Below are 144,179 nucleotides of genomic sequence, written 5' to 3'. Positions count from 1 at the left end.
TTTTTTTTTTTTTTTTTTTTATTATATATTTTATTTACAATCTATTTTTACAATATTAAGTAAATTCTATAATACAAAATGTAACATTACATTAAAACTTAACATGCGTTAATAACACAGTACAACACATGATTTTGGGACTCAATTCTGACAATTGCACGTGAAAGTAGCCCCAAAAATAAGAACTTCTGCATCATTAGTTTTGTCAAGTTGGCTGCCGTATTAATTTAATGGCCATACGAATTTTTTTCCCTCAAGGTGGATTTTTATCACTTTTTCTATATTTTAGCACGATTATATCTTGTATACCGTACGGAATATCTCTTTTGTGGCTGAAGCAAAGTTGTATATATTGAATAGTAGAAAAAAAGTACGGAACATACCTACCCGAAAAATATGCATCCAGTGCCTTAAAAATCGCCAAAATGCCCATTTTTTAAATTTTTTAACCAATTTTTCACCTTTTTTGCTCAATAACTGGATTACAAATCCAGTTATGGACCGATCACCATGAAATTAGGTCGTGTGATTTATGTCTATATAAAAGTTATTTATCATGAATTTTGTATGTATACCATAATTTTTTACAGATTTATGCACTTTAAAGTGATTTTCGGAAGCGTGTCTTATATGTGAGCTATGACTAATTATGGACCGTTCGTACTTTTTTTCTACTATTCAATATCTACAACTTTGCTTCAGCCACAAAAGAGATATTCCGTACGGTATACGAGATATAATCGTGCAAAATATAGAAAAAGTGATAAAAATCCACCTTGAGGAAAAAAAATTCGTATGGCCATTAAATTAATACGGCAGCCAACTTGACAAAACTAATGATGCAGAAGTTCTTATTTTTGGGGCTACTTTCACGTGCAATTGTCAGAATTGAGTCCCAAAGCAATGAACTGAAAAATGTTGTACTGTGTTATGGGGGACAACAAGTAATTCTAACTTAGAAATATTGCAACGATATCAGTCTAAAACTTTGAGACTTATAGTTAATGCTCCTTGGTTTGTTAGCAATAAAAGAATTCATAAAGATTTAGATATACCACCTGTTATTGATGAAATAAGAAAATTCAGTACACGTTATCTCAAAAGACTGAGTGATCACTCGAATATCCTAGCTATATCTTTATTAGATGAAACAGAAGAGGTTAACAGATTAAAAAGATTTCATATTCTTGATCTCCCGTACAGGAAATAATGTAAAATAAATAAAAAAAAATATCTGTAAATATGTAAATAAATATCATTAAACAAGAGTTAAAAATGCTGTAAATATATTTTTATATTATGTACATATTTATTAATATTACATATACTAAGAGTTTTTAAGCTTTATATAGGCTTACACAGTACAACATTTTTCAGTTCATTGCTTTGGGACTCAATTCTGACAATTGCACGTGAAAGTAGCCCCAAAAATAAGAACTTCTGCATCATTAGTTTTGTCAAGTTGGCTGCCGTATTAATTTAATGGCCATACGAATTTTTTTTCCTCAAGGTGGATTTTTATCACTTTTTCTATATTTTGCACGATTATATCTCGTATACCGTACGGAATATCTCTTTTGTGGCTGAAGCAAAGTTGTAGATATTGAATAGTAGAAAAAAAGTACGAACGGTCCATAATTAGTCATAGCTCACATATAAGACACGCTTCCGAAAATCACTTTAAAGTGCATAAATCTGTAAAAAATTATGGTATACATACAAAATTCATGATAAATAACTTTTATATAGACATAAATCACACGACCTAATTTCATGGTGATCGGTCCATAACTGGATTTGTAATCCAGTTATTGAGCAAAAAAGGTGAAAAATTGGTTAAAAAATTTAAAAAATGGGCATTTTGGCGATTTTTAAGGCACTGGATGCATATTTTTCGGGTAGGTATGTTCCGTACTTTTTTTCTACTATTCAATATATACAACTTTGCTTCAGCCACAAAAGAGATATTCCGTACGGTATACAAGATATAATCGTGCTAAAATATAGAAAAAGTGATAAAAATCCACCTTGAGGGAAAAAAATTCGTATGGCCATTAAATTAATACGGCAGCCAACTTGACAAAACTAATGATGCAGAAGTTCTTATTTTTGGGGCTACTTTCACGTGCAATTGTCAGAATTGAGTCCCAAAATCATGTGTTGTACTGTGTAATTGAATACCATATGTCCATACTGGTTTTAAAATAGCCTTATAAATTAGTAACTTGTTCCGAAGGTTTAAAGCAGACTTATGTCCCAACAGCCAATACAATTTTTTCGTTAATATATTTAAGTGATTTTTTTTTGCTGTAATATGTTTCTTCCAAGTTAGTCTTCTGTCAAGGTGCATACCTAAGTATTTAACGCTCTCTGATTTAGGAATTTGAGTATTATTAATAAAAACTGGTGGGCAATCTTTGTGTCTAAGGGTAAATGAAATAAAGTTCGACTTATCAGTGTTTATAGTGATTTTCCACTTCGCAAACCACTCTTGTAATAAATTGAGCTCGTTTTGAACATAAGATGAGGCTGTAATCGGTGATTCATCAGAAGCTATTATTGCAGTATCATCAGCGTAAGTTGCTATTGTAGTTTTTTCATAAGTTGGCATGTCGGCTGTATAAATTGTGTATAATATTGGCCCCAGTACACTTCCTTGAGGTACACCTGCATAAATAAAACGTATTACAGAATTTTCATCACTCACTCTTACATAAAACGATCTTTTCTCCAAATAAGATTTTAATAACAAATAAATAGGCGCTGGTAGTATTGTCTTGAGTTTGAAAAGCAAGCCTTGATGCCAGACTTTATCAAAAGCCTGTTTGACATCCAAAAACACTGCTGAGCAATATAACTTTCTTTCAAAAGCATCAGTAATTACATTAATTATACGGTGACATTGCTCAGGGGTGCCATGTTTGTGACGAAATCCAAATTGATAATCAGGTATTATATTTTGCCTTTCTAAGATTAGCGTTAGACGATTTGAAAAAATTCTCTCAAATATTTTCGAGAATAATGGCAGCAAACTAATTGGTCTATATGAGGAAACATTATTTTCGGGTTTGGCTTAGGAATCATAATAATTACTGCACATTTCCACTGTGTGGGATAGTGCGAAAGTCTCAAAATCGAGTTATATATTAATGTCAAATATATTACAGCTTTATCCGATAAATTTTTAGCAACTATAGAGTCTATTTTGTCGTAGCCAGGTGACTTACTATTATTGAGCTTAGATATTTCATTTTTAACTTCTGTAATAGTACATGGTTTAATTGGTAAATCCATTTGACAAGGACAATCTAGGAATTCTAAAATTTTGGTTTCATCAGGGGAATTTGTAGCTGGGAGAGATTCGAAAGTTTGCTCTAGGTGTTTAGAAAACAGCTCTGCTTTGCTTTTGCCTGATCTGGACCAAGTGCCATCATCCTTCTTTATAGGAACGTTTCTTTCAGCTGGCCTTTTCAAGTATTTTGTAGCTTTCCATAGGCTATGTGTGTTGTCACTTGCGGTATTGATTTTATGTAAGAACTTGGTGGTTTCACTATTTTTCATATCATGTAATACTTTTTTCAAGTTGTTAGATGCACGATTGAAATTTGTTTTATCAAGTGGATTTCTTGTTGTTTGCCATATTCTTCTTAACCTTCGTTTATGCAAAATCATATTTCTTATTTCTACTGATAATAAAAATTGCCTCTCATTGGTTTGTATTGGCTGTGGTGTTGATAGTAGCGCGGCTTCGTGAATGCGACATGTAAGATTTTCTAACACTGTATCTACATCGTGACCAGTTTGAATTTGGGTGTTAAGGTTTATATTTTTGTCTAACCAATACTGGAAAGATCCAATGTCCGTTTTAGACGAAATAAGTTTTTGGTAAAGACATTTATTTTTCAAAACAGTATTGTAGGTTAATATAATTGGTGAGTGATCTGAGCTAAGATCGTAATTATCTTTAATATTAAGTAGATGGTCTGGTACTCCAGAATATACAAAAAAATCTAGTAAATCAGGGATTCTACGTCTATCGCTTGGCCAGTAAGTTGGACTTCCAGTTGATATTGTTTTATAGTTGTTATTGCTTAAGCATCTGTAAAGTTCCCTTCCTTTCGGGTTAATAATTCTGGATCCCCACCAGGGGTGCTTAGCGTTGAAGTCTCCACCAACAATAAATCTAGTACCAAGTCCTTTAAAAAAGTTTTCATATTCTTGATATGTTATACTATGTCTAGGTGGGAAATATACTGAGAATATAGATATATCAGTGTTATTACAATTTATTAGAATTCCACTTCCTTGTATTGATTTTTTTATTACAGGATCTAGAACTTTGTATTTTAATGACGATCTTATTAAAATAGCTGAACCAGCATGAGCTTTGTTATTTGGGTGATTTGCTTCGATTAAGTCAAAATTTTTAATTTTGAAATAGGTTTTTGTTGTAAAGTGGGTTTCCGAAATTAATAATATATCAATAAAATTTATTTTAAGAAATGCTTCAATTTCTTTTGTGTGGTTGGAGGCGCCATTGGCGTTCCATGTTGCAATATTTAAATTTATTTGCATAATTTTGTAACAATAACAGTCATTAAGTTCATTAGTTTATCTAAAATAGCTTCCAATCTAGATAATACTACGCTAACATCGTTATTGCTTACGTTGCTTCTAACAGCTTGAGAATATGACATACGTTCAGTTTCATTGGGATTTGTATTGTTGTTATATTGCGAGCTTGATTGTGGTAAATCCAGTGGATTTGTTTGGAAACTTAAGGTTCTGGGTCTATCTCTTGAGTATGTTGGTTGTTTCTTGTGCACTAATTCTTGATAAATTCTACAGCCTTTATAACTAGCTGTATGGTTTTGCGAACAATGTACACATTTAGGGGGTGTGTTTATATCCTTTTTACATTCAGCAGTTGCATGATCATCCCCACATTTTACACACTTATAGGGCTTCTTACAATAAGTTTTGGTATGACCGAACTGCTGACAACGAAAGCACTGAACTAAATCATTTTGTTTTTTAGGGGGCTCTACAGAGACGATGGCATTGTTAATAGTTTTTATATTGTATATATCTTTATTATTTGTGTTTGGGTCCAAGTCTACGAAGAACATTGGCAGCGGATTTTTGGAAATTTTCCTTTTAATGTTGAAAATACTTCTTACTTGGTGTCCTAACAGCAAAAGTTCTGCTTTGATATCTTCAACTGGCGTTGTGTGATGTACTCCCTTAATGACTACTCTATATGCCCTTTCTTGCTTTAACTGATAAGTATGATAAGAAATATTCTTAGAATCTAAATACTTTACAATTTTTCTATAAGAATCAATAGTTTTAATCATCAGCCTAACATGACCCTCTCTCATAGACTTATAGCTAAATTCGCTAGATGAAATTACTTTTGAAATAGATTTGGTCATCATACTTATGTTTTCCACATCAGGGATAATTAATGGTGGTGGTTTTGGCGGTTCCTTCTCATTCATATTTTCATCTTCATCATCTTCATCAACGTCCAGCCACTGGAACTGATTTGCTTTTGATGTACTTGGTTCGTCTGATAGTTTGTTTTTTTTGTGCAAGTGCCTTTTTGGTGATTCAATATTCCGTCGTTTAGTTGATTTATTATTATCTGGTACTTGCTGCCAAATACCTTCGCTATCATCAGTATCATCCTCACTCAACGTAGGCATGTTGTTGTAAACAAATATTGTTTGTTTTTCACTTCTTATTTTTTGTTATTACTTTTTTAATGTGTATCAAAATTGTTGTTATCAACAAATATTTAAAGAATGTTGGATGTTATGTTGTTTTGATGTTATGTTTGTTGTTTTGATTTGTAAAGAAAAATAAAGCAGAGCTATTATTATGTACGTCTACTCACAACCGCGGTTTGGATAGAACTGATTGAAATTTTAAGAGAAATTTTTTTTTTATTTAATAATTTACTCAGTGTACCTGGAATACTTAAATTATACTTAAAAATATTTTTTTATATACTATTATTTAAACAAAATAATTTTTTTTTTTTTTTAAATTGTTTTTAAATTTTTTTTTCTCCAAATTGTTTTAAAATTTTTTTTTTTTAATTTTAAAATTTTTTTGGAAAAAGAATTTATGACAAAAAAAATTCTTTGGATAAAAAAAAATTCGGGTTAAAAAATATTTTTCCCGATTTTGACCCATTGTAGGTCCAACTTACTATAGCAACGTGTATATAATCGTTGCAATGGACTTTGAAATATCTATCATTAGATATCCATATTGTCTGTATTAATAATTTAGTAATCCAGATATAGATCAAAAATCGGTCCCGGTTTTTTCCTTATATCTCAGCCATTTGTGGGCCGATTTTGTCGTTTTCAAATAGCAACCGAGCCGGAAGAATTCCCGATATATTGATATTTGAATCAGGTATATGGGGGTTGTCATAGAATCCAATCGTTGTCGGAATCGGTTTTGAAAACGACAGAAAAAGTACATTGGTCTCGTGAAATCGAAAGTTACGCGGTTTTATATTCTATCTAGAATTAAATTCTTTATCGATTAAACAAAAAATTACATTGGATTTCATAAGTCAAATGTACCTTTTTCGTCGTTTGCAAAACCGATTACGACAATGATTGGATTCTATGACAACCCCGTATTTAAGTTATTTGACATACAGACTGACATGGCTATATCGACTTGAATGAAAAATGTAGAAATTACAAACGGAATGACACACTTATATACATATTAGGGTGATCGGCCCGGTTTTTAATTACCGGTTATAACCGGTTTTTTCGCTAAGTTCGGTGTCGGTTGTTTTGAAAAGCTCACATTTCGAATATCGAAGAAACCGGGTTTTTCTCCTCGAATAGCCGGTTTTTTATAAATGTGTGTTTTTATGAGTTTTAGTGTATTAAAAACTTTAAAAAATATTCAAAATTCATTTTATGTGAAACCCAGTTTTTATCTATGTTTTATGGAATGGTTTGACTGTATGAGAAACCAATAATAGATTACAATGAAAATTGTTATACTGTAAGTACATGCGAATCTGAAATTTTTAAAAAAAATTTCAATTATTTTTCAATAAAAAACACAGAAAATTTAAAAATTAAAATTCTAATAGCTTTCTTCAAGACTTCTACACCATTTCCAATTGTATTTAAGATGTTTCTCAGAAATTTTCAAATTATATTTCAGAATTTTGAATTTCAGAATTTTCCAAACATAGTTCCGAATTTTCTAATTGTATTTCAGAAATTTCCATTTGTATTTCAAAGAATTCTAATAGCAATACCAATGGAAATTTGTGAAATACAAATAGAAAATTCTGAAATACAAATAAGAATTTCGAAAATACAATTGGAAAGTTCTGAAATGTTATTTAAGGCCTGTTTCACGATGTTGAAAAAAAATGAGTAGAACAAATTTGTACTATTCAAAATAATTCTAAAAAAATTTCATAAAATGTTTTTCGACACATTTTTCTTTCGACATCGTGAAACCGGCCCTTATTACGTTTGCGTTTCAGTTTGTAACGAAAATAAATAAAAGGAAACGTTAGGTGCGATGATAACTAAATTTTTTAACCAAATTTTTAAACATCGTTTTTACGAGAAAACCCTGGAATTCCCGGTCATGAATTCCGAGAAAATCAAATTAGATAGACAATCACCTGTATTTCTTAAATGAATTTCCTAGTATCATAAAAACAGACATCAATGTGTTTTGTTCAGAGAACAAAATCTATTTCTGTTATATCTGATAAAAAAAAACTTGATAAAAATGCAATTTAGAACTATGCATTTAATTAAAAATTAACAACTTTGAATATTTTTGGAGCAAATACCGATAAATCGCAATCTTGAACTTGACCACTTTATATATACAATTCACGACCCTCGTTTAAACAGCCATAAATTATGAAACGCACGCCATGTGTATTTCAAATTCAATCTTTATTGTCATCCTCTTAACAACCAAACAATTTGTTTGTTTGTTTTGCTTTTAGAAAATGATTAAGCAGCAAAAAATGTATCATCTAATTGTTGTATACATCTAAAAAACAAACTCACTAATGGCGCAATTATTGTAATTAATTTAATTTTAATAGTTTTCTGAATCAAAATAAAAAAAAAACTAAATAAAAAGAAGTTAAAATTCAAAGAGTAGACCACTTTAAAGTCCTACACAAAAAGAGCATGAACTCTAGTTGTTGTTTTTTTTTGTATTCAGCATTTCAGATTTATGGATACAAATAAAACAAGAAACAAAAGCCGGTAAAGTGCGACCATATAATACCCTACACTAAGTAAATGAGCAAAAACAGTGATTTTCGGAAGTTTTCCTTATTTGGAAGCTATGACCAATTATTGACCGATCGTCATGAATGAAACTTATTAGTGTTGAATTTTTTTGGATACCAACATTTTTAAGAGTTTTATGCTCGTTAAAGTAATTTTCGGAAGTGGGCCTTTTATGGGAGCTATAGACAATTATGAATATATCCATACAAAATTTTTAAGTGTGATTTAATTTCATATACAACTAGCTAAAACCCGGTGTGCTTCGCTATCCGTATCGCAATGAAATAAAAAGTTTAGAGTTAATTACAAAAATATTGAAAATGAGCGAGCTATTCGGATAAAGTATGAATAATCTCGTAATTATAATTCTAAAGATATTTAAAAATAACTTTTTACTTTGTACTGATCCCTCCCATGTTTTTGTTAAACTTCATGCAGTGATACGAAATTGATTCATATACAGTTTGAAGACTTTCACAATTATAGTTCCAGAGATATTGGAAAATAACTACTTACTTTGGTGCCACGCCTACTAATAAAATCCCGCCCATTTTGAGTCAATAGTGATTAATTTCTACAAAGTTTAAATTCTTTTACTATTATAGTTCTTCAGATATTCGAAATTAATGATATACATTGTATGGGATGTACCACACCCACTAATGAAATACCAACCGTTTTCAGCTTAAGGCCGAAGCCTCGCAATGAGCGGCGAGCGTCAGAGCGGCGAGTTTGAGCGGCAAGTGGTATATTACTAAATGTCATTTCAGAGTGGTTAGTTGATAAAATGCAAAAATACGAAAATCGTATTCATATTTATAAGTGGGAGGAAGAGGAAAGCAAACTGATGGTGGTACTTTTGCTGGTTCTACATTATTCAAATTGCATGAAGCAACTACCCCTCACCACAACCACTGCCTGCGTCAAATATTGTTGTGCCGAATTTTTTGATTGGTGATGAAGCGAAGTGTGTTTTTGAAAAAACCGGGTTTGATTATTGTCTTTTAAAAAAAACCGGTTAAACGATTTCGGGGTTTGTCTTCAAAAAATCCGGTTAACCGGTTTATATTAAATTTTTATTTAATATGAAAAAGATCTCCTTAAATTTATTTTAATTAATCTTCGGAAATTTAGCATTTTTGAATTCTTAAGGCAATTATTTTATATCTTTTACGAAATATTGTCAAATGCTATTATAATTTTCTATAAAATAAATCAATATTTTTTAAAAATGCTATCAAAGATTTTCATAAATATGTTTGAATGAGCTTTAGAAAATATGTATATTTCATTACAACCGTTAACCGTTTTACAAAAACTGGTTTGTCAAAAAACTGAAACCGGTGGAGTTTAGAAAGATGAAAAAACCGGTTGACCGGTTTCGGATACTCTAGAACCTACTCAAACCGAATTTTTTAATAAAATGTGCATGCATATTGCAAAATTTTATTCTTTGCCGCTCAGAAAACAACTAAAAATTAGAACATGTTTTATTCTTGAGAGGCGCCGCTAAGAAATGACGCTCACATGCCGCTTATTGCGTGGCCACTTCAGTAGTATTTCATATGTTTTAATTTTTTGACGGTCACCGCTTTGACGCTCATTGCGTGGCCTCGTCCTAACTATGTACAATAATAAAGGATATATTCGGGCGAAATTTTAAGACTTCCAGAACTATAGTTCCCCATTAACATGTCTCAGGCCACTAGAACAAGAAATGTAGGAACAAAATTAATATATTTTGAGAAATATTAATAAAATCTCATTATACCCTTCACCTTCGTGAGAAGGGTATATATAAGTTTGTCATTCCGTTTGTAATTTCTACATTTTTCATTTCCGACCCTATAAAGTATATATATTCTGGATCCTTATAGATAGCGGAGTCGATTAAGCCATGTCCGTCTGTCTGTTGAAATCAATTTTCTGAAGGCCCCAGATATCTTCGGGATCCAAATCTTCAATAATTCTGTCAGACATGCTTACGGGAATTTTGCTATTTAAAATCCGCAAAATCGGTCCACAAATGGCTGAGATATGAGGAAGAAACCAAGACAACCTCGATTTTTGACCTATATCTGGATTACTAAGACATTAATATAGACAATATGGATATCTAATGATAGATATTTCAAAGACATTTGCAACGACGTATATAAGACCATAGTAAGTTGGACCTACAATGGGTCAAAATCGGAAAAAAAATTTTAAACCGAATTTTTTTTCAAAAAAAAAAAATTTAAAAAAAAAAAAAAAAAATTTTTAAATTTAAAAAAAAAAAAAATTAAATTTAAAAAAAAAATTAAAATAACAATCGAAAAAAATTAAAAAAAAATAAATTTTGTTTACCTAAACATATTTAAAATTTTGAAGTATAATTTGGTGAAGGGTATATAAGATTCGGCACAGCCGAATATAGCACTCTTACTTGTTTTTACTTAAAATATATCCATATTTACTTGTATAAGAGTTTTTGGCTTCTTAGGATACCGTTAACCAAAGTATACCCCGTAAACCTATTCGCAGGTATGACAGAAAAAAAATTTTTTTTTAACGGCAGTTTCAAAACTCCATTTTAAAATTTTTAAAAATTTTGTTAAACAAATTTCAGAATTTTTTGATCATCACATTGGGATTTATTGAGAATAAATAGGGAATACAAATATAAAAGTTGAGTGTCATTTTAACTCACTGAGTCATATACAGACAAATCAGGCAAGTATTTAAAATTGTATCGTATTGTGGGTTTAATTGGCAACCAATTTATAAGTGAAGTTTGTTGTTGTACGATTTAGGCGTCCAGATGTATGACATGTTTATACGTGTCTTGAATTACAGATCACTGGATGGATGGAGCTCTCATCGTTTTATGCTTTATAATTTCCAAATATTTATTAAAATTTGCGTGTGCTAAAAAATCGAAAAATGGTGAAAACAAAACTCACGCATTTTTAAGTGATTTTTTTCATGTCCCGGACTAAATATTTGTTTATTAAAGTAAGTATTGTAAAAACATAAGTTCACATTATTATTACCGGCTTGTTCTTAAATTGTTATTCTATAAAAGTTTGTACATAAATACGCGTTTAGTTTTGCCAGATATTCTGGGGGTTTATGCAAAAATATAACAGTATTATTAATTATATTTATTTGTTTATATTATTTTCCTTCTCTTCTTTTGGTTATAATTCGTTCGATAATTCTATAAATATTTATTGGTGGTATTTTCCACTGCTACAATCATTTTTAACATGTTTTATTTTTAGCATAGAATTTCGTTATTAACAAAAATAATTTAAATAGCGATAACAGCAACATTTTATTGTAAAAAATGGGATAATTTGAGGTCATACAGGTGATCAAATTCCGGATATTCCGTTTTATACTTTAAAATCTTGTCTATTACTGCTTCACAGTGACTTTGCATTGAAACGATAAAATATTCAAGCTGTACATGTGAAAAACATGGAATTTCTAGATTTAGACCACAAACTTCCAAATACTGACCTTTAGTTTTATTAATTGTCATTGCAAATGCTAAACGAATAGGAAACTGAAATCGCTTAAAATAAAATGGCATTTCCGAAGTTATCATCGGAATACATTGCAGCAATACATCTTTCCCATTATACTTTCCAGTTATAACTGTCGCACAGTGGTATGAAAATAAAAAAAGAGGGAAATAAATCTGTAACTTCTAAACCCTTACTGCGATTTGAATGAAGTTTCACATGCGCAAAGAGGAAGTGTAGTCGAGTTTAAGTTTTGAATTTGGACCACATGAGCCCACCAGTAGCGGGACCAGGGGTTCCCAAAGTAGGACACCTCGGGTATGTTCAATTTTTAAAATGTTCCTATTTCCTCGTCTGTGTTCCGATTTTAAAAAAAAATCTCCTCGTCGAGCACTACATAAAACCTCGTCGTAGCAATCAATTATCTCTTATAGCTTAGGAGATATTCGCATTTGAAAATTTAATTTTCAACATTTTTACCCACCCTACTCCAGTTTTTTGGATTACCAATAGATGTATATATCAAATAAAGAAAGAAGTATTTAAAAATCATGACTGAGTCCAAAGTTACATGCATTTGAATTTAAAAAAACTAATTTTGAGGAAAAAAGTACTTTTATTCTTTTTAAGTTATCTAAAAAATTTCTAAGAGAATGTATAATGAATTTGTACTTTTTGAAAAGCTAACTTTACGTTAAATATTTTAAATGAAAAAAAATTATACTTTTTGATACCTAGGGGACCAGGTCCATTCAAAAAATGCCTATTTTTTATGTAAAATTCAAATTTAGGGCAAAAAATCTTAAATCGCATACTCGATATCAAAATATAGTAACCTATTTTAGATGGCCCAATATGTTCTTAATCATTTTGTAAAGGGTTCCGACAACCCCGCCCCTGGTATGGATATTATAGCCAAAAAACGAAAAAATACCATTTTTTGAATTTTTCAATACTTTTTTGGGAATTGCGGTATTCCTGATTACAAATTTCAAAATTTGTTTTTATTTTTTCATTTTCAATAAAAAAATCTATATACATAAGTGTAAAATTTCATTAAAAAATATTCATAAATAAAAATTTTATTTCAATTTGAAAAATTTGTATCTATGCAAAAACTCAATAAAAGGCATTTTTTGTCATACTTTTCAAAAAAGTATTCCATGAATTTTTTAATTGTCAAAAGTTATATACAGTTTTGAAAAGTAGACAAAATCCTCTATCCATTGATATATAACATGTCTACCTTATGTTTTTTACGTGTCAAATAAATTAGGGAAAACTAAACAACTCGCAAATAATTTACCTAACATAGAAATTCATAAAAAAGCATGTTGCCTACATAACACCATTTTTATGAATGTAAATAACATCGCTAGGTAAATTCTCAGCGAGTTGTTAAGTTTTCCCTAATTTATTTGCCACGTATAAAACAGATTTATCGCTAGTCGTTTCTTCTCTATTTTCAGATTTTTCTTGTCTCCTTGCCAGTGGTTTCACTCTCCCATCTTTCTTTGACAATGAGATGAAGTTTGTGTGAAATCAGTTGTTTACACCTTAAGAGAGAAATGCCAATATCACGACCAAATTTGTTCAAATTTTTTTCATCAACGTTTCCGTGTCCAGAATCCCAAACAGGGGTAATTAACCGGGGAATATCTCACTATCTGATCAAATCGAATGGCCCCTTTGATATCAAATATGTGGCTATTTGTAGGCATGAATTAGGCCGCCGTTTTATCAAAATTGATTGATAAAAAAAAATAAAATTTTTTATCGGAGCCGGAATTATACAATTCAAGGAACAATTAGGGGACACGGAACACAAATTTGGTTATTTCATATGAGGTAGAAATTAAAGATATTTGCAAAATCAACATATTCTAAAATTGTACAAAATAGAATTTACATAAACAAGTAAGAGGGCTATATTCGGCTGTGCCGAATCTTATATAAACTTCACCAAATTATTTTTGAAAATTTAAAAAAAAAAATTATCCAAAATTTTTTTCTCGATGTTCTTTTAATTTTTAAAAAAAAATTTTTTAATAACACTAGTTTATAATGTTTTTGCTCATGAATTGAAACATATGGGGATTTGTGTAATTAGGTATTCTAACTTCGGAAAAAATATAAAAAAAAATCCTGGACTTTTGAGATATTTCTTAAAAACGAAACATATAAAAATTTACATTAAATTAGTACAAAAAAATTAAAAGTGAAGTGTTTTAGTCCTCTTTTTATAATTATTTTCATATGTCTCCCTCACGACACTCCCACAGTAGTCTCTTAGCATATTCTGATCCCAAAAACCTTGATAATTCCTCTCGAAAATCTTCAAATCTTGATGGAAAATCCACATGAGAATGTAAAAAGTGAATTTTGAGGGATATATTTACACCCATCAGTTCAAAATTATGTAATAAATTCGCAACAATATTTCTGTAATTTTGACTTTTCTTATTCCCCAAAAATTCTTGAACAACAAGTTTAAAAGAATTCCATGCTGCATTTTCAACGTCGGTTAATAGACACTCAAATTTGTTATCAACCAAAATTTTTATTATTTGAAGACCCACAAATATCCCTTCTTTTAGTTTTTTTTTTAGCCTCAGAAAGACTCGGGAACACGCTGCATAAATATTGAAATGCTGGTTTTGTCTTATCTAAAGCTTTTACGAAATTTTTTAATGTAAATAAGTATTTTGCAGTGTTTGTGTTAAGGAAAACCTTGATTTGACTGAATAATTTTTCCGCAAATAAAACAAAAATGGTTTGGGTTTATTTTACACTTTCTAGAAGACATTTTAAAATAGTTTTTACTTTAGAGTTTTGTATTTAATAGCGATTCATTAACGTTTAACTACAGGAAATATGTACTTTTAAACAGTATTTATTTTTTTCCCGTTAATTTTTTTTTGGAATTTGTCAAAAGAATACAACTCTGAAAGTATCTAGTAGCTTCGCCAGAGTGTTATGTACCCAAAAACGATGTAAATACCTAATTACCACAATTCGGTACACTACAGTATGCATTAGTAGTACTCAGGTCAGGGGAAAAATAAAAACCCATATATCTCAAAATTTTGACGTATAGAAGAGAAACAAAAAATGGTCAATTAACTAGCGTCCCTAGCTCTTCTCGAAAATATAACTTTCATTCCATGAGCAAACAAAAATGTTTGATTTGTAAACTAGTGTAATTAGTGAAAAAAAAAATTTATGACAAAAAATTTTTTTGGGTAAAAAAAAAATTCGGGTTAAAAAATATTTTCCCGCTTTTGACCCATTGTAGGTCCACATTACTATAGCCTTATATACATATATCGTTGCAATGGATTTTGAAATATCTATCATTAGATATCCATATTGTCTATATTAATGACTTAGTAATCCAGATATAGATCAAGAATAGGCCAAAAATCGAGGTTGTCCCGGTTTTTTCCTTATATCTCAGCCGATATCTGGGCCGATTTTCTCGAAAAATTAAAAATGTAGAAATTACAAACGGAATGACAAACATATATATACCCTTGCCACTCATGTGATTTAATAAAAGGAGCACAAAAATTTCAAATTTGTTTCCTGAAAAGAAAACGACATGAATAATTCTCAGACTATTTATTAATAGTCTGATTGGGATTATAATTTGTCTTGGGTCTCATATAAACCCCCAGTGAAAATATCTTAAAATTAATATTTATTAGGAATATTCATATTTCTAATGCTTTAAAAATGTGTACAAAAAAAAGTGAAACTGCAAATAATATTTGTTTCTACAACTACAATGTTTTTGCAAGTTCATTCAGAAAAGAACTAAAAGGAGGTCAAGAACTTTTTTAAAAACCAAACAAAACCTCGTGTACTTTATGTCTGTATAGATCTTAATTATTAAGAAGTTGCTGAATTTAAAGAAGTCAAAATAAAACAAAAAAATTTCATTTTCATCCACTCGTACAATAATTATTCAATACAAAATCTAACGTTTTTTTATTTATTTCATATTTAAAAATATACACAAACCAAAGAAAGAGAAACACGGAAATGAACTTGACCTTTGAATGGAATATAACAGCACATTTTTAAAAATTATCATAAAATAACAAGATTTTTAACCAATAAACCTTATGAGAAAAAATACACACGAAAGTCAAAGAAGTGGTTTTACTGCATTATTAATTTAAAACAAACTGAAATCAACTAACTCAACTGAACCTTAAGTATTATTATTGGACCAATATAAAAAAAAACAAAAAAAAACATATACAAACAAACTTGATCGAACCTCTAATATACAGTGGCAACAACAGTAGAATACCCTCCAACAAAAATCTATACAATATTTATTTGTATGTAAAATAACAAATAAAAATGTAGCAAAATTTATTCGAAAAGATACAACACATGTACGCAAAAAAAAAGGTTTTTTATTCAAATTTATAAGCATCAAACACCGCGGCGCACACGAGATCAGAGTTTTTAAAACATCATTTAGTGATTTTTTAATGATCAATGCTAGAAAAAACAAAACAAAAAGACGAAAAGAAGCAAAATTAAATAATACTTAATACTGGTGTTGTAGTAGAAATAAATAAACAGTTAAATATAAGAATTATTAATGATATGCAAAAGAATCATACAATAATAAATAAATCTAAACAAAAAAAATACTTTAAAAAAAATTAAGAAGTTTCAAGTACGAGTACAAACAAATTAGCTTGACGGTTGATCACAATGACCCAATGAACTTCTTCCATAATATTATATTTATTCTGTAGGGTTTTATGTTGAAGCAAACAATAGATACAATTTTTAAATCAGAATTTGTTTAACATGTTGTAAAAAGTTGATTTTTTGTAAAAAAAAAGTTCTAAATAACAAACACATCTTTATGAAATTACAAGTTTAATGAATTTGTTATTAAACCTGTATTGATTTGATGGTGTAATTTTGAAAATTGTTTACTTGACTTTGACAGGAAGTAAATTCCCAATGTAACCAAAATTTATGTTCTATTGTTGAAATGTTTTTTGTTTACCTCTTTTGTTACAAACAATTTTATGTTATTAATTAATTTGTGTTTAATACAAACCACAGTGATTAATCAGGATAAGTTTTAAAATCACAAAAAAGTTCATAAAGCTCAAAAGAAAAATAAAAACTTTATAATATTGGGTCTATAACTTAAAAATGCGGAATTTGTTCAAATTTTTAGATTTTGTTTTGAAACATTTGTACAATTATGATTCGCTCAACGTCATAATTCAAAAAAAGTCATTTCGAGAAAAACTACTTTGAATGTTTTATGACATTTTACTATTTCTTAAATAAATGCTCAATGAGATTTCAGATATAAAACCTGATTTAACCCTCCGTTAGTAGCAATTCTTTTTAAATCGAGACTAGTCGCAATGTATCAAATTGATATCAATAAAAAAAGGCGCGTTTGAAAATAATCTCTTCACTTTTTATTTCGAAAACATAAAAACAATAAAAGCAATGTATTTAAGAGAGTAATACAAAAAAAATTGCAGTATAAATATTATAATTTTATAGTTTCAGCAATTAAATTCTTCTAATTCGAATGGCTGTAGTTTTGCAATTTGGCCTCTAATATCACTAGCTTCTTTTTTAATGGGATCATGAGTTTCCTTTTTAAATTCATATTTAATTGGTCTACAGTATATTGTCCAAGATGGTGTTTGATTTTTGAAAATATCATTTATTTGCATCCTAATGCTTCGAGTCTTCCGAATTCTTTATCAATCGCAATGATACAAATGAAATCATTAACATATCTGTGTCTGAAGTACATATCTTCAAATACTTATTGTATTGTTTTTGTCCAAAAGTACCATCACATCTCCTTTTGCAAAAGATAGTTTCCATATTTTTTGAAGTTGTACTTCTGTCAAAATCGGTGTTAGCAGCCGTTATGTGATAATATGATGGCTAGATATTTGAGACTTTTTCAATCGCACGCAATCTGAGCTGAGTATATTGCTGTTTTCATCTTCATCGCTTGGCGTTGGAATACTTTTAATAATCCGTTTTGTTCTCACTGGACTAGCGTTAAAAAATTGTTTAATGATATCGACTTTTGTGAGTTGTTTCTGTGATCGAAATTTATATAGCAAAATTTCTTGAATATTTTCACATCTGATTTCTTCATTGATATCCTTAAGATTTCGCCTTTTATATATATCGTTACAGTTGTCGAGTGATTTTGGGGTCTCCCAATATTGTTTTGTTCGCTCTTTAACCAGTTTTCAAAGCTAATATATGTAAATTTGCTCCATCCAACTTTTTTGTAGCGCTTTGTTAAGTTTTTGACGAAATCAGTTATTTTATTTTCCAAGTCCAAAAGTTTACTTTTCTTTGCACGTAACGTAGAACATCTTCCTGCTTTTCGTTTTTAAAATACTCTTCGGATAATTATTTACAGCAGAAGCTCTCCAAGTTTTATAAAGATTTTAAAATTTGTTATTATTTAGATATGGGCATTTGTTGTAACGTGACAATTTGTAAGACAAAATGTTAAAAAAACAAGTAAGAGTACTATATTCGGCCGTGCTGAATCTTAAATACCCTCCACCTAAATATGATGGTATAACAACTGAAATAATACTTAATAATTGTTACTTAATAATTGTTAGAACGTATGAAATTTAACAATTTATATACTTAATAATTAGTTAATACGTTTGGATCAACATTTTTCCTTGTTAACCTCAAGTGAAGAAACAGAGCATAAAAAAGGGTATACAAATATATTTGGTCAAATATGGGCCGATCCACAAAAAATTTCGTGTTGTAATTTTTTTAAGCACGAAAGTTATTTTTCCTGAATTTTTTGTGGATACTGCAATTTTGTAGGTATTTACAGACCATATAACCATATTTCGGGAAGAAATTTGTATGGCGGCTAGGAGAAATCATGGACCGATTCTTATAATTTTCGCCAGAGTTAGTCCCTTTAACATAAAAATAACGTGTGTAAAATTTTATTTTATTATCTGCATTATTTTTAAACAAATAACAACTATATTAAAATTATCAAGTTTTTTTTTAGGTTGTCTCACACTTTGGTTCATAACTCTGGTTCCACTGAACCGATTTTGCTGATTTTCAATACCAAACTGCTTAGGAGAACAACAAGCATTTTTTTTGCAAGTCTACCAAGTTTGTTTGCCTATTTTGGACGTGAGCGTGTTTTACACAGACAGACAGACGGACATGGCTCAAACGACTTAGAATTTCATAAGGATCAAGAAAATATATACTTTGTTGGGTCTCAGATGAATATTTCTCAATGTTACACACGGAATGACAAACTTATATATACCCTCATTCAGCACTTGTGGTGGTGGAGAGGTTCGGCCCCAAACCATGACCGAGCCACCACTTTTGGAATGATGTTCTTCGGTTGTAGCTAGGCTTGCTAGATCAAAATTGACATTCAGAAGAAAAAGCTCGATATTTCTTGACGTTAAAGAAAAGAAAAATGATTTTTCTTGACAATTTAAAATTCAGTTAAATTAGCAAACTCATATGAACAAATTTGGTGCGTTTCTGAATATTTTACCGTGTTTGAGGATATATAAAGGGTATTTCAAATAAAACAATTAAAAATACAACAACGTTAATACGTTAATACGTAAATAATATTTTATTAACAAAAACAAGTAATAAAATTACATTTAATTCAGACTTCACTACTAAATTAATATTAACAAAAACTTAAAAACAAATTTAAACAAATTAGTATCATCTGGTGTAAGTAAATACTGCTGAAAATTTCTACAATTTTCATCACAATTTTGTATAAGGAATTTATACTTTTTGAAAAGCTAACTCTACATAAAATATTTGCATTTTCAATAGAAAAATATTTTTAATTGTCAAAAGTTATATATACATATTTTTGAATAATAAACAAATGTTTTTGACGTGGCAAATTAATTTGATGGAAAAATTTCAAAAATTACTTTTTAGCTTAACAAATGAAATTTTTTCATGATTCTTGACACGCATTGAAAAAGCTTGACAATCAAGCCCGTCTGGCAACCCTAGTTGCAGCTCTTCATTAGGTTTGCGCGAAATTTTTTGTTTCCTTTCACAACCGAATAAATTGTACTTGCTTTCATCACTAAAAAGCACATTCGCCCAGAAATCTTTTGATATGTCTCATACTTTTTTCTGTATATTTCGCTTATTAATGGTTTTTTTCTTGGCTATGGAATCAGCTTTTTCGCACTGTTTCTGAATGAACATTATTGTGGTCTTTTTCCAAAGTGTTTCGAATTTCCACGGCTGTTGATTTAGGATTTTTGCTAAAAATTCTTATAAATCGCTCAAATGGTGGGGAAATTTTGGGTGGACGTCCAGTTTTTTGCTTGCTTGCTAGGGATTGAGACTCAGACAAATTTTTTATTACATTCTGCACTGTAGACTTGGTACGTCAAACATTTTTAGCAATTGATTTTAAAATATGTTCACGCATTTCGATACAAATGTGCTTTGTTTTCTTATCCATTTTAACAAAAAAGTAAAATTTTTTCTTAAAATTACTGCAGTCTTTATTTTATATTATTTTTTTCATTAAATCTACTTATTTTTGGTATCCTATGTATAATTATCTGTGCTACCATATTAAGCGCAGTAAGTTGATCGGACTTTTTCGATCAGAAAACCAGGGTTATTCTTAAACTCAAATTTTAAAGGGGTTACGTACTATTATCTGTGTGACTGTATGCATATTGTATTAGATAATAATATAATAAAATTAATTTAATAATTTAACAGTATTTTGTTGCGTTTAAACCAAAAATTATTTATACACTTGTTTTAAGAACACAACACAATACAACCAACAAGTATTTTACACATTTAAATTGATTTATAAATAAAGCACATCAGTGAATGAAGTTCAGAACAAAAACACAACAAAAATAAGTGCAAACGTAAAGTAAAAATAATAAAATAAACAATAATCAACGACTTTCAGAGTCAGCTACCACAACCATTGCTGGTACATATATAAAAACCCAATGAATTAAATTATTTTAGCTGCAGTAGTGCTCCATCAAGTCGTTCGTTATTCGCTTGTGTGCCTGATAACGAATGACGAAGCAAAACAAAGTAAAAACAAAAAAACAACCACCATCCAAACAAATGTATACAAGATACCGGCAAATAGCGCATATCCATTCGAATGTGTTTCCTTTGTTGTTACGCAAATATTTGTTCGTAGAGTAGTAATATCAATTTTTGTTTGCAAATAATTCTCATTTGGTTTATACAATTTATTGCATAAGATGTTGAAGTTTAGCGCAAAAAAGCATACTTACCTGGCGTAGGGGTTACCGTGATCATGAAGGCGGTTCCCCCGGAGTGAGGCTTGGCCATTGCACTTTCGGCTGAGTTGACCTCCGCGATTATTCCTAATGCGAATAACTCGTGCGTGTAATTTTTGGTAGCCGGGAATGGCGTTCGCGCCGTCCCGACGCTTAACAATAAATTTCAGTTCTTACTTAAGGCACAGAATATACAGAAGTGACAAATTTGACGTTTAAAAAACGCCAAATCAGATGTTAGGGCAGTTCTCATAAAAAGAGATACAATATATTTTGTACTACAATATCAGTGATGTGTTAAAGCAAAACGCTATATACAACACGAATTTGGTAGACAAAGAAATGTGAACAAACAAATAATTTGTAAGACAATTTTTTCGTAGTCTGTGGCACAAAATTTTTTAAAATGGAAAATTATAAAAATGTGTGTATTGTTTACGTGTAAATTTAAATGAAACAAAATTCTTGGTTGATTTTTACATTTACAAAATAAAACTCCACATGTACAATGGCAATTAAAAGTGAAATATTACAAAAATAAATGATTGCATCAAACTAAATCGGAAAGAAATTGAATTATTGCGGCAGAAAATTAAGACTAAAACAAAATGAAAAGGGCAGTTACTAAAAATGAAACAAATATAGAACTATATTATTTTCTGTCTCGTGACGCCTCTGTATACTTTGTGCTTAAGGTATTTCATTAAAAGTTTTGTTAAAAAATGCTTTTCTTGCAAGAAAAAAAGATGCTCTTTTTAGCAATAATTGCCAATATCCCGATATAACAGAAAAAAGTCATAATTTCAAATTTTAAAAAGGCAAAGATATATAATAGAGGAATTTTTATTTAAAAAGTAAACGAACAATTCCAATTAATTTGTGTTTTCTAATCATCTCAATAAAATATGCTCAATTGATTACATGCACACAAAAAATTCTTCATGTGGTTGAATTTTGACTGGAAAAATTTTAAATTTTTTCAAACTTTCTTTTTATCTATATAAAACTGTGTTTATAGCCCACAGATCCCGATCAGACCAGTCGTTTCGCCAGATTTATTTCTAAATGCCCACTGTGCATTGTTTATTCAATCAACATACGGAATATAACAACACAATATAGCAGTTCCAAAAAAATTTGAGTAGTATATCCACAGATAAAATTTAAATGAAGAAACGAGGAACTGAAAAATAAATTGGCTAAATGCGCAATTTCTTTCATTATACCCAATACTGCAGTTAATAATCTTCTAAATATTTTTAAAGATCACATTGATGGGTTGAAAAAATGGGATCTGGGAATAAATGTATTATGGAGTACTGAAAAATAAGACTGTTCATCAAAATCCCTACTTAATATTATTGATGGATTACCTTAAAAAAAATTTGTGGACGAAATAAAGGAAATTAAAACTAATGGAGTAATGTTTCAAAGTTCTATATATATAGGGCCAAATGTAGAGCTTTTATTTGCGATGCTCCGACTCGAGCTTTTGTGATAGGGATAAAAGGACATATAGGATATAACAGCTGACCAAAATGATGTACAGACTTGAGAATCAAAATCATCATAAATAAGTGTATGGCAAGCTTGGAAATAGAGAAACTGGATGTCGATATGGTAAAATGTTTTCCAAATGATTATATGCACTTGGTTTGTCTAGGAGTTACAAAATCGATTTTAATCAATTGGATAAGAAAAAAACAACATATTGTATCAACTTAAATAAATTTATTTGTGTCATGTTTTTGAGGAATCAAATTCCTAAAGAATTAGCAAGACAACCTCGTTTGCCGCTCATAGCGATGACATATAAACTTACGGAGCTTTGTTTTCGTATAGTGCTTTCCAAATTGAAAACATCATCAAATTGGCAGCCAATTATATTAAAGAATCGTAGAAGAATGTATGTATAATTAAGCTTGCAACACCAAAAGATCTTACAAAATCCAAACAAAGTAAAAATATATATACAAAAACGGCTTGTTATTTTCCTCAGATCGACCAAACAATAAATACAGCACTGGAGTAAAATTGCATAGGATACATTCCATAAATAACGAGAATACACCTGTTGTAAAATCTCAAGAGACTATAAACCTTAAAAATTAATTTAATTATCCAATAGTATCTAGCATTTCAAACTACGGACAATTTTACGCTGTTGGACATCGATTGAAAATAAAATTGTAATGTTCGAAAATCTTGAAAAAAAAACTCATCAATTTTCATGAATTACTGAGAATCATATTGTAGAACTTGCAACAAAGAAAGCTAAATAAGTATATACTATTAAGTAAAAATATGATTTTGTTCTTTAGTTATAGATATCAAGACTAATAACAGAATATTGCAAAGATTGTTAGAGGAAATAAAACTCTTGCAAAATAATTTACGCCACTACATTCAAATAAAACAAAAATGTTACCAAAAACTCTGTTATAAAGAAAAGAAGATTTTTTTAATCTTGAAAAACAAATTCAATAATCAGAAGAAAATTGTATGAAATTGGTATGATTTGGTATTCCAAAAGTTATTATTTGCATTTAGCAAAGGCAATTTGTAAATTATGATTTTTATCTTTTACAGGTTAATGAGGTCAACGAAAAAATAAATGGAAATTCCATTAAATTTATAAAAAAATTATTGGAGATTTTGTGGCTCGAAAATATTTTTTTTGCAGGTTCTGTCTATGAGGCTGACGTACTTGGTCCAAGTGATGGTGAAACTGGAGGTAGAGGCGAGGAGGGCGTAGCCAATGGTGTGCACTGTGACGACAATGATGATAATGTGGAAGAATCTGTATAAATGAAAAACAAATTTGTACAATATTGTTTGATTTTATTATAACTATTATTATTAAGAAACAAACAGAATTTATTAAAGTTATAGGTTTAAGTTTTCAAAGTTTGGTAGTAGAAATAAAAGAACAAAAAAAAATCATACCATCAAGGCTTTCAAGAGTTAAATCGGCGTTAATTTTTTTACATATTGTCAACCAGTGTTGGCAAAACTTTAAGACCATATCCCACTAGATTGTAAAATAACGCCAGAAACCACTAAATCTTTAAATAAAACCACTGATTTTAACCGCTAAATTTTTATTTAACGATTTATGCTTTAGAAACAAAAATAATTCAATTTTAAATTAAAATGTGTGTCAAAAACGTTATATATACTACAATTAATTAATATCAATCCATGATAATTTCTATCATTTTGAGAATTTTAGTATATTTCTGAGGTACCAATTAAATTTAAAAACTTTCTTGAGAGTTCATAATCGTAGCAGTACTTTAAAATAAAAAATAATTTTACTAAATTACACTACATATACTTTACTGTCAAAATTCATTAACCATTTGAGATTGCAAAACAAGTTCTTAATTTTGATTTTACAATATTAATCTGATTAAAAACTCGCTCCACTTCCGCATTTGACCCTTCATTGCATGCTGAATCCTGATACTTCAAAAGCTCAAACAAAAACGATGTAGTATTTGAAAAAATTTTCCACCTAATGTTGATGTTACTTAAAATTGTCTGGACAACATCCAAATTGTTCCAAACATGAATATCATATTTTTTTATTGAAATACATTATTTATTGAAAAACTATATTTTTGACAAAATGTCTCGGGTTTTTCGTAATATGTAAGTGTGATAATGATTAGTTATAGAATTATTTCTGAAACCTTTTCAGACGTAATATTTCCATTGCGTTTGCATTTTCGTATTCCAACTGATAACAATAATTAATAATAACTACATATCGCACTTGATCAACAAGAGGGTATTAACTCAAAATTTTAAAATTTTCAGTAGAGGTGAAAAACGGTTTGTGGTTACATTTTAAGAGAATTTGAAAATCCGAATATATCATAGTAAGCAAATTCCATTTGAAAATATATTTACATTGTTTTTCTTTTAAATTTTTGCAATTATTGCGAAAAAAAATCTATTTTTTGAGTTAATACCATTTTTCTGAAACTTCTCGATAGTTTTTTTTGTATTATTTTGAGTTGTGACTCTTTAGTTGAAATTTTAATAAAGTTTCTAATATTTTTTTTTCAACAAAATGGTATTAACTCAAATTTTTTTTTTATATCTTGAATATGTTCTTGATTTCAGATATACTACTACGAGTAGCCTTTATTAAATGATACAAAATTAAAAAAGCTAACAATTATTTTATGTGTTTAAATTAAGTATCTATTAAATTTTTGTAATACAACTCATAAATATGTTTTGGGATTATATTCTTTTTTACAAGTTCCTTAAGATCCTTTTTCTTGTTTTCTGACAGGGGTAGCATTTCCGAATAAATGGAGGATAAACTAAATCAATAATAAGTGTAAGATATGTTTTAAATTATAGCAGAAAAATATAAAGAAATTAATGAATTACAAACTTACTTAAGATTTTCCCAATAGCTCGTGCATTTGAATTTGTTTTTTTGGACAGTTACTTTTGAAAAATCTTTATCCTTATAGGAATCTTTATAAAAAAATGAATTGAGATTTTCGTATTCTACACGCAAAACTTTGATATTATGCCAGTTAACTTTTCCATTGGCATCATTTTTAACAAAATTTTGGCCCCATTGCTCTTGTAGGCTCTTAAGATCATAAAATCTATCATGCTTTAAATCATGAACTTTGTATGGTATACCAGTCTTTTTAGCGGTGGCTATTAATGTGATGTATTGATCTGCCGTATATATCGGTTTGCTTAAAAGATGTCTTTTTACTTGCTTTTCTATAACACTATGAACGTTATCTCCTTCATTTTGGGAGTGGCCTTGAATTAAATATTTATGAGTTATGCTTCGTATCTTATATTTTTGAACAGCATAGAAATACATCGAAAGCAAGTATTTATTTTTTTGCTGTCCAAAACAGTTGTCGGAGTAAAAAATTAAATCCAAATCTTGAGTACTATTTGCTTCTTGCACAATTTTTTGTATATATAAAAGAACGCACGTTCCTATTTCATTCGACCCACGCTTTCCTTCGACTTCAGTCCAGAAGAAGCATTCCACGTGGTTTGCTTTAAGGTCACTTACCGTAAAATTGTAACAATTTATTTTGCTTTTATAAAAAAAGCTAGAAGTTAATCCTTTTGGCAATGGAAGAACTGATTGCAAATCATATACAGCTACATTACCATATTGTTTATCTATATTTTTTTCTTTTCTACACAGTTCCTTTTCTTCGTGGTGTGAAGTGTAATCCTCATTTAAACTTCTTTTTCCATTTTCGTCGGAATTGGAAAACGATGTGCAAAGGTCACATTGATCTTTTTTCGGCTTAAAAAATGAAATGTTAAATTCTTCTTTGAATATTCTGCGGAACATAATGTTACTTCCGGGTGTTAAATGTTTATTTTCACACATTTCTTCATAGTCCTTGTATAAGTCTGTAATGCTTTTGCCGCTCTCTATAAACTCACGGGATGTTTGGGCGCGTAAGTAGTGGGACTCAATTTTCGGAATATCTTTTATAAATTGCCTTATTCCATCCTTGATTTCTGGGCTAACACTCTTGTGCTTATTATGCTTTCCACGATAATCAGGTTCCACAAATCCTTCTTCGCTCCTTTTTTTAATTACTGTTGCAATAACTCTATCATTTATATCGAGAGTTGATTTAAAAAATGTTTTGCATACTCGGATAAGTTTTGAGTCCATTTCCAAGAAAAAGGCGTTGTTAAAACTACGGTAATTTTGAGTGCTTGAATATCTATATTTGGGTCTTATCTGTTTTATGTGACTAGAAATGAATTCCCTCTGTCTTTGTAAGTTGCTTGTATCCCAATATTTTTGAAATATTTGATAACGTGAAGATTCCGTTATTTTTTCGTTGCACATAAAACGGCAGTTTTCTCTACAAGCAGTTCGCAAGCACTTTTCTTTTATTTTTCGTGTAGGATTAGATAGCGAAGTATATGAATATCCCGAGTTTCGCAAGTTTTGTTGACGTTTTTGTTTCTTGTTTTGTACTTTGTAATTAGTACTTTTTATTCTACCATCAACCAATTCCTGCATTTCTATGTCCGAAGAACTGCTTCGACTTACTAACGACGGATTGAAATCGTCATTCGAATCATCGCTGAATGGATCTGCAGAGCTATAACTATTATCAGTATGTATATCCTCTAAAGGCAAAGACGTAGAATAGTGTTGTACGTTTGGACACGTCATTTTAAATTTTAATTTACTATTGTTTGATCGTACAATATAAAATACAATAATTTTTCTATACATATTTAAATATTTTAATTATTACTGCAATGAGCAATCGATTTCGTTATCAGCAAGTATTTATGTTAAAGTAAATTTATTATAAACACGATATCATGAAAATGGTTATTACTAAAGAAGGATTGAATTATTTCATGAAAAGGGTCACAACTCAAAAAAATGTGAACAATTTTATCATAAAAAGAGTCACATTTCGAATTAAAATTATAAAGTAAAACAAATTTTATCAACAAAACTGTATCAACTCAAAATACAACCAAATTTAAATAAAACAATTTGATTATTTTTAACTTGAATAAAGGCTCAAATCAAAATAATACCTTTTTTATGAAAATATACGACGCATTTCTGTTTCAACTTTTGTATTAACTCAAAATAATACCTTTTTGTTGATATAAAGGTAGTCACTACATTATCACGAAAATAGTCTCAAATGTGGTTTTCAAGATGAAAGAGTATTCGGAATACGTTGAAATTTTTACAGTATATAGATATTGATGTTGTTAGATGATTTCTTGCAAAAAGTGGAATTTTAAAAATTTTGAGTTAATACCCTCTTGTTGATCAAGTGCGATATATCAAAAGAAAATATTTAGAGTTTTTGCTAGTTACTTGTTTTCATTTTGTTAAATAAATTCTTTAAATTTGGAGCTAGAAAATAAGTGCTACTTTAAAAACAACATAGTACATATATTTTTACAGTAACGCATCAGTGTAATTTTGATTCCCACGTCTACCCAATGTTAAATATAAATAACCAACCCCCTGTAAATTGCAAACGTACGTATACGTTTGATATGTATACATTTGATATGTGTGTGTCTATCTACTACATACATATGCACATTCGTATTATTTCATATTTTAAAATAATTTCATTTTAGATTGTAAATATTGTTTTATAATTCCCATTTAGTTTAAAGAAATTTATAGATAAGTAATTCACTGTGCACAGTGTTAAGTTATCGCTTCTCGGCCTTATGGCTAAGATCAAAGTGTAGTATCTGTTCTTATCAGCTTAACATCTGATAGATCCTCCATCGGAGGACAACAAATGTTAAACTGATTTTTGGAAATAGACGGAATGTTTAGGGGCTTGCTCCACTTCTGTCGCGGGTTGGCCCGGTATTGCAGTACCGCCGGGATTTCGGCCCAAATAATTTATAAATTTCATTAATAGGCGTATTGTATAAGAAGAAAGAAAGATGAATTGGTGGTTTGTTCCTATTTTTGTCGCATTTTGGTAGGTTTTTTGAATAAGTAACAAAATAATAAAATTATTTGTAACCAGGGGTGCCAAATGAATTTGGGAAAAAATCGTCAATATCGCGATAAAATAGAAAAAAATCGTCATTTCCAATTTTAAAAATCATAGTAAGTTAGTAGGTCCAACTTACTATGGTTTTATATACGTCGTTGAAAAGGTCTTTGAAATATCTATCATCTATCCATATTGTTTATATTAATGACTTAGTAATGGGTCAAAATCGGAAAAAATATTATTTAACCCGAATTTCTTTTTTAACCAAAAGTTTTTTTTGCTAAATGTTAAAAAAAAAAAATAATTTTGCTCTCTTACTTCTTTACATTCATTGTGTACACATTATATCAAACATTTGGTCTGATTTGAAACCTAAACTGCTGATCAGTGATGCCAAGTGTAGGGAATTTTCCCTTTTTGTAGGGATTTTTTCCCAAAATTTCACATGTAGGGAAAAAGGGAAAGATTTTTTACTTTTGTCGAATTGTAGAAATTTTTTGCAATGGCAATTTAAAACTACATATTATGTATTTTTCAAATATAAAATTAGAAAAACATAAAATTTGTTTAAGCATATCATTAGAAATTCGTAAATCTGGTATAATATGAAGTAAGTAATAATGTGGCATCTTTAATATCATCACCGCTTTCAAACTACATACATATATAGTGATTATCTCAAGACGTATTAACTCACTCATGCACTCACCTTGTTAATACGCCTTGGATTTTCCTTTTTACGGTATTTGACATTTCCTTAAAGAACTAGCTACAAGAGTAGATTCTACAAATAAATTTTCTTTTGAAATAAACACATGTTTGGTTTTGTGCATGTTTTTACATACATACGTACTCCATCTTCGCAGGTCTCATCGATTTTAATAAGTAATTTTTTAAGAAATAAATGTAATTATAAATTAAAACAACAAATTTTAGAAAAAAATTCCGATTCGTCTTCTGATAATGATGTAAGTAAAGAAATACTGCTCAAGTTGGTTGAGAAACGAGAAGCTAATGGGATGGCTGGAGCCGGTCAAAGATGACGACTTTAAATGCAGATACAAGGCTTGTGTGCTAATACCCAAATGCACCAAAAAATCTTTCAAAAACAAAAACCCGAACAATGGATTCTCTTTTTGGCAAGCAAGTCCTGGAAAAACCAATGATGTGGCCAATTTCAAAATCCGATTAAGCCTTTTTTTGATTGAACACAACTTAGCTGTTCAAAAAATAAAAAAGTAGTGTAGGGAAAAATGCAGGGAAAATCAAAAGTGAGTGTAGGGAAAAAAACGGATTTTTTTTCATAAGCGTACTAAGTTCCTTTTCAGAAATAAACGGTCTAAAATCCATGATTCGAAATATTTTTGAAATCTGATAAGGGAGTTTTATTAATTATTTGGTAAGATTTATAATGACAAATAATCACAGTTAAGAAGAAGTGCGTTCGCATATTTATGTCCTTTTTTAGGACTTGGAACATTTTCTGTTTCATATCAGAAAGTCGAGGTGATAATAAATTTTTAAAATTATTAAATATTTATATAATTTGAAAGTAAATTTTTAATTAAGCTTAATTAAGTTAATTTTATTAATTAAAACAAGTAAGAGAGCTATATTCGGCTGTGCCGAATTTTATATACCCTTCACCAAATTATACTTTAAAATTAAAATTTTAAATATTTTTAGGTAAACAACATTTAATTTTTTTTTACAGTTGTTTTTTCGAAATTGTTTTTAATTTTTTTTTAAATTTAAATTTTTTTTTTTTTTTTAGTTTTTATTTTTTTTTAATATTTAGTGAAAAAAAATTTTGGTGAAAAAAAAAATTCGGGTTAAAAAATATTTTTTCCGATTTTGACCCATTGTAGGTCCAACTTACTATGGTCTTATTTACGTCGTTGCACAGGTCTTTGAAATATCTATCATTAGATATCCATATTGTCTATTAATGATTTAGTAATCCAGATATGGGTCAAAAATAGGTCAAAAATCGAGGTTGTCCTGGTTTTTTCCTTATATCTCAGTCATTTGTGGACCGATTTTCTTGATTTTAAATAGCAACAGAGCCGGAAGAATTTCAGAGATATTGATGTAGCATTCGTGTATGCAAGTTATTTGGTTAACCGCCAAACCGGTTTTTTAAAAAGTCGGTTTTTTATAAACACTAGTCAGAGTCCAGAATTTTATAGTAGTTTTTTTTTAGTGTTGGTGGTCATTTTACACGTTTTGACGATGGACATGAGTAAAATGTATTTTGATTACAGAGCAGTACTGATGTACCCCGTGGTGCATCCCTAGACCGAACTCTATTTCAGCATCTCTCTAAAATCCCATTCTAAATTTGTTGTTGTTAAGTTAGCCAGTTTTAATAAACAATAAATTTGTCTTAATTGCAAAATGTTGTCTTTTAAAAAAATTCCCAATTTATTCATTGATTGATGAAAAAACATTTCTTCTCAAATTTTGTTCAAAAAATAATAAGTTGTAATTAGTTTAATTATGATATTGTTCAAAATTCTCGCCGATATAATTACTGCTCAGCATGATTATTACAATATAAAAATGGTCATTAAAACTGATCATTTATTATATTACTGAGACTATATATAAATAAACAATAGTGTGAAAACTTTTATCTCCATCGATCTATGAGCAATTTACTCAATTTACAATTTTATTTGCCACATCCAAGGGAGTTCAAGTCGAAGGTAGATAGAATATAGATGTTGCATGACATTTATTGTACTACACCTCATTACACACAGTTTTTGTTATTGCTTTTAAGATTTCTTTAAAAAAATTATGGAAAACAACTGGTTTCCACGATTAATTGTTTTGATCATAAAAAAATTGTTTGGTTGGTTGGTGGCTGATGGTTTTTGGGTTAAAGACACAAAAATTAAAAAAAATCAAGTTTGTTAGAATGAATTTCAAGGTTTTTAAGCCAAAAAATGTATGAACAAAAAAGCTCTAACTAAAATAATAAATAAATTTGTCTATTTTAGACAAAATTGCCGTAATGTTTGAAATTTACTTACTGTTTAGCCATTATGTACGAAAAATGCTTTGACTTTTAAAAACACTATTAAGTGCACAAACCAACCACTCTCTGACTGCTGAACATTGTCGAGGTCATTCATCCATTTACTGATTTTAACTAGTAAAATGTGTATGATGCAGTCGAATGTTGTTAAATGGTGTAACTAAACAATTTAGGCTTTAATTTAAAAACAAGTGTTATAATAAAATGTTTTTAGTTATTAACATTGATTAAATACAACAATTGTGTTGCCGAATCATCTATATTGAGTTTTACATTTACTTAAGATATAGAATTTTCCAAATTCTTAATCACCCCAATCGTGAAAAACAGGTGAACTTTATGTTCCATTTCCCTCGCAGGGAAAATTGCTATCGTAATCTTCCCCTGAACTTTTCATTCACAATAGTTGATTTTGTTCGTAACAGCTTGTTTATTGTTTACAAAATTCCATCTAAAAATTTCACAACATAGGGAATTTTTTCACGTGATTAAAGTTTATGAACGAAAAATGGGAAAAGGGAATATATTTCATGCGAAATATTGATTCCCGGTAGGGGTGAATGAGTAAAAACCCTAGCAAACTGGCAGTGATCTTGTTGCTATGACTATTGTCACTACCAGAACTACACCTGTCTATGCGTAAGTTTATTCTAGCTGGAGCGCTAATAGACACCAATTTCCTCTTCTGCTGCCTCTTCATACAGAGAGCGGAGTATGCGTTAGTTGGCCTTGCCTGTCATTTGTAGGCCTATCTCCAGTGGAGCGTCAGTTTTTTCACTAGTAGGTTTAACATACAAAACTCCTGTTCGTCCATAACATCCGATAAAAACTAATGTAATTGGATGATTGAACCCTAATTAGATTAAAACCGTAGGTGGTCCGAGCTATTCGAAACCAGGTTTGTCTAAATCCAAACCAGTTCCCTTATGCCAAAAATGATGGAAGGCTAACTTATAAAAAATAATTAAAAGAACTCAGAAGCATCTCCCTTGACCTCCAATCATATACCCTTCGGCACAAAAACATATATTCAAAGGGCCAGCAGGCGTTCCGGCAATAAAAAATATGTAAGTCAGTTTGGTGAAAACCTGCCGATGAGCTCACTGAACTAGATAAAAACTCGATCCGATAGAATACTTTCCCGCGAGTAATTGGTCCAAAAACATATCACGTAGAGAAGTTTGACTGGCGTGATACTGATGTTCACAGAGGCCTAGATCTTCTATTCCCAAGATTCCCGCCATACCATCCAACCCAAATACAAATTTTCACTACCTCAATTAGGGAAGTTTGGCTGGCGCGATACTGATGTTCCACAGAGGCCGAGATCATCTATTCCCAAGATTCCTGCCATACCATCCAACCCAAAGGAAATACAGAATATTTTACAGTTTAGTAACACTCTGCTACCCAAACAGAACTGTAAAGCAGTAAAAGTTACTGAAGCTTTAGAATGTTCCGGGAAGGGATCGGCTATGAGCAGGGACGACGAATTTTGTCTTTTATCTTGGAATAATGACTCCCAATCAGACAGAGGATTAGGAATCGGACGATATTTTGTCTTCAGCCAGACTAGGTAAGACCAGATCCTGTATTATGGTCACTAACAACCCTAGGACTTTTATTCTGTCTGATAAGGATAATTGCTACATTGCATACGATCATGGAGAAGGACAATCAAACTTCATCACAAGAAGGTCGTTGTCATGTGTTTACCATTTTATAGTTGAAAATAAACTATCAGTAGTTAATAGGGACAATGAATCCCACCTTTATCGTTACTAACAGAAGATACGTCGTTCTTGATGTTACACTTATTAGCAACAAATATCCAAACTTGATTGATTAGTAATTGATAAATGTTGGAGGACTGTTCTTTTATGAGCCTACATATGTAGAAGATTCAAACAATGAATGGATCCTGAATCACAAATAGTAAAGAGAACTCTGGATTAGATTATATATAGGACCAGAGGTACTCTATAAAATGCTCAACATGTCTAATCAAGTGTTAGGATACACTTTGGTTGCTTTATTTGATATACACTGATGGACAAAATTCACCGCCATTTCCTCTTTAGGATGTGTAAATGATCGCCACGGTACGTATTTGTAAATTAGGTTAAGTTAAAAAGACTTGTTTTAAATGAAGTATAATTAAATTGAATTATTGTTTCTGTTCAAAAAATAAAATTTTGTGTTTCAATTATATTTATAACGTGGTAGTCCTTTATACATTCTGAAGGAAAATGGCGGTGAATTTCGTCCATCAGTATAAGTAGAAAGTGCCTTTAAAAATTTTGAATCGCAATCGGTTATTAACGCTATGAGACGACAACCTTGGGGTACACCACAAGGAGATGTACTATTTCCACTGCTCTGGAACCTAAATAAAATCCAGGAATTAGACAGTCATGTTACATGAATATTGCGTATACGGACGAACGACATGGCGACGGCAGCTACGGGAAAATATATAAAAATGCTCTTAGACATTTTTAATGTGATCTAAAATTATTAGAATGATGCCATGATATACCTACTTCATGATAAAAAAATAGCCTGAGATTGTGAAAATGGAGAATATTTTGTTTAGAAAAAATTTTTGAAATAGTTTTTGGCCCTAATTTTGTAAATCACTTCATTCACAAAGTGATATTTATATGGAAAGCAAAAACAAAATTTCAAAAATTTTAAAAATTTGTTTTTGTTTTATATACAAATTCTTAACAGAACAAACGCACCAAAATTCAAACGTTGATTTCCCTTTCATAATTTGAAAATTTTGTATATAAAACAAAAACAATTTTTTAAAATTTTTGAAATTTTGTTTTTGCTTTCCATATAATAAATATCACTTTGGTGACGTGATTTACAAAATTAGGGCCTTTGATACGTTTGATATGGCAACACTAATCAAACAGAGCAGCAACCATAGGTGGCAACTAGATAGGGAACTGACAACAGTCTGTTGTCAGAAACCTAATATTCATGATGTATTGCCATGTATTTTGTTTGATTTTTTCATTGACAGTTCTCTCTCCATCCGTTCTATGTATATATTCTATGGCAGCAACATTATGTTTTACAGCAAAGAATAATAACAAGAAGTGAAACGCTGTCAAAAAAAACCTAAGTCGGTTGTCAAAAAAAACCTAACTCTATGCATGTATTGTTAACAGTTTGTTCATATGTATTAGTTTTCAAACCACTTTCACCACACTCCTCATACACACAGAGTTGTAAAAAAGCGACCTTAAAAATTATAACAAAATTGTACTACAATTAAATTTAAAAAATTCAAACAATTCTCAAATTATTTAATGTATATTTGTACTGAAAACATTATATAATTAGATTTTTCAGCTTTTTATTCCATAATTTCTGCAAAAATTAAATCTATTTGAATATTTTATTAAATTTTAATACTAAATTTTACAAGTGTGTTTTTTTCAGTTTTAATTTCAACACCCAAAAATTAAAAGTCAAAATAATTAAAAAAAAATATTTTTCGTTTGTGCGAAATATAATACATGTTTCGGTTATTTTAATGGTTTATATGTGTGGAAAAAAATAAAAGAATATTATGTGTCTGTGAAAAAGTGTGTTAGAATTGCAAATTTATTGCAATTTTCAAGAAAAAGTTTTGAAGTCAAATCTCTCTCTCAAGTGTGTTGAATTCACATACTACTTGTATGTGAGAAGAGAGAGAAGTTGTTGTTGTAGAAAAATTGAGAGGCTTCCCTTCTTGTTATTCTTTGTTTTACAGTTTTGGCAAAAAACTATAAACTCGTTTTTTTTGTTACTACTTAAAAAAAGTTAAAATTTTGAAAATGCAGATTTTTGTTCAATGATTTAAAAACCTTGAAAGAAGTTGCAGTGCTTGTGGAAAAATGTTAAGCATAGAAAACTTAAAAAAAAACTTGTTTGGAAAATTGCTCGAAACGCCAGAATGATTAACTTTTTAAAAGAATTTGCGTTAAGAATAAATAAAATTTACATGTTTTTATAACCGCATTTGGCAGTTAGTTTTTGTCTATGAATTATTTTCATACACAAGTATTAGACGAGAATATAAATAATAATTATGTTAGTGCACAACACAGCTAATGGTTTAAAAGTTATACTTTGGTTTAAAAAATAATCTATGAAAATAATTCAATAAAATTTGTAGAATGAAGTTTTTGTTTCTAATTCCATACAAAAGTTCATGGCGGTTTAATTGAAAAAATCTGGTTAAACGAAACTTGTTTATCCAAATTTAACAAAATAGAAAAATATTCTAGCAAATTCTGATAATTTGGTGGCTGTTAAGAAATTATAAAATGTCCGAGAGTATATTTGCTTGTAATTTAGGGTTCAATTAATGAATGAATAAATATAGTCTGAATCTCCATTTTTTTGACAACTTATCTAATAATGTCTGTCATCTAGTTACATTGGCTGAATGATTGTGATCAAGTCAATATTCCAATTACCAAACACGCTTTTAACCAATATAAATAAATCATTGATCAAAAACTACTAATTAAAGCAAAGACAGCTACGTCCATTGGAGATAGTTTGTGTTTGTTCGACTATCGTTTCAGGTTTTTGTCCTTACTCCTTCCTTCATTCTATATTGTTTGATAATCAGTAAAATTATGAAAAAAAATTCCCCGGGAGTTTTTTCCCTTTTCTCATTTTTCATATTCAAATTCTATGTTAAAAAAACGAAATGGGAAAAAACTCCCGGGAATTTTTTTTCATAATTGGGCTAAATGTCTAGCGACCAAAAATAGACGAACATAGGCACCGATTACCGTTTACAACAGTTGTATTTTTTAAAATGCAAATCATGATCGCATTTAAAAAAAATGCAACTGTTGTAAACGGTAATAGGGGCTATAAATATTCTGAACTTCGATTGATAAGTTTATATAATAATATTCAATTATTGAAAATGTTATCGAAACATAACATTTTCTAGGTCAGCTGTCATATCTTGAACCACGGATTCGCCAATGTCAACATCTCTTTGTGCTTTTTTTGCCTGTGTCAGTTTTATATAAATAACCAATTTTTCGTCGTCAAAGAGTTAATTTCGTCACGCAACAGTCCCTACCGCTGTCGTTTTTTGGTGGTGATGGTTTTAAGAGTTTGACAGAACAAATTTTCAAAGTGATTAATATGAATGCGATTACGCCGAACAATGTCATTTTAGTCCACGAGGAAGAAACAAAATTAAAAAGACTAATAAGGAAAAAGTTGTAAAACAAGACAATATCGCTCAAAATGGATATCGCTACACGACATGACACGACACGTCCGATCAATGTTTGGTGTTAATGCACAAATAATAGATACAGGCAAAGTTGAAGTTTTTACACTATCAATGAAAGAAATTTGTGTGCCACAGACTGACGTTAATCTTAAACTAGTGGTTGAAGATGTTTTGCGTGAATTTAACATAGCTAAAAACAAATATATACATTATTCATCACTACATACAAGGGTCGAAATAAACTGAAGGGAGTTGATATGCTTGCTGAAACCCACGAAGAGACTTACGCTCAAAATTACTCTGAAGAAACATTATTTAACCTCGAAGAGTTTGAGAATGATTTCTTCACAGAACACAGAAATATTTTCTCTGTTAAGTGTGTTCAGCACACACCTTGAAATTAATCGTAAACGAAGTAAATAAACATTATTTCAGTAGTTGAAAAAGCGAGGCAAGTAGTAAAAACTTTAAGAACGCAGGTAAGTGAGATACAAGTCCCACAAATGATTAATCTAGGCAAGTAATCATTAGATGTGCCTACACGTTGGAACTCTCTCCACATTTTTAATGATACAGAACTCTTAAGGTACACGGAATTTTGCAACGAACAGCTAAATCGGCCGTTAACAGATGAAGAATGGGGCAAACTTAATGACTTACTCGTTATTTTAAGTCCTCTTCATGAAACAACATTAAAATTGCAAGGAGAGCAGCTTGTTATGTATTGCTTGGTTTGAACTTAAGGTGAAATTAGAATCATTAAACACGGAGTTTTATCAACAACTATACTTGATTGTATTAAAGTCAGAGCCGAATTTGCTTAATGCAGACGTTCGGCAATATTTTTGGATCCACGCTTTCGACGCTTGCTTTTCCTACCACAACATAAAAAGGAAGACGCCAAAACTCACTTGAAAATGCTGACATCCCCCACAAGTGACGCAGACTTCTTTAGACAGCAATGTGTTTGTTTATTGATGAAAAATAAAAATGCTGCACAGACCTTAAAACGTAAAATGGCTAAGTCGTGGTGACTACTGCCTCAACAGACTATTTGATTTAAGAGAAGAAGAAGTGCTACTTTTTATAGAAACAGAATCCGTGGACAAATCATTTGAAAGATGAGGGAGGAATTTATTTTAGATTTAGCTTTTTTAGCCGATACTACATACAGCATTGCAATTACAAGGTAAAGAAAAAAATTTAAATGATTTTTTGTCAAAACACCTATTTAATTTTAAAACCAAATTATTTTTACTTTCCGCTGAAATTCACGCAAACGATTTCGCAAAATTTCCGAAAACCTCAATTATTTATAACTTGCTAAATCATTCTGAAACCCTTACTCAATCTAAACAATATGACTATATTTTTGAAACACTTCTTTCCAACTTCCAAGATAGAAGATTCCTGGATTTCTCAAAAATACAGACTTTGCTTGTTCTTTATAATAACCCTTTCAACTGTGATGTGACTAAATATGATTTTGAATTCCAAACAGAATTAATAATATTTCGCAGTCACCTGGCAATGATTACATAAATAATTGCATGGTTAATTACAATTACTGGTATGTTTAGTTACTGGTTACTTTAGTTTACATTTAGTTTATATTTTACTTAAATTCACACAACTTTTGTTTCAGTGCAGTTATTTTTCTCTCACCAATACAATGACAGTTTTAGTTTTGGCAATCCCTGGTATACATACAAAATTAATTCATGAGACATAAATTCATAAATCTAAACATTCTTTAATTTGTTCTTATTTTTGGAGTTTTGAAACTGCCGTTAAAAAAATTTGTTTGGTGTTACCTGCGAATAGGTTAACACGGTATCCTACGAAGACAAAAACTCATATACAAGTAAATATGGGTATATTTTAAGTAAAAATGTGCTTTTATTTTAATATTTCTCAAAATATGTTGTTAATTTTGTTTCTACATTTCTTGTTCTAGTGGTCTGGTTAATGGCCTGGCGATTTTTTAATAACTTTAACATTTATTAACCAATTTTTGTCTTTTATATCTTATTAGAACGACAATTACGGTAAATTTCGATTCTTTTAAATTAAATTGCAAAAGTAATTATTTAATGCCAACATTAAATTAAAATTGAATTTTTTCCCCTTGTAATGCACCTCAAAACTTCAGCGTCGTTGCGGCACCAGTTAACGTTTTCCTATCATCCTAATATTTTACACAACGTGTTTCTACAATACATAGAACCATTCTAGAGGGGGGACGGCCAAAATTCGCAATTTTATTTTTTTGGAGCACTCTAATATATATTGATACGAAATTGTACTTGAATTCAAATGTAACGATTTTAACGGCTGATTTAAAAGTGCAGTTGGCAACGCTGTTTGCTGCGAACGTATATTCGAATTCGAATATTCAGTTAAAGAACATTGTAGAAAATTACACCACAGATGGCGTATGTATTAGAAAGCTCTAGACAGTTAAAGAGCAATCTAGAATGCAGATGGCAGTGTTATAAATAGTGGCAGAGTCGTGAGTGAGTTTATCAGAGACGCTATTTGAATGCTGTGTTTTTCAAGTGAATTCGTGTACTTATAAAAAGTGTGTCTGTGTTTCTGCGAATTTATAACGTGTATAAAAAAAACATTGAGTGACTTTTAATTCTGTTGTACATTTTAAATAAATAAAGAGTTGTTAGTTACAATTTTTAAAGTACTAAAAACGGCTTTATTTGCAATCAAAATATCCGGTTTATTATTTAAAGGAAATAAACAACGTTTTAAAAAGGTTAAAACGTACAAATATATCCCAATAAGCACTCAAAAATTTAATTTCAAGTGTTGGAAATTAAATTTGAATTCAATTTGAATTCCAGTCCATTTTTCAATTATTTTTCAAGTCACATTATTTTTTAAATATTTCATTCAATATTTTGTTAATTTATTCTTTTTTGTCAAACAAATAAAATTCATCAAATTAAAAAAAAATATTAAGAAACAATTGAAAATAGATTAAACAATTTTTCTATCAAATCAAACATCAGTAAGTAAAATGCGAAAAGGCATTATGGACTGTATAACAAATTCCTTCCATATCGCCAATTTCCAAAAATGAAAGACTCGTCAGTAGATGAAAAACTCTTAATTATTTTGTTTTTTAGATTCCCAGAGGAAATCGAAAAAATAAAACTTCAGAATGTACATATCTCCAAAATCTTACAATGAGCTGATTTTTTTTAATTGATTTGTATTTTAATAATATATAAAACATGTTTTTTTTGCAAAATAAATAGAATCCAAAAAAATTTGAGATTAATTAATTAGAAAAATAAATAAATCAAAGCTTGAATCCGATTATTTTTGGACTTGAATTAAACAATAATTAAAGGATTGAATTAAACTGTATTTGGAAGCTTGAATTCAAGTATTATTCCTATTTGAATTGCATTTTAATTCAAGACTTGCACTCAACTGTATAAACACTGGAGAATGCTATTGAATTAAAGCGTAATACAAGTGTATTTCAACCCTTGAAATGTGAATGTATGACTGGAATTAAACTTGTTTTTACACTTGAATTCCAGCGAAAATGCTTATTGGGATTATATTCAAAATATACAAACAAAGGGTATAAAAAAACGAGCTATTAAAAAAGAGCTACAACTTTAAATGTCGTTCTGGCAATACTGGTTGCAAACACATACCCAAGACACCAACCACACACCATACAAACAAACAGAAACACTACACATATTTTAAGGCGCGAATTTATATATATGAGTTTTTCTTTTGCATAAATTAAGGCGCAAATTAATAAAAATATAAAAATTCTCATGTGGTTTACAAAAAAACTTTGTTAAAGCAAAAAATTACAAAATTGTTTGTTTTTGTTTGTCCTCCTTCCTGTTCGTTTTGTCAGTAATAAAAAGAAAAAAAAAACACTGGAAAAAAATGTTTGGAAAAAAGAATTTTTTTTTTTGCTTTTTAGGAAATTTTTTTTCAAAATTTTTTTTTAAAAATAAAAAAAGGTGTGTGGTGAAAAAATTTTTTTTTTAAAAAATGATAAAAAGTGGTGAATAAAAATAGTGTGGTGAATAATACAAAGTGGTGAATAAAAAGTGTGGTGAATAAAAATAGTGTGGTGAATAAAATTTATATTCACCACACTTTCCGTTATTCGGGGAAATGCACGGCATTATCGACACTCTGTACTACCAATGCAGTTTTGATACTGTGTTATCGACTTCAGAGTTGATTTTTTTAGTACTTTTGGAAAATTTAATGGAAAATTGAATTTTTGTGGAAAAACAGAATGGTTGCGACGGACGACGACGACGTTTTTTTAATTTTTTTTTTGTTTTTAACAAAATTAAAAAAAAAACAATTTTTTTTAATCTCGTTTTTTTTTATCAACAAAAAAACCACAAACAAAAAAAACAACCAAAACAAAAAAACGCCGGTCGGGGGTTTTTTTTATGTTATTTTTTTTTTGTTGATTTCAAAAATATTTTTTTTATTTTTGTCAAATTTTGTTTGTTTATTGTTGCGATTTTTTTTAGCGTTTTTAGTAATATTTTTTCTTTTATACTACTAGCACATGCAACCCTGAATGGGATTTTTTAACTAACTGTGCAAGGCGAATTTATACAAGGTGGAGTCAGTCAAACAGCTGTTAATTTTTTTTTTCGCTTTTTGGTTCTAACAATTGTCAAATCTTGTTTTTATATTTAAATATCTACATATTCTAAGCTTATTAACAAAATATTTATTGTTTACATAAATAAGTAAAGCCCTCAATATTCAATTATCTACACTATATTAAGTTTAAATACTTATTTGTTAAATTTTTCATTTTGGTTTTTTGACATTTGTTAAGACCAATCGTTGTTTTTGTAGAACTAACACCACCTTGTATTAATTCGCCTTGTAACTGTGTTTGTTTTTTTATTCCGCAATTGCGATTATTCATTCTGCTGCATTCGTGAACGACTGACTTCTTGGAAGTTTTGGATAATTAAAAAATAATTAAAAAGTGATTTAACAAATAAAATTTTAACTATTGTTTTCAAGTGTTTGTTAATTAAGGACAATTAAAAACAGGAATTGAAAGATTTATTAACAAAATGAAACGATTTGATATTGGCCTTTGTGCCATCGTAGCTGCATTTGCAGTTTTTGGTAAGTAATGGAAGAAAAATTTACAACGAACCGATAAGAAGAATAAAGAAAATAATAGATAGCAACAACAATAATTATAAATATAGGAAAGAAAAAAATATTTGTGTGTGTGTTTTTTGTTGCTATTTTATTATTATATGTGTGTTAACAAAATAAAGAAAAACAATTTGCGTTTTAGCGAAAAAATACAGAAACATGAAAATTTAATGAAAACAGCAAATAATATTTCTTTTGTTACTTGTTTTCTGTATTATTTATTATAGGTTTGGTTGATTCGTCACCTCTAAACCAAAATCGTTTGTTGGGAGCTGAAAAATGCACCTGGGGACCCTCATATTGGTGCAGTAATATAACGTAAGTTTATAAACTTCCTTTCCCTATCTATATTCTTTGGTAATTGCAGTCATAAGAAATTTGTAATCTCAATCAACAAACACTCGTTACTAACTTACACTCACTTGCTATGTGCAGTTTTTATTTATTTTCTTTAAAAATAGTTTGTTAAATTTATTTTACAATATTTTGTTAGTATGTAGTATATTTTATAGCCTACATCTAACTACAGCAAACGGACAAAAATGCATTGTCATTTGTAGTAGTGTAGTGCCCCGACCGACTCGTGTGGTCATTGCCTGCATTTTTGTGTGTCCCAGCATTTTCTTGTATTTTATTATGTGTGTGGCTAAAAAAGCTTTAACAAATTTCCAGAAAATTTTCGTTGCATTAAGAACAAAAAACAAAAAAATACTTGCCAGCAAACACTTGTTGATAAAATTAATGCAATTATGAAAATATTTCGCTTTATGCATTAAACACATTCAAGACAGCAGGCTACCAACTTCAATCTGTCAAAAATAAAATGCACACGTTTATATGGAGACGATTATTTTAACGACAGCACAGCTACACGGCCACACGACTACTCATGCCGATGTAGCCGAATTAGGCTAATTTCTATTTTTGTCAGCTACAAAACAGAAATAGTGTTGCTAATATAATAAACAAATGTAAATCAAATTAGTGCTTAAAAAAATATATTTTTTTACTTAATTAAGAGAAGTTTCTGATAACCATATTGAAATAAATTAATAACAGGTACATAATTAATTATAACCATATATATATTTTTACTCAAAATAATTGTTTCAATCTTAATTACTTTGGAATTTTGTACGATTATTTTTTATTAAAGTGGCACCACTGAATTATAAATCAGCTGTTTACTTTGTAGCTGTCGTCTTTAAAATAATTCAGTAGCTGCCACACGACTACAACTGTAACCAGCAGAATTTGTGTTCGTGTAGTCGTGTAGCCTGCTGTCTTGAATGTGTTTAATGCATTAGCGTTAGTCTTTTGTTAAATTTGCTAAAAACCTTTATTTTTAGAGTTGTTAAAAACATCTTAATTTTTCTTTGTTTGTACATACTTTTATCTATGAATATACTTTTGTAAAATATAAAACAGCTAAAACAACAACAATAGTACGAATTGTTGATAATCCATCCGTCATCAGTTCATATCGCTGTTCATTTTTTTTTTTAATAAATACAAGTAGACGTTAAAATACCCTAAATTTAGTATATTAGCAAATTATTATTTTAAAATTTCCTTAAATGGTTTTCGTAAGCGATTTTCAGAAGTGAACCTTATATGGGAACTATGACCAATATGGTCGGATCGTCATGAAATTAGGTCGTGTGATTTCCCTATATATGAAATATTGCGTTTTCTTTTCTGACATTAATGACCCTTTGTGTTATTTTCGAAAAAAAAAATTTTAAATGTTGCCCTACATAGTCGAAAATATGCTACATAAAGTTTTTTTTTTCTCTCAATTTTATATTTTACTATATTTGCAATGTTTTTATTTTTAACGAATTTATCGGATGAATTATACAACAATCAGTCAGGCATGTTCTTGAGAATCTTGCTATTGAATTTTTGAAAAATGTTTAATTCTGTGGTGGTTTGGAAAAACTAGGTAACTAAATTTTTTGAAAACACGAGAAAACACACACTTTACGTTTTAAACATATTTCACTAATTATTTAATATGAATTTATGTTATTATGCATGCACATTAAACAAAACATAATTTTAAATAATGTTAAACATTTCTGGTTTCATTGAACTCGTTTTTGGGCATTAAAATCGAAAATCAATATCAATATCAGTTTAAAAAAAAAAAAATTTGCTCAATTTATTTTAATTAAGCAATTTCAAAAATCATTTGAGCAAAAAACTAACTATTTGACTCAGCACGTTAATTTACCCGTTTTTTTACGAAAAAATGGAGTTACCTAGTTTTTTCAAAAAAATATTTATAAAAATTCCAAAAGATAAAAATATAGGAAGACGTAGCGTGCAAAATTTAAGTTTTATACAGTTTATTGTGAAAAAACAATGACAAGGAACAAGTACTCCAGTAAATTTAAAATTAAAGTTATTGAAGACTGGAAGACGGGCTTATCACTACATGAATTTAGTAAAAAATATTCAATTAACAGATCAGTTATTTCCAGGCTCGTTTCAAAATTTTTTAAGACTGGTCGAAAATCTCCGGTGCATTCTGAAGGTCGTTCGCAAAAAAACACGATATTATGATTCCTTGATCAAAAGAGCAATACAAAAATATCCTACAGCATCAGCTATTCAAGTACGAACAAGTTTAAGATTATGCGTTAGCTAAAGAACAATCCGTAGAAGAGTAGTAAAAGCCCGATTATTCAGCTGACGACCAGCAAAAAACATTTCTATCAGCTAAGAACAAGAAAGCTAGACTGAAATTTGCCAAAGCCCACATCGACTGGAGTGTCCAAAAATTAAAGACAGTACTGTTCTCTGCCGAATTCAAATACAACATAATATGTTCCGCTGGAATAAGGCGTGTATGCAGACCAAAAGGAGGTCTGGGGTTGCTTTTCTGGTCAAGGATTATGGCCAAATCATAAAATTTATGGGATTATGGATCGGTTCATGTACCGTGATGTATTGAAAGCTGTAATGTTGCCTTATGCCAGTGAAGAGATGCCAATTATAGGGAGCATCCAACAGGATAACGATCCTAAGCACCCCTCCAAAGTTTGTAAGACTTGGCTACACAGCAATAAGATTCAAGTTCTTCATTGGCCTGGCCAATCTCCCGATCTCAATCCTATTGAGAACATGTGGTACATTGTTAATATGAAAATAAATCGTGAAAATTGTTGAAATAAGGATCGGGAATTTTCACGATTTATTTCATGCCGTTAAAATAGCCTGGGAAGGAAGATCGGAAAACGCCATAAAAACATATTATCTTCTATGCCAAGAGATATTCTTGTGCCATCCAAAACAAAGGATTTGCAACAAAAAATTAACTAAAATTTTTTTTATAGTATATCCTTGAAGGGGTGATTTAGTTTTGTCCGTTTCATTTTCTACCTTAAAATATTTTTTAATTTTAAGTTACCTCTTATAGAAAGGTTAACTTTGAAAGTATTTGTTTATCAATACTAAACATATTAACAAATGATAATAATAATACATAATAGATATTTAAAACTTTGATTTTATACAAAAAAATACCATATGAAAAAAATTCATTGAGGGGGTTCTTTAGTTATGGCCAATACTGTATATCATATGCCGATGTTTTTAAAACCTCGTATTTATCACCTGGTTTGCAAAATGCTCCTATGTAAATTGTTTATATGAAGACAAATTATGTATAAAGAATCATTTGTGATAACTTCGAAATCGATGGAGAATATTTTGATAAGTGAATATATGGCAAATATGCCTCTCATGTAATGCAGAAAAAAAATATTCTAAAAATTATACACGTCGCCGGACAGAATTGATTTTCATTGGCAAAAACATAAATTTTGCCATTAGTTAGTAAACATATCAAAACTAAGATAGCCAAAATATGTAAACATAAATATTTAATTTAAATTTGGAAAAAAGTTAATTTTCTATATTTGATCAGATAAAAATGATCATAGCTAAATTATTATCGATAATGAACTGAATTTTTCTTTCTAAATTGGTTGGATTGTAGTCTTTGAAAACGGTACACTACATGACATGTGTTATAAAATATTTGTTAAAGTACTATATTTACGTCAATACATCGTCCAGATAAAGTTAAAAGTATTCTCTTTAACCCTATATATGATTTATATATACATATATATATATGTTCTGTGATCTGCTTGCTACCAATATTAGTTGTCTGTTTGTGAAAGAAATTATTATTTATATGCACGGTTCAGCGAAAAAATACTTTTGCTTCAAAAACTAGTCCTATTTATTATAAGTTTGTTAAAAAGAGTCCCTTGAGAAGATTTTGTTATTTGAAAACGTGTGAGTTACATAAAATTGAAGTAAGGGCAGTATTTTAAATTGGATGGAACCGTAAACACGATATACATGATTAAAATAATTTACATAAGATCCCTTGCAATTGATTCTTGTATAAAGTAGGCAGGCATATAAATATATTGCCGACACAGCTTTTAAAAACTAAAATAATTTACATTTAATAATATTTTCATAAGTTGTTTGCAAAAACGATAAAGAAGCAAGACATTATACGTTTTAGCAAGTAATCGAACAGTTAATGTTGTTGCGATTCTTTTATTCGATTATTTTTACTAACAAAACAATAGGAACAAAATTAGCACAATTGGGATTAATAGCTTTTCTGATAACCTCCACTATTATATATTTATAAATATTTTGTTGTTTATTTAAAAAAGTAATAATTCTTTAGCCGCCATCATTTATTTTGATGTAAATATTATTTAAATAATAAGAAATAACTAATACAAATTGGACCATGCCATGGTGGGCAGGGAGTTAGTTAGTTTGTCTGTCTGTTTGTTCTTTGTTTTTGTAGTTTATTTAATTCAATTAAATTTGTTGTTATTATGTTGTTAAATGCTTTGCTTTTTTATTATTATTGCTAGTATCAACTTATTCATACTCATGACTAATAAAGTTCAAATTAAACTATAGGGTGAAGAGGGAGGTAGGTGGCAGTGTTTTGTTTTGTTTTATTTGTATTTTTCATTTTGTGATAATTTTCTTAAAGTAAATGAATGCAATTTTTAGGGTGTTGTTGCATTTTATAATTTTGTTTGTTTTTATCGTCTGTATTTTTTTGTGTTTGGTTTTTCATTAGTTCTGCTTTGAGATTTTAGTCACAAAGAAAAACTACGAATTGGAATTGTTTTGTGTTTAAAAAGACCGGCTGAATGTAGCAAAGGGTGTAACCCACACCAGGCTTTATTATTAAGAATTATTGTGTGATAGCAGCGAAGCATTGACTTAGAAACTGCATGTTTGTGGCTTTAAAATATTTATAAACAATTGTTTAATACGAAACGTGTACATTAGTTTAAAAGTATATTTACATGACCTTTGATTTTGAAATCTAATTTTAAACAGATTTTAAATTAAATATTTTTTATACATACTATTTACATTTTTTGGAATTATTTGAACAGTGGGAATGAATAAAATTAAAAATGAAGGTTAGGAATATAGACAATAATAAGTACAATTGGGCTCGCTTTAAACCGGCTTAATTACGAATAATAAGCATAATTGTTTAAAGTCTTATGAGAAATCAATAAAATACCTTTTTTCCTTTGTATTAAAAAATTGGAATTAAGTAGGGAGGAAACAAAATTGTTCGTCAAGGCATCGGACCTTTTTATAAGGTAAATCGATAAATAAAAAATCAAATAATACTTGGGCTTAAAAAATTTTAAGGAACAACGTGAAAATATAAACGTTAACCTTATATAAAACATGGAAATGTGTATACCAGATATTATCGAATTCATGAAAATTAGGAATTAAATTTTAACAAATAGTTTGAACTGGGTAATGCCATTTCCACGACAGCCGGTTCTACGCACCGCAATGACCCGAGTTCACTTGACCTAGGGCTGTTAACTCAGCAAACACTGCTGATACAACAACAAAAACAACCAGGTAATGCAAACTTACTTGAGAGATCAGCATAGTTTTTAAACATATTATTTAAAAGTTTTTAAATTATTTTGTGGCGATAAATATCAATTCAAAATGTTCCCGATATTTATAATTTGATTTTTTTGGGTAAATTAAAAATAATAAAAGAAGAGCTTGTTGATTATTGATGATTAAAATCCAACTCTATGAAAACGTCATCGCCATAATGTATGATCATCAAATCATCATACATTCCCCTACTCTTGTTTACAATGTTAATATAAAGTCACAATATTTTTAATAACTATTTGCTTTTCATTTCATTTATCTTACAATATAACTGAACCGTAAAGGACTCATTATTAATGAATGCCGAATCAAAATAATAGATTTTCAAGAGACCAAAAACAATTTCCGAAATATTGTACATACAAATAAACTATGTTCCTTCTAAACTCAACTTTTTTTTGCATATTTTCGAGTATTTTTTATAGTTGGCATAGTTTGTTGAAAGAAAAATCGAAAACTTAAGAAGTCTTGTATAAAAAATTTATATGAACATGGATATTATTAATCTAACAATTCATGTAACGTATGCGAAATGAAATTGCAACAACAATTTGACACTGGCCAAAGAAAAAGTACATGAGTTATCAATAAAATTTCCTATTGAAGTTTTATTTTGTTTTTTTTTTCTCAATACATTAGTTACAAATAATTTCTGAAAAAGTCATAATTTTTCAATTATACTGTTGTTTGTAGTTGATTACAATTTTTGCCGGTAGTGGTCATTTTTTGTCGGAGAAGAGAAATGTGCTTATCAAGTTCACAACTTATTTACGAATGAGATTTAAATAATTTCTTACATTATAAAATAATTTATTTGAAAATTCTGATTCGAAATACATATGTTCAGATCAAATTATTTAAAAAACATTCGCAGACGAATTATGTTTACTGATAACATTTTTAATTTAAATACACAAAACTATATAATTTGTTTAACAAAACATGCCAATACTCCAAGAAATAAGAAATGCGTGAGCATTGCATGTCTTAGATAAAAGTATTATTTACAAAGAATTTTATACAAAACTGATAACAATATACATATGTCATGCATAAAACCACTTAAATTTATCAATAAAATATATTAGCATCAAACAACAACATGTTTCTCCGACATATTTCTAAATTATCATTAAGCGGTATTTTTAACATAAAGACTTTTCTTGCCGTTTTTTTGTTGTTTTTTTTGTAAATATAAAAAACCACAATAATGATTACAAATGCAAATTTTTCTGCACAAATCAAAGTCCATAGAGGTTTTAATTACAACACAATTAATGTAATGAAGAATGCACTTAATTATGACATGAAACTATATTTAAAATATTGATGACTTATTAATATTATTATTGTTTGTTAAGTCTTTAAAAAACATACATATACATATATTTTCGGTTGAGTTTTCAAGTTTAAAGTAATAATAATTTTTGCTGATTATTTGGTTTGTAACGAAATATGCTGATTGTTTTTTGATATTATTTTAATTGTATTTTTTTTTATTTTTAAAATAAATTATCATTTTCATTCATATTTATAAAAATAATAAATAAATATGTACATGACCAAATTCTAAGGAAATATTTTGTATATGAAGTGTGGTTGGTTGGTGTCTGGTCTGTTGTACTATGCATTTCAAATGCGGGTCATTTGAGCTGAGGGTATAGTATTTTTTATTAAACAAAGAACATAATATCACTATTTTATTTATCATAACATTTGTACTTTGATTTGTTTTCATTTGTTTCTTTTTAAGAATATAGTGTATTTTTTGTAATTGTAATACTATGCTATTATCTTTAAAATTTCTAAGAATTTTAAAAGAAATATGTCTTTATTATTTCAACTATCCCATCTAACAATAAATCCTATAAAAATATAAGTATAACAATAAGAAATTATATTTTTTAAAGAAAATCAGTGTTAAAGAGGCGCTGAGGTGCGCCTAATTTGGTAACACAGGCGGACTGGAATATCGTCCTGTACGTACTGCCCATTGAAGAAAATGTGTCTGGGTTGGCTGCAAGAAACATATTAAGAGCTAGTTTTTGAAATAAAGATAATCTAAATTCTCTGTTTAAACCTATGTAGCTTAAATTAAAATTTGTGTTTTTCACTTATTGTTTATTAAGTATATAATCTAGGTTTAACTGAGCATCATTGGCGTTAAAAAACCTAAGTAAGAACTGTCAAAGCACAAACAGCTCAAAAATAAAATAAATAATTCAGCACAGCAGTTGTTTTATTTATATGCTTTATTAATAACAATATGTTTAATCACCATTTTAATTACTTTAATTTCACTTTATCTTTTGCAAAGTTAAAATTCACAAAAAAGTTATGTACGCAGTTGCTTTATTTTATAAAATTTAAAGTATTTAAAATTTTTTTATATGAAAAATTTTGAGGAATGTACATGTGATTTGAAAATATAGCATTCATTGCTAACAATGTTCGTAATCCATTAGTTAAAGTCCACCTAAATTTGTTTAAGGTTTAACTTAACAGCCTTATAAGTTACATTTAATTAACAAATAAAAAAATTGCTGACCCTGCGCTTCAGAATACTGAAAAGGTTCTTTGTGGAATTCAAGATTTGAATCAATCCCATTAGCAGATAACTAATATTGTAACTAAATATGACGAGTGTTTATACAGTGGTTGACAAAACAATGTAAACTTTTCCAAATATTCCATATGTAGCCCAAAATTTAAAATATTTTTTGAAAATAAAAATGTTTTTTTTTTAGTATTTTACTTATATAGTTTTATTTATATAAATTAACTGAAAAACAAACAACATAATTAATTATATTCTGAAAAAAGGGAACAAAATTAAAAATATTCACTATTTCGCTACTGACAAAACAATGGAAACTTTTAAACTTCTGCAAGAAAGAAGTGTAAAAGGAAAATAATATTTAAAAGAACGATGTAAAAAGCATCCTGTTTACAGTTATTTTATTTTTAAATTCTGGTAATTTTTCACAATTTCTTTTTCTAAGTTTTTCGCATAATTGCGTTTTTTTTAAAGTTAACTAAAATGGCTAAAGTTAAGATTTGTGAAGACTTAATAAATATAATAATTAACGATTTTAAAGCTGGTTTAAAACAAAAAAGAACCTTTGACAAATATTCCATAAATAAATAAGCAGTTTCAAAAATTATAAAGAAATTTCGTGAGACCGGTTCTGTAAAAACTCAACATTTAGGTGGAAGACCTCATAAGACTACTCCTAGACAAGATAATTTAACAGCGAGAGAGTTCAAGAATTTCCCAAAAATAACTCCTCGATAAGTTGTTAATAGCCTAAAATTAGAAATAAGTACCCGAATAGTTTGTCGCAGGGCAAATGAGGCTGGTCTTGGTTGCTATCGTCCTGCGAAAAAAACCACTCATTTCTAAAAAGAACAGTTCTGCTCGTCTACAATTTGCCAGGGATCATTTAAACTGGTCGATACAGAAATGGAATACTGTCCTCTTTTCCGACGAATCCAAATACAATTTAAGAGGCAGAACATCGAACAATCGCCAGATCTCAATCCCATAGAAAATCTATGAGAAATTGTAGATCGTAAAATAAGGACCCAAAATTACACCAGGTAGGAAGATTTATCGGATGCGGTTATAAGGGAATGGCAAAATATTTCAAAGGAGACCATTGACTCTTTAATTGGTTCAATGCATCGTCGATGTGTAGCAGTTATAAAAAATGAGGGATACCCAACAAAATATTGAGTTATTGCAAAGTTTAGACCATATTTGTTAAAATAATACCTAAGTTTCCATTGTTTTGTCAATGCCGTAATAAAAAAATCTTTTAAATTTGTTTTCTCATTTTTTTGTTAAATTAAGTTAATAAACGTATACAAATAAAATAATGAAATATTTGGAAAAGTTTCCATTGTTTTGTCAACCACTGTATATAGTCAATATTGGCAATTCCCATTCAGCATTTTCAATAATTTGGTTGGCAAAAATGTTAAATTTCATTCGTCTAAAAGCGAACATTGGAAATTTACTTGAGAACCTAATTGCCTAAATAAATTGAATTCCATTGGGCGTAATCATTGATTAAACTTGTTTTTTCCTGAACATTCAGCGAAAAAAAACCCTTCCTATATTTTTATATATATTTTTTTCAATTATTATTAAAAGCATTCGAATGACGAATATTCTGTGATTAAATAAACATGCATAGAGAATTATACAAAAACTCCGTATTGGCAAATAAAAATACAAAAAATCAGATGTCTAATACAACAACAAAATACATTCATTGACCAAAATGTATTTTGTTGTTGCAAGAGTTAGGTTTTTGACAACAGCCTTTTGAAATGTAGGTCTTTTTTGTCTGTAGGTCTGGTGAAAATTAAAAAGGCTCATTTGCTGCAACAACGTCACATAATTCAAAAAAAGTTGAATCGAGAAAAACGGCTTTGAATGTTTCATGACATTTTACTATTTCTTAAATAAATTTTCAACAAATAATGCGATTTCAGAAATAAAACCTGATTTCATTAGGAGATATTAATATCTTTCTAATCTGTATTTAACCCAAATTTTTACTTATCAAATATACGAGAAAACATGAATTTTAATTTTGACGTTTACAACGCTCTCATACCAAAAATAATTGACTTTTTTTAAAACTGATAAAACTATATGAAAGACTAAAGAACGGCGCATATTTTGTATTACTCAGTTCATTTTGATTTGAGTTATGGCGTTGTTGCAGCAAATGAGCGATATATGTACATTTTTGTTACTAACACATATTTAGACTTAGGTACTTTTTCATTAACACATGTTTAGAGTTAGGTACTATTATATAGAATGGAAGGAGAGAAAAGTGTTAATCAAAAAAATTAAACAAAACTCCTATCTTTTCACACATACGGATGATACAATAACAAAATACACTGCAATGCATTCTCATGAATTAGGTTTTCTACAACAGAGTTAGGTTTGTTAAATTAATTATTGTTTTGTAACAAATCCTTATTAATTTATCAAAACAAATGTTGTTTTGTTAAAGAAACAATAGACTTTCTTTGTTATTTTAGTTTCTTTTAAGTTTTAAGTTTTTATCTAATCATCAAAACGATTATTTTTTTTATTATTCTTATCGTCCATTTAAATTATTTGTTTACTTTCTTTGTAATAAAGTTTTGCTGCTATGTATATTTATTTTTAATTGCAAACATTTGTACATTATAATTAAATTATTTACTTTCAATTTGTTTGCAGCAATGCTAAAGGTTGTAATGCTGTACGCCATTGTATACAAACCGTTTGGGAAAATCATCAAGTACCCGTTGACAATGATTCCATTTGCCAAATTTGCAAAGATATGGTCACCCAGGCACGCGATCAATTGCGCAGCAATGAGACCATGGAAGAGTTGAAGGAAGTATTTGAGGGCTCTTGCAATCTAATACCCCTTAAGGTTGTGAAAAAAGAATGCTGCAAATTGGCTGATAATTTTATACCCGAATTGGTGGAGGCTTTGTCATCACAAATGAATCCAGATGTAAGTTGGAATAAATAAACATAATATTCAAGTAAAATGTTATTATCTTCTACGTTTCGCTAATTATTTACAAAAATCTTTGACTTTTTTCATTTAAATCTTTTTAGCAAGTTTGTTCTGTTGCGGGTCTTTGTAACAATGCTGAAATCGACAGATTACTTACGAAATACTATACTTCCGCCTTGGATGGCACACTTAAAGAAGAAGACGATGTTAGTGCTGAAATTATTGTGCCCACACATACAAAAGAAGTGGCTGTTGATGCTCCCAAAAAACCTCTCTTAAGCTGTGGCAATTGTTACAACATGGCCACCTTGATGACCACTAAATTCCAGTCAACCAATCGTGATGATGTTCTAGACAAAATTCTTCATATCTGCGGTGAAATGTCTTCCTTTTCGGATGCCTGTGCCAATATCGCCCTCACATATTTCAATGATATCTACGATCATATTCAAGAGAATCTACAACCAGCTGGTGTTTGTCATATTTCTGGTGTATGTGCTGCTAGATATCATCAACATCCCGAAGATCCCAAAGAGGAGGAACCTATTGATTTAATGGCAGCAGGTAACGATGATATTCCTTGCGAGTTGTGCCAGCAATTGGTGCGTCATTTGCGTGATGTATTGGTGGCCAATACCACCGAAAGTGAATTCAAACAAGTGATGGAGGGTTTGTGCAATCAAACCAAGGGTTTCCGTACAGAATGTTTAAGCATTGTCGATCAATATTATGATTTGATTTATCAAAGTTTGGTAAATAATTTGGATGCCAATGGCGCTTGCTTCCTTATCGGTGTGTGTCCCAAGGGTTCTGATGCCTTGTTCCAAGGAGAAATGATGCCATTATTGCCTGCATTGCCACCAGCTGAAATTAAAGTAACCATCCGCAAGAAGTTGGGTGCTAATGAACCTAAATTCACTCAAGAAGATCTCAAAGCCATGACTTTGCCCATTGATCATCTCATGGGAGCTGCTAATCCCGGTCTACTCGTAGAAGGCGGCGAACTTTGCACCATTTGTGAATATTTGTTGCATTTTATACAAGAATCATTGGCCACCCCATCAACTGAAGATGAAATCAAACACGCTGTCAATGGCATTTGCAACAAATTCCCCAACAGCATTAAGGGTCAATGTCACAATTTCATTGATATGTACGGTGATGCTGTCATAGCTCTTTTGATTCAGGGTTTGGATCCTCGTGAAGTTTGCCCCAAAATGCAAATGTGTCCTCCTAACCATGAAAATCATGACGATATGGAAGTCTTCGAACCCCAACCTTCCGACGAACAAGATAAACCCACCTGTCCCTTATGTTTGTTTGCTGTAGAACAGGCTCAGGAGAAAATCAAAAATGACAAATCAAAGGTAAGTCTCAAATTGTTACAATAATTAAAATAAAAAAGACTTTCAATATTTCTTTTTTTAATTTCCAGAAAAACATTGCAAATGTTTTAAACAAGTTATGCAACCATTTGCCACAAAAATTACAAAACGAATGTGTGGACTTTGTCCAAACCTATTCATCCGAATTGGTCGATATGTTGATTACCGATTTCAAACCCCAAGAGATTTGTGTTGCTTTGAAACTCTGCCCCAAGGCTAAAAACTATTTAGATGATATGGGCATTAGTTTGGAAAATGAGAGTGAGGAAGTCGATGATATAGGTATGTTAACGATTGCTTTATATTCTTGGTTATGGCCTTATTGGCCGGTTATAAATTTCTACTATTCGACACACTGTTTAATTAATTTGTATTTATATTTAGCTTTCAACGAAATCAATGATAGCGAAGAAATGCCCGTTGAAATTATATTCCAAGAACAACATAGTGAGGTCAGTTCACCAAATTGTCTTTTATGCGTAGAAATCGTTAAGTTGGCTGAGAAACGTTTGAACAAACATACAACCAAAGTGAGTAATAATGTTTTAGTTTTTAATTGATTTTATTAAATTGGAGTTTAAAATAGCTAAGACGATCTAGCAGGGTCTGTCTGTTGAAGACATGCAGGGGAATGATATATTTATCTTTGTTGATCAGAAAAGTTTGTTTGGTATTGAAAATGGGCAAAATCGGTTAAATAGAATTAAGATGTGAGACAAGAGAAAATGCCAAAGTTGATATTTTTCAACAATGTTTTGCATTTGCTTTAAATATATAGAATATATGTAATCCCGTGCAATTTTGTACTCATTATTCCTAATATAAAGGAAAATAAACTAGTTGAAAATAGTAAGAATCTCCAAAACACCTAATTTTTTCCTCCGAATATAAGAATATGGTACATTATATCTAAAGTCTACTTCCGAAAATCACTTAAATACGCATAAATCTCTTATAAATAACGTTATCAATTCCGTTACATATAATTCACTTTCAATAATCCTCATATAAAAATCCCCGTACCGAATTGTATGAAGATCGGCCCGTGATTGATCATAGCGACACATATTAGGATCACTTCCGAAAAACACATTAACCTACATAAATTTCAATGTCGAACCAAAATGTTACACAGAACGGTTGTATGTATGCACAAATCATACTCACTTCCTTATCGGTGTGAGTCCCAAGGGTTCTAAGGCCTTGTTCCAAGGAGAAATGAAGTTGAATGCAAATTGAGACGAAATTCAACCAAAATAAGCCTCAAATACATAGAAATTACTAATAATAAACTAATTTGTTTAAAGTATTTATGAATCTTAAAAATGTTGTTATCCACATACAATTTAACAAAACTTAGTTTCATTAGAGAGAAATCACGCGACTTAATTTATGAAGATCTTTCCATAATTGGTCAAAGATCCCACTCCCCAAAACCACACACGAATTCATTTGTTTTATGTTTTATTATATTCGGCATATTAAAGTCTCCTAGAACAATAATTATGTTATCAGGTTTGAATAGTTCTATTACGAGCTTTTTCGCTGTAGCGTGTAGTTCATATATGTGGATACTTGACGCAGGAGGAATATAAGAACATGTGCTAAATACGTTCCTAAATTTAGTTTTGACACATGTAGCGATGAATTCGATATCTTGGACATCATTAAGAATTATTTCTTCTGAACAAAAAAGAGTTGAGACTGCAATAAAAACTCCGCCACCTTCCTTTCCAACTCTATCGCGTCTATAAATTTGGTACTGCCATTGTTTCGGAATAATGGATCCTGATTTGATTGTGTTATAATCAATGTCAATGCTTTGAAGATAAAATGAATTAAATTTTGTATTCATGCCACAAACATTCTGATAACCGATAGAGATTAATGTAAGATTATTGGATTGGTCAAGTCTACATTTAACATTTAGTGGTTTACTCAATTCAATTAGTTTTTTGGATTGTAAACAGCAGCCCTTGGAAGAGTAACATTGTTATCTTTACGATAAATAAATTGACGAACAATTGTATTTTTTGGCCAAAAATTTGGATGAACTAATCGGTCAAACAATAATCTTAAATTATGCTCTATTACGGGCGTTAATCTTATATATTTGGATATCATTGTATAATTCCGTGCCAAGATTTATCCTAATATGGAAATCCAGTAAATGCAGTAAATTGATTTATAGACTGATTATCCACATTCGTCATTGGTCATTGTATACTTTATTAGCAGCAAATTATTTGAACATTATTCAAGCATTTCTAAAGTACCTAAATATACAAATTTAATTATTATATAATTCTTTTTACGATTTTTGCAGGAAGATATTAAGAAAGCTTTAGAACAATCATGTCAAAAATTACGCAAGAATTTACAGCCTAAATGTCATCAATATGTTGACAAATACGGTGATAAAATTGCCGAATTACTTCTGAAAGAAATGGAACCAAAATTAATTTGTGCTGAATTAGGCCTGTGTCTATTTAGTGAACAAGAAGATTGTAAGTATAATTATTTGAAAGTGATGAAAACTGTTTATTACTTAGTGCACAATTTGGAATTGTTCAGTTGATTACTACTGAACTCTTTCCCCCTTTAATTGAACAATATTTATTTACATTTTCATAACTGATGATAAAACATTTTTAGTGGAAATTGATGAAGCTTTGAAATACGATGTGATTGCCATGCCAAACGAAAATGCAGTATGGATTAAAAATGATCGTTTTGTGGGCATGGATGAAGGCATGACCTTGCAGGAACCTCCCACCTGTGTTTTGTGTGAATTTGTAATGACCAAACTGGAAATGGAATTGAAAAATAAAACCGAACAAGAGGAAATCAAACGCACCATTAAGAACATTTGCAATCACATGCCCCAGACAGTGGCTAAAAGTTGTGACAAGTTTGTGGAACAGTATGCCAATGCCATTATAACATTGGTAGGCAGTGTGCCACCCAAGGAGATTTGTCAGAAATTGCAATTGTGCTTTGCCGGTTTAAGTGAAGTGGTTAATGGTGAGTTAAAGGAAATAATGAATTCTCAATTTTATGTTTTAAAATTTTTGTTGGTTTTTCAGATGAAGTTATTGAATGTGGTGTTTGCCATGGCGCCTCAATGGCTTTGTTGCCTTATTTTAGAAAACACACCGAACACGATGAAATTGGTGCCATTGATATGATTAATGTGGGCTGTGAAAATTTACCAGCTAAATATTATCAAATTGTAAGTTATTTATTATTAAACTTTGAATGGATTATTTTTTATTAATAATTAATTATGTTGCCTCTCCGTTATAGTGCTCTGAAATGATACGCATTTATGGCAAAAGTATTATGCATTTGTCTGAACGCATTGTTGTAGACGAGTCTCACATTTGTAGCGATATAGGCAAATGTTTTGAGAATGAAAAATCTAATTTGGCTTTTGCCAGAATTTCAGGTATTTATTTACATATTTATTTGTCTTAAAACTAATTTAGAAATTATTTTAAAAATGCTTTTATTCTAAATTGCAGTTTAATTTCAAAGTTATGAGATGCTTTAAACATCGAAGAAGTAATAGAAAGAGTGAAGTGAGTTTTAATGGGAGAACTATGAAAAGGCGGGTGGGTGATTTCTCTTAATAATTGTATTGTGATGCGTATTGATAAATATTAATTTCTTTTTTTTTTATACACTTTCATCTATTTGATAAAAAAAACACTTAAAACACGAAACTAAAGCCTTTGAAATAATTATAAATATTACCAAAAATATATCAAAATATCACATGAATTAAATAAAATAAATAATACAAGTTGAAAGAGGTGAATGAATGTGTTTTTAAAAATAAGAAATTTATGTAATTAAAATTATAATCTTCATCTATATGATATTTTTATAAAACTGTTAGTTGATCGATCTTCTATCACATAAAATGCGTTTCTTTTATTTTTCTTCTTTTCAATCCTTATAGTTTTAGTTCTGCAAATACTTGTATTTTATTTTTTTTTCTCTAGTTTACTAAGAAACTGTGAAAAACATTTTAATTAAAATAAAAACAATTATTAAAAAAAAAATCAATTATTTTTAAACTTTTCTTCAAACTTCAAACATCATGTTTCAGGATACATTGTTAATAATTAAGCCTGATTATTTGGCGAAACGAAAGCCTCTTTTATTGCATTTGTTACAAGAAGGATTCTTTATAAAGGCTCAACGAAAAATTCTCTTTACTCCCGAACTGGCCGCTGAATTTTATCAAGACCTGGCTGAAGATCGTTGTTTTATGTTTCAAGTTATTTTATTGTCGAAAGGAAACTCGGAAGCATTTATTTTAGCTAAAGAATGTGCGGTGGAGGTTTTAATCAATGACATGGTGTGTTATTTGTAAGTAATTTTTTTTAATATTATTTTCAAATTGTGAAATTCTGTTACGATATCACCAATAGTTCCAAAGATACCGAATTATTTCCAAAAAAAAAACATTTCTAAAAGTTTAATTTAAATACATACATATATAGATTTATATACATTAATTTCGCTCCCTTGAAGTTTTTTCAAGATGATTTGAATAGGAGAAAACACTTGTTGCCTTTTAGTGATAGTTTTCTTTGGATACACACTCAAATTTTCAGTTGGATTGAGGATGAGACCTTTTGCTGTCGTGTTTATAACTTTGCCGTAATTATACAGAAGCCACATCCGCAATATATACGATTCAAGTTTAGATAAAATTTGTATCGTAGTTTATTGTCCTGATAAACCCAAATTTGGCTGCATTTCTTAACAAATTGTTCTTCAGAGTGTTTAAATATTGTTCTGCGACCATGAATGTTTCAGTTAAACATTGCTTCCGATATAGCCCCAAATCATTATCGAAATTATAAAGTAACACCTTACGTCAGAGTCTAGATGGCACATCGTTGTAATACAACATCACTTAAGTCTCGTCGCGTAATATAACGTTATCCCAATAGAAGACCGTCGCGACTTCTGTCGAGACGAAGAAAAACCGTTTTATACATTTGTTGCAGAAAGGAGTAGTTTTTTATATGATTTTCTGGTTGAATATTCGTTTTTTATTATGGTCTCACTAACTGTTTAATGGGCAATGACATCGTGTTCTTCTTTAAGTTCTCTCGGAAGAGTTCTGGTTGAAATCTGAGGGTTTTTAATAAAGTTATCTGACATTAGGCGCTATGTTATTTTAGGTCTAGGGTCACCACTACCTTTTAACGCTCATCTACCCACATTTCAGCTCGTTCTTAAACACTACAAATTGTTTTTCGTGTTACCAAAAACATCTCCGACAACTGCTGTACAATTTAAAACAGTTTTTAAAAAGCCACCAAATATTTTTTCAATGGAAATATTTAATTCTAATTAGGGATTTGCAATTATTCGAATAATCAAACATTCTGATTAATCAATATACTGATTAATAAATTAATTGCTAACTCAGCATATCTGATGAACCAAAACTATGATTAGTCAATTAATTATCAAAAAATTTAAAGTTTAATCTTTTATTATTTTAAAATACTTTGAAAACTAAAATTGATTTAGTGGAAAACTTATGAGAAAAAGTACCTAAAAACAACAATCAAAAATTAGTATACAGTTGATGGATAACGCTCTATTTTATATTACCAAAATCCGAAAATAAAATGTTAATATTTTATTGATCCTCCATTCAGCTTAATTACGACTTCTAGTCGCTTTTTCATGGAGTTTACAAGATGTTCAGTTATATCTTTAGTAATTTCCCTACCCCCTTCCTTTAAAGAGGGTTCGGAGTTCGTCCTTAAATTTCGCACAGGTGCTCTAGTTAAGGTCTGGTGATTGCGGATGTGAATTTAACAGCTTAGGCACGTTATACAATTTATACAAGCTACTCCTTAACAATTTTGGCGTTGTGCTTTTTGTCATTGTCTTGCTGAAAGAAAGACCCATGGAGTTACATGACGCAAATTTTCTGCACTTACTTTCAACTTGTGCTTTAAAATGTAAATTTGTATTCATTGTACTTTCAATAAATAAAAGATTGCTAGGTCCAACAGTCCCACACTATCATACCACGCACAGTGGTTTAGAAACTTTTTTTTTGGAAATAATTCGGTATCTTGGGAACTATTAGAGATATGGTTTGAGCTGAGTTTCTTTGTATCATTTTGTATGCATTATATGAAAAAACGTACAAATTTGTCAAAGGGGGCAAGGTTTGTGGAACTTCTGAGGAGTAAATAAAAACTTTTTAAGTATTTGATATTGTTGAAAACCTTAGAACTTGAGGATTGATATTTTAGTAAAATTAAATAATTTTATAAAATTATGGGACGTCATTTACCTTAAAAACTAAAAAAAAATTATAATATGGTGATTTTCCACGAATAAAAATATAAAATTTTGATTAATGTAAAATTTTAACAGTTAAATTATCATAACAAAATTTGGAAACAATTAGACTTTTTGACATTTTTTATTTTCAAATACCGAAATTCATAAAACGGGGTAAATTTTTTACTCAAACCGAAATTGTTATTAAATTGGGCAAGTTTGGATAGGTCTGGGGGGTGATGTGTCCGCATAACTGAGCTAATTTTTTCTTTACATGATTTAGCATTAAGTTATCTTTCCGAATCATATAAAAATTCTATATAGTCCCATAGAAAATTTTTTTCTACAAAAATATATGGATGGGCTTTTTGGGAAAAAAACGTAAAAAATATGCCCTCTTTACAAGTTCCAACTTTGTATGCGTATAACTTTTTATAGGGAAGAGATAACTGTTAACAAATTGTTTTTATTTTATTTAGAATTTTATCGCCAATATAGCTGACATTTTAAAAATAAATTTCGACCCTCCGTAGCCATATCTAAAAAACCATTAAAAGATCGTGCAAAATTAAAAAAAAATAATCAATAAACCTGAAAATCTCTTCAATTAATAGAGATAACCTACACTTGTAAGCATATTTTTGTAGATCTTCTCAAGGACTATTTATATTCTGATCATAAATGGATTTTTCGCGATTTTTTTTTTAAAATTTGATACCCAAGGTGACCAACTTTGAGGGGTTACGCACTGGCCCCCCATTAGCGCTAGCAACCTGAACAAACGTAAATCAATTCGAAAATACCTCACCTCAAATCATATGAAATTTCTTAACAATATCTCTAATAGTTCCCAACACCATCTTAAGAACGGCTCCAGAACTAGTTCTTCCTTGTTTTTTATTCGAAATTGTCATTACATTACAAATAAAGTATTTTAAAACGTTGGCTTATCCATTCTTAGATCTTTTTGACCTTTGTTGCATTCGTTTTTTAATTGCCATGTCGAAACCTCTAAAAGAATCGATGTTATTTTTTTTAATACACACCATATTTGTGTTTTTTTTAACGTACCTAAAATGTAATTACATAGATTAATTGATCCGTCCAAATCCAGAACCAATGTTTTACTAGTTCTAAATATCTCTATAGAATTTCTTAAGAATTTCATTATTGTCCTTTAGAAAGGGTTCTAGAAGTAGTTGCGATATCATTATGAATGTTATCAAAGAATCAGATGTGGTTCTTCTTATATACGTTCTAAAAATTTTTCCGGGAAATAAACAAATAAAAAAAACACAAAATTGTTATTATATTAATCATTAATCGCACAATATCTAGAGGTTATTTTCTCTAGATATGCACAAAATAAAAAATAGTTTCAAAACTCTTTCCATAAAAGTGCTAAAAAGAATTTTGAAAGTGGTCTAATTTTGACCACCGGACAATCCTAGTATATATAAATACGCTTAGTTAATTCAGGCATGAACGTTTGTATTGTTTTAAATTGATTATAAATATATTTATTTGCAGTGGTACTTCAATAGAAATGGAACAAAACATCCATGTTACCAAATGTCTTACCAAAGTTCAAAGAGAAATTAGTTTTATATTTCCCAACTGTAAGTCCCTAAACAGATGATGGAAATCAATATTAGTATTTATATCGGTATTTATTTAGCACTTTCTACTTCACAGATATTCACGAACCAATCTATTGTCCAGAACAAATTAAATTTTGCACTAACAATTCCCTTGTTCAGTCCACAATAACCACACTGTACGATATTGTAAAAAATCGCGAAAAAGATCCGCACAAAAGTTGGAAAGAGAAATTAGCGGAATCTTTAATTTTGGCCAATAAAACTTTACCTCACATTTCCAATCAATGTTGCCACAGTTCAAATCTGAATGCACAAGATATGGCACAGCAAACTAAAATCACTTGCTTTAAACATGTAAAGGAAGATGATGGAAACTACTTATCCTCTGACATGGACATTAGTAAATATTGCAGCTCACTTAATTTTACAACGAGTTCTTGTGTGTCTTGTTCGGGTTTCGACAGTGGTGCTGAATGTATAAAACAGACTTATGAACGACCTTTATCAGAAGTAATAAAAGCTCGTACAGCGCCCTTGACGGCCCAGGAATCATCTAGCATTTCTACAGTAGAGACTGTACAAGAAAATGTTTTAGAAGAATTGGTTATGGATGAACATGTAGCTGTGGTAGATGTTGCTGATTTTGGGGAAGATCAAGTTTTATATGATAATGAAAAGGAAGAAAACGTTAAATCCGATTTAGCAGATGGGGAAGGTTTAGATAATGATATAATTACAGATTTTAATATGGAAATTAAAGCTGATGTTATTCTAACAACTGAACCAGCGAACATAAATGATAATGCTATTAATGAAATACCAGATATTGAATCACCTCAATTATCTACAAATGATAATAAGGTATCTATTGAAGATATCGCAGTCACAATGGAAGAAAGCGCACATCCTGCAGCAGAAGATAACAAACAGTCTGTAGAAGAAATCGTACAATCGCCAGAGGAAAACGAACTTGCATCTGCTATAGAAAATAAAAAATCTAGTGTAGAGATCTCAGCCCCCTTGGACAAAAATGTACTTCCAGTTATTGGAGATGCTCTTCATTCAAGTGTTTAAATAGGAATTTGCATTCGGAAATACGATGATAATTTAAATTTATATTTTTGAAGATATTATATTTTGAAATTCAAGTTAAAAATTGTATCATCGAATTGTTCCATCAAATAGATTTTAACTACAATGGAATATAATGTTTTTTTGTTATATATAAAATAAATGAGTTAATCGTAATTATAACGTACTTAATTCTAAATTAAAAAATGTTATTACTTTAAATTGAACGCAGTTCAATAGTGATGATGAAATATTTCCTCTCTTGGATTTTAAAATATATTAGAGATTAATTTGGCTAATTTAACCTTATTTTTTTCTTTTTTTCTTGGACCAGCACTCAAGGGATGACCTCTACTAATGCAAAGCATTGTATTGGAACTAGGAAAATAGGTTATGGGAGGGAGGATAGAGGGAGTAGTGTTTGTGGACATTTGATTTGAATTTTCCTATATTTTGACAGGAAAGACTTCAGGAGGAAGCTTATTCAACATACGGACAGTACGGCTGAAGAACGAATTTCCCTGTAATGTGTTGTGCGATCCACTGTCCAGTCGACAACGAATTGATGTGCCCTTGCCGAAGAGCGTGTGTTGCGTAAAAAACTATGGGTTTCGGGAACAAGTTCCCTAATTTCAGCAGAGCACATACCATTGTAGTATCGGTAGAACAGTGAGCTTATACAAAAAAATTTTAAATTATGAAAGGCAAATAAATCAACGCTTGAATTTTGGTGCGTTTGTTCCAGTCAGAATCTATATAAATGTCTTTGTAAGTTTGGCCGACTTCATAAACGCAGTAATGCAAAGCAATTACAAGGCAAAGCAATACTTTGTGACATTCATGAACGCATAAATGTTTTGTAAAGAATCATAAATAAAAACCGTTCACAAATTTGACAGATGCTACGCATGGACAAGCATTTCCCTACAATAATGAACTTGCGACATTGCCAAAACAAAATCTATTGCGTTTATGAATACTATGCATTGCAGTGTTGCTTTGCAAAATGCGTTTATGAAGTCGGCCTTTGTTTGTTGGTTTGTTTATTTGTTTGAGCATTACGCTTACTTGGAAGCGTCAATAGGCTATATATTTAAAAAAAATATATATATTAGATATGGATTGCTCTGTTTCTGATTATATTACTAAAACTTCATAGAAGAGTTTTTGCAAAAAAAAAGATAAATTTTTTTTTTTTTTTATTTTTTGTTGAAAATTTAAATTTTTAAACTGCTATAACTTTTTGGTTTATGAATATTTTTTAATTAAATTTTACAATTATATAGACATTTTTTGTCGGAATGCAAAAGTGAAAATTTGGATTTAGATTTGTTATTGAGAATCCCACAATTCCCAAAAAACTTTTCAAAAAGCTCGGGGCTATGAAATCCCTTTGCATGATATTGAAGAACAGATTGGGACATACAAAACTGGTCTTAATTTTTTGAAAGCAGCTATGCGGTTTTAGAATATGTTGTCTAAAGTTGAAATTTACATAAAAAATAGGTCTACTTCGGAAGGCTCTGGACCATGCAATAATACGAATTTTGATATTATTTTGCTTTTATAATATTTCCCGAAATGTTATCTTTCAGAAAAATATAAACACATTATTTATTTTTTTCTCATTTTCTGTATAATTTAAAATTAATGTAGGTACTTTTTTCGAAAAAAAATGGCGAAAAAACTACTTTTTTATTTTTTTTAAGTTTGAATGCACATAACTTTTGACTCAGTAGATATTTTTTATATCTTAAGATTTCTAATAATAATTTTTTGTTAATTCAAAAAAAGATACTTCAAGAAAATCGGGAAAGAATTGGATCCGTTATTAGCAAAATGGCAGACCAAGGTAGGCAAAAAAAATAAAATTTTACTTTTCAAATGCGAATAACTCGTAAACTATAAGAGATAATATATGGCTAAAGCAATGTTTTTTGTAAACCTCGTCTAGTACATTCCATATATATAAAAATCTTTCAAGTCGGATCGCAAACAAAAATTTGGCATCATTTTTAATTTTTACAGATTTATTTCCACTTTTTTTTCAGATCCCCCACTGTGCGACAGGGGTAGCAAAGCGCACCGGGTCAAGCTAGTTTGTATATAAAACAAAAACAAATTTTTGAAATTTTGTTTTTGCTTTCCCTAAAAATATCACTTTGGTGACGTGATTTAGGGTCTAAGCGTAAAGAGCTTTATTTACCATTTTTTTTATCTTTGGTGACCCCCACTGAAATTTTACGGAAAAAATGTTCGTAAAATATTTTAATCCTTTTGAAAGGACTTTTTTTGATTTTGTCGAAAAAAGGGTCCTCCTAAAGAGAGAAGATCGGTCCAAAAATATATAACGTTTCGCTTTCTTTCCATTAGAAATTACAAATATTGAAAAGTTTAACCTTCACGATTTAAAGGTTAAAGTTTTCCGATTTTAGAAAAAACTTTCAAACATTATATAAAATTACCATGACTATAATATTATGAATAGGTTTTACTTAAAATTTATAACAGAAAGGAAATTGGTCTCATTCGCCAAAATATGGACAAAAAATTAGTTTTTCTTGAAAACAGAAAAATTTAAATAGCAGAAACGGAAAAACTGTAAGAGGTATTGACATCATGTTTTCATATTTTTATTCCCTATTCTGAAAATTCTGAAATTTGTTTACAAATTTTTTTAAAAATTTGAAAATGGAAATTCGAAACAGCCGTTAAAAAAATATTTTTTTTGGTTATATCTGCGTATAGGTTAACGGTATCCTAACGAAGACAAAAACTCATACACAAGTAAATACGGATATATTTTAAATAAAAATTAGCTTTTATTTTAATTTTTCTCGAAATATTTTAATTTTTTTCCTAAATTTCTTGTTCAAGTGGCCTAGACACGTTAATGGTCTGGCGAATTTGTAATAACTTTAACATTTTTTAACCAAATTTTGTAATTTATATCTCATTACAACGATAAATACGTACACATTTCGATTCTTTTGCACTCAATTGCAAAAGTATTTAGTAACAAAATTTTTACAAAAACTGAAAAATTTGATTTTGTTTCCGAATTTTGGCGATAATATAGTTTTTGGGTCATTTTGGCCCAAAGGAGATACAGGGTTAATTTCCAAAAAAATATTTTTAATGTAATATTCAGTAATATAATTAAATCTACATATTTCTAGAAAACATTGCAGAAAAAATGTTGCATATATCTGAACTTTGACCTCGATTCGCGTCCAGAAATGTTGTCCGCGTTTAGGCCTAGTGTAACAATATTCCACCCGTCACTCTTCAAAATTTTAACAAAAACATTTTTCCATACTCTAGTATGTATTCTTCAACATTTCTGTTCATATTTCACAAACTAAAGACATTTTATGACATTTCTTAAAACATATCCCCCGGATATATTTGGCAAATATTTATCATAACAAATAATGTTGTCAAGATAAAGTTGTCTGAGCTGCAGCACTAACAATTTTGTCATAACGATACAATAACACTAATAAATGTTTATCATAAAAACCATTTTATAGTTTATTCCAATGCAAAAATAAAACAAAATTAATATTCACACAAAAGTCTTTGTTAGTTGGCTCCATTGAAGAGTCGCTATCATTGCCTTCCTCGATATTGAAAGAGCTTTTAACAATATCAGGCGTGATGCTATCCTATCTGTGATGGATGAACTTGGGATGATCTATGTGTACGCCGAATATTCGGAAAGATACTCGGTTGTAGAGTCATATGTATTAACTTAGGTGGCATTAGTGTTTCAAAAGTATCCAATCGTGGAACCCCGCAGGCAGGTGTGCTATCGCCACTTTTGTGGAATAAGGCTACGAATACCCTGCTCTTCAAATGTATAACAGAAGGATCAAAACAGTCGCGTATGCTGATGATGTTGCGATATTAATATCTGATAAATTGCTGGATACAATATCTAGTAGTATGAAATCGACACTGCTCTTCAGACGGAAATTACTGTTATTAAACGTGCATCCAATTGGCTGAAATATTATAGAATAATTGGTGATATATGTATGTATATTTAATAGGGTGATCGATTCTTCGAAATTTTTTAGAACCCAGTTTTCGGTTTCTTCAAAAAATTTTAATTTAATATAAACCGGTTTCAGTTTTGGTTTTTTTATAATAACCGGTTAAACTGTTTTTTGAAAAAATATAAAAACGCCTAGAAATAAGAAGATAAAAAGTTTTATTTATTAAAATAATAGTGATTAAAACAATTTTGATTACTTCTTTTATCCTTCACAAGGTCTTCGGTTCAAATTCGACCCATTTTGAAATTAATATTTAATTTTTTGATATCAAATGTCAACAACTGTGTTAGGTTTTTAGAAAAACAAATTGGCAAAAAATATCTATAAACTAGTTTGGACTTAAAGGTCTTTTGTTACGTACAATTAGAGCTTTCAGAGCTTTGGTAGCACTACAATATACCTCTTCATCATACTTGCGGAACTACTGTTTTTCTTATCCTTCATAAGGTCTTCGGGTAAAATGTTACCCATTTTGAAATTAAAAACGTACTCGTTTTTTTAAAACAGTAGTGTTTCTACTCCTTTTTTAAAAAAGTAGTATTTCTACTCCTTTTTTTAAAAAAGTATTTCTACTTTTTTTAAAGAAGTTGTATTTCAACTACTTTTTTTAAAACAGTAGTATTTCTACTCCTTTTTTAAAAAAAAGTAGTATTTCTACTCCTTTTTTTTGTTAAAAAGTAGTATTTCTACTTCTTTTTTTAAAAAAAGTAGTATTTCTACTCCTTTTTTTTTGTTAAAAAGTAGTATTTCTACTCCTTTTTTTTGTTAAAAAGTAGTATTTCTACTTCTTTTTTTAAAAAAAGTAGTATTTCTACTCCTTTTTTTTGTTAAAAAGTAGTATTTCTACTCCTTTTTTAAAAAAGGAGTATTTCTACTCCTTTTCTAAAAAAGTAGTATTTCTACTACTTTTTTTAAAAAAAAATAGTATTTTGTACTCCTTTTTTTAATGACTTTAATTTAATTTCAAATGTCGACAACTACGTTAGTTTTTTTAAAAACAAAAATCTATTTTCTAAGTTGACCCGAAGATCGTTAACGTCAGTAAATTTGAAGACCTTATGAAGGTAAAATTATCTCTTAGGAATAAGTATAACACAGTTTAAATGCTTTGTATATCGATTTTTTTTGTTTTTTATAAAACTGGATATTGAAAATTATCTTTTACTTGGTGTATTTGTAGGACATATAGAAAACAAAGCATTGAGTTAGTTTTCAGGCTTTCCAGATCACTTGTGACATTTGCTAAATATAAAAAGGGCCTTTTCGGAAATGCATCACTGCACTGCATTTGATGCGCATCTGTGATTAGTTTGCGATGCTGATGCAAATCAGCTGATGCTGATGCGCAGACATATGTTTCACTGTTGCTTTTTAGAACTCATGACATTTGCAGTGTTGGCAACTTTAGCATTTTAGAATGTACTGCGCATCAGATGCATTTCCGAAAAGGCCCAAAGTCTTCGAAAAAAGTTGAAATATTTGTTTTAATTTTTTTTTGGGTTTTGAAAATTTTTTACAGTTTTTAATACACTAACCCCCATTAACACGAAGTCTGGTTATGCCTTAACTAATAGTTATACTGTATTTTAAAATTATTTTTGTATGAAAACTGTCAGTATAACTATTAGTTAAAACATAACCAGACTTCGTGTTACTGGGGGTAAAACTCATAAAAACACATTTTTAGAAAAAACCGGCTATTCGAGGAGAAAAACCCGGTTTCTTCGATATTCGAAATTTGAGCTTTTCAAAAAAACCAAAACCGACCTTAGCAAAAAAAACATGTTATAACCGGTTATTAAAAACCGGGCCGATCACCCTAATATTTAATGATAGCAAGGTTGCCGTTAATGAAATAGGGGGTGTATTCACAACATCTATGTTAACCGAGGAATGTCGTTTTATAAATACCCTGCTGTTTACCCCTTAGGTATCACAATGGGATTAGTTTTGACTGGACCCAAGTGAGCTGCTAGACGAGTGGCTGCCCATGGAACCTAACCTAACTTTTTCTCCATTTGTGTAGCCATTTCTCCAATTCAAACATAGCAAGTAGCGATTTGATGATTTCTTTTTAGAAATTGACGATTTCCTGCATTATGAAAAATAGCACTATTTTATAAAATAGTTAATGATTTTGAATTAAATCAGATCAAAATACCGAGGGAGTTTTGTTAATGGCTGCAAATGCGAAATCATTCTCAAAGGTGTACGTATGCGTAAGTGCGCTCGTGGGCATATCTGCCGGGTACAATATATATAGGAGTGGTCCTAGAATACTTCCTTGGGGTACATCAAAAGATCACATCTTTAGAAAGATCTGTCTATTATGTAACTGTGAAGGAAATTATGTAAGTTCTCAGGTAATAAGCAAGTAATAAAAGATATTAAAATTAAATGTGGATTGTATTTAAGTTAACAAAAATTAAATAATTCAAAAGATGAATGAATTCTATTATAAATTAATATAATATTGAATGAATCCCATTCAAATAAAAACCTTGGACTTGAGTTAAAAAAAAATTAAAAGTATAATGTTTTGTTGATTTGACTCAGTGTAGGGTCTTAAAATATCGGGAGATATAAAAACAAGTAAGAAAGTATAGTCGTTCTTACTTGTTTTAATATTTCCCGGGAATGGAAAAATTCCTGGAAATTAGGAACCAATACACAATCCTACTTTAGGAATTCAATAACGTTTTCCGTTATTGAATGTTGTAGGGTGTAATTTAAAGATTTGAATTAGCAACCTGTTGGTCCATTAATTTCCATAAACTGTGAAGAGTGCTACTCGTGGAAAAATCTGTGTTAATCTACAAATGCAAATAAATCACAAATGAATACATTTAAATATTAATAGATAGATATTGTTGCTGTTGTTGTTATTAATATTTAATAATTTGGAGGTGCATAAATTAAAAACTTCCTGTTGTTTGGAAAAGCGCATACGCGGAAATCAAGAGAATGGGAGGGAGAGGAAATGCACACGAAAGAGACTCTACCGGAAAATGTATGAAAATACTCATACTTGTATGGGATCGTGTGTCTGTGTGGTCATTAGAGGTTTGCAACATGCGTTAAGTTGCATGAGGTGTAAAAGAACAGCAACAACAACAACAACACATTGAATACGAAGATGAAGAAATGCAATACCACCAGTTATAGTTGTTGCAATGACAGTGGCAGCAACAGCAGCAGTGGTAGTAGTAGTAGTGGTAGTGTTACATGGTGTAACACAGTCAAGTGTTGGCCAATAACGGTAGTAGTGAACTTCGGTCGGGCTGTATGGGTCATACAGTTTTTGTTTTCGTTTTATTCCGATACAGAAAAAATCAAAAATTGAAAATAAAAATAGAGTTGAAATAAAAATTAATGTGTGGTGGGCATTACAAAAAACAATAAAAAATATGTGCCATCTGAAAAAGACAAATTCCCACACACAATCGGGCACACACTCACACACGTATACGAGTAAATACATATTCAAACACACACATACGTGCAAATAATTGCGGTTAAATTTGAAGTGAATGAATAATTGCAAAGTAATTTATTATTATTAATCGAAGAGCTTATTGCCACAAATGCAACTATAAATCAACAAATATAATAAATACAATAGAATTATTATGAATTGAAAAGTTTATTTACCATCCAAGTGTCAGTAATCCAATTATAATGGAAATTTCTTTTCAAAAATATTTAAGGGGGTTTCTAGGTTTTTATATAATAGAGATTAATAGATTAAAATACATAGTTGAAAATAATAAACATTTACAAGTGCAGTTATTTTTATAGTTGTTAATTTTTTTTGTAAATTTTCTTGTTGGTATTGGTTGCAGTATCGATTTTTCCCAAGGTTAGTGGGTGGTCAGTTAAATGTAAAAATTCTTCGCTTGTTTCGCTATTATTTTCCGCGAAAATACAGATTTTCCATTTTCCGGAAAACTGTTGTTTTCCTTTTTGCATTCGACTCTACTTTGCTCTTCGTTACGACCAACACTCTCAGTGCCAGTTGAATGCAAATTGTGTTTGGTGTTGCCACATTTGAAATATGATTATTTTGTATGGGTATTTTCGTGTTAACCGATTTCTGAAATACTTCTATATCCTACCAGAATAATCTCAAATTCCTCATATAGAGAGAGCAATATAATTGTTTTTATTGCTGGTTTTTGGACATTAAATCTTGGGCAACTCTTTGCTGTCCGGATATGCATCTGTATTAGGGATGGGAAAAGTTAATACGATTAACTTTTCCCAATCCTTAATACGAGAAAAATCCTTAAAAAAAAAATCATTTCCATCGTTATGATCATAGACTTAAATTTACAAAAGTGACAGTGTTCAAAAGAAGATCAGGCGACATTTGCAAATAGCATATATTGTACGTATAAATTGATATGTATACATATTTGTATATAAGTTATAATTTATATACAGCCCTCAAAATTATGCTGTACTTTATCATGTATATCATTTTTTGTAATTGAAACCGATATCCAATCAATATTTTTTCTGTGTGTATAATTTTTTTATGTTTTTCAACTTTAGGAAACTACAATATAATAACAAGTTAGAGTACTATATTCGGCCGTGCCGAATCTTAAATACCCTCCACCTAAACATGATAGTATAACAACTGAAATAATATAACAATTGTTAGTAAGACTAGTTTACGCAGATCTAATTCAGCAATTTATAATTGATATTCCTATTAGAACATATGAAATTTAACAATTTATATACTTAATAATAAGTTAATACGTTTGGATCAACATTTTTCCTTTTTAACCTCAAGTGAAGATTCTTCACTGAAGAAACGATTATAAAAAAGGGTATATATATTTAGACAAATTTCAAGATATTGGGTTGTGGGACTTATATGGGAGATATGACCTATTATGAGGCGATTGTCATAAAATATTTTAACGTAATTTTTATGTATTTATATTGGAGCTGTTGCCAAATATGGACCGATATTCACAAAATTCAGAAGTATGATTTTAAAAATTACTGATCTGTGTACTATTTTGATTCAATATATGGAACCTATGACCTATTATGGGCCTAAGTATTTGAGTGCTATTTTTGTACAATTTCATATAAACAACGCCATTAACAAGAGTGGACCTTATATGGGAGCTATGACGAATTATGGACCAATATTTAAAAAATCTTGTAGTACGATTCTTGGATACAAATTACTGATCGGTGTAAAATTTTGGTTCAGTACAGATTATTTTGGATATTTGTGAAGGTTAATGTGTTTTCCGGAAGTGGTTCTTACATGGAGGCTATGACCAATTATGGGCCTATCATCGTAACATTTGGTACATCGATTTTTGTATATATTGAAAAAATTTGTTTTGAATTTCAACTTGATAAATATATTTGTAAGAAATTTATGACGAGTTTAGTGATTTTCGATAGGTTAATATGTTTTTCGGAAGTGGTCCTTATATGGGAGCTATAACCAATTATTGGCCGATCTTCATAGAATTAGGTATAGCGATTTTGGTATATATTGGGACTATTTATGACGAATTTAAACTTAATAGCGATATTAATAAGACATTTATGCTTATTTATGTGATTTTTTCGGTGTTGTGAATTTTTTAAGCACAAAACTTATTTTTCCTGAATTTTGTATCGATACTGCAATTTGGTATTCATTTACAGACCATAGAACTATATTTCGGGAAGAAATTTGTATGGGGGCTAGGAGAAATCATGGACCGATTCCTATAATTTTTACCAGAGTTAGTCCTTTTAATATAAAAATAATTTGTGCAAAATTTGATGGTATTATCTGCGATATATTTGCACATATAACAAAAAGATTTTTAAAATTATCATGTCTTTTTTTAGGTTGTCTCACATTTTGGTTCATAACTCTGGTTCCACTGAACCGATTTTGCTGATTTTCAATACCAAACTGCTTAGGAGAACAATAAACATTTTTCTTGCAAGTTTACCAATTTTGTTTGTCTATTTTGGACGTGAGCGTGTTTTACACAGACAGACAGATGGACAGACAGACGGACAGACAGACGGACATAGCTCAATCGACTTAGAATTTCATAAGGATCAATAATATATATACTTTGTTGGGTCTCAGATGAATATTTCTCAATGTTACACACGGAATGACAAACTTATATATACCCTCATTCACCACTTATGGTGGTGGAGGGTATAATAAAGATATAGAATATGGATTCTGAAATTTTACAATTTTATTGTTAGTAGTGTCATTACCAGGGCAACCAAAAATGTGCTCTAAAAAAAGTGTTTTATGCGCATAAAATAAGCACTTAAAAACGAAAAATATGCTCTTAAAATATAAAAAATATGCACTTAAAAATAGTTGGTTATTGTTTGATTTCAATGTTTTATTAAAAATAATATAAGAAGTAAATAAAAATTTGTTTAGTAATTAGTTGCATAATATTGTAGGGAGAGGATATTAAGAATTTCTCGAAATGTTTCTATTCTACATAAAGCTTTAAAATCTACTTTTTTATCATTTGAATTATGTTTCCAAATCGCCATAGAGAGCGTTTGTAATTGTTTGTTAAAAAACTGCAGTGGATTTTAGAGCATTTATCATATATGAAGATTAACGTCTAAATTATCAAAAATCCTAACAATAGTGAAATGATTTGTTTTCTTTAAAACTGCGGAAATAAATAAAAAAATCCTTTTTGCATTTTTACTATTGGAACTCAAAATACCGTGACATTTCCTATGTTTCTTCCTTTCTCATCAGTTGATTGTTTTTTAATGATTTCCTAATATCTTTGTTACAATTTGTAACAAACGTGATATTTTCGATATTTTTGAACATGATATTTTCGATGGATCTTAATATTCTGAACATTTGCTGAAAAGTTGTTTAATTTTACATTAGTGGTAAACTGTTAATGCCCAACCATAACTGTCTCAAGCAACCTTAAGTTTTTTTTAAATGTATCCAACAGTTTGTTAAGAAGTTGCCCATTTTCTTTTCTTTTAATTATACCCTACACCACCATAGTGGGGAGGGTATAATGCGTTTGTGCAGATGTTTGTAACGCCCAAAAATATTAGTCTAACACCCACCTTAAATTATACCGATCGACTTAGAATCACTTTCTGAGTCGTCCGTCTGGCTGTAAACCTTGTGCGCAGAGTACAGGTCGCAATTTTGAAGATATTTCGATTAAATTAGGTACATATTGTTTTTTCGACCCAAGGACCAAGCCTATTGAAATCGGTCCATTATTTCACCTAGCCCCCATACAAATATCCTCCGAAAGTGGAGTTTATCGGTCATAAATGTTTAATTTATATATGTATCTCCGCTCCAAATAAGTTTTGTATATACAAAATTCATGTCACCAAATTGTGTTACGATCGGTCCATAATTAGTCATAGCTCCCATATAGAACCGCTTCCGAAAATCACTTTAACGTGCAAATCGCTTAAAAATCTTGGTATACACACAAAATTCAACATAGTTAACTGTAATATAGACATAAATCACACGATATAATTTCATGGTGATCGGTCCATAATTGGTCATAGCTACCATATAAGGCCCACTTCCGAAAATCACTCAAAAATATTAATTATTGAAATTTTAAAAGAAAAATGTTTTTGCTTCTTTACTTAGTGTAGGGTATTATATTGTCGGGCTTGACCGACTATACTTTCTTACTTGTTGTTTATGTATTTTTTACTATTTGTTAAATTTTGATATTTGTGTGTGAATATTTTTAATTTAATTCAAATATATGGAAACAGATCCCTTAAGCCAATGAAAATTTAATGAAGATAAGTCGATTATGGGTACTCTATTTTTTTCTTTAAGTAGCTTAGGCAAATTATCATTGGACCTTAACAAAATTGTAAAATATAGAAATGAAAAATTAGTACACAAGCAATAAAAATATATTTAGAAAACAAAATAATGAAAATAAAGAAAATATGCAACAAAAATATGCAGTTATGAGCAAAAATATGCAGTAAAGAGCAAAATATGCAAAAATATGCACTAACAAATCGATGCCAAAATTCTTATAATTGTCTGAAACGGATAAATAACTAACTCATATGTTTATACGATTATATTATTGCATATTTTTGGTAGCCCTGGTCATTACTAATAATATATGATATTTTGTCAAAATCATAAACAGTTAAAAAATAATGAATAATTAAGGTCGGTTTCATAGATTTAAAAAAATGAGTTTTTGTCCATATATCCTAAATTCATATGTATATTTGTTTTAATTCGACCTGCCATTATATTTTAAAAAATTTCATATATAAAAATACATAAATATGTATATTTACACATTTCTTATTAAAGAAAGAATAATTACCATATTATTCATTAGTATACTTGTTATGATTGATGAATATTACCCATACGCTGACATGGTTCATGCAAAAAGTACAACTGCAATATAAAAAACTTTTTTAAAATAAATGTTTGTTTGGATATTTTTTTTTAAGAATCTGGCTCTTTTTTTGTTTGTAGTTTCATTTTGAGATAAATTTTATATAAAAATTTGGCTGGTAGTTATTAATCCGAATATCTATGCCATATATAGCTTCAATTAATGAATTCAATTTAAGCTTAATTCGCTAAAATCTTAATTCTGAATATAAAAAATGTTAGCATTCAGTTCACAAAACCATACCTAACAAGATTATAGCTTTATTTATAAGCTTCACTTTTGAAGGGTTACATTTTTGTCAATTCAAATTTAATCCATATTGAATAAAACTATTCAATGTATGAAAAGATAATGTTGGTATTTTTGTTAAAGCTTTGATATTTTTATAAGTAAAACTTGAGTATCTGCAATTCTCACGCTAGAGTTTTATTTGTATAATATCTTTAGTTTTTCTAAAGCCTTTTGGGAAAAGGTAAGAAATTAATTTGTACAAAGTTTAATTTCTTTAACGATTATAGTTCTTCAGATATTCGAAATTAAAGATTTACATTGTGCCACGCCCACTAATACAATACCGCCCATTGTCACCCAAACTGTGTAGAATAATAATTTTAAGATTTCCACAATTATAGTTCTCCAGATGTTCGAAAATAACAGTTTAGTTTGTACGGGAGGTGACACACCCCCTGTTCCGATCCGTCACATTTTTTGTAAGACTTCATGCACTGATAAGAAATTTGTTCGTATAAAGTTCGAAGACTTTCACAGTGATAGTTCTCCAGATATTTGTATGTGTGGTATCACGCCCATTTATCCAATTCCACCCATTTTCAACCAAGTTGCGCACAATGAAATCGAAGTAAACAAGATATTCCATAATAATTTTTTACTTTGTAAAAAAATAAAAGGTACCAAATTGTTCATTCCATACATACACATTCAGTGAAAATTTCAAGAGGATCGGTCTAGTGGGTTAGACTCCTATAAGTCACAAACAAATAAATAAACAGACATACTTTAATTTTTATTTATATAGACATCGATTTGAAAAGTTGGTTCACTTGACATGAAATCCCCCATATATACAGACCTGTCACATATTTTGTTCGGAATGGTTTCAATTCCGTAGTTACAATTCCGACCGATCTGATAAAAATTTTTGTAAAACAAATAATTACAAAGAAATATCAATTCCACTTTGAAAACTGAAAGTGGTTTCATTCCGAAAGAAAATGTCGTTTTACTTTTTCTGAATAAGCATAAAACGGAATTAATTCCACTTTCGATTGGAGTGGTATTTTGTGACAGGTCTGATAGATAGATAGATTGAACACTACTATATAAATGATCCAAAAATGTCAAAAATACAGGATTGTATTCAATCTATTCTATATAAAGATATGTTTTTAATTTTGGGATTTTGTAATAGTTATTGTGGCAACACTAATGACAATATGTATTCCAAGGTGCTGTTCATCTCCCACCCCGAATATTCCATTGTTTACGACGATGTTGTTGTTATTATTTAGTCGAATGTTTACTATTTGGACAGCTACAAAACACTCTTGTTCTCTCTCTCTCTCGCACCAAGTGTGAGAAAACTTGAAATCATAAAATGCACAATTGTAACTAAACTCATTATTTGTCTATTTAGTACGAATGAGTATTTTTATTTGTTTGACAATTGAATTATAATGTTAATGAACTTTTGATCGAAATATGTCTGTTTGTATGTATGTAGATTCATAAATCAGGTAATTTGACGGATGAAAAATACAATAAATTTAATAGTAGATATTTGAGTTTAAGTATATGCACAAAAATAGCTATAAATACATATATTAAGGATAATCAATTCAATTTGATATTCTTGCCAATATTATGTGCTACTGCAAAGCAGTATCGTGCAAAAAAAATCAGAAATATCCCCAACATTAAAAATCTTGACGCCAAAAGTATATCAAACATTTATCCAATAATAATTTCCATAAAATGTTTCAAATACGTATTCAGTTTTATTATAATTTTAACACTATGCTACGGTTCATAATACCGGGATAAATATTTAAAATGAAAAATATTGCCAGCCTCTAACCACTCAAGAACTTTTCTATCTGCATTTGCTTCGATCTAGATTTGTTTAATAAATAGCTTTACTTTGAATAACATCCAAACATCCTTAAATATTAAAATAACAAATGCTACTCAATTAAGAGCTTAACTTTCGTAGATTTTATATCCATAAATAGTTTTTAAAGAGGCTCAGTTAAATTCCAGTGAAAGTGAAAACCTAAAAGTGAAAATATCTCGAAAACTGCTCACGTACGATTTTAAAATGTTTGAGATATTTGTAATCAGCGTGTTTTGCCAGAGGAGACATTTTTAATTTATTTTTTGTATACATAATTATGATGAAAATAGTACATCAATTCAATTACAGTAATGATAAATATACTATGTATCAAATAATCTCAGTAATATAATTGTATATTAAGCGGTTGCATGCATATACTACTATGTTAATTAGTTCCGTTTCCTGTTGTTAATAAGTGCGTGAAATTTATTATCCATATTAATTTGAAATTTCCTACTTTTTCTTAAAAATATCATTTAGAAAAATGATGTGATATAATTCAATTTATTGTGAAACAAAATGAATAAGAGAAAGTCCACGTAATAATTTCTATTTACAATAGTTTATTAAACTAAAATTAAACAAATAACCAAAAAAATTTAAAAAAAAACAAAATCAAAAAGACTGTGATTCAAAACTAGTTAAATTTTTTTATAATAATTAAAAAAACAAGTAAAACGTTAGTCAATGCCGGAAAAATAGTGTAATAAATTTTGAAATAAAAATTAAAAAACGAATTAGTTATGTTGAATACCGGTAATCAACAACAACAGCATCAACAACAACAACAACAGCAGCAGCATCATACACAACAACAGCAGCAACATCAGACACAACAACAGCAGCAGCAACATCAAACTCAACAGCAACAACACCATCTTCAACAGCAGCAACAGCCACAACAACAACAGCAACAGACCAACAACACACAATCTCTAACACAACTCCTCAATCTCAACACCCATCAGTGCGATGCAAATTTAAATTTCACTTCATTTGCCGAATTATGCCGTCTATGTTCGATACGTAATGGTTCCACCAAAATCCACTTGTTCGAAAAGGAAGCCGAACAACGTAATCTCATTTACAAATTACGTTCTCTAATGCCGGTTAATGTAAGTGGACTCACATCACAATTATAAATATTTAATGATTAATACTATAATTACACCGTGCTACAAAATAATGAAAAAATATTTGTCAAGTATCCCATAAATACATTTTTGAAAATACAACCAAAACCAGTTTTTTTTTAAGCGTCAGGAGTTGCATATTTTATCAAAAAAATTGTCCAAAACCTCACGGCATATTCGCCATAGGGATAAATATCGTTTTTAGATTATCGGCATAAGATCGATCTTTAACGACACCTCTTAAGAATTTATCGCGGTTCTGAAACATTCAATTGACATCGCATGGATGGATTAAAACATTTTGGAAATAAATCTGCCATTTCTAACTACACACAATGGGCTCCATCGAAAAAAGCGGTAATAATTCTGAACCCTCTAAACTACTGGTCCGATTACAAAATGATATATAACACTGTTGGAATACAAGGTGAGATACATGGTGTCAAAGTTAACCACCTCTGGTCATGAAAACTTTGTACAGCTTGTAACTTGAACAAATTTATAAGCAACAAGTAAGAAAACTATATTCGGCTGTGCCGAATTGTATATACCCTTCACCAAATTATACATAAAAATATATTTTTTAAATATTTTTATTTAAACAAAAATATTTTTTTTAAATTGTTTTTAAAATTTGTTTAAAAAATTTTTTTTCCAAATAGTTTTTAATTTTTTTTAAAAAAGTTTTTTTAAAAATGTTTTTTTTTATTTTTAAATTTTTTTTTTTGAAAAAAAAATTTATGAAAAAAAAATTTTTGATGATAAACAAAATTCGGGTTAAAAAATATTTTTCCCGATTTTGACCAATTGTAGGTATAATTTACTATAGCATCGTTGCAATGGACTTTGAAATATCTATCATTATATAGTAGGATAGCAGGATAGTACAAGGTTTTCTTTAAGTTGTATTTTTACTTTTTTTATGTAGATGGAATATGAGGCTTGGTAAATCAGGAAAATAAAAATATATTTTCCGCTATTTGTGATAACCAGGGAAACCAAAATATGCAAATGCATATTTTGTCTGGTGAGTCTAATGAGCACATGTATAAGATATTTACACGTTTAAGAACTATTTAAGAATTTTGGCATCGATTTTTTAGTGCATATTTTTGCATACTTTACCCTTAAATTAATTTTTTTTGCATATATTTGTTTTAAGAGCATATTTACGTCATATTTTGCGTTTTTAGAGAATATTTTACTGTTTAATAGCATATTTTGACTTTATCAAAAAGAAATATTGTCTTACTTATTTTTCGCTGTTGTGTTATAGTTTTTTACTTCATTTGTTTAAATTTCAAAAAAATAAAATTTTTCAAAAAAATGTTTATATGTATGTGAAGAAGGTGGAATTTCTGAAAAACTTTTGGTATGAATGTTAAGTCATATCTTTTATCTAATTAAAAACTATATCCCGACGTGAACACCCCCTCCCCTTCGTTGCTAGGGGCAAATTTCTGCAATTTCATTAAATTAAAAAAATTGTCTAAAAATATAAATTTTTTAAATTCATTTTTAAAAATAGTAAAAAGAATTAAATTAAAATAATAAACATGACAAACATTTGGTTTGGAAAATTGTATACATCGTTCATTGCTGAGTTTTTCTATTATATTGATATGAATTGTGGCAGCTATATAATCAGCTGAAGAGTTTTGTCCTAAGTTTGTGAATTCCATGTCGCTTTTATGTTTAATTTTGAGTGGAATATTTTAGCCTTTTCATTCACTATTAATCCAGAACTTTTGGTTCTTCAGCAGTCTTTAAATATTTTCAGTTTCGAATGGGGAATTCCTCTTTTTCGTTTTATTCACACTGTGTCTGTTGTTCGAAAATAATCGAAAAAAATGTTGCTTATACTCCCGGATAATTGAGTTAATTACGGTTAATCGATGCAAAAAAGTTGAAATCTATCCAAAATTAGTTTCTTTTTCTTTCACGGATAATTGATGTTGCCGGATAATCGAATCACGGATAATCAAGGCCTCACTGTACTTACAAGTTGATAAAAACAAATGCCCATATACACAAATTTGACATCAAATTACGAGTCCTTTTAAATATGGTAGTGCTTTATTTAGATTAAAAATATAACATTTGCAAAGCGTTTTATGTCAATATTAATATATTTGTTTTAACTCTGTGTTATATCCACATTGTCCAGAACTTCATCTACAAGCTATAAAAAAGTGGAACCGTTATCGAAAGATGTTTGGGAACTTTTGTTGGATCCATTACTTCCTAGTGATTCATCAGACTCTGAAGACGACTAATTTAAATAAATTTCAAAAATCTCATAATAAAAACTCACAAAATTGTAACAAGTCTTAGTTACTCATTTCATAACTACTAATTGTTATTCGTTTTTAAAAATAATCTTATTAAAGGTATTTATAGACGGCAATACTGAGTATTAATATTTGTCAAACACTCAAGTATCATAATACAATTTCATAGTCTAAACAAAATTTGTATTAGATTTTCAAAAAATACAAATGATTTTTTTGATTTACGGTCGGTATTGAAAATTTGTTTAAAACAATTCAAAAACTTTTTATTTTCATATGTATAGGGTATGTATTTATAAAAACAAATAAGGCAAACAAAAATGTAAAGAAAATATAAAATAAAAATAAAGTTAGCAGAAAAATATCAATCAACAAACAAAAAAAAATATTTGTAATACTATCGTGTAAACAAGAAATGTATTTTTCGAAACGATTTCTTGACATACCTAAAGATTTCAATAATATTTTAAATTTGAAAAGTGTTAATACTCAGTATTGCCGTCTATAAATACCTTAATAAAACTAAAAAAGTTTATTTAGTTTTATTAGCATCAACTAATTTCTCATAAACTTTATCTCATTGAAAAAAGTTGGGAGAAAGAGCCCACTACAAGGAAGTTTCATGTCAATTGGAACAGCCAGTTAAAAAATTTATTTCCAAAATATTCTGATTCTGTTTTGTGCTGATGTTTATAACGCCCAAAACTATCAGTCCAACACCCACTCAGAATCTGAGTCGATTTAACGATGTCCGCAGATGTCGCAAAATTGAAGATATTTCGATCAAATTTGGCACAAGGACTAAATTGGCTAAGGACCAAGCCCATATTGAAATGTCCTCCTGAAATAGGACTAAATAGGTCATAAATGCTTGATTTAATTGAAATTTGTTCAACATTTTTCTTTTTTATATGAAAACTTTTCGGTGTTGGGGGTGGAAATTCCTATTTCACCCCCTGGGCTTGACCGACTTTACTTTCTTACTTGTTATACCCACACCACCATAGTGGGGAGGGTATTATGCGTTTGTGCAGATGTTTGTAACGCCCAATATTAGTCTAACACCCACCTTAAAGTATACCGATCGACTTAGAATCACTTTCTGAGTCGATTAAACGATGTCCGTCCGTCCGTCCGTCCGTCCGTCCGTCCGCCTGGTTGGCTGGCTGGCTGGCTGGCTGGCTGGCTGGCTGGCTGGCTGGCTGTCCATGTAAACCTTGTGCGCAGAGTACAGGTCGCAATTTTGAAGATATTTCGATAAAATTTGAAATCACAACAAATAAATTCTTAGTCACAACTAGGGGGCGGATTATAATACATTTATTATTAGAAAATATGCATGTTTTTGATACATTTAATGAATTTTTGATACTTAAATGTAAAATGTAACAAAATATGCAATATCAATAAAATATGCAAAAATACGTTGTAACAAATCGATGCGATTTTCCAAAAAATCTTCTAGTCATAAGTCTATATTTTAGGTTTATTTAAGAAGAAGAACTCAGCCAAAGTAAGTGGAATATTTTGTTATTCTTTTTCTGTAGCACAGTGTAATTTTGAATTTGTCATTGACAACTGAACAAGTTTTACGAGTTCATTTAATCGTTTGTTATTGTTTTTGTTTACAGATAGCTAAAGAGGATTTTCTGCCGAAAAATATTTGTGAAAACTGCGTCCAAAAAGTGGAAGGTTTGTATGAGTGGCGTCAATCGAGTTTACAAAACGAACATATTTTAAGAAATTATGCCGAATCAATGCGAGCCGTTACTGCAACTATAAATTTTCAGGTAAATTATTACATTTAACAAATAAAGTTTGGACTTGCGTGTCTATTTTTATATTTTTTTTCATTCATAGTTTTTCAGAGGTTTTTTGTTTTGGCAAACGTTGCGAAATGATTTGTAAATAAATAAATGTTTAATTTTCTCAAAATAAGTTCTATTCATGACACCAAATTTTGTTACTATCGGTCCATAATTAGTCATAGCTCCCATATAATACCCGCTTCCGAAGATCACTTTAACATGCATAAATCTCCTAAAAATTTTGGTATACACATAGAAATAAATCACACGGCCTAATTTCACTCTGATCGGTCCATAATTGGTCATAGCTCCCATATAAGGCCCACTTCCGAAAATCACTCACGAATATAAATTACAGAAATTTTAAAAGAAAAATGTTTTTGAGCTCTTTACATAGTGTAAGATATTATATGGTCGGGCTTGACTGACCATACTTTTTTACATGTTTTTATATTGTAGGTTTAAACCTGTTACAGGATTTAAAGTCTCCATTGTCACTAAAGGCAATATAGCAACGTTTTTGACATGCACAAAGAGGAAGTGTTATCGGGTCTAAGCTTTGAGTTACATTATTAAAAGGATCCTAGTAGTTCGTTTGGGTTCAAATTTCATTGAAATCGAACTAAACGTTTAGAAGTTAGAAGTTGCAGATTTATTTCCCTCTATTTATACCCTACACCACCATAGTGGGGAGGGTATTATGCGTTTGTGCAGATGTTTGTAACGCCCAAAAATATTAGTCTAACACCCACCTTAAAGTATACCGATCGACTTAGAATCACTTTCTGAGTCGATTAAGCGATGTCCGTCCGTCTGGTTGGCTGGCTGTCCATGTAAACCTTGTGCGCAGAGTACAGGTCGCAATTTTGAAGATATTTCGATGAAATTTGATACATATTATTTCTTCGGCTCAAGGACCAAGCCTATTGAAACTGGCTGAAATCGGTCCATTATTTCACCTAGCCCCTATACAAATATCCCCTCGAAATTGGACTTTATCGGTCATAAATGTTTAATTTATCTATGTATCTACACAAATTTCGCTCCAAATAAGTTTTATATATACAAAATTCATGTCACCAAATTTTGTTACGATCGGTCCATAATTAGTCATAGCTCGCATATAGACCCGCTTCCGAAAATCACTTTAACGTGCATAAATCACTTAAAAATGTTGGTATACACACAAAATTCAACATAAGTAACTTTCATATAGACATAAATCACACGACCTAATTTTATGGTGATCGGTCCATAATTGGTCATAGTTCCCGTATAAGGCCCACTTCCGAAAATCACTCGAAAATATAAATTATTGAAATTTTAAAAGAAAAATATTTTTACTCATTTACTTGGTGTAGGGTATTATATGGTCGGGCTTGACCGACCATACTTTCTTACTTGTTTTTTCTATACCTCCGTGCGTTTTCTAGAAGTTTTTCACGTTATAATTTAAAACTTATAATTGTCGTGGTGGAGTACCAAACAAAATTCAATTTGGAAAACTCGAGTTGGATTTTGGTGGCAATCATAAAACTCAGGAGTAGAGTTCATCGATGTGGCAGTTCCTAGACGAGACTCTACAAAGCCTTAATTGGTGATGATGTTATTTTAAGCCAAGAATACCAATTTGAAATCAAAGTTAAATTCTACGGTATTAGGTTTAAATTTACATATAACTGTGGAGTTTGTCGATATAAGAAAATATCTTAGTATTTTTGTAATAAAACTATCTTTTCAAAACGATCCATTTACACTAATCTGCTTCTTCTTACGAATATTAGTTTCTGAGATATCATAAAAAACAAATCAACTTATTTGGAGTTTTTGTTGATTTGTTTTTGACACAACAACTTAATTCGCAAAAACTGAATCGATAATTATTTTATTATTTATCCTTTGTATAATTCTTTGAGACAAATAGTAAAGTTCTTCAAGGTCAAATAATAAAATATTGATCGATAAATTTAACAGTTTTTGCAAGAGATAGGTTTTTGAACACAGATTTTTTCCTTTATTTGTTAGAATTTAAAAATTTGATTATTAAAAACAAGTAAGACATTATAGTCAGTCAAGCCTGACCATATGATACACTACACCAATCTAATTATGAACTATAAAATTTATTTCTCAAACCGTTTTAAAATCTCCAACTTTGAGGACAAATCCAGAAATTGAAGTGAAAAACCACTACCGAAGAACTTTTGTATAATGAACAGAAGACAACCAATTGCTATAGACTTCGTCCTTGTGAAAAAATAATGACACGTCTCAAATTGACGGACTTATCAAAAATAGTGGTACAATACACATAGATAGACATTATTCAATATTACATGCCACTATTTTTTTACTAAAACTTTTCTAAAGTACTCAGTTATTTAAACACTTAAATAGTGATTGATCTCAAATTAACTAAGTGACATTTTTTATATATATCAATCTTGGACATTAAACTATTTACCTAATATTTCATTTTCACATTGTTCCACATGTTTTGTTTACAAACATTGTGAGCTCTTTGACATCTAAAAAGGAAAGACATTTCATAACAAAAAATGGCTACACTCCAAAAGAGAGTGTGTAATCATTCCGTAAAGGTTCCCAATGTAAAATGTATTTAAACTTTTAGTACATAAACGACAACAACATTGAAAGGACTTTCTTGTCTAATGTTCTCTCAAGTATTTCGTGTTTGATAAATTTTTTTTTTACTTCCGATTTAATTTGTTGTCCTCACGCATATGCGGGGGTACATTATTTATCGTTATGTGTGAAAACAGTGGAATAGCGATTGTGTGATTTTTTAAATAGAATTAGAACAGTAAAAACATGTAATCGTAAATAAATGAATTTCTGATTTTGTAATCTTAAATAAGAATTAGATATACAACAATTCTAAAGTGTCAAAAAAATGGAATATTTTGTAAGTATGTAGAGAAAATTAATTTACAAAATGGTACTGCTCATATAATTTAAAATTACTTAAATACGAGAAATATTTACTATAGAGTGTCCCGAAATGTCAAATGCAGCATTAACCCATCATAATTATAAGGGCCCATGATTTTTCAATCAGTATGGAAATATTTCATCGAAATTCCACTGTACACATCTGTGAGTCTGAATGCCGAAGTTACACCAAAGTACTACCACACTACAATTTTTGTTTGCCATCAAAACATGAGTATGAGTACGAGTGATATGTAATGTTTCATTTCCACGTTTCTTCCTTTACGAATTCCAATACCATGACGATGTATGAGCACGAGTGTATGTAAGGAAGTGTGTATGAATGGAATGAACCACCCCCATCAACAAATCAAAAAGTATAAATTCAATACAATTGTGTACGCAGCTCGACCCCACAACACATACAGTTAGTCGACGCCGTATGGTCGTTTTCTTGTTGGGGACTCGGGCAACAAACAAAACTGAACCCCCCTCGATACACAATTACAGACATACAAACTAACTGATGTTAATTTCTCAAATGTGAAATAAAAATCAAGCGCAGTTGAAATTAAAACACATACACTTCATAGCAGGGTTGTAAGACTCGGGACAATTGTACTGCTTTTGGTATGTACATATAAACCAAATATTTTCTATTTGGTGTTATTTATAAATTTGTTGAACAACAGTATTTATTATTTCTTGTAATAAATTTTGATTATAATAAATTTAACGGAATCCACTTGGTTTACGAATATAGTTGGGAATTATGTCTGGTAAAATGCTCATCTAAAGCGAAACATAAATTCAGCTGGAATTTGTCTGGGCTCATCCACGGATATGTCTTAAAATCAATCACAAAATATTCGACGATATTTTCGTCAGAAAATATTCTCATATACAGTATTTCTTTTGAATGGAACAAAAGCTATACTTCAAGATTTTGATTGGATCTTAATATTTTTTACTTTCAATTGGAACAGTTCGGAATTTTTCTTGACTCAATCAAGAACAAGCACAAGTATTAAACAAAAGGTACAGGCCAAGATTTTGATTGGATTTTAATATTTTTTACTTTTAATAGCTCAATTTCTGTACAGCTAGCCGGCTTTTGACCAGGAGCAGCAAATTTTCTGGGATATTTCCAACAATGGGTTCGATCAATATACCATTTCGGAAATCCATTATTTTAAATAATTTGGTATCTCGGGAACTATTGGAGATATAGCTGATTTAGCTTCGGAGTCCCTCAAAGTTGGTCACCTCGGTTCTCACATGTTTGATCCGAATGAGCTGAAATTTAAAATATAAATATTCTTTGAGAAGATCTAATAATAATACTCTTATATGTAGGTTATCTCTTTTAGTTCAGTCTGTCTGTTTAAATAAATTTTCTGAAGACCCCAGATATTCTGGGGATCCAAGTCTTCAATAATTCTATCAGACATGCTTTCGAGAAGTTCCTTATTTAAAATCAGCAAAATCGGTCCACAAATGGCTGAGATATGAGGAAAAAACCAGGACAACCTCGATTTTTGACCTACATATATCTGGATTACTAAGTCATTAATATAGACAATATGGATATCTAATGATAGACATTTCAAAGACCTTTGCAACGACTTATATAAGACCATAGTAAGTTGGACCTACAATGGGTCAAAATCGGAAAAAAATATTTTTTAATCCGAATTTTTTTTTCACCAAAAAAAAAAAATTTAAATACAAAATTTTTTTTTGAAATTTAAAAAAAAAAAAAAATTCCAAAAAATGAGAAAAACAACTTTGGAAAAAAAAAAATTTATTTACCTAAAAATATTTAAAACTAGTTGATCGTCCCGGATTCGCCCGGTAGCATTTACTAACGTTAGTTCTTCAAGTTTCTCCAACCCACTCGCACCAGCCTGTATTGCATACTTTAGGGAGCTTTTTTATTACAGTTGACTGGACTCACAAAAGAAAGAATTTCCGAGTTTTACCCGGAATTTTTGAATTTTTTTTTCTTTACAAACCACCTCCTGAAAATTTCGAATCGAATAAAAAACAAGTAAGAGTGCTATATTCGGCTTTGCCGAATCATAATACCCTTCACCAAATTATAATTCAAAATACATACAAATCTATCTATATATATAAAAATAAAATGGTCCATGTATGTAATGTCATCACGTGAGAACGGCTTTAGCGATTTGGCTGATTTTTATACACTTCACCTTCGTGAGAAGTGTATATATAAGTTTGTCATTCCGTTTGTAATTTCTACATTTTTCATTTCCGACCCTATAAAGTATATATATTCTGGATTCTTATAGATAGAGGAGTCGATTAAGCCATGTCCGTCTGTCTGTCTGTTGAAAAATCGGTCCACAAATGGCTGAGATATGAGGAAAAAACCAAGACAACCTCGATTTTTGACCTATTTATGACCTATATTTGGATTACTAAGACATTAATATAGACAATATGGATATCCATATGGCCAGCCATATGGGCAATTCCATGTCATCGTAAGTGACATTGGAATAGATTTATGTTCCATTAGAGAGCTGTATTCTGCTGTGCCGAATCTTAAATTGTTAAATTGTTTTTAAATTTTTAAAAAAAGTTTTTTAATATTAAAAAAAATTATGACAAAAATTTTTTTTTTTATGAAAAAAAACCGTTTAAAATTATTTATCCCGATTTTGACCCATTGTAGGTCCAACTTACTATAGCCTTATATACATCGTTGCAATGGACTTTGAAATATCTATCATTGGATATCCATATTGTCTATATTAATGACTTATCGGGGTTGTCCCTTATATCTCAGTCATTTGTGGGCCGATTTTGTCGATTTTAAATAGCAACCGAGCCGACATATTGATGTATGAATCATGTATGTAAGTTATTTGGGGCCTACGGATAGTTGATTTCAATATAGAGACGGACATGGCTATATCGACTTCGCTATCTATAACGATCCAGAATATATATACTTTGTGAGGTCGCAAATGAAAACCATCGTATTTATACGGAAGTATAGTTACAATAATATTATGTAATTTCCTCAGCATTTCTAATTATAAATGTTTACACGTGATTTTTTTAACCTTAATTATATAATTTTAGAAACTTTATATTTATATTGTTGTAATTATGCTTCAAAAAATACAGTAAATGGTGAAAGTGAGAACAGGAAGCCTCAAATAAGTTCTTTTTAAACATTGTTGTCCGAAATATCGAGGTATATCGTACGTGACATAAAACGGAAGTAATTTTGAGGTACCTGTAGAAATATGCAAATCGTGAGAGACGTTATGTTTTTTTTTTTTTAATTTCTTACACTAAACCAAATATTTTTCCTTTACAATCCGTCATACGGTTCTGATAATATAATATAGGATGTTGGTTATTTAATATATCGCAAAGAAGTTATATATGTAGGTAAACAGATAATTTTTTTTAAAAATTAACACATTTTCTACAAAAATGAATCCCAAAAAATATTTAAAAAAAACATTTGGTAAAAATCCTTGTTTGTATGGCATATTCAAAACATGTTAGGTTATATAAAACTATATTCCGTTGGGGATTCTCTGCTTTGGGATTTTAAACAAGTAGGCTTAATCCAAAATTTATTAAATTTGGAAGGACAGTGAAGAACGATAATTCAAATTTGGACATATTTTTTTTATTGAAATAATCTTTGAAATAATATCTTTAAGAAAAGATATTGTACACTACATTTGTATACAAATCAATAAAATTTTTGTAATATTCAATTTTAAAGACATTTATTTTTTTACTCGTACAAAATATATCTTTGAGATTTTTTTCCACATTTGGTCCGGTACTGATAAGAGAACAATATGAATGATTTGGAAAACATCATAGTATTTAAAAATGTTGCCCATTTTGGAATCTCAGCTTTGGGATTTTATAAAACTTAGCCTAAATTCAAAAAAAAAATATAAAATATTTGGTTAAATTCAGAATGGCCTAGAGAATAACTCCCAAAAAATGTAAACAGATACCAATAAGTTTCTTAGGAAACATTTTTTCTAAAAAGCAAAGAGTAATAGCGGTTTTACGTTCAAAAATTATTTAACAGAGAAATTTTTAAAAAAAACGGTCATAATTGTGTTTGATATTTTGAAAAAAACTGGAATTTTTAAATTTTATTGATATCAAATTTATATCCAAAATATTTTTATTCTGCCACTGTGCATTGTAATACTAATTGGTACCGTGAAATAGCTCCCAAATGAATAACTCCCAATGAAATAACTCCCTATGAAATAATTCCCATCAGAAATGAAATAATTCCCAAACTTGAAAAATGAAATAACTACCAAAGGGTAAAATTAAATTACTCCCAATAATCGGCGGTTTCATAATTTTAAAAATATTACTCCCAAAATAGCGAAATAACTCCCAATGAAATAAATCCCAATAGAAATGAAATAATTCCCAATCCGAAGCAATTTATTTATGTAATCTAAAAAAAGGAGCTTCAAAAGTGAAATTATTCTTCGCTTACCAAACTGAGTGAAGCCAGTTTGGTAAGCGAACCTTAGCGGCGGGGCGCTAAGGTTTTCTCCTCTAGGGTGTATCAAAAACTGGCTTCGCTCAGAAAAGATTTCTTTCATTGCAGAATGGTTTTATAATATTTCAGAAAGCCGATTTTCATTTCGCACTAGATTAAGAAATCGTTGCAACCTGACAAAGGCCGACGATGCAAGCGAAGGCCGACGATGAGCGAAGCCGGTTTTTGATACACCCCAGAGGAGAAAACTTTTGCGCACGGCCGAAGGCCGGCAATGCAAAAAACTTTTCTGAGCAAAGACAGTTTTTGATACACCCCAAAGGAGAAAACCTTAGCGCCAATGCAAAAAACTTTTCTGAGTGAAGACAGTTTTTGATATTTATGGGTTCTGCTTTTGCAAAGTAGAACCCAACAAAAATGAAATAACTCCCAATACATTGAAATAACTCCTAATTCCCAAAATAAAATGAAATAAAACCGAACAAAAATTTCATTGGGAGTTGTTTCATTGGGAGTTATTGCATTATGAAATAACTCCCAACAAAAAATTATGAAATAACTCCCTATGCGTTAGGAGTTGTTTCATAATGAAATAAGTCCTAAGTTGTATGAAAAATTTGTTGGGTGTTATTTCATCTTTTCGTGGGGAGTTATTTCATTTAGGAGTTATTTCATGGTACCATACTAATTTGCTAAATGTGCAAGAAATTTATGTTTTATATTAGTTTATGGATCACTGTATATTGGTACAATAAGGCCAGAAATGGTACTATTTTTTAACTTTCACATTTTCAATTCACATCCCAGATTCGTCATATTATTATTTTTGTTTTTGTTGTTGTTATTGCGATTATTGTTGAGCTGGTAATGTTGTTGTAATACAATACAAACGGAATAATAATAAAAGCAACAACAACAACAAAACGAAAGAATGAAAAAAACAGGCAACATCGTCGTCTGACTAACGACAGACAGACGAAACGATTTGAGTAGCAAATCAGTTTCGCAATACATACACAAACAAAAGGTGCTGAAAATTTTCAAACGTAGCATACTTTGCGGTGCATTTAAAGAGTAAAAATAAATTCTAACAATAAAAAATAATAAAAAGAAGAGTTTCTATTACAACAGAAATTATTATTTATTATTTCAATCCACAAGCTGATTGCGAATTAAAAAAAAGAAAGACATGAATGACTTTGCCGAAGCCGATTTAAATTGTCTTTAGACAACATCAAATATATAATATATAGTAGATATAAATATATTGGATTATATCATATAGAAATCGTTCCTAGATTACAACATACAGTTTTTTCATACGGGTAATGTCTGTGGATATGCGTGTGTTTGTAAGTGTTGGAGTGTGCATGTGTGTGTGGATTTGAATGCTTAAAATAATGTTTAATACAGCGCGAAAAATCGATTAAAAGTGTGTGTAAATTGAATAGAAGAAATTAAATAAAAAAGCAATTCTAAGCAAAATGTTCCTAAAAAGAGAGAAAAAAACATGACTTGAAATGAAAACCAAGTGATTTATATTACAAATTTAAAATGCTAAATAAATTGACATTGGCATATTAAGCGTCTACAGTGGAATATTGGATTTAAATTAATTTCAAAAACCTTCTGTTTGTGGTAAATAATGGCTGTTTTGTAATAGAAAACTGCTTAAAAATGTATAGTTATCAAATATATTTTTAACTCACAATTATTTAAAATTGTATGTATAAAAATATAATGACAATCACGCAATGTTATTTTTAAATAACAAGACTTATGACGTTTTCAATTATATACTATAATATATCTAAAATTTTAATTTAAAAATTATACAAATGAAGACTTGCTATTGTCTAAAATCATGTACAGTGGTATGACCGCAAACAAATTGTTGAAAAAAATACACAACTTTACATTTAACCTAAAATGTATATGTTTGAACAGCGCACTGTGGTTCCAAATCAAAATCTAGGTGGACAAAATTATTTGGCGCTCTTTTTATATAGAATTGGTATCTCCGATTCCAAAAGAATGTTTAAAAGATCACATATAAAAAAGATATTCATATAAAAAACATTAATAAAAAATTAAAAAAAATACGTTTTCATGTGTTTTTGAAATTAAATTTTTAAAAAGATCTGTATTTACTATATTTCAAGTTACAGTAGGGTCTAGATATATAAAAATCAATAATAAATAAAGAAATATTTCTAAAAATTCCATTCCGTAAGAATTAAAAAAAAAGTATTTCGGCGGGTTCTGGCGGCTACAATTTTTTTACAAAGACATTCCCCAGAAGTTTCTTTAAATGATGTATATAGTCATTGGACGGGCTTCGACGGTCTTTTTCTTTGGCAAGCTATATAACATTCTTAGAAAAAAAAATATCAGTATATTTGAGAACCAAGTTTAAAGAACTATAACTGGAAAATGGGAAAACCATAAATATAAGATATACACTTAATAAAAGCCTATATCAATGTTTATCTGTATTTTGAAGTATGAATTTCTATATGGTAAAACAATTGAGATATATCTAATTTAGTAAAGCAGTAAAATATTAAAAAAAATATCGAAAATATGATTCAAAATTTGTTGAACTTCTGGCGCAAAGCTTGTACCAAATTTTGTCGAATTATCTTTGACGAATGTCGACTGTTCTGCAGGTATTATCGAATTACTTCGTTTGCTAAAGTTTAATGATTTCTTGCGAGTTTCAATTTTCTGACATTAGGGTGGTACAAGTTTATCTTAATATATTAATAAGGTATAAGGAAAAATGTTGAGCTACATATGTATATCGGTGATATAAACAATTTACTAAAGGCCTTATTCATAATCAATTTTTAAATTTATTACAGGTTTATAAAACAAATTTTGTATGGAAATTTTGTATAATTAAAAATTGATTATGTTAACCCCCTTACATATAAATAAATATATAAACTGTAAATTGTTAAATATCATACGTTATTCCTATAATAAAAGGACAAACTCTGTTGAGAATGGTGTATTTCTAATTAGATATAAAATATTAGTTGTCCAAATCCATATAATTAGCGGTAAGACCCGCAAACACTAAGTATGGATATTATAATGTTTATACCAATCTAGTTTTTTAATTCTCATTATATTTAGGTGGATGGTATTAAGATAAGCAGAGTCTAATATAGTACACTAACTTGTTTTTCAATAAAATTAAAGTAATTACGTGATGTGTCCATCTAATATATAAAAATCTCGTGTCACAATGTTAGTGTATGAACTCCTCCGAAACGGCTCAACCGATTTTTATGAAATTTTGTATGTATGTTTGGTAGGTATGAGAATAGGTCGTAAAGTATATTTCATACCGCTAGGTCATTAGGGTGACCCTATCCCGAATTTATTTTAACCATTTTTGGGAAAAATCTTTTTTTCGCATTTTATTTATTTGACATTAAAAAATACCTATAACCCCAAATTTTCATCAACCGACCCTCATCCACCCGTTTTTTAGCCGAGATTTTAGTATTTTGTATGAGCAATATCCAAATATCAATATTTAACTATTTTTATGAAATTTTGTATATATTTTAGGTAGGTACGAGAATATTATATATCATACCGCTAGGACATTAGGATGTCCCTATCCACCCATTTTTTTAAATATTTTTCGCCAAAAAATTTTGTTTGTATTTCTCTTCATTTGGCATCAAAAATACCTATAATGCCAACTTCACTTAGAATACATTCGCTATTTTTTATTTAACAACCAAAATATTCACTAGAAATAATTTGTATGGCAGAACAACGTTTGCCGGATCAGCTAGTTTTTCTATAATAATAAAATTATAACATATCCATTTTTATAATACTGTACTTTTCAAAACGCTGGTTTATTTCCTTTAAATAAACCGGATATTTTTGATTGCAAATATAAGCCGTTTAGTAGTTTAAAAATTGTAACAACTCTTTATTTAAAAATGTACAACAACAACAGAATTAAATAGTCACGCAATGTTTTTTATACACGTTTATAAATTCGCAGAAATACAGACACAATTTATAATTTACACGAATTTACTTGAAAAAAAACACAACACACTTTAAGGCAATTGATGTTCATTCGAAAAGCGTCTCTGATAAACCCACTCACGACTGCAACCTCTGCCACTATTTATAACACTGCCATCTGCACTCTAGATTGTTCTTTAACTGTCAAAATTCGAATATTCTAGATCTTACTAATACATACGCCATCTGTGGTGTACTTTCTACAATGTTCTTTAACTGAATATTCGAATTCGAATACAGCGTTGCCAACTTACGATCAAATCAACTGAAAGCTTTTATTTAATAATGCCCACAGATATGTTACAGTTTGCTATTACAGCACTGTTATTTGAAAGCATTATGCTACTTTTAAATCAGCCCTTAAAATCGTTATATTTGAATTCAAGTACAATTTCGTAACAATACAATATCAACTTTGATAACATATGTATTTTAAATTTTTCTAAATTTCAGTATAATTTGAATCAGATCGAATTTACCGTTAACATTTAAATTCCTTTAACGAAATAACATCACATATCGCTACCGAAATAAGCTGATAAACTACTGTTATTAAGATAATCCAAATTAGCAGTTTCAATTTTATCATTTCGGATCGGTAGCCAACCTTGTTTATGTATAATGTTCTTCTATTTCGAGTACATTTTGAGCAATTGTCACAAATTTCCAACAGAATTATATTCCATACTGGTCCATAAGTTCATAAGTAAAGGCAATTAATTTTCCAATCGGCCTACTGCGAAATATAACTTGAACCAAAAAAAAAAAAACAAGTAAGAGAGCTATATTCTGCTGTGCCTAATTTTATATACCCTTCGTAGTGTTTATAAACCGGATAACCGGTTAACCGAAAAACCGGTTTTTCTTTGAAATCTCGGTTCTTTGCGAACCGGTTAATTTAAAATGTTGATTTTCGGTTAACCGGTTTTTATCACTCGGTTAACCGGTTTTTAAAATTTGGGACTTAAATTAATAAATCTAATGTTTTTGTGCATTTTTTATATTCATTGTGTACACATTATATCAAACATTCGGTCTGATTTGAAACCTATACTGCTGATTAACAATACAAACCTCTTTAGATTAATATTTTTAAGAATTACAATTATTCTAAATAGTAGAGGATGATGAGTTTTTCAGAATAAATTGCACATATTGAAACTATTAAAAATTAAATTCCGCATAATTCTAGAAGTTAAACTAAATTTTAATAATGATTCATTATAAATTTTGTGATGATTTTACGAAACGTTAAATTGAATTTGATGTACATACCTTCTTTCAATAAATTTGACTTCAGTCGTGTGTTTTGTTCTTAAAATTTTAATTTATTAATCATTTCATTAGCTTAGTGTACAAAGTCCTTTTCAGAAATATTGAAATTCATGATTTGAAATCTGATAATGGAGTTTTATTAGTTATTTGGTATGATTTATAATAACAAATAATCACAGCTAAGAAGAAGCGCGTTTGCATCTTATAGGTCCTTTTTTGGGACTTGTAACATTTTCTGTTTCATATCAAAAATTCGAGGTGATAATAAATTTCAAAATTATCAAATATTTAATTAATTTTACATTTTTTGGTTGAAATTTAATGAAAAAAACAAGTATTATATATTTAGTAACATATTTATACTCAATTCCATTTGATTGAGATAATAATTTTGAAATTTTTACAAAATAAAATGAAAATGGACTTTGCACTTTTGTATATTTATAGTTATTTAATATTAACCATTATTCCTGGCTACTAAAACTAAAAATTTCAAAGTTGTGTATACTTTATTGGACATTTTATGTTTTCTACATATATATGACGGTTAACCGGTTTAACCGGTTTTTTCGATGTCGGTTAACCGAAAACCCGGTTTTCTAAAAAAGGCCAATTTTCGGTTAACCGACAAACCGGTTTTTTAAAAAGTCGGTTTTTTATAAACACTAACCCTTCGCCAAATTATACTTCAAAATATAAATTTTAAATGTTTTTAGGTAAACAAAATTTATTTTTTTCCAAAGTGTTTTTTTTAAATTTTTCGAATTGTTATTTAAAAATTTTTTTTTTTAATTTTTAAAATTTTAAATTTTTTTCTTTTAAATTAAAAAAATTTCTAACACCCACCTTAAAGTATACAGATCGACTTAGAATCACATTCTGAGTAGTTAAACGATGTCCTCATAGCCCCCATACAAATGTCCTTCCGAAATTGGACTTTATCGGTCATAAATGTTTAATTTATAAATGTATCTCCACAAATTCCGCTCCAAATAAGTTTTATATATACAAAATTCATGTCACCAAATTTTGTTACGATCGGTCCATAATAGTCATAGCTCCCATATAGAGCCGCTTCCGAAAATCACTTTAACGTGCATAAATCGCTTAAAAATGTTGGTATACACACAAAATTCATCATAAATAGCTTTGATATAGACATAAATCACACGAACTAATTTCATGGTGATCGGTCCATAATTGGTCATAGCCCCCATATAAGGCCCACTTCCGAAAATCACTCAAAAATATAAATTATTGAAATTTTAAAAGAAAAATGTTTTTGCTCTTTGGGAATATATAGCTAACATCAGATCGTGATTGAATTTGTATGAGGTTTGAAATGTATTGGTTTTTTTTTTTTAAAAAAACCTAAAATATTTGCCTAATATTACAAACACGAATATCAATACCAAAGACCTTTCACTTGATACCAAAATTTCATATTTTATCTTTGAAAACAAATTAATCTAAAAAGTAGTGTTTTATCCTTTCATCCAGCTTATCAAATACTTACACTAGCATAAACATTTTGAGAAATGATCTCCTCAAAAAACAAAACTTTGATTTTAGTTGCGAACATCGACACCTTATTTTTCCTCCATGCTAACGGGGCAGTCCTAATGTACATAATAGTTTAATTTCTATATTATTTGCCATTTTGACTTTTCGTTCCACTGTGACTAATTCGCCATAAAATACACACTTGAACCTCAAACCATGTAAATTAAAACCGGCATACAAACGTTCAAACATACAGCACATATACAAACGCACACATGTGTGTTCTCAACACAATACAACCAAAAAAAGTAAATTGTTGTATTTGCAAAAATGTTTAAAGAATTTGCGCGTAAAGGACAAATTTAAACAACGAACACTTTTTTTGCGAAAGGACATACCAAATGTAAGATAAAGTTAATGAGAGAGCAGAGTCAGAGATTGAATGAAACATTTGCCGCTTAAAATTAAACAAAGCACAACAACACATTCTCTCGCTCTCTACAGGAATTTCAGTGAAAATGAATTAAAATATAGCGGTGACTTTTTGTTATGTCAACAAACGGAACAAAAAGAGATAAGATGTGTTTCAAACCAAAACGTTTCAGAAAAATTAATAAAAAACAAGGAAAAACGGAAATGCTTCAATGAGAGCGGAATGAAACAAACAAACAAATTCTGTAACATTTAACAGGGGTTGTTATGGGGCCATACGAGAACTAGACTTCTTTTTCCTTTTCATTTTTGGTTTTAAAAGTTTGTTTACTATTAATCGTGATTTTCATTGTAGTCTTCAACTATTTATATTTGTGTGTTTCACTTTTATTTAAAGGACGGCACAGTGAATATGGATAAAATGACGGTGGCTCAAAAGAATGCGTATCTGGAGGCACACATGGCCGTACAACAACAAATGGCACAGGCGGCCATACAATTCAAACAGCAGCAGCAGCAACAACAAACGTCCAATAATAATCAAACACAACAACAGCAGCAGCAACAACAACAACAAAATTCACCCAATAGCAACAATAACAATAGTACTAATAACAACAACAACACAAATCAACAATTACAGCAGCAGCAGCAACAACAGCAGCAACAACAACAGCAGCAGCAGCAACAGCATTATGCCAGCACCATAAAGGTGCCACAAATAAGTTCCTCTAGTTCAGCCGGCAACGAAAGTACTTTTACCGTTCCGGACGATGTGGGCATGGGATTTGAAGGAGGCGTCCGAGTGCTACAAAGTTTGGGCACCTGGTCGTCCGACAATATAACGTACAACATACCCAAACCGAATTTGATACCATTTACCGAACCCTATGTCGAGGGTGGTTCCATGCATCCAGCCAGTCGCCTAAAAGCATTGCAACAAGTCCAGCAGGCTTCATCGGGTGTACGCAAAACTAATCCATCAAAACGTAAGCTAATACTATTCTAGTCTTCCATTTAACCAGATCTCTGATATTTCTTAAATTTTAGCCACCAATAAAGCATTTGAGTGCACCGTGTGTGGCAAGGGTTTGGCCCGCAAAGACAAACTCACCATTCACATGCGTATTCATACAGGAGAGAAGCCTTATATTTGTGAAGTATAATTTTATAGCTGAATTCATTGAGAAACCTTCAGCATTTTTTATTAATTTTCCCAATATTCTTTTATAACAGGTGTGTAATAAAGCTTTCGCTCGTCGTGATAAATTAGTCATACATATGAACAAGTTCAAACATGTTACGCCCACGAACATTGCACCGCTTGGGAAACGTCTTAACAATTTGGTGAAGAAAAAAGAACCCGAACCTGAAGACAATAAGCAGAATCTCGAATTGCAACTACAACAACAAGCAGTACAAGTAGCCACTCAAAATATCATTGTCCAGACGTCGAATGCCCAGCATACCGGTGGCCAAAGTACAGCCATACCGGGCATTATTATACCACATCATCATGCCCAACAGCAGCTGTCGTGGACTTGTGAATTGTGTGGTCGTATGTTTTCCAATCGAGATGAGTGGACATTGCATGCCAAGAGCCATTTGGAGGTGAGAGAAAAGTCGGTAGTGTGTATTTTTAAATAATTTTACTTAAATGTTTACGGAGAAGCTCCTAAAAAGTCTTATTTATATTAGTGAGATAAAGTTCAAAGAATTTCTCTCAATTTAATAATTACACAGTGATACAAAAAAGAACGAACTAAATATAGTTATAAATAAAGTTATTACAAAAAAATCAACATAACTTGATGCCATGTATTAGATAAGAAAAAGCAAGGAATAACGATTCCGTGCCGAACGCAGAATTCCATGACTCGAGAAATTTGGCAACAATTCTTTAGATTTTTATATACATTTGTTTTAGAACGTATGTATATAAGTTCTTCTGAATAAGGCGTTAATTGTTTGAATTTCGCCAGAAGCCGACTGGTCTGCAAGTAAATGGCGCAATATTTAGTGAAATAATGAGCCAAAAATGTTTTATATGGAAGTTCTGGCTGAAGGCAATGTCTTCGACGTTCATCTTCTTCTGCTTGTCAAACATAGTACTTCACAGTGTACTATGTTTGACAAGCAGAACAGTTTTTTTTTTCCAAAAAAACTAGCGAAAAATCACCTTTTTAAAATTTTTTAAATTTAAATGCATATAACTTTGTAGTCAGCCATGATTTTCAAACAATTAGTTTTTATTTGACATATACATTTGTTGTTAGTCCAATAAAAGAAAAATGGAGAATTATTTGGATCCGCTGTTATCAAAAAACTGGAGTAGGTTGGCTAAAAATTTTGAAAATTGAATTTTCAAATGTTAATATTCCCTAAGCTTTGGGATATAATTGATAGCTACAACGAGGTTTTTTGAAGTGATCGACGAGGAGATTCTACATATGTATTTATTTTGAAATCGGACTCTTGGCCGCACCCCTGGTTGGCCCATAGGGTTCTAATTCAAAACTTAAACTCGACTACTTCCTCTTTCCCATGTCTAATTTCAAATCGGAATATACGTTTAGAAGTTACAGATTTATTTTCCTCTATTTTTATGCCACTGTGCAGTGAGTCTTTCATAGATATGGAAAAATCGAAACATACATATGTATAGGAGGAATTTCATGTAAAGTGAACAAACTTTTAAAATCGATGTCTTCCGATTTGCACCAAGGACACAATTTTACTAACTCTCTGAGTTATATGGGGTCAAAATTTGTTATTTTTGCCAAACAGGTGTTTTTTCTCATCCATGCAACATATTACCTATAGTTCTTAGCAAAATGTTTCGCAAATAGTTTATATAGCTATTTCTTCAATCTTTCTAAAATTAAAAAAAAAATTAATTTTTTTCCAAAATCAAAATATTTTTTTTGACTTTTTTTTTTAAATTCGGCCTTTTTTTCTCAAAAGAAAGCTTAGGTTTTTTTCTTGAGGAGCTTTTTGGTCACTTAGTGGGATGGGAGTTGGATATCTATCAAAATAAATGTTTTGTAACTCATGACTATGGGGGGGATTTTTATGCAAATGCATGTTTTTTCTTGAACGTCCAAATACAATGTAGATTAATTATCTTTTCGAATAACACATTTTTCTGTAAAATGACATCAGTTTGTTAGGGCATATTTTTGCATATTTTATTGATAACCATATTTTGTTATATTTTACTTCAAAACGCATATTTTATATGTATATTATCCAAGATTTTACAAACTTTTTTTTTCATCGCAATTTCGATTCATACGAGATCGAAAGATTTTGTAACTTCAGATTACAGCTCCTTACATTCATTTCCTAGCAGTTTTAGGATACTGTCCTGAACTATCATTTTGGGTGGCAACTAGTTACACAACTAGCTAAGTGATTATTTTTTACACGTCCTAATCAGAGGGTTAATTAACCCTTTTGGATTACTGATGATTTTAAAAGGCAAGTTGCAAAATAGAAGCTTCGAAGATAGTGGATTTAAACAAGTTGTGAGTACAATTAATATATCCATTGTTTTCTCAGAAGAAAAAATAAATAATTAAAACTTTAATTATTTACTTAGTTCCTAGTATAATATAACGAAAGAGTCATAACTGCTGGGAACATAGTTGCGTATTCGGACATTAGTCATTTATTTTATGTTTCTGCACAAAAATATAAGTGAACATTTTTAATATTTTTAGATCATATTTTAATTTTTTTGAAGCATATTTTAGGCGCATATTTTCCAACAATAAAGGCATGAAATCCGCCCCCTACTCTTGACATACAATTTTTGATTTCTTTTGGCATAATCAATAACTTTTTTTTCAAAATGGGCCTTTTTTAATTTTTTGCTCAAAGCTTATCTATAAGACCATCTATAGACCTTATACGAAGTATAAGGTCCACAGGGTCTTTAGGGAATTTTATATGATAACACATGAAATTATATATAACATTATAAATTTTTTATGAGTTTTATACGCGGACCTTTCACACGTTCCCGTATTAAACACATTTAAATCTCAATAGAAACTAAACTATTGGTCGGATCGCTTTGATTCTAGATAAAATTTCCTTGGAATATACTTGGGGTATACTTCCCATGGATAGAGATGGGAAATGGGTAAATACCTGGTAAAATGGGTAAATTGGGTAAAAATGGGTAAATATCCCATTTTTATATATGGGTAAAAATGGGTAAATAAATATTTACCCAAAAGCTAGGTATAAACTATGTTGCAGAAAATTGGTGAACAAACACGTTGTGCAGCAAAACTTCATGAATTTTATAATAAATAGGAATTTAAATGCTCACAGAGAGCACTAGAAAAATAACAATTTAAGAAAATAACTCTATTATGTATGTATATTTCTTTTATATTTATTTTTGCAACATTATGATCCGTGGTCAGTTAAACTCCGAAAATAATTCATAGATGAATGATGTGTAGAATGGGTGGAAGGTGTTTCCTCAAATGAATTAGCAGAGTTGATGATTTCATCCTCAGCCGGTATAATTTTTAGGGAAGTTTCCTTTTGTCGTATGTCCTTGTTGACGAGATTTCAATTATGAGCTATAAAACATTATTTTCCGCTATTATCTGCAGTTAATCTGTTTCGTTTTTTGAATGCTGAATGAGCGTTTAGTGGCACCTGATGTGCATGGGGGAGTCAATATATGAACTGCGATTCTGCTTAATTCTGTGATATTTCTGAGATATTTCTTCTATGCGGCTCCAAACAAAATTTTTAGACCACACAAATCCCCTCTAGCTTTACAGTTCGCTAAGTCCACCATTATATTTATATTCAAATTGTTACACACGTGGTGTTGAAAACAATAAAATAAATGAGTATGTAATTTAAAATAATGTTTTAGCTGATTGAAAATCAGAAATTGCTAGATGCAGCATTTCAAATGCTTTTTATAAATACTCAAATAAATACCCAAAAAAGGTATTTACTTGATATTTACCCGGTATTTACCCAATGTGTGGATAAATACCGGGTAGAATCCCATCTCTACCCTTGGACCATCAAGGAGTAATTTCAGTTTGAAAATGAAAAGGGACCTTTTCACCCGCCGGAGGGTTAAAAAATGTTTGTTCGCTTAGTGGGATGCGAGTGTGATATATACATATATCAAAATAAGTGTTTTGTGTTTTTTTTTTTGGCAAAATCAATAACTTTTTTTTACTTTTTTTTCTAAATGGGTCCTTTTTTAATTTTTTTTGGTCGCGTATTGGGATGCGAGTGGGATATATGTATATCAAAAGAAATGTTTGAACTCAAAAGTTGTATGTCTTGAGTTACAAAAATGAAATCAGTCATAAATTGTCCAATATTGTATTTAAAAATAAACATTTTAAATTTCACCATACTGCCAAATTTTAATTTTCAAATGTTTATAAATCGCGAGGTCTTTAAGAATATATAAAAGTCCTTTATTGCGCAATACTAGTGTACTGGTGTAATTACTGCAGTATTCAGTATTCTTCAATAAGTTGTCTAAGTTATAAAATTTAAATCAATAGCAGTTGATATTGAAAAAATTGCTATATTATAGTAACTATTGATTTAACCCTTTTTCAGTTTAATTTTCACATACATCCTTAATAAAACTACAAAAGATCTTAATGTATTCGAATTAGTAGACAACATTATTAATCATTTTAAATTAGTGTTTTTGAAATACTCAAAAAATTACAATAGTTATCTAGTAATAAATATCCACATACACTATAAAACTTAAAACAGAAATAAATGACCTATAAAATATGCAGAGAATTATACAATGAAACAAAAATTATTAATTTAAAAAAAACAAAAGATTGAAATTTTGGTATAAATTTACGAAAGTATTTAAAAACACATCATTAATAATGAAAACTTCGAAATTCAAGTTTTATTTGTATGCGTCAACCTTTTTAAAAATTTTAAAATGAGAATTTTGTTTATTTTAATAATGTGAGTTAATATTTTTGGAAGTAGTATGATTAATAACTTCGAAAATAACGGAGCAATATTTAGTGCACTAACGGGTCTAAACATGTTTTATATGCAAGTTCTGGTTCAATGCAATATATTCGACTTCCATCCTCTTCTGCTTGTCAAACATACTACACTGCGAAAATAGTATAAATATTTAAAAATGTCGTGGTACTGCTATTATTTTATTCGCAACTGTATATGAATATTAATCATTTTTCTCGAATGTCCGAATACACAAAATTTTTATTGATAATGCATATTGAAGAAATTTGGTGTATCTCAGCGGGTATTGGGGATTTTGGAGATGGACTGTATTTGGATGTGGGGATGTGTAGATTTGAATGCTTTGAAAAAACACCAAGTTTCTCATAAAATATATGTTTTCTCAACAGGTTGAGAAAATATATATGAGGATTGATTTAGGATAAGTAGAAATAAGAGTTAAATAATTGATTAGAATATATTAGGGTATCTGTATGAGAGTGTGTGTGTGTGAGCTCACCTTTTATGTGTGTGTGTGGTTTTTAGTTTTAGTTAAACCCAGCAGTTCTAGGAGACAGTACCGAACTAGTGATTTTACCCATCATTTAGGGTGGGAGCTAGTTACTTCAATAGCCACGTGACTAGTCATTTTAACACGGGCATGTCCTAGACAGGGGGTCAATTGTCTCTTTTTGATTACAATGGGACTGTCTAATAGCTGGTCCAAAGTAGGCAACGCATTGGATTCACAAAATGGTTACATAGCGTCAGTTACATTGCTAGCTTTGTAACTGGTTACTTGATCAGCTACTTGACTAGTTATTTTAACACGTGCATGTCCTAAGCAGGGGGTCAATTGACCCTTTTGATTACAATGTGACTATCGGATAGCTGATCGAAGGTAGTCAACGCTTCTGGTGGGTAAAATAAACTGCAGTACAAAAAAAAATTTAAAGTGACTTCACCATAGGTTACTAAGAGACACTAAAGTGACTATTGACTTCATGCTATGTTACATGCGATATCAGTATACTTAAGCAAAAATAAAAATAAACTGTATGAGAATTATATTAACACAATCTGTAAAAAACCAGTTTGTACGAATTACTCACAAAAACTTTAAAGTGACTACACTCTAGATTACTTAGAGACACTTAAGTGACAATAGTCTTCACGCTAGATTACTTGGGATGCATAAAGTAACCAATTGTCTTCTCTCTGCACTACAAAGTGCACACACGTGTCAATTGACCAAAATATATAAAATGGAGTCAGCCAAGTTATAAGACATTTGTGACAATTACTGTCTTTAAGGGATACATTGACTACTTGCTTAACTGCTGGGAATAATAAGAATTTTACAATTTTCTTTTCAAATTTAAATTTACAATTTTTATTTAGGTTTAAATTTTCATTTAAGTTAAATTAATTGGGTTTTAAATTTAGGAATATGATTGTAATTATGTGTAAGTTTTAGTAAATTAAATTTTAAGTAAAATTATATAAATATAATTTAATACAATTTAGATTTTAGGTTTAATTTTTAGGTAAAAAAATAGATATGTTTTCTAGCTGAAGATCGCAAAAGAAGTGATTTGACAATATTGCATAAAAGAAATAGCTAGGCTTATTTTTTTACTACAATTTGTATCTTCGAAATGTTGTTAATTCACAATAACAATTTCGTGATTATTTTACAAGTAATTAAGTGATTACTTTACATCTAATTAAGTGATTATTTTAGGTACAATTCATTTTGTTATTAAAAAATACAAATTCAATTTACGTTACAAATTCAAACTATATAAAAAAATCATTTTGTGTGATTTGTTTTATTTTTATAAAATCATAGGATTTTATACACATATTTTGTTATATTTTATTTCAAAATGCTTATTTATATGCATTTATATGTTTCGACAAAAATCCTTTTAGCAATCAAATATTGTCGACTAACTTCTTTCAACATCGAGAAACTGACAGTAATTCTTCTTAATTTCTCTGTCAGCAATTGAAAATAATCAAAAAACATTTATAGATTTTTTCATTGTAATTTCGATTTTTAAGATATTTTGTTATCTAACGTGTTTGTAACTTTGTATACAGCTACTATTATTTAATCCCAAGATATTAGAATTAACATATCCATCGTTTTCTCAGAAAAACATTTATAATTTTAAAACATAAACTATTTAATTGTTGTATAACTTAATGAGCCCTTTCTGCTGGGAAGTCTACTGTAATTTTATTTATGTTATGTTTCTGCACAAAAATATACATATTTGGAAGAATATTTTCAAATAATAAATACTTGAAAATCGCAGCCATGACTATCTTGTTGCAGAAAACTTTTATTAAACTAATATTTTAATTGGAAATATGAATTTCCAAAATCGGATTTGCAAAAAATTGTTAATTTTAAACAAAAATGTTATATGCATTTTTAAACAAACATATTTCAAACTTGTTTCTTTTCAAATCTGTATATGATTTTAATATTATTTCCATTGGTATCATTTACAGTATTGACATCAGGAACAGGAAACAACGGAAATTGTTAAAACAGTCAAAATGGCTGCAAATACAAATCAACGTAACTATCAACTGGATACAAATACGAACATCAACAATAACAACAACAATAATAATGGCAATGGCAACATGGATGAAATGTCACAGCGTAAAGAAAAGATAATCATACAAAACCAAATGTTTATCAATGTGCAACAACAGCAGCAGCAACAACAACAGCAACAACAACAATCACAACAGCAACATGTGGTTAAAAGAGCACCAAAAAAACTAACACAACCACCAGCTATATTTAGTACGACAACTACAACTGCTGCTGCAGCTACAATGGCAGCAACAGCCACCAACGATAATAGTGATGGCAACAATCACACCAACAACAATAATCAAGATGTAAATATATGACAAAATAAAAATAAAAACAAACAAAAACTAAACTAAAGAAACTAAACAAAACAAAACACAAACAAATATTACAGGAAACTCAAAGTTAAGAACACGCCAACGTAAACTCTTATGTAATTTTTCCATTACACTTGCAACACTTTTACTAAATATTTTTTACTTTACACTTTTACTTTCTAATAAATTGTAATACTTTTTTTGCACTCTTTAAGCTAAATCCAATATTTAATTGAAAATAAATAAAAATTCCTTTGTTTAGATTGCCAACTTTATTGCCAATTCTCCTACGGCCGCCAGTTATGTACAGGCCCAACTTAACAACATCAATGGCCTCAATATAACAACAGCCACTGCAGATCATCAACACCATCATCAGCAGCAGCAGCAACATCATCATCAGTTGACAGCAAATGTTGTGGCAGCTACGGCTGCTCCAACAGCCACGGCCACTGTGAGTGGTTTGCCAATAGTCACCTACAATGGGAATCAATATTGTGTCATCACACATACGGGCGATATCACGTCATCGGCAACTGGCGAAAAACCTGATTTGTTGCAAGTAACCACCGATAAAGAGGGAAAAACCAATTTTATTTTAATGCAGTCTTCATCATCCATTCAACCGAATGCGGGTGACATAGTGAATAATTGAAACTCATCGTTAATGTTTAGGTTTTAAATTTTATATATCCATACATACGGAAGTATGTGTGAATGTTGCAAACAGTTTGTTTGTATCTTTATATTTTTAGAATTTTCCAAATGAAATAATAATAAGTTCAATATGTTTCTTGTTTAGTTTTTCGATAATGATTTTTAAGTGTTTCTTTATACTTTTAATGATATTGTATTTCAAACCGGGTCTCTTTAATGTCTTAAATCGTTTGTGTCAGCATTTTCTTGCCACTATTGATTTTCAAATCTTTAGTTTTACATCCTATAACAGTTTCCTGAATAAAGGTAACCTTAAAATGGGACAGACATTTTGGTTGCCCCTACTCTCCTCTACAAACTATTTCACATATATTTTTCCTTCCTCTTAACTAGACAACAATAAGAACCAAAAAGTCTTGGAGAAACAAACTTTTCGTTCGTAAATGATCCATTGGGAAGTAAACTTTTTATTATTTGATGATATCTTAATGGAACAGCTTGTAAAAAATATAAATATTTCATTTTTTATGATACGCATTCTCTTCTTGAGTGTTACTGAATTACCGTTGTAATCTGACGAGATTTGCGGTATGCTTTTGGTCCAACCTAGGCATTCCCATCCATGTGGTTAAGCAAGTAGGTTCACTTCTGTACCTCATCACTTACTTATCACATTGACTGCCAAGGCACTTTCAGCTGGAGGCGTAATCTCTTCAAAAACGTCTATATTGGATTTTATCGGATACTGAGTCCGAAAAAATACTCGAAAGTACAGAAAGTGATGAAAAATGTCAAGATTACAGTTTTGGGAACTCTGTAAAGGATTCTATATATAATACTACTCTAAACTCCACGGAAATTAATGAAGAATACTCTAGCACATGGCTAGAGAGAATAAATGTCACGTCGGACATATGTGTCCGACGTGGCGTAAACCACATAGTGCAGTGTCACACATATGTGTCCGACGTGAAAGTCAATATGTTAAGCACTGTTTATATATATGCAGCAGAATGCCAAATAAGAAATTTATATTTCTATTCCAAATTCCTGGATGTTGACACCTCCACCAACTCGATCTGCCCGAGGGAATTCGAGAAGAACAGCCCTGAAGACCAATAATTTCATTAATTTAGTTTGCAAAGAGCGACTTATCGAAGACATTCGCATTGCTCGTGTCATCAGAATTGTCATTCTTCTTAATACTCTTTCAAAGAGACTACAGTTTGATGAACTGAGAGACCGCTAGAATAGTATCGGTCAAGTGATCACTTCAAATAACTAGTTTATATTCCTAGGTTTGACTCCTGCAGACATACATTGATGTTCTTTCCAGAAAGTGGGGTTTTCGGACATTTTTTTTTTTATCAAAAATAGTATTTGGTATCCAAAAATATCAGTTCAGAGCAGTTTATCTGGTCTACATGAAAATAGGATTTTGTATCTATTTGAAAATGATACATTCAGTTTTTCTTTGATTTACACTCCGTCCACTGTCGATTTAGCGTTACTAGGTATGTTGCGCTTTCCGAAAGATTCATATCAACATCGTTGAGTACAGGCAGAGTGAAAATAATGGCTCAGTTTTGCTTGGACTTACGCTCAATGCAATGTCGATGATTCATCTACTTAGCGTTTCTAAGCAGATTGCTGATGATGGCCAAATTTCCCAGAAGGGGAGATAAGACGCCCACCCCATTGAGTTCCACAATTTTTGGCCAGATTTGAGATTGAAGCAGTTTCTTGATAGGATGATACTGTATTTAATTTCGGCTGATTCTATGTCAGCTGACTCTACATTGTTAAAAGCCGCTTCTTTATCCAAAAAGCTGGATAATAGTTTTTGATCCACTGACATTCATATAAGAGGGTCAACCAAAAGTATTCAGCAAGAGGGATGATAAACTGATAGGTTTAAAAATCATTAGTATGTGACTCTTTCCCTTCCTTTAGAATAAATGTCACATCTTTGCATCGGTTCATTCGTCATCGATCGGGTATATACTGCCATGAAAGTCAGACATGATAGAGTCAAATCAATATTGAATTGATCAGGTCTACGTCATTCTTCAGATCGTTCGGTAATATGCCATTCGGGACCGGAATATTATCGAGGAAGATGTCCGTTACAGTTCAACTGACTCATAGAGCATTAAAATTAAAATATTCCAGATCATTTACATGGAATTTAACTAAAAGTTTAATTTCAAAGATATATATCAAGAACCAATCACTATTTAAATTCCCCTACCTAAAATGAGTTCAAATACTTCAAATGTCACTTGTTTATACAGAGCAATTTAGTGAAACATAAATGTCAAGACAATTGTAAATAGACTATAAAACTAATAATAAATAAAAGAAACAAACAACAAAAATACGAAAAACACACTAATCGATTAAATTTAAATGTAATAGAATTTTAATAACAAATACAAAATTAAAGAAACAAACAAGAAAAAAAACTTAATTTTTACCATTGATTTGCTTCAAAATGTAGATTTGCGTGTAATGCTTTTTACCAATAAGAAAAATCCAACAATGAAAAACTGAACTGTAAAATATTTAACAAAATATTAGATTAAAACAAGATTAATAATGAATACAAAACAAAGAGAAAAAAATAAGAAACAAATTTACATATCCGGACGAACAAAAAAAAAAGTGTTAAAATTGAAACAAAATTTAATTTCTTTTTAAACCAAAATAATAATAATGAAATAATGTGCAATTTTAATAGATTATTTTTTATTTCAATTAATAACTTAAGTTCTATAGAGAAACCATAAAATAAAAGAAAAGCGTCAATTGTCGCTTTTACTTACAATAGAAATTGGATAGAAAACGTAAATAAATCTGAGAAATAAAACCGTTTATAATTGAAGAATTGATTTTAATCCATTATTGCTAATAACTAATTATTTATTTACATAGAATGTATGATAATTGTATTTGTAAGATGAATTAAATGTGTATTTGGAAATTCAGAATGATAGATGAAAAGTACATTGCAAAATTTAAAGGAGAACAAACAACAACCACAAAAAAACCCAGTTTAGTTTTAAAACAAACAAAAGACAATTTAACATTAATTATGAAAACAAAAGAAAAACTAATAATGTACTTAAACGATAAATGAAAAACCGAACAAAAAATATTTCAATAAAAAAGTGTCCAAACTAAGAAAGCAATTGATTTATAAATATATATTTACTACAAAGTTTTAATTTTAATTTATAATATAAAAATCTGATACTTAGTTTTCATCTCAACGAATCGTTGTGGTAGTGACTAAATGATTAACAGATCCAAAAAAGGCAAATACATAAAATGAAAATTGCATAACTCCACAAATCTATGGGTACCTGAAATGCCGATCGTATATCGAAACAAGACCTCGTCCATTTTTCCTACATTTTCATCGAAGATGCTTAAAATAATCCGAATCATCAATGTGGAAGCCGAGTTTCAAGTATGTGATAAAACTCTTTCCAAACAATTCAAAAGCTTGAAACATTCATAAGTTTCATAAATATCACAGCTAATCAATATCTGTTAAAGCTTTTGCACCAATATCGACTACGTTTCTTGTATCTGAAAAATCCTTTTTTGAAAATTTCCTACTCTAAAATCAAAGAAGATGTTTGTGCAGGTCCAGATATTAGAAGCTAAATGGAGGATAACTACTTCGTCGAATATTTAAAAGCCATGAGGTATCATTTTTTTTCTTGATATTAATAAGAGAAACTAATTATTCCAAATCACTTTTAGTAGTGTTTGTGGACGTTTGACTTAAATTGCTAAATATTATATTACGCCGGGGAAACATTGGCAGGAAGTAGGCTCCACATCGCACAGTGGGTTAGAAAATATTTCGGTATTGGAAATATTTCGGTATCTCTTGAACTATTAGATACATTGTTACGATATTTCACATGGTTCATAAGTTACATTTGAGATTTAAGAATACACATTTTGCATGGAATATATGAAAAAACGTTAAAATATTTGAAAGGGAGCAAGGTTTGTGGATCTTCTGAAGAGTAAATAAAGGCATTATAATTTCTGATATTTTATAGTTTCAAATATTGAAATTACTAAAACGGGGAACATGTGTCCCAAAAACTGACGTTATTTACAGTGTGACAGTAAAACAGCTTTGCACGTATTTATGTAATATACATATGTATAGGAGATTTATCTAGTATCGGTGCTTTGCGTTTGTAGAATTTTTTACTCAAACCTAATATTTTTTTTAAATTTTCCTAGTTTGGATATGTCTGGTGGGGACTAGGTCCGCTTAAGTGAGCAAAGTTTTACTTTACACGCTTTTGCATTAAGTTATCTTTCCGGATTATATAAAAACTGTATATAGTAGCGAAGAAAACTTTTTGCTACAAAAGACAAAATATAGGTAATTTTGGGAAAAAACTTAAAAAATACGGCCGTTTTTACAGATGGATTACACAGGGCAACAAAATCGAAAATATTTTAGAGGCTTTTTAAACCACTACACAATTTTGATGTATTGTGGTTGCAGTAGTACAAATATGGTACAAATTTTAAATTCTATGGAGAAGTTTTTTTTTAGAATTTTTTTTTCTAAAATGAATTGTGAATTTTTATACCCTACACCACCATAGTGGGGAGGGTATTATGCGTTTGTACAGATGTTTGTAACGCCCAAAAATATTAGTCTAACACCCACCTTAAATTATACCGATCGACTTAGAATCTCTTTCTTAGTCGATTAAACGATGTCCGTCCGTCTGGTTGGCTGGCTGGCTGTCCATGTAAACCTTGTGAGCAGAGTATAGGTCGCAATTTTGAATATATTTCGATCAAATTTGGTACATATTATTTTTTCGGCCCAAGGACCAAGCTTATTGGCTGAAATCGGTCCATTATTTCACCTAGCCCCCAAATGTCCTTCCGAAATTGGACTTAATCGGTCATAAATGTTTAATTTATAAATGTATCTCCACAAATTGCGCTCCAAATAAGTTTTATATATACAAAATTCATGTCACCAAATTTTGTTACGATAATTAGTCATAGCTCCCATATAGATCCGCTTCCGAAAATCACTTTAACGTGCATAAATCGCTTAAAAATGTTGCTATAGTCAATTCAACACAACTAACTTTCATATAGAGATAAATCACACGACCTAATTTCATGGTGATCGGTCCATAATTGGTCATACCCCCATATAAGGCCAACTTCCAAAAATCACTCAAAAATATAAATTATTGAAATTTTAAAAGACAAATGTTTTTGCTCTTTTACTCAGTGTCGGTCAAGCCCGACCATACTTTCTTACTTGTTTTAGATGTTTAGATGATAACTAATCCGATATTATTGAAGTAAACTTAGAAAAGTTAAAATTTACATAACCTTTAATCTATATATTACGTTTTAATCGGCTCAGCAGTTGCGGAGTTGTAATAACAAATTGAAGCAAAAAACATATTTTTTATGTGAAAATATCAAATATTTTTGTTTTAAAGAAATCTTACATGTGTTTTGTTATTGTAACAAAAACAAAACACCTGTAAAAGGTACACTAAAAGTACACGCTTGTACGCACATACAATTTTCTGAAAATAATCGAATTCACTTAATTGTGAATAAATTCTAAAATAATCCATTTTTATGATCGATACCTCATTTTGTTCCTATTACATGTGGCTTTGCGATAAAGCAATAAATCTAAACAATTTCAGCCGTTTTCGATTTTTCATGATTTTTTGAAACAAAATATAAAAAACATATTTTTTGCTTCAATTTGTTATTATAACTCCGAAACTACTGAACCGATTAAAACATAATATATAATATCGGACTAACTCTTTTTGAGTTATCATAAATTATGTAGAGAATCATCCAAAAAAAATTCACAATTTTAGAAAAAAAAAAAATTTTAAAAAACTTCTCCATAGGTTTTAAAAATTTTACCATATTTATACTACTGGAACTGCAATACATCAAAATTGTGTAGTGGTTTATAAAGCCTCTAAATTTTTTTCGATTTAGTTGCGCTGTGTAATTAGCAAAAACTAGTTTTTACTAATTTTTTTTAAACTTCAGGCGGACATTTTGTACTATAATTTTGGAGAAAATGGACAAAATCCGTCCGCCTATTTTCAATACCAAACATTTCTAAACTCTGTGATAAGAGAAACTAGAATTTCTTAATTATTTTTTAATTTTGATCGAATAAAAGGTTGTTATTTTTTTTATTATTGTTTAAACTTTCTCCATTATTCGAACGAAAATCGAACAACAACTATTAAAATATATATCTGTACTGCAATTCTGTAACTTTTTATACTTTCCTACCGATGTCGTTAAGTAACGAAACATATCGGTTGCTTTAACGAATTTAATATTCACTATTTGAAGTTAACGATATCTCTCGGTAATACATTTTAACGACGAATATAGTTAAAAATATAAATGTCAATATTTTTAAAATTAAAAAAATCATAAAAATATTTACTATTTTTTCGTGTTTGCAGATAAATTCGTAGTCGTGTGAATAAATAATCGCATTTATATATAAAACTCAAGCATCAGCTCACCAAATATGTTCGCGAAACATACTGAAAACAAAAGAACAAGAGTTTTTTTCTAAAAACAAAAGTAACCCAGTTTAATACATATGTCTATGCCACCACAAGTGATCATTGATTCAGAATTTAGATATGTGTTGTTATAAGGACAGTCGACAAATTCCAACGAATTTCCTTCTTAGAATACGCTATTGTATAAGTTTGTACTCGTATCACATCGCCAAATATGGTTTAACATGCTCACTAGGAAATTTTAATATAGGGATAAACATTATACATTACTTATGCATATTATGCCCCAAATAAAAGCTGCTCTTAAAATTCGAATACTATTTTCTAAAATTAATATAATTGGTTAATTCACAAGGTCTCTTATCATGTCATATTGTCCTAATATTTCAGTGGTTTTTATTGCTTTTCAATCAAAAAAATTTCCTAAAATAATACTACTATGTATGCTATGTTTATTGTGTTATCGTAACCAGCAGAGACCTGCGCCGAATGCCTAAGAGTCGGTTAAGCCGAGCCGCCGAGACGAGATATATTAGGACAATATGACAGATAAGAGACCTTGTGAATTGACCAAATATATGTCCAAATTTATATTAAAAAGGTAATTAAAACATGTTAATTTTTATATTTAAAACTCAAATCAGTCCGTATCTAACAAAAACAAAATAGTTGACCAACCGTACTTTCAAAGAACAACTTATTTCGAATATTTATGTTACAAAACTAACTCCTAAACAATTATCGTTATGGCTTAACTAGAACATTTTATTTGTCGTTAACCTACCGACAAATTTCGTTATCTACCAACTATTTTTAACGAAAATAATCGGTAAAATTTAATTCGGAATATCTCTTAACGATAAATATTGTCAACTAACGAATTTTGATTACTTAACTACAAAATTTTGTCGTTAAAAAGTTACAGAATTTTAATTTATTGAATTTAATTAATATCGATACTTATTTTAGGATTATGATTGCTAGGGTCAATTATGAAACAATTTTAACAATATAATTATGAGATATTTACAAAATTTATCATAATTGCAGTGTATTTAATTCTCAGAGAGATCTTGGATATGTGGCAACGTGATCTTGGGATCTTAATCCGTAATCTATGAAAACTGAACTAGTTTCTAATAAAATTTGTATTTAATATTATAAATGGATTGGTTTTGTTTAGTTGAACTATTTTTTTTAAGTTTAACTTGAAATAAATTCATTCGATTATTCGACAATCGAATAATTTTTTATTCGATTGTATTGAAACATTTTATTCATTCATTTAAAAATAAATTTTTTCTCTCGATTATTCGAATAATTTTTATTCAAATGACCCTAGTAAATACATCATTTGGACTACCCAGGCATTTTAAATCTTCAGTTTTTTTTATTTAATTTTTTCTCAAAATACATAATTAAAACACGACCTAATATTACTTTTAAAACAAGTATTTGGTCACATAAAATAATTCTTCAAGTATCTTTAGCTGTTTTTGGTAATCTCATCTCATGTTGAGTACAATCAAAATTCACAAGATCTCTTAAACTCAATTGGTTTTCAACACTTTTTGCTCAATTAATATAACAGGTTGTCTAAGCGTCTAATGCACTTGGAGTGAAACATGTAAACGGAGCGGAGCCACTTTTGACGTCAGCACATTACATGAGACAACCTTTATTAACTGTTATTAAGCCTACAACAATAACTACATACATAATATTCATACATACTATGTATGTATCCATCTATTAAACTTTACTTACTAAACTTTAAAACAAATTTAAACCAAGAAAATAACAAAATGTTTTAAGATAACAAGAATTGTGGTTGCTGTTTTTACAACAAAATAATCCGTAGTACGAGTATCACCCAACAATAACAACAGCAAACAAACAACATCATCGTACTACTGACCATATTAAGCAACTTGAAGTTGGCAACTGCGCTCCAAACTAAACCCAAACCAAACCAAATCGAAAAACTGAAGTCGACATGTGAAAAAATACGTAAAAATATATAAAAAAAAAACAAATCAAGAATAAATTATATGTTGTGTTGAATGCCGCTCATAAATTTTGTGTTGCTGTTACTGTTGTTGACTTGTTTTAACCATTTACCATAATATTGCAAATCAAATTTAAAACACGAACACAGTGGAACAATGTAATTGAAATTTCGGTTAAATATTACATTACATACTTGTAATTAAATGTAATTTTTGTATTTTCTTTTCACTAAGTGAATTCGCTTATGTTCAGAAAATTGTATGTGCGTACAAGCGTGTACTTTGAGTGAACATTTTACATGGGTTTTGTTTTTGTTAAAATTTTTGTTACAATAACAAAACACATGTAAAATTTACACTCAAAGTACACGCTTGTACGCACATACAATTTTCTGAACATAAGCGAATTCACTTAATGGTGAATAAATTCGAAAATAATCCATAGATTTTTATGATCGATACCTCATTTTGTTCCTATTACATGTGGCTTTGCAATAAAGCAATAAATTTAAACAATTTCTGCCGTTTTCGATTTTTCATGATTTTTTTAAAACAAAAAATTTTTCTATTTTCACATAAAAAATATGTATATTTTTTTGCTTGAATTTGTATTTGTAACTCCGAAACTATTGGGCCGATTAAAATGCAATATATATGTGAACATTTGAACATAGCATGGGGAAAATGTTTTCAACATTCAATCAATCGAAAGAAGAACAATAACTACTCAATTTTATGTATATCTAAGAAAAAATTTAAATTTTGTGAAAATGAGCGAATTCACTTAATTGTGAATAAATTCGAAAAGAATCAATCGATTTTTATCTTAATGTCACCTAAAATGCAAAATAACGTAACATCACTTTTCATAAGTTTTTTGGAGAAGCAAAAAACGATATAAAATGAAAACTACTTGAGATATTGAAACAAAATTTTCAAATCTGAGCTACAATGACTCTAGAAATATATTTTATTAAAAAAAACTAATTGTTTCAAAGCTCACTTTAAGATATGTGACTAGAGATGCTAATCGGGACTGATTTTTAAAAATCCCAGGGTTCGGGATTTGTTAAAGAATCCGGAAATCCCGACCCGGGGTTTCGGTATTTTCGGGAAATCTAAAATACCGAAAATTATAAGAAAGAAACGTACATAATTATGTCTTTACAATTGAAACTAAATTTTTTATTTAGCAATTCATTTTTATTAGACACTAAAAAGCACAAAATACTTGCATGAGTCATTATATAAGAAGAAATAACAATAAAGTATGTACATTAGGCCGGGTCGATTTGTATGGACGATCAAAATGTAAAAAATCGTATAGCAGAAACGCAATCTACGCAAAATTCTATGAAATTATCCCCAAGAAACCATAGGTCTAAAATCAAATCCTATCTTGCGCATTTCTCATTTATCCAATAAAAAAACTATTAAAAAAAATATATATACTGAAATATCATTGGATAAAAGACGAAATGTGATAGGATTTGATTTTAGACCTCTGGTTTCTTCTTAGAATTTTCCGTAGAATGCGTTTCTGCTATACGATTTTTCGTGAAAAAAATCGACATACTGGTGAAAAACCGTACTTTAGTATAAAAAGTGTTTATTTTAAATAGCTTCTTAAGAATACTATTGCATCTATGGTTCCATCTGCCATTCTGGAACGAATTTTGTTTTCGACATATGCTGCTGCCGAAAAACATCTTTCACATTGGCAAACCCGTTTGCAAATACTTATAACAAATCTGCAAGTATTTTCCTCTTGTTCCTTCAGAAATAAAATTATGTATTTATTTTGCAAGTTGAAAATCTACATTATAATTTGGTTTCGTTATTGTTATTTAGGTTTTTACATTTATTAATAATATCTTTTAGCCTTTTAGCAATCGAAATATTTTCATTTTGTTCGAGCTCCTCATCTGAGATAAAATCAATTTAATTTGAAGAGGATTTAAATTGAGTTTTGTTAGATAACTTACAAAAAAAGTTGAAGAATTGATTTTCTAGAGCCCCACTCAAGGAAAACAAAAAATGCCGTTTTCCTTTATTAACTATATTGTAGCAGGAGTTGAGCTTAACAACTTTGCTGAAGATCACTTTGCGATATTCGGGCATGTAGAATGACAAAATGAATGAAAAAGTCACACAAAAATGACAATTTCCCCTATTTATTTATGAAAAACGGGATTTGGAAAATCCCGAAAACCCCGGGATTCCCCGTTTAGCATCTCTATATGTGACTTACGTTTTTTTGAATTGTTATTTTCTGAATCAAAAAAACGTATCATCAATATAAATTTTTATGAAAAAATAAAAACTTAGACAAAAATATTTTTTTTATTTTAAATAAAAGCAGTTTATATACATATTTTTAATTTTATTATGTTTTTTTTTATATTTATTACTAACAACTACTTTTTTAAACTAAAAATGGTTCTTCATTAAATTTTCATTAAGACTTAAAAAAATATTCAATTGCAACAAATTTATTTAAAAACAAGTAAGAGTGCTATATTCGGCCGTGCCGAATCTTATATACCCTTCACCAAATTTATTTTAAATATTTTTAGGTAAACAAAATTTATTTATTTTCCAAAGTTGTTTTTTTAATTTTTTGAAAAAAAAATTTTCTAATTGTTATTTTAAATTTTTAATTTTTTTTTTTTGGTGAAAAAAAAAATTCGTTTTCAAAATTTTTTTTCCGATTTTGACCCATTGTAGATCCAACTTACTATGGTCTTATATACGTCGTTGCAAATGTCTTCGAAATATCTATCATTAGATATCCATATTGTCTATGTTAATGCCTTAGTAATCTAGATATAGGTAAAGAATAGGTCAAAAATCGAGGTTGTCCTGGTTTTTTCCTAATATCTCAGCCATTTGTGGACCGATTTTGCTGATTTTAAATAGCAAACTTCTCGAAAGCATGTCTGACAGAATTATTGAAGATTTGGATCCCGAAGTTATCTGGGATCTTCAGAAAATTGATTTCAACAGACAGACAGACGGACATGGCTTAATCGACTCCGCTATCTATAAGGATCCAGAATATATATACTTTATAGGGTCGGAAATGAAAAATGTAGAAATTACAAACGGAATGACAAACTTATATATACCCTTCTCACGAAGGTGAAGGGTATAAAAATTAGGATACTAGCTAAAATAAGGTAAAAAGGATTTATTAATTAATTACTCAAAGCGTATACGTTATTTTGTTTAAGAAAATCATGTACTTGATGATACTTTAGTTTCAATTTTGGTTATAACTTGGTTATTTTTGATAGTAAAAGTTTAAAATTGTGTACACATATTTAATATGATGTAGTGAATCGTAATCAAAAATAAAATCAATTTCGAATTTTTTGATGATACGTTGTTTTGCATTTTAGGTGATGATATATATCATATTAAATCTAGTCGTGACAATTCTTGGTTCAGGAAAAATCGAAAAATAAATAGCAAAAGCTTGTTTTAAAAATCTTTTTAATTAGTAATTTATTACATTCAAGCTAAATAAAAATTAATCAAACATTAATTTTATATACTTTTGTACCACTGTATTTAACGCTGTTTGCAAACAACAAACTGCTGTTGTTGCTGCTGCTACAAAAAGATCGCTGCTTAAGACGCCTACAATGTCAACAACAAAACACAACGACATTTTTCTGAAATCACGATTAATGAATGAGAACTAAGTTGTATTGATTTTAGTTGAGCTTGGTATTTCAAACAAACAAGACGGGTTACTGCTGCACTGACTGTAAACAGGTTTCCGAAAAGCAATAAACGCTAAAGAAAATGTTGAATGGAAAATTCTTCACGGGTCTACCACCCAATATGATCGATCGTGGTAGTGGTGGTGGTACTAATCGAATGGAATCTCATATATTTTGGCCCGATGAGACTCAAGTCGATAATGCAGTTGAAAGTCGCATTAAACGGCGAAATAGTGTACAGTTGGCTAACACCGAAAGACCACTGTATGAAAAACAACCATCAGTGGCTGGCAATGATGTGGATACTAAGAAAAGATTTAGCAGGGAATTTTCGCAATCTTCAATACAATTCCATGACAATTTAAATGATAATCGTTCAAACTCCAGAAGATCAATGCTGCGCAATTCAGTGGGTAACAAGAAAATGGAAATAGCCGAGAAGCCAACTAAAACCAAACTTGAACTGCCCGAAAGTGTAGTCGATGAAGCCTATACTACTGCCAAAAAGAAACAAGCCTATACATCGACAATAGAGTTCTACGATTACGACAACGAGAGAGAGGAGCCACAAAATAATCGCAATAATTTGCGAAAGCCCAAAATGGACATGAATGATAAACGTGAAATGGAATTGAACACAAAGAACAGTCCAAAACTTCAGGTGAAACGTGATGTCAGAAGTTTGAGTGAAGAAAAAGAACAGCGCAAAATAAATAATCGTGAAGTTAGGGCCATGCAGAGACCAGATCCCTTCAAAATGAATGATAGTTATGATAGAGAACAAGAACGAGAGATGATTCTAAATAACGAAGAACGTTATTTGCAAAGCAGAAGATCGGTTGAACCCAGAATGAACGTAAGTCCTAAGAGAGGTTTGGCAAAAACCACTAATAATTATGAACAACGTTATTCTAGCGAGAGGGAAAATTTTAGAGAACCAGCACCACTGTTGTATGAGAGACGTAAGCCAGCATATTATGAAAATTCGAAGGAAATGAGAGACTACAGAAGAGATGCTGCAACACCAGAATTATATGAAAATCATAGATTTTCACAAAGAGAGCTAAATTTAGAAGATGATTCCCACTATAGAAGAGAAAGAGAGGAACCCAAAAGAATTATACATAATTATAGAATGCGAAATTTACATTTAAAATCACCACCAACACGAAAACAATATTATGCACCAGAAGAGTATTACGATGACGAACCACAACAACAACAACAACATTATTATGGCCGCAATGACCAAATTAAAACACCCACTAATCGCGGAAGTTCTCATCAGCGTTTTGACTACAACGACAGAGAGGCTAATGAAGTTGATTTGCCATATGAGAACAATAATTCCTCCAGAAGATTTAACAATAACAATTCACCCATTAATAAAATAAATAATCAAATTCAACAAAAACCAGCAGCAACACCAACATCTCCCTCACCCAGCGATGCCGAATCGTACTGTACAACAAAGTCCCAAAAACATTTGCGCAGCAGCCTTTGTTTCAATGAAGGTGCAATTATTGGCGAAAATGATGCGACCCGGTCGCCCACATCAACATCATCATCGCAGCAGTATCCAACACAAAGGCGCAACGCTCGCAGTTCGGCTACTCAACGCGTCAGTGTAGGTTTACCAGATTGATCGCAAGACCCCAACAACAATGAAAACCACACTATTAAAATGTAAATATTTAAGTGTTTTGTTATAAAGAAAACTAAACAACAACTACAAAACTAATTGAATTGGAAACAACTGTTTGTTTGGATGGTGTCATTTGAATAACAAGTGTGTGGTGCGCGGCTTGTTCGTACGTTTGCTCGATCGATCGATCGTTTGTTGGTTGGCGTCTTTGCGTGACAAGTGTTGCCAATTTTAGACACTAGAATTTTTTCATTTGTTTATTTCTAATGGTGGCTGTTTTTTTGTTTCATGATCAATGTATTAATTTAATATAATTTTCTATTTTTATTTTTTGTTTGTTGTTCCGTAAGAGGATAAATTCATATGTATGATAATAGTGAGAATTATTAATAAATTTGTAACACCCACTCCCTAAAACAAAGTAGAGTTTTAAGGTTTTAAAATCATTTTGCAAAATTAACAAAATACCCATAATTGTCTAAGTATTATTGTTTGATAAAAAATTACTATTTTTGTAAATACTGTTTTTTTTTTGTAAAGTAAAACAGAGAAATAAAACAATATATTAATTAACCAATACACGTGTTTGATTCAATTACCAACTAGGGTCATAAAATGAGTTTTGTTTGCAATTTCGTATAAATTATTTATTTTGTTTGATTTAAACAAATCAGTAAGCTATTTCCGTTTGCTGAATAAATTGTTAATTCAAATTAACATCTGTTAATTGTTATTAGTTTATTATAGTTTTTGTTTGTATGTATGCTTTTGTTTAGTTTCTTTTGGAAAGGTCAACGTAACTTTGATTAATTCGAATATAATTTTGGGGTTTTAAAGTGAATCTTCTTGAAGAAAGCAGTAAACAACAGAAGTTTGCCGATTTCTTGTATAAAATTTTATTATCGATCATAAAGCAAATTATGTTTTAGAACAAAAGCAAATTATGCTAGTTTAACGTTTATTAAGTTATCAGAATGGAATTGTCAAGCAATTATATAGGGCACAGTGGTTCGAAATTACGTTAGGACAAGAATAGTTACTTAGTTATTATAACAGTAAAATAATATATCGAGGGCTTAAAAAGCTCTCTATCTTAAAGTTGAGCTTGAGTTCAGCTAAATTGACAGAGCTAAATTGGGGTAAGTATGAGGACCTTAAGCCAGTTGCTCTATTTTCGGGATTTTCGGGATTTTCCAAATCCCATTTTTCATAAATAAATAAATAGGGAAAATTGTAATTGTTGTGTGCCTTTTTCATGCATTTTGACATTCTACATGCCCAAATATCACAAAGTGATGTTCAGAAAAGTTGTTAAGCTCAACTACTGCTACAATAAAGTTAATAAAGGAAAACGGTATTTTTGGTTTCCTTGAGTGGGGCTATAGAAAATCAATTCTTCACCTTTTTTTGTAAGTTGTCTAACAAAACTCAATTTAAATCCTCTTCAAATGAAATAGATTTTATCTCACTTAAAAATATTTCGATTGCTAAAAGATAAGGTACTGTTTTTACCAGTATGTACATTAGGCTGGGTCGAATTGTATGGACGATCAAAAACTAAAAAAACGTATAGCAGAAACGCAATCTACGGAAAATTCTAAGAAAGTTTCCTCAAGAAACCATAGGTCTAAAATCAAATCCAGGCAAATCTCGATATAACGAATCTCACTTTAACGAAAATCCGATTTAACGCACGGTCAAATTCGTAACATTGACCACCTTATATAACGAACGTTTCAAAAATTGTATGCTCGATATAACGAATGATGAGAAAAAAAAACAAAAAAAAAAATCAAACAAACCACCAAATTTTTAACATTGACAACCTTATATAGCGAATATTTCGAAAATTGTACGCTCAATATAACGAACAGAAAGTATAAAAAACAAAAGTAGTCATGAATGTAAAAATAAGAAAATAAGTCGTTACAGTACCGTTTTCAATGGTTATTTTCTTTAATAATAGGTCTGTCTATTTTTCTATAGTGGTTTTAATTGCTTGTTTTCACAATATCGAATGAAAGATTTCGTTCGCATTCTAAGCAAAAGAAAACTGATTCGTTCACATTAACATGAAGTTAAGGAATCCAAAATCAGATTTCTTCCGCTTAGAATGTGAACGAAATCTTTCATTCGATATTGTGAAACAGGCTATAATTCACGTGAATTAAATATGGAAAACCGTTGAAGAATTTCTACCTATGGTTTCTTGTGTAAAATTTCTTAGAATTTTCTGCTATACGATTTTTCGTGAAAAAAATCGACACACCCTAATGTATCTCTATTTGGAACATTTTCACTTTCTAGTGTAGATGGTGTTGCGAGGTCATTTACATGCAGTCTTCGACAGTCCTTTAACCAACAAGGTTTCTTTATCCATGTCCCGAGAACAGAGGGCAAGCGCTTTGAGAAATTTGTTTCGCAATTTCAGAGTGACAGCATCACAGAAGGGGATCTGAGAAAAAAAGTGGAAATAAATCTGTAACTTCTAAACGAATAGACCGATTTTAATAAAAATGTCCATGGCTATAGAGGAGGTGTTGATAAGTTTCGAAATTGGGCTTATAACACCTAGGGGTCGCCGAGCCACAATGCCCCAAAGTGGGGCACCTCGGGCATATCAAAAATATTTAAAAGATTTTTATATATATGGAATCTACTAAACGAGATCTACACAAAACATTGCTTTAGCCATATATTATCTCTTATAGTTTACGAGTTATTCGCATTTGAAAAGTAAAATTTTATGTTTTTTACCTACCTTGGTCTCGTTTTTTGCTAATAACGGATCCAATTCTTTCCTCATTTTCTTAAAGTACCTTTTTTGAATTAACAACAAATTTATTAATAATTATTATTATTACTATGCACGAAATTGACACTTTTTTTCTGTCAAGAGGGGCACCCAGCGGCTTAAACTAATTCGGGTACACTGAATTCAGTGGTGCTAACCATTGTTTTAGGTTAGCTCGTATTTTCGAGATGTACCGTTATTTCGAAAATGGAGGAGGTTGCACAACATATATTCGCATAACTCAAAAACAGTTTAGTTTATTGAATAAGCTGAAAAAAAAACAAATTCCGAAACGAAATTACCTTCATGTAAATCTTAACATGTTTATAATCTTCGCAGTCGTTTTAGAAATATAAATTTTTTTTTGGCAAAAAAAATTTTCGAAATAACGGTATATTTCGAAAATACGAGCTAACCTATAAAAACGGTTAGCACCACTGAATTCAGCGTACCCGAATTAGTTTAACCCACCGTGTGCTCCGCTTGACAGTTTTTCCAACTAGCACAGTGTAATTGTGAGAAAAAAACTGTTTAAAAACCTTTACTGAGTCAAAAGTTATGAGTATTCAAAATTAAAAAAAAATTAAAAAGTCGTTTTTTAGCCATTTTTTTTTCGAAAAAAGTACTTACATTAATTTTAAATTATGCAGAAAATAAGAAAAAGATAAATAATGTGTTTATATTTTTCTGAAAGTTAACATCTCTTGAAATATTATAAAAGCAAAATAATATCAAAATTCGTATTAGTGGGCCTTCCGAAGTAGACCTATTTTTTATGTAAATTTCAACTTTAGACAACATGCTCTCTAATCGCATAGCTGCTTTCAAAAAATTAAGACCTGCTTTATATGTCCTAATATATTCTTCAAGGGATTTCATAGCCCCGGATTTGGTGCCTTCAATAGATCCAAAAATCAAAAAAATCCAAATTTTGGGATTTTTGAAAAGTTTTTTGGGAATTGTGGGATTGTCATTAACAATTCGCAAATATCTTTTTCACTTGTAGAGTTGGATCAAAAGTTGCTATAGAAGTGTAAAATTTCATTAAAAACGAATCATAAACAAAACTTTTATTGCATTTTAAAAATTAAAATTTAAAAAAAAATCCGCTACTATGTAAATAAAAATGTTGTCAATAGTGGCATTCAGAATTTGGACTCAATCGACTATAACATCAAGTTAAAGCATTACCTCCTTCGTTCAAATGGTGAAAAGTGTTTCCGGTGATTTTGTAGGTGATAGTGTCAGCAGTAAGTTGGGTATTTCGCTGAGATAAGAATTTAACACTCCGCATAGAAATTTTTCTTATGGAGGTACGGAGAGTTTAGAAAAGTGTGGTGAAAGAAAACCACCCTCAGGAACCCCGTGTTTAACTCTACCGAGTTTGAGGGGTTAGACTCTAAACTTCACTATCGACTGGTGATAACTTAGATGATTCACAGTCTTTGTTTTGGAAGTGTAGCGTTACTGACAATGTCGAAGGCCATCGACAAGTCTGGCACCACAAGGACCCTCCTTTTACACGGCCTCTGCTGGTTCAAGCCATTTGAGTTCTGTGTGGCAATATCGATAAATGCTGTGGGGTACTGTGCTGCTGGTATGAGATGGTTAGCTGAGCCATATAATGAGTGATATCCGGATAACATATCACTGACATAGGCTCCTCACTGACAGGTGGAAAAATGTTAGCAGATCTCATCTCCCCGTCAATTATTTGGCTGCTTTGTTGGCCTCTGAAACTTCAGTATTAATCTGTGGTGTTTTCGAGACTATAAGTTTGCGAACAAATCTTGGTTTTGCTTTGTCTATCTCAGGGTGCTCATGTTAAAGAAATACAAGCTAGCACCATTCATGATCGGATATGGTAGTAGCTGCAAACTTAAAAGCGATCCTATTATCCAACTTCGGATCGTTTTCTCGGTGATATTTGGTTTGTCAGGGTTATCTGCGAGTGCCACTGCTTCAACTACACTATAGATAGCCGACTACTAGTAATGAAGTGTCTGATGTGGTGACAGTTTCATGGAATTTTGACTATGCTTTGTGTAAGTAGGGAGCGTTCAGAGACTATGAAACGATTATGGGGGTCTGACATAAGAGAAACAAATGTTGGTCAGGTTGCGCACTTGATCAGAGCAGGACTCACTATTGTTATGTCTTTAGTTAGCGCATTTACCCACAATCAGTGTGAGCTCATCGCCAATCAGGGTGCAAAAGGAGGATTTGTAAGTTTTTCACCCATCAACGCATCTCTCAGGTCTTTCCTTAGGCTATAGTGCCCAAGAAACCATACGCTTAAGACCGACCTAAAAGGTATAATATAGAGCTCTAACTCTATTTCCCTCGTCTTTATCAGATATCGCGAATGCGATGTATTCACAATTTCATCTTTTCGGAGAATGTTGCCTACGTTGCATGGGCGCCAGCGCCGTTCCAATGTCCTTCCATAACTTTAAGTGGTATTATAGCTAGCAACCGTAGATCTCGTTGTGAAACCTTATTTCTATTGCACTATTCGCTCAATGTTCCTTGGCCGCCATCGTTTTTCGACCATCATGTTATTCTAATAATATTACTTGAATCACTTAACCTTCGCTTTACCAAAGGTTTTTTTATGTATGTACGTGGTTTACCAATACCCACCGGGAGAAACTGCACTTTTATACATATATGCGACGAACCAAATTTTAAAAAATCTAAAAAAAACCTCATAAAAAGTTTAAAATGATTTTAATAAATTCTACAGAAGTCTAAAATTTGTTCAGTTAGTCTTAATTTCATTAAAATCGAAACAAAATTAAAAAAAATATTAAACTACTAAATCCGTAATGGTCACCCGGGTGGGTATTGGTAAAGCGAAGGTTAAGGTAGGGTCACACATGGCAAATATTTGCTCAAAAAAGCGTAACCACTTTTTATTAGCACAAATTTGTTTGACGTGTTTACTCTTACAAATGTTTTGTAAGATCAAACAGCATCAAATAAAATAAAACTAATTTGTTTGTTTTGAATCATCCTAAGAAAATATATTTTTGAAATAAATAAAAGAATTCAAATGTAGTTTGTTTAGTGGTTACGTCTTTTAAGTCAAATATTTTTTTATGTGTGGCCCTACCTTTAGTAAGTACAGTTTCGCTCAGTATTTATTTATTGATCAAACATTATACGTCTAAAGTTCCCAAATACCGGACAATGAAAGACAAGATGTTCAGATATCTCTCCTGTTCCTACGTATTACAGCTTCTACAGAAGTCGTTGTAAGGTCTTTGCAGCCTTTGAGCTTGTAGATGGAATCTAAGCAGATTTAACTTTTATTTAGGGCTATTTATGACTAATTAAAATAAGTAAAATATTTGATTGAGTAAATGAGTTCCCTTAACCTACAATACCATTCAAAGAATTTAATTAAATTTAATTAATGCGTTAAATGATATTAATAAATTCCCTAATAAGGCCTAAATAAATACATGAAATTACCATTAATTTGTGTTATTACATGTAATAACATATTTGATTAAAATCATTTTATTGATTTATAATATTGTATTGAATTGAATTGTAAAACACTAATTAAAAAAACTCTTACAACAAATAAATTAGACTGAGACAATGTGGGATTGTTTGTTGTGTCTCATTAAAATAATTATTTAAATATAATAAAATTATTAAAAAAAAAAATGTCATTGTTGTCGCCTCAGACACAGAAATGTATTGAACTTGAGCTTGACCTTGTGAAAGTTGCAACTCGTAATTTGCCATGCAATACTCGTATATAAAATAAAATGAACATTTAAATTGCACAATCATCACACATTGAACCTCACATAAATGATTAGGAAATCGTAAGACAACATAATCTATTCACATTAACAATCAAAGAAAAACATTATTTGTAAGAAAGAAAAGTAAAAATGTTTTATCCAGTAATAAGTTTTATTTTGTTTTGTGGCAAATGCCATTCATTTCTTTACAATTTGGACAATGTTACAAAAAGTTGCATGATTTATTTAAGGCCAGACTGGCAAAAAGAGCCAGCCAACAAACTGGCAACAATAGGTGGTAAAGAGTAGCAAACAATGCAGGATGTTTCAATAAAATCATTAATAAAGTATATTTAGTGCAGCAATATAATAAACTGGACTGTGAACTGGATTTTTCAACAGAAATTATTTAAATTTCAGTTTGGATTAGTTATTATTTAATTTATTTATTGAGGAACCACAAATTGCGCAACATTTATAATATTGAATCACTTCCTCCACCTTCCACCAAATATCAAAAAATAATCAAGATATTTTTTTCATACAGTTGAGTGTCAATACATGCTGGTTGTGTTGACTACGAAAATATTTTATGGCAAGACCAGGTTTGCTTTTCGTTTATGGTTTTTTCAAGTAAATCTTCCGTATTTTGGACGATATCCTATTGCATCTTATGTGTAATCGATATGTAGTTATTAAATACTGACTTTAACCTGTGGAACTAGTTCATGACTATACTGACAGTGTGTGCAAAATATTTATTAAGTGCATTTTGTGTTACACTTATTTATTTTATCGAACATGGTGGTTTAGTTCAATGAGAAAAAATGCAGTTGGAAATTATCATTATCACTGTGAAAAATATTTACGAGGAAATTAATTATGTATGTTTAGTATCATGGAAGGAAATTTCCAGAAATGTATTTATTTTAAATCTTTACGCTTGGTCGCCACAATTAGCTGGTACACTTGGAGGCTCTGAGACCTATTCTATATCACAACCAATTCTATATCACAACCAAAATGATGCTAATGTCACTGCGTGTCACAGATTCGTCCAAGCCGATACGTTTGCACAGTCACATATGGTGATATCCAAACATGATTATGGAATGTATGCAATCTTGTAGACATTTCGAATTCACCACTTTAGAACTTAGAGCCTTAAGACCTACAAGATATTTCCCCAACAATTTTCTTACAAGTATAAAATGCTTAACATTTCCAGATAGAGTCTAAAACAGCATCAAGATATTTGTTTCAATTAGTCCTGAAAACTGAAATGTTGCATTTTCTTGTAAAAGGTAACAGTTCATTCTTCATCGTATTGCTACCGAGACGATTATTATTGACCTATTATCTGATATTGCCCTGCCCTTGAGCATGTTCCCCAATCTTGAATCATCGAGTATAAATTATCAATCTATTAAAATTGTTGATAGTATCTTCTATATCCAAAAATTATTCCATCACATCATCCATCGTATCGAGTGTATCCTAGATACTACCAAAAACATCATACAATCATGTTTCCGCTAACTTTTCCTTCCTTTAAGCGTGTTGTGTCTTGAAAAAGTAAGTCGGCGACAGAATACTCCTGAAATGGAGTCAATAAAAACGATGACAGACTGATTGGTCGATAATCCTTTGCTTTGTTTTATTTTTCCCGCTTTTTCAATAAATATCACTGTAAACTCTCTTCATTTTAGTTTCATGTGAAGCGGCTCGGCTTCTATGTGCGGACCGATCTAAATGAATACCACGGTATGTAACGTGATCAGACTGTGGGATGTTAATACAGTTTAGTGTCACTTCCTCTCCTAAGTGAAATCGTTATGTGCTTGCATTTGATTTCATTTACTTGTATTCTGCACGTGTCTGAAATAATTATATAGGTTTCTAGATGCCACATTGAGACCTAAGAATTGCAGTGTCATCTGCAAAGGTGGAAATGGTTAATTCTTCGGACTCGGGCAAATAAGAGGTGCATAATAGGTACAGGGTTGGTCCTAGAACACTTCCCTGATGTACACCAGCATTGATCGCGTAGTCGCTTGTCACATAATCGCCGCATTTTATCCTAAACAAGCGATCCGATAGGTAAGACTCTAGTATTTTGTGTGTACTAAGGCAGTAGTCTTGTATATTATATCTTTATGCCAAACCTCGTCAAAAGCCTGGGAAACATCTAGAAATATTGCCGAACAGTATTTTTTAGTTCGAAAGATTTTTGTATCTCTCCAGTTAGGCGGTTAACTTGCTCAATTGTTCCGTGATGCTCACGGAAACCGAATTGATAATCTGGGATGTGTTTTGACTATTTAAGAATGTTAAAATTTTTCTCAAATAGTTTAGATACACAAGGCAATAAGCTAATTGGTTTGTAGGATGATGTCAATGTCAAATACTTTCCTGGCTGGGGTATCATTATAATTTGGGAGATTTTCCAATCACTCGGAAAAACTCCTGGAGACAAAATCGCATTGAATAATACAGTGAGCACAATAATTGCCACATCTGGTAGGTTTCCTAACATTGATTAGTTTATTGGGGGGTTTGGTTGATACACGTTTTTGGTGAATTAGGGTATATATAAGTTTGTCATTCCATATGTAACATTGAGAAATATTCATGTGATACCCAACATATTTACATATGTATATTATGGTGGCCCTTAATTAACGAAGTTTGGTGAACATTAGTAAAAAAAATCATCCAGAAAAAATGTTGGTAAATCGGTTGGGGTTAAGACGTGCCGCCAGCCCTCTGAAGTTTTGAGATGCATTTACAAGGGAAAAAATGCATTTTTTTCAGTTTGCAATTTAATTTAAAAGAATAGAAATGTGTACGTAATTGTCGTTCTAAAGAGACATAAAAAACAGTAATTGGTCAAAAAATGTGTCTCAGGCAACTAGAACAAGAAACGTAGGAACAAAATTAAAATATTTTGATAAATATTAAAATAAAATCTCATTTTTACTTAAAATATATCCATATTTACTTGTTTATGAGTTTTTGTCTTCGTAGGATACCGTTAACCTATTCGCAGGTAGTACCAAAAAAATAAAATTTATTTACGTCAGTTTCAAAACTCATTTTTAAATTTTTAAAAATTTTGTTAAACAAATTTCAAATTTTTTATCTTCTCATTGGGATTTATAGGGAATACAAATATGAAAAAATTATCAAAATATCTGCTATAGTTTTTCCGTACCTGCGATATAAATTTTGCGATTTTCGAGAAAAACTAATTTGTTGGCCATATTTTGGCTAATGAGCTCAATTTCCTTAATGTTATTAATTTTAAGTAAAATCTGTTCAGAATATTATAGTCCATTCTAAATATTGTCTGAAAGTTTTCCTAAAATCGGAAAACGTTAACCCTTAAATCGTGAAGGTCAAAGGTCAAATTTTTCAATTTTCTGCTATACGATTTTTTACTTTTTGATCGTCCATACAAATCGACCCGGCCTAATGTATATGTTTGTGGCAACCATTTTTATGATGTAATACAACACAATGTTGTTGTTCTCGGATTTGGTAACATACTCTGAGAACAACATATTATGACATAATGATTAATCATGAACATGATTACCATTAACATATATTTATTTACTACAATCATACATATGATTGCTACAATCATATAGTGATCATAATATTGTAAAAATATTTATATTTTTTTCTGTGTGCACATCACAACACTAGAGTGTCCAAAAAACCGGCAAATTTAAAAAACCGGTTTCCGGTTTAACCGTAAAAGTGTGTTTTTGAAAAAACCGATTTTGGTTAGTCTTCTAAATAAACCGGTTAAACGGTTTCGGTTTTTGTCTTCAAAAAACCGGTTAGCCGGTTTATATTAAATTTTTATTTAATATTGTTACGTTTAAACCTTTTCAAAACGCTGGTTTATTTCCTTTAAATAAACCGGATACTTTTGATTGCAAATAAAAGCCGTTTAGTAGTTTGAAAATGGTAACACCTTTTTATTTATTCAAATGGGTACCGTGAAATAGCTCCCAAATGAAATAACTCCCAATGAAATAAATCCCATCAAAAATGAAATAATTCCCAAACTTGAAAAATGAAATAACTACCGAAGGTAAAACTCCCAATAATAGGCGATTTCATAATTTTAAAAATATTAGTCCCAAAAAAGCGAAATAACTCCCAATGAAATAAATCCCAATAGAAATTAAATAATTCCCAACCCGAAGCAATTTGTTTATGTAATTTAATAAAAGGAACTACAAAAGTGAAATTATTCTTCGCTTACCAAACATTTTTTGCATTGCGGGCCTATGCCGTAGCGCAAAGTTTTACTCCTCTGCGAAGTGTCAAAAACTGGCTTCACTCAAAAAATTTGTTTTGCATTGCTAAGGTTTTCTCCTTCGGGGTGTATCAAAATATGGCTTCGCTCAGAAAAGATTTCTTTCATTGCAGAAAGGTTTTATAATATTTCAGAAAGCCGATTTTCATTTCGCACCAGATTAAGAAATCGTTGCAACCTGACAAAGGCCGACGATGTAAAAAGAATCTTTTCTGAGCGAAGCCGGTTTTTGATACACTCCAGAGGAAAAAACCTTTGCGCCCGGACAAAGGCCGGCAATGCCAAAAACTTTTCTGAGCAAAGCCAGTTTTTTATACACCCCAGAGGAAAACCTTTGCGCCCGGCCGAAGGCCGGCAATGCAAAAAACTTTTCTGAGTGAAGCCAGTTTTTGATATTTATGGGTTCTGCTTTTGCAAATGAAAATGAAATAACTCCCAATAAAGTGAAATAACTCCTAATTCCCAAAATAAAATGAAATAAAACCCAACAAAAATTTCATTGGGAGTTGTTTCATTGGGAGTTATTGCATTATGAAATAAATCCCAACAAAAAATTATGAAATAACTCCCATGCGTTAGGAGTTGTTTCATAATGAAATAAGTCCTAAGTTGTATGAAAGATTTGTTGGGTGTTATTTCATCTTTTCGTGGGGAGTTATTTCATTTGGGAGTTATTTCACGGTACCATTCAAATGTACAACAACAGAATTAAATAGTCACTCAATGTTTTTTTATACACGTTTGTAAATTCGCAGAAATACAGACACAATTTATAATGTACACGAATTTACTTGAAAAACACAACACACTTTAAGGCACTCAGTTGATGTTTATTCGAAAAGCGTCTCTGATAAACTCACTCACTACTGCAACCTCTGCCACTATTTACAACACTGCCATCTGCAGGCTAGATTGCTCTTTAACTGTCAAAATTCGAATATTCCAGATCTTACTAATACATACGCCATCTGTGGTATACTTTCTACAATGTTCTTTAACTGAATATTCGAATTCGAATACAGCGTTGCCAACTTACGATCAAATCAACTGAAAGCTTTTATTTAATAATGCCCACAGATATGTGGGCATTATGCTATTACAGCACTGTTATTTGAAAGCATTATGCTACTTTTAAATCAGCCCTTAAATCGTTATATTTGAATTCAAGTACAATTTCGTAACAATATGAAAAAGGTCTCCTTAAATTTATTTTTATTTGTGGACGCTAATAGTAAATGTGTTATGAATTGTGTACTAAATCTTCGGAAATCTTCTTTATGCAATTATTTTATATCTTTTACGAAATACATATTGTCAAAAGCTATAATTTTCTATAAAATAAATCAATATTTTTAAAAATGGTATCACAGTTTTTCATAAATATTTTTGAATGAGCTTTAGAAAATATATTTCATTAAAACCGGTTAACCGTCTTACAAAAACCGATTTGTCAAAAAACTGAAAAATTTAAAAAAAGCAAAAGCGATGAAAAAACCGGTTGATCGGTTTTCGGTTTTGGATACTCTACACAACACACTAGTTTTGTTAGAGCTAGTGTATTTACTTTCCGAATACCCTCTGTTGGGATTTCTAAATAATGTTGTCATCTGCTATTGTGTGGCATATTAAAAAAAACGTGTTGATACCTTCTTGACTTCTGAATTGCCATGTATTTCTAAAGTTGATGGCGTCCAAGGAGGAAGGATGCTATTACGCGTTTCCAGTTGCCATGATGCCATCATGATTCATGACCTATTATCATTAAATTAAATTTTTTTCTAATTTATTTCCTTTTTTATATGAAAACTTTTCGGTTTTGGGGGGAGGGGGCATTCCTATTTCACCCCTCTGGATCCGCGCCTGTATACCATATGTATAAAAACTTAATAATTTTCCTAATTTTTCAAAATATTGCCAGCCACATCCATTCACAACCATAATTCCATTCGTTCAAAGAAAGTTTTTTTTTATAAATTTGGTGAACATGAACTTGTTTGCAGCTGCAACTTTTCCAAAAGCAACAGAAAAACACACAACAATATACATTTTGCAGCGGTTTATTTCCTGATACTGAACCTGAACTTCGCCATTGAATTAAGTTATGATGACACGCGCCTCTAACCAACAACCACCAACCAGCTTCTTCAGTTTTTTCATTATTTTTTTTTTCATTTTCATATCGCGGTTTGTAATAGTAACATTTTTCATGTTACAACATAATACTGTTTTCCATTTGTTGTGTTTTATTATATTTTTTTTTCGAGTTGCTAGTTTTTTCGCCTTTGGGTTCATGCAACGAGTATTTCTGTGTTGTGTTGCATTCGAATGTAACGAGAGTACAAGTGGCTGCCACATTTAATGAAACGCCTTTTGTTAGCGACCAACATTTTTTGGCCTTCATACACTTGTGGTTTATTACATTTCCATACATAGTTAGTTACCTGTTCATACATAGATAGATACGTTGTTTTGAACCGAAATACAAAATAACTGATTTTGTTGTTTGAAATTGATTTTTTAACTTGTTTGTAACGTCTTAAATGCACTTACATTTTATAACACAATGACTGTTGTAAATTTTGCTGCCGCTGCTGTTAAAATGCTGTAAAGCAAATAAAATTTTGCTTTGGTTTATAAATTGTTTTTTTTTGTATGAAATACACTACTGTATAATGGAGATCATTTTAAATTTATATCAATTTTGGATTTTGTAATCATTATATTTATACAATGAAAAAATTTAATGAATTTTAATGATTTTTATAGTTAAAATTATTGGGGAATTAGTTAATAAAATATGTATATATTTTTTTAATTTTAAAATGTTTTTGAGATATAGGATATGACATATTCGTCTGCTGTCCGCTTTGGGATGGATCAGCCCTATATTTTCCTACAATTACAATGAATAGTTTTTAGTTCGTTTTGCGTGGTGCACAAATATTTAACTCACGATAATAAAGTAAAAATAAAAATTTTAGTCGCCCAAAGTCTTTCTTGTTGATGAAATTCGCAAAGCTTAAAGAATGGCCTTAAACACTGTACGAATCGCTGTAGGATTATGATGAAAATTACAGTTTTCAGTTGCACTTAATCAATATAAAGTCGAATCATAGGATGAAACGTTTGGAATTCGAGAGAAAAAGTTATGACAACTAACTGACATCTGGTACCAATTTTAATATTTTTTTCTTTAAAATAATGTAAACTTTGTTGTTCTTTAAATCTTCTTCTGGGAAGATTTAAAAAATTAACCTATGTATTATTCATAGAGAATATATATATACCTTTGGTTCCAATATTTAATATGATCTTTGAATATTAACTAAGGAAAAGGGCGCACAAATGGTTTACGATTTATATTTGTAAAATATTTAGAATTTTCAACTGCTGAAGTAGTTTGGACGAAGAGATTGAGGAAACGGTATAACACCTTTTATGCGACTTACCAGCAGTGCTACCAGATTAGGGGATTTATCCCCAAATAGAGGATTTTTTTTAGCCAATGGTGATAAAATTTTCGGTTAGGGGATCTGGGGATATACCAAATCTGTTGGGGAATTTTGGTGGATAAAAATCTATAAATTTGTATTTTTTTACATTTAAAAATGTTTAACATTATGCATAATATCCTAAATCCTAAAATTTTGTGTTATTTTTCTTTGTGAATAGTTGATATGAAAGAAGAAGAATATAAAAAAGCAAAATTAAAAGTCGTTAAAACATATAAGCAATTGTTTCCAAGTGTATTCTGTAATTCAATGGATCAAATTTTAGTTCTATTGCTAAAATGTTAAATCCTGTATTAACCCAGATATGCCGAAGGCTTGAGCTTGATCATTTTAAAATTAGTTTTATATTATTTTGGAAGCAAATGAGAAAGAAAAAAACAGTGCAATTAGAGTTTTTTAAAAATTTATTGAAAAAAGTGTTTTTTTAAGTCGTCCATATATAGGACATTGGGGTCACAACAACAAAACTAAAACGCAATAATGAAACATTCATGCATATAACAATCAAGCTACTCTTCATAAATATAAATTCCAAAAAATATAGTATTTATTCACTTGTAAATGTACAAAATTTTACTTTCCGTACAAACGAGATATGTCCATAATGACTGAATATGGGGATTATGAAAATATCACAAATTAAAAATTCAATATCTCAAAAATAGTAGCAAAAAATAATGCGATCACACAATATAACATGATGTATTGGTGAACAAAAAAATGGTATTTTGATAAACGTGACGTATCCTGTAAACAAGAACTACATGTACTACATGTAGTACAGTGGGTATATCTGGGTTAAAGACAAATATTCCAAAAGATTTATATGAAGAACAATGGAGAAAAATACGATTTGTAAAATGGAACGATTGTTGAAGATGAGTCTGGAAAAAATTTAAATGTATTTTGGTGTAATGTTTATTCCTACAAAGATTCTACAAAAATGTTCTCCGTAACATTTTGCACAAATTTGAATGGAGATTTGTAGCTCCAAGTTTTCTCGAAAATATAGCTAGGAGATCAGACGAAGAAACATATATTTTACACAGTTTTAAAAAATATAGGACATGAAAGATTCCTTGGACATCATAGCTTCTGAGACCCAACAACGTATATATATTATTGATCCTTATGAAGTTCTAACCCCCAGTAACACGAAGTCTAGTTATGCCTTAACTAATAGTTATACTGTCGGTTAAAAATATTTTTGTATGAAAACTGCCAGTATAACTATTAGTTAAAACATAACCAGACTTCGTATTACTGGGGGTAAGTCGTATAAGTAAAAATAGAAATTTTTAACATATTTTTTGTTATTTGTGTAAATCTATTGCACTCGTTATTTTTATGATAAAAAGACCAACTCTGTTGAAAATTATAGGATTACGTCCATGATTTCTCCTTGCCCTAAATTTACAAATTTCTTCCCGAATGCAAAATTGCAGTATCCATACAAAATTCAGCAAAAATAAGTTTCGTGCTAAAAGAAATCACAAGACTAAATTTTTCGTGGATCGGCACATATTTGACCATAGGTCGATCAATTACTTAACAGAGCATATATTTTAACCAAAAGGGGGTGTGGACGCTCCCATACAAAGTAAATATTTATTTACTTTTATGGAAGTCTTGAAATTTTTACAGTATGTTTCCGAAAAGCACATTAACCTGCATAAATATCTAAGAAATATCTTGTATTTCTAACAAGATATAAAATACTAATACATAATACTGCACATCGATATAATCAGCACTAAGACCAAATAGCAAACACTGAGTATGGATATACTAATGTTTTTATCAATATAGTTTTATAATTCTCATTATATGTTTATAGGTGGAGGGTATTTAAGATTCGGCACAGCCGAATATAGTACTCTAACTTGTTTTAATAACGGTTGGTTATTGGTTTGATTGCCATGAGCCAAATTAATAACGACTACTTACAAATTATTTATTTATTTGCATCGCATCATTTACTTGTTTTGTTGGCAAATGAAAATTTAACAAAATCATTTTTATTGTTCAACATGATCGAATTGAATTTATTGTTGGCAAGGAAACTAAAATATGACTAGACATGCGACTTATTTATTATATATTTCATAGGACAGTTAAGTGCATATTTGACAATATAATGTTGCAGTAACTATTTAGTATTTTCTTAAGTTTAGGGTTTGGCTTTTGACCGATGGATACAAAATATCATAGAAATAGTTTCTAATCCATTTCCTTTCATCGAAATAAAGGTATTGTAGTTAGTTCATAAATACATTGAAACATTGATTTAAAACCGGTACTGAACTTTTAAAAGAAGTAATATTTTGGAATTAACAAAACAGTTTTTTGAAATACAGTAAAGCCCTTTTGCTAATCTCAAAAATCTGAGATTTTTAGTCCAGTAGTAGTACTCAATTTTAATTTGTTCAGTATATGTGTCAATTAATTTTGTATTTTGTTATATTATAAAATACATATGTATGTAAATTTTTAAAATCTCTTTTATTTACCTTTTAGACTTTAAACACGTCAACCGAAAATTTTTGAATTGCAAAATGTTTTAAAGGGGGAAAAAAGAAGACGATTTACTATAACTATTCGTAATATCTGTAGTTATATATATTCGTTATATGAGGTTGTTGGGTGATTCATGGTATCTTTATTGTGACCCCAAAGAACAAACTCTGATATTTACTTTCTAAAGATAATTTCATTCAAATGTTGGTAGCGACTATGCTGTAAGTGGTTCATTAAGATGGTCAAATTTCCGATAAATTTTTCAGCATTGCTACCGGTTACAATTCACATGACCCCAAATAATAAAATCTCGATGTCTCCGGAATAATACTGCTGAATAATTTAGAAAAGTTGCTGCGGTGTATGACTTTTAATGATGAATTGTTAAAAAAATATATATGAAAATAACCTCAAAATTAATCACTTTATATGATAAATTTTGTTCCTTCCAATAGAGTTAAACTTCACAAAAGGGATCATTATCTTTAATCTAATGGAACTTCTTAAATTTTATATAAAATTTAAGAAGTTCCATTAGAATAGGGTGAATTTTAAACCGATTTGGCGGACTTTAGGTACTTTTTCTTCTACTTTCTGGTACTTTTTGAATTTTGTGTAATAGTGGAAATAACATTGAGCTCATATAATCCTGAATGAAATTTTATTCATTCGAGTAATGATCGTTCGATTAATCGAATAATTTCTTACGAATAATTATTCGAATAATTTAAAAATTACCATTTTCGAATAACGAATAATTCGAACAATTTTATGTAGAACATGTAAGAGAGCTATATTCGGCTGTGCCGAATCTTATAGTAAGTTCGGATAATGTGGTATACCTATTTTTTATTTGACTATAATTTTTAGAATCATAATTCGATTGGAACAGTTCGCAGCTGGTGTTCTACTACAAGTGTTAGGTTTACACCCATGAAAGTAAAAAAATCTTTTAAGTTCAAGTTTCAGAGAATATTTGGGAAAAAGAGAAAAAACCCATAAACAAGCCATTAAAAAAATTGGCGAGTAATGTGGTATACCATGTTCTGTTGATATTGTATACTAAAGACATAACCGATTCATAGTATTTTAATTTGTATATGAGTTGCGTTTTATTTTAATCATCTTCAATGAACGCGATTATAGTTGACGGCTGACTAGAAGCTCCTCAATACATTCTTCGCTTCGTAGGAGACATTGAATAACTGATACGAAAACAATAAGGGTACTCATTTAAACGCTTATGTTTCCCATTTGTTCAATTGTGCAAATTTGCGCGACGTGTTTCATGAACCCACCTTTTCAATTTTGTGCAAGTTTATACATTAAATTTCTCTCTATTTGATACAAATGTCAAATAAAAATAAATTCAACAAAAGCCTTAAAAAATAAATTTTCAAACTGTATAAATTTTAATTTTAAAAATGTTGAATGAAAGTTAAATCTTTGGAACAAACGGTGATATACATAGTTTGTAAGATTTTATTTATGTTCTAGCTGTTGGTTAATGCTTTCATATACAATGTCATTTAATACAATCATTCTGTTCTAAAGTTACACAATTTTCACATGCTCAAAATTTTTATATTTTATTTGATTTTTATTTCTTATTAATAAAAGTAAACAAAAGCAGCTGATTCATCAAATGCATAATAAATTCAAGTTTGCGAGTCTAAATTGTCGCGCAAACTTATCCGAGTTGTGCAAACCAATTTCCATACATTTGTTGACAGTTCATTTGCGAGAGTATAAAAATGCACAGATTGCACAGTTTACGAGGCATATAAGCGTTTACATGAGGACCCTTAATGTCTATCTTGTTGCTTCTAATAGCTCAGATAGCTTTCTTCAAATCTTCCGCTGCCCATTTTATTACTTCTCCTTTCTTTGGCATATTATTTGTTTGAAATTCTTTAGCTATACCACATTAGCCGACCACGTGGTTTATTGACATTATTATAAAATTAAACATATACACTAAATATGCAATATTGTTGCACGTGTTCTTCAATAGCAAAATATTCCCATTTGACTTTAAAATTAAATTAATGAAATTTAAAACACGTGATTTTAGAAAAAAAATAATTTTTAACAGATCACAAAAAAAGTCTACCACAAGCTCACGCTGCAGCGCTGATTTTTTACAACTGACTATTTCCATGACCTGCAAAAATGAAGTAAACTCACCCAATGTAAATTTTCTGAGATCATAGAACTCTTAAGCTTAGTACCGTTACTCCTATGCTCTTAGTTTTAGAGATAAGCAGCTATACCACATTACCCGCCTATACCACATTTCAAAATAAAAATTTTAAATATTTTTAGGTAAACAAAATTTATTTTTTTTTCCAAAGTTGTTTTTTTAATTTTTTTGGAAAAAACATTTGTTCGAATAGTTTTTTTTTTAAATTTAAAAAAGTATTTTCATCACTGTATATGAATGGTCCGATAACTCCTTCTATAGATATATAAATATTACTGCAAGAAGTTACAATTCTAAAAGCAAGTCTTTCAAAATGTTTAATTTAGGACTTGAACCAATCAAAAAAAAAGGTACGGAATAAAATATTTGTTATTTAGTAAAAAAAAAGGCTGAATGATTTTACAATTGTTTTCTAAACAGAAATTTTGCAAAATATTTAATAAATCTAATGATAAACAAAATATTGGAGACTTTTACGTTTTTTGGCAAGAAAAACAAGGAGTTAGGGCCGTTTTATCATTAGGTGATTATCTTTTTTCCCAACGAAAAACTGCAGATTAAAGAAATTTGGTTTTCTCAATGTCTCTTTTGCTTCTATTCTGTCGCAAAGCTAACCCGACCTCATTTGCCAATTATTTATTTATCGTACAGATAAATTCAATCAGCTGACTGCTTTGTATGTGTTTGTGTTTTTGTAAACGAAATTAAATAGATTTTATAAAAAAAAGTTTAATAGAGGAATTAACATTAATTTGATGGAGGATGAACACGAAGAACATGAATTCCAAGTGAATGCTTAAAAATGTTATCATGCCAGGCCTAACTACCTGGCAGACATAGAGGATAATGAATATTTCAAAAGATTCCGGCTGTCGATGGCCACGTTAAACAGCTGATTTATGTAAACATGTTGTCAATTGAAGGCAGGGTTCCCAACTTTCACATCTATTTTGAGAGGTATTGCCAACTGAAAATAATCTTTTTTGTCGGTAGATTGAGAAAAACAAAATTGTTAACGGACAGTTTATCGGCCTAATAAAATTATGTCGACATTTAGTAACAGGCAGTTTGTCGATACATTGAGAAAACGGGCCTTAGTCTTATACATGATGTTAAACATCATTGGACATCTTTGTCTAGTATGGTAATAAACTTTTTGCGTATTTCGAATGTTTTTTAACATTATCAGTACTTTAATTTTTAACTTTAACGTTATTTTTTGTTTTTTTTTAACAATAAAATATTAAAAAACATACATCAAAACTTCATTCTTAACTTTTCGAATTATTCGTTTTATTCGAACAAGAGAAAAATCGAATAATTTGAATACCCTATTAAATATCCACAAAGGAAATGTGTTACTGTTAATTTTATATCGTAATTTCTGTCAAAATCAATATTTATAACATATGTACATTAGGTATATAACTAATTTTGGCGAAATTTTTGGCATACCACCACGTGATGGCCAATGTTGTATTAGTAATGTATTAGTAATGATAATTATTTTTTTAGGTCATTTGGAATCAAAAACATCTCGCACCAACACAAATTTCTAAAATTATATAAATAATTTAATTTTTTTTGCAAGTGTGAGGGATACTTCTCTTATTTAAAAATTATCTTTTGAAGTATGTCCGCAGTAATTATTATAATAAAATATATTATTTTTCAAAATAATCTAAAAAATTTAATGAAAAACTTGAAAAACAACCGCGAAAAAATAATACCGTGGTTTTTCATGCTCTATTCGACTATGCTATGCCAATTTGCATATTTGCAAAAAATGACAATAGTTATACCCCTAATGTACATATTTAGCTTTATGAATTCGAATTCGAATTAACCAAGTCGTATAATTTATTCTCGAGATATGCTAAAATATATTTTTATACCCATCAACAAATATGCGAAATATTGGTCATAGAACCAAAAAGTCTATTCTAAGACGATTTAGCTATGTGCTATGTGTCTGTCTGTTGTTAGCATGATAATGCCTCGAGGCCATAGAAATGTTTGGTATTGGAAATGGTCAAAATCTATAAGTGAAACCAGAGTTATGGACCAAAAAACGTATATATAAACCATTATTATTATGTTATTATTTATCTTTATTATGAAATTCCATCTCGGTTTTCAATTTTTATTTAATTTTATTTTAATTCAAATTTTTTGAATTTTAAGTTGGTAAAACTTGTTGATAAACCAATTCGAATTATTAATTGCACAGTTTTTTATATTAAAATGATTATCACACACTCTTTTCCAAAATATGTTGGTGAAATAAAAATGATTTCCATTTTCCTATCATATACGACTACTTTGCATAAATAGTAAATAATTTATGGCCGTTTCCTTCATGGATGCATCGAATGCAAATGTTGTTTTTATGCAAATCCATAAACGAGTAAATGAAGAAGTATTTTGTAATGTTCAAAATTGTGTAAATACATTCATTCGTTCATAGAAAATTACATACATACATCCACTGATATCCACCATATACTGAAAGCAACAAAAAAAGTAAACTCTTAAGCAAAAGTTGAAATTTTTTCTATTTTTATTTAAAGTTTGAAAACAGTTTTTGCATTGTTTTAGAAAAACACACATTTTTCTCATCATCACCAACCAACAACATCATAGATACGTACATAATTATCATTATAAACATCATTATTAACATTATCTGTTGCCGATCAACAACATTAAATGTTGCCACCAAGATTAGAGCAACTACTTCTTGGTGTTGTCTTGCA

General features: G+C 30.0%; 5 protein-coding genes and 2 non-coding genes across 7 annotated transcripts; all 7 read left to right on the top strand.

The window, feature by feature from the left end:
- The first annotated feature begins 21,166 nt into the window (after window positions 1-21,166).
- On the top strand, window positions 21,167-21,331 carry LOC135949638 (U1 spliceosomal RNA). Its single transcript, XR_010575889.1, has one exon. It is a non-coding gene; the product is annotated as a U1 spliceosomal RNA (small nuclear RNA).
- Window positions 21,332-28,406: 7,075 nt separating this feature from the next.
- LOC135949649 (U2 spliceosomal RNA) lies at window positions 28,407-28,603 on the top strand. The gene has a single exon (XR_010575900.1). It is a non-coding gene; the product is annotated as a U2 spliceosomal RNA (small nuclear RNA).
- A 13,360-nt stretch (window positions 28,604-41,963) lies between these two features.
- Window positions 41,964-59,188, top strand: Sap-r (Saposin-related). Its single transcript, XM_065515088.1, has 11 exons — window positions 41,964-42,166; window positions 42,430-42,520; window positions 53,448-53,730; window positions 53,838-55,103; window positions 55,172-55,403; window positions 55,506-55,651; window positions 57,448-57,628; window positions 57,777-58,145; window positions 58,208-58,353; window positions 58,428-58,569; window positions 58,646-59,188. Exons 1-11 carry the CDS (start codon window positions 42,112-42,114, stop codon window positions 58,648-58,650), a joined length of 2,916 nt encoding a protein of 971 aa, XP_065371160.1. The 5' UTR covers window positions 41,964-42,111; the 3' UTR covers window positions 58,651-59,188.
- Window positions 59,189-59,191: 3 nt separating this feature from the next.
- LOC135963298 (uncharacterized) lies at window positions 59,192-64,277 on the top strand. The gene is made up of 3 exons (XM_065515089.1): window positions 59,192-59,498; window positions 62,979-63,067; window positions 63,144-64,277. The coding sequence occupies exons 1-3, from the start codon at window positions 59,227-59,229 to the stop codon at window positions 64,121-64,123; spliced, it is 1,341 nt and encodes a 446-aa protein (XP_065371161.1). The 5' UTR covers window positions 59,192-59,226; the 3' UTR covers window positions 64,124-64,277.
- A 15,168-nt stretch (window positions 64,278-79,445) lies between these two features.
- LOC135949605 (alpha-protein kinase 1-like) lies at window positions 79,446-107,382 on the top strand. The gene is made up of 6 exons (XM_065499203.1): window positions 79,446-79,877; window positions 83,818-83,976; window positions 99,144-99,735; window positions 99,797-99,906; window positions 99,983-100,357; window positions 107,267-107,382. The coding sequence occupies exons 1-6, from the start codon at window positions 79,506-79,508 to the stop codon at window positions 107,270-107,272; spliced, it is 1,614 nt and encodes a 537-aa protein (XP_065355275.1). The 5' UTR covers window positions 79,446-79,505; the 3' UTR covers window positions 107,273-107,382.
- LOC135951391 (myb-like protein AA) lies at window positions 107,315-108,371 on the top strand. The gene is made up of 2 exons (XM_065501038.1): window positions 107,315-107,668; window positions 107,940-108,371. Exons 1-2 carry the CDS (start codon window positions 107,315-107,317, stop codon window positions 108,330-108,332), a joined length of 747 nt encoding a protein of 248 aa, XP_065357110.1. The 3' UTR covers window positions 108,333-108,371.
- Window positions 108,372-120,667: 12,296 nt separating this feature from the next.
- Window positions 120,668-122,323, top strand: LOC135963296 (nuclear transcription factor Y subunit beta). Its single transcript, XM_065515087.1, has one exon. The coding sequence runs from the start codon at window positions 120,741-120,743 to the stop codon at window positions 122,301-122,303; it is 1,563 nt and encodes a 520-aa protein (XP_065371159.1). The 5' UTR covers window positions 120,668-120,740; the 3' UTR covers window positions 122,304-122,323.
- The last annotated feature ends 21,856 nt before the right edge of the window (window positions 122,324-144,179 follow it).

This window comes from Calliphora vicina, chromosome 1 (assembly GCF_958450345.1).
Source record: "Calliphora vicina chromosome 1, idCalVici1.1, whole genome shotgun sequence".
Taxonomy (NCBI): domain Eukaryota; kingdom Metazoa; phylum Arthropoda; class Insecta; order Diptera; family Calliphoridae; genus Calliphora; species Calliphora vicina.
This window is presented reverse-complemented; position numbering and strand designations above follow the sequence as displayed.

Bases quoted from the DNA above. Each gene is read 5' to 3' on its own strand.
- Sap-r (XM_065515088.1), top strand. From the start codon at position 42,112: ATGAAACGATTTGATATTGGCCTTTGTGCCATCGTAGCTGCATTTGCA. The intron at 53,731-53,837 runs GTAAGTTGGAAT...AAATCTTTTTAG, and splicing joins CATCACAAATGAATCCAGAT to CAAGTTTGTTCTGTTGCGGG. The intron at 58,354-58,427 runs GTAAGTTATTTA...TCTCCGTTATAG, and splicing joins CAGCTAAATATTATCAAATT to TGCTCTGAAATGATACGCAT.
- LOC135963298 (XM_065515089.1), top strand. From the start codon at position 59,227: ATGTTTCAGGATACATTGTTAATAATTAAGCCTGATTATTTGGCGAAA. The intron at 59,499-62,978 runs GTAAGTAATTTT...ATTTATTTGCAG, and splicing joins AATGACATGGTGTGTTATTT to TGGTACTTCAATAGAAATGG. The intron at 63,068-63,143 runs GTAAGTCCCTAA...TCTACTTCACAG, and splicing joins TAGTTTTATATTTCCCAACT to ATATTCACGAACCAATCTAT.
- LOC135949605 (XM_065499203.1), top strand. From the start codon at position 79,506: ATGTTGAATACCGGTAATCAACAACAACAGCATCAACAACAACAACAA. The intron at 99,736-99,796 runs GTAAGCTAATAC...CTTAAATTTTAG, and splicing joins CAAAACTAATCCATCAAAAC to CCACCAATAAAGCATTTGAG. The intron at 99,907-99,982 runs GTATAATTTTAT...CTTTTATAACAG, and splicing joins AGAAGCCTTATATTTGTGAA to GTGTGTAATAAAGCTTTCGC.
- LOC135951391 (XM_065501038.1), top strand. From the start codon at position 107,315: ATGGCTGCAAATACAAATCAACGTAACTATCAACTGGATACAAATACG. The intron at 107,669-107,939 runs GTAAATATATGA...TCCTTTGTTTAG, and splicing joins CCAACAACAATAATCAAGAT to ATTGCCAACTTTATTGCCAA.
- LOC135963296 (XM_065515087.1), top strand. From the start codon at position 120,741: ATGTTGAATGGAAAATTCTTCACGGGTCTACCACCCAATATGATCGAT.